The 126152-nt window shown below is 31.4% G+C and overlaps 3 protein-coding genes across 3 annotated transcripts; all 3 read left to right on the top strand.

The window, feature by feature from the left end:
* The first annotated feature begins 52924 nt into the window (after nt 1-52924).
* On the top strand, nt 52925-60954 carry LOC139490079 (uncharacterized). Its single transcript, XM_071276932.1, has 4 exons — nt 52925-53150; nt 57098-57154; nt 59069-59131; nt 59903-60954. Exons 1-4 carry the CDS (start codon nt 52925-52927, stop codon nt 60763-60765), a joined length of 1209 nt encoding a protein of 402 aa, XP_071133033.1. The 3' UTR covers nt 60766-60954.
* Nucleotides 60955-71205: 10251 nt separating this feature from the next.
* On the top strand, nt 71206-90958 carry LOC139488658 (MAM and LDL-receptor class A domain-containing protein 1-like). The gene is made up of 15 exons (XM_071274462.1): nt 71206-71646; nt 71858-72118; nt 72555-72695; nt 75292-75639; nt 76427-76567; nt 77709-78056; nt 78477-78611; nt 81094-81441; nt 82523-82801; nt 83706-83741; nt 85241-85297; nt 86008-86052; nt 87047-87097; nt 87968-88040; nt 88886-90958. The coding sequence occupies exons 1-15, from the start codon at nt 71568-71570 to the stop codon at nt 90141-90143; spliced, it is 3600 nt and encodes a 1199-aa protein (XP_071130563.1). The 5' UTR covers nt 71206-71567; the 3' UTR covers nt 90144-90958.
* Nucleotides 90959-95713: 4755 nt separating this feature from the next.
* Nucleotides 95714-120298, top strand: LOC139488657 (uncharacterized). Its single transcript, XM_071274461.1, has 8 exons — nt 95714-95827; nt 104126-104389; nt 107256-107378; nt 107955-108317; nt 109847-110128; nt 112430-112477; nt 117949-117999; nt 119735-120298. The coding sequence occupies exons 1-8, from the start codon at nt 95752-95754 to the stop codon at nt 120220-120222; spliced, it is 1695 nt and encodes a 564-aa protein (XP_071130562.1). The 5' UTR covers nt 95714-95751; the 3' UTR covers nt 120223-120298.
* The last annotated feature ends 5854 nt before the right edge of the window (nt 120299-126152 follow it).

Here is a 126152-nt window from a genome sequence, read left to right as displayed (position 1 = left end):
ATTTCAGAGTTCTTTTGAGTTCTTAAATAATCCAGTCACAGTATATATGTAATCCCTCTCTGCGGACAAAATATTAGCGAATATTACGGTCAATTGCTTGGTAGAACATGAAGCTGACTCGGCAATGTATCGTTGTTTGCACGGAGCTGTGTGAAGTTTAGGAAGATTAGGTTGAGCATCACTAAAAAAGACATTTTAATTTTTGAAATACATTTTTGAAGCCATCTTAGATTTTAAAATACATGAAATATATACATATGTTATGCATAGCTATGTATCCTATACAGGGAATGTATTCATTCTATGTCCTTTTTTTAAATAACAGCACATGTATTTTCATACTAGTTTTCATATGTTTCAATCTCAAACACCACTGAAGAGACATTAATTCTCAAAATTTGCATCTAAAACTGTAAAATTTGTACCTCTTAAGTTATTATTACCAGATGATCAATTTTCTTATAGTATTCAGCCTTGATTGCAACTTTGAAACAGATTATTGCAATTGGAATATAGAGCACGAATCTGAATATATGTGGACTGTTATTTCTGGTGGAACTCATCATAATGATACCAGACCGGTAGTTGATCATACATACGGATTTTGTAAGTTGTTTATTACATTTTATGTACTTATATTATAGAATAACTGAAAAGAATATGATGAAGGAATCTTTCAATCAGTTTAATTGAGGTCTGGAGGTCAAAAAGAAACTCATCATAGATACCAGGATAAAAAAATATATATTAGGACCGGACGCACGTTTCGTCTACAAAAGATTCATCAGTGACGCTCGAATAAAACAAAATGTTAAAAATACCAAATAAAGTACGAATTTATTTAAATACACATGCACTGACTTCTGAGATGATAATACCCTCGTAAATCAAACGCTAGAAAATATATTAAACATCATTTAGATTAAGCATGTCTAGTATATTTGACATTCACTTCTCGATTCTTGATTACACTTTTAAATTTGCGCTCTACATGTAACCCACAAACAGCTCAAATAGCAAATAACTTTTTTTGTCAATTTTATCCGAGGAAATTGAAATCGTAATTACTTTATAATTTCTGAATGATCAACTCAAAAATAAAGTAAACTCTTGTTGCAACTGATATGACACATATTTTTTTAACAAGAGTAATTTCATGAATTATCCAATATCGCAGTCTGCACAATATCCTACCGGCTGTAAAAATGAATTGAACTAAATGCAAATTACACTGAATTGAACAACATGTAAATTACCTTGAATTGAACTAAAACTAAATGTAAATTACCTTGAATTGAACTAAAACTAAATGTAAATTTAAGTCTCTGAACTTCTAAAACTACTTGTGAATTTAAGATAAAAAAAACCAGACCAATTGCTAATCAATACTTTTTGTCGTCTTGTATTATAAATAAACGTCGGTACTAAATCCTAAAGTAAACACTGTTTGATCAACAACCAACGAATGCAAAATGTTTTCCGATTATGCAGTAATGGTTTTGTAATGAATAAAAAATAGGTATGCACAATGGACTTAGTAAAGCATATATGCATGCATAGGTTAACTAAATTTCTTAACATAAGATCAATAGAAACATTTTTCATATGACTTACAAGTTCTTTCACTGTTTCAAAGTTCATGAGATTAAATATTGTATAAGTTCCAACTGATTAAGAAAACTATATCTACAATTCATATGTACAGTTTTTACCCCAAAGAGTATTCGTGCTTCGTCTTTTGCAGGGATACCAATGCTCATCCCTATCGAGTCATAAACATCGGTACGTTTGCTTTATTAACCATACCTTAAATAAGGCAATCATTTACAATAAAATGTACGGTCTTTCTCAAACGTTAAAGAATGATATGAAATCATTTCAAAATCATTCTTTACAGAATAAACAAATGTTAAGAGTTTCAAATGAATAACACCAACACCATTGTAGTCAGTAAAGAAACAATGCACTGTACAATATTGGGAACCCTTGAGTTTTAGAAAAAAAATATAAAGTTACGCCTCCTTATCATGCTTATAACGCCAATGATGCTAATGATCATATATACAAATATCAGTTTTTAATTCTTTATTACTAAATTAAATTGTTGTATCCAACAGATGATGGAAATTACTTATACCTCAATGCTTCAAACATAGAGCCAGGGCAGAAATCAAATTTTACAAGTGTTACTGTGTCTTCTAAAGGGGATGCCTGCTTTACTTTCTGGCTCTATATGTATGGAAACGAAAATGCAACGTTAAATGTCTACCTTGTATCAGAGAATATGACAGAAAGGCTGTGGTCAAGATCGGGGAATGAATCAGATTTATGGCAGTTAGCATTCGTTGATATTTCATTATTAGATCCTTACAAAATAACTTTAGAAGGGGTTCGAGGTTCAACGAATAATGATAATATAGCATTAGATGACATTTCACTGCTGCCGGTGTCGTGTAATAAAAGAGGTAACTATTTTGACTTTATATATTTTGAACTTAGCATGATAAATTAGCATTCAACATGTTAAAGCTGTGTCCACCTTTAGATTTAGTTTTTAAATAAAATATCAATCCTTCTTACTTTTTTGTTTCGAAAACAAAGGATTTCTTTTATTCAATAATCACAGATGTGCCTTAGTCATAATCCTGTGATTCGCTAGTGTATGTAATAACATATTTGATTTTAACGAAATAGATCTCTGTATTTCTGAAATGATTAAAGCAGGAAAATCGAAATATGCTCTTTACGAAACATTTCTCACAATAGTAACTGAATATGAAGCTTAGACCCTGTCATGTTTTTGAACGTTTTTCAGGGCCAAACTTGTACTTTAACTGTGAATGCTAAATCAAACTATCGGACCCATTTCATAATTATATTTAAGCTTTCACCCTGGACTGTAACTTTGAAGCAGGCACATGTAACTGGTTGGCAAGTTCTGAAACGTCATATATTTGGACATCAGCGCTATCAACGGACCCGATTCAAGATCACACTACAGGAACTGGTATGGGTTAACATTATCATTACCTACATACGACCTTATGTTGTTGTTTTTTTATCTTTTCTGCTGAATTTAAAGCAAAGTGACGGTAGTTATAGTGTAGACTACCAACGAACTATAATATTTACTTTCAGTCATTGCATTTGAGTAATGTATCTGACCTAAATTTATATGAATCCAACGCAATACGTCCGGGTTTATATTTTTAATAATACCTATGACTATTGAAACAACCACTAAAAGACTGATTTTGCGAGATTTTTCACTTGATATAAATGATATGTATTTACATTTAGTGATTCTCACCAACTTCAACGTCAATGGTGATGATCATTTGTTGTATATATGTTATAAATTTTAAAATCAATCTTCATACCAAAATTAATAGGAAAATATGTCTTTATACGTATTATTCGATAGAGTAAAAATTTAAACATTGTGATATTCTACAGAAAATTAAACAAAATAATGAAAAGATAATTTCAAATGACTTTTGAAATATCACATCTTTATCAACTCGTGACATTAATATCTTTCAAAAACATATGCTCGAGGGATTTCTTTTGTTGAATGTTGATATAGAGTGTGATATTTCATAACCTGTATCACATACACTTTTGTATATACCTCAACAAATTGTTTTCCATGTGATATGATGTATTATCATATACTTAGAATTACCGTATAATAAGAGCGTAAAATTAACGTAAATTCCAAATTTTTCAAATTGGTGCCTAGCAGGCTAATATGAAAAGTTTATCACATGCTTCAAATATTCTCACATGCCTTTCCGTAATGTTATTGCATGGCATTCCAGTGATACTAGGCAAATTCTGGAAAATTCTTTTCCGTGAAAAACATTACAAAGTAGGATATAGATCAATGATTTGGATACAGGAAAGTATATTGTGTAAAATTTGATAAATAAACAAACAAACAAACAAACGAACTCACAAATGATACAATAAACGCATTAATTTAAAAAAAAACTCTAACATATCATCAATGCTCTTCAACTTTCTTTTTGTTTGACTTTATAAATATTTTGATATGAGCGTCACTGATGAGTCTTATGTAGACGAAACGCGCGTCTGGAGTTCTTAATTATCATCCTGGTACCTTTAATAACTATTTAGAAAGTTACTTTTCCAAACGGTGTTCATTATATTTATTGTTGATTGTTGTTAATCGTCCATATAAGAAGAGATCATACTGTTGTTTATGTTCTCTGTTGATGCATTTGATAGAAACATTTCATGTTGGATGTACTACCTTTTGGGTCCGACGTATGTGATTGTTTCACTCTTTGAACTTCTATTTGAGAACAATTTAAAAGCATTTATATACTAGTATTACTCTGTTATTTTTTCCATAGTTGAAGCATATGATGAAAAGATCATAGTATGTCATTTTGCATACCGCATGTATAATCAGCCCTTGGTCATATCAGCCCTCAAACCATGTGGATCTTCGACTGATACTAAACCTACGGCTGATGATACATCCGATATGAAAAATGCCATGCAATAATCTGATTGCTCAGACTTTTAGTGATTTAATAAAGATTTTGCAACCATAAGTGATATTTGTGACATTATTTCATACAGGTTAGAAGTGTGATAAAACCTCTGTAATTGTGACTAATATTGATATAATCTAGGCGGGCTGATACACAAGATTGATCACATTGCACGCACAATCAACCTATATTTATTACTAAATTAGATATAGATATAATACGATGTGGTATCAGTGCCAATGACACAACTTTCAATCCAAGTCATAATTTGTAAAAGTAAATTAATATAGGTCAAGTACGGAAATATTGAGTATATTGTAAAAACACTTTTACATATTTCCATTCAGTGTATTATCGATATATGCTGATGATACATCAAAGTATTATAAAACTTAAAATCTAAGAAAAAAACTATTAGTACTTAAATGTCTAGAAATCAAGATCACTCTAACAAAATGTCCTTTTGAAAAAAAAATATCATTTATACTATCAAAATCTAAATCAATGAACCGATGTTTATAATTTTGAGTTATTGACTACTCGAGTTCCTATGTTTTTGTTTTTATTGTTCATCAAAGTCAAGATTGGTTCACGTCCGCAACAAACTTGAAAGTTAATGAGTGTACGGATCAACAACCACTGAATGAAATACTTTGAGTTGATAATACATTATTGGTGTGTAATGAATATGAAAAAAAATATGCACGCAAAACTTAGTTTAGCATATATAAATAAGAGAATATGTGGTATGAGTCCAATTTAGACTACTTTTAATTCAAGTCACACTTTGTAAAGAGTTAACCATGTGCATGCAATATTTCAATAGTTTTGATAACATATTGACAACAAAACTTTGCGTTTTTGAAATACTAAGGCTTTCTACCTCAGGAATAGCTTACATGAGCTGTATTTGGCAAAACTTTTAGGAATAATTTGTCCTCAATGCTTTTCAACTTCGTACTTTTTTTTTTTTTTTTGTTTTGTTACATTTTCTAATTCAAGAGTCACTTGTGAGTCTTATGAAGTCGAAACGCGCGTCTGGCTTAAATAAACAATTTTTATCCTGGTATATATGATAAGTTAATTCAATGAGACTCGCTTCATATGACTTTAATACAGTATAATAATTATTATCCGTAAGAAATGTATGACAACGTGCAGGTACATACAAACCATCATCTCAACAGAAAATGAACCGTTTCATTTTACTCAAAGCATTTATATTTTGTAATCTGTTTAGAAATAAGCCATAACATATTTTACAGCGTCAAGGTCCACAAACTGAAGATAGAAATGTATTTAACGTAAAAATTGTAAAGCGTTCGCATTGTTTTACAAGTGAAGTGAATTTTGGTTGACTAATGAGAAAGAGAATAATTATCACAAAAAAAAACGAACTCAAAGAAATTGTTTTTAACAAGTATACCCACTGATACAAGAGTGATACATCTCAACGATACCAGTAAAAAAAATCAAATGTAGAATGCACCAATTAGACATGCATCTTACCGAGTCCAAATGACATCAAAGTGTAGATCACCGTACAATGAGGAAAACCAATATACGGTATAGTCTAGATCAAAAGGACCTAAAATTACAAAATGTGAAACATATTTCAAACTGGGGAAACAACAGCTTAGTTCATGATGTCAAAAAACACCAGAAACATTAAATTACTGGTGCTAGACTAGGAACATATTAATATTTGGCGGGTTTACACATAGTTGTAACCGCCCCTTACACTGTTGCAAATCACTTCTTTGAAACACATGACTTGGAAATCGCACGTCGCACGAAACACAACTTTAATTAATACACCCAATCTACCTGTGATTAGAACACTACGTCTCACAGTCCCAGCTAGACTTTTATGTAAAAGATCCTAGAATTTTCTGGTATCTTTTTTTTTCGTTTTTATATGTTATTGTTTATATTTTTGTAGCAAGAAGTGATTTTACCATTCATTTTTGGTTAATGTTTATGTTTTCAAAGAGACGAATAACTTTCAATTTTTTTATATAATTATATAGATAAATTGTGATTTCACTTAGTTGTAACATTGTTTAAAACATATCTTTACAATTGCATAATATATACAAATCAAATGAGAGTAAATCACGATGTGCATAGAACATGTAGAATTTGGGTTCTTACAGAATTTCGGTAGCATAAATATGATATATACTTTGAAATAAGTAATGATATACCTTATTTTGTCATTAACATGTTATATTCAGACAGATCAATAACTGATTCAATCAATACGTTAGTTCAGTGTACTAAAAATGTATGCGACTTTGTTCTTATTTTAATATTATTTTACGATTTACATTCAGTAGCTGTATACCTTAATTGAATGATTCTTCTTGTTATAAGATAACTAGGTTATTATTTTAACTTACAGACGATATAGCCCAACTAAGGGAAAACATATACGTTTTGCAGATAGAAAAAATCTTAGGTTTAGTCTTTTCAGCTTTTATCTTTTTGATAACTGAACTGAACATGGTCGTGTGCATACACATTTATACAATGTCTTATTATTGTATTCCAACATGTTCAAGTCAATAACAATGAATAATGTATTAACGAAGTTTAAATGCTTATTTTGAGAGAACTGGCTGCTATTAGCGAACAAGTATTCTTATTTCCATTTTTGTCATTGTTTGAAAAAAACCATTTTGTTTCTCTTTTTACTGCCGAAATCGAAGCGTATGTCCTTTAAAATGAAAGTCAGCGAAAACAAATATGTGTGTGTTATGTCAGGAGCTTATTCAACTGAAATTTTGTGTCGATTGTCTGTAGTTTTTAGTTCTTTACTAAAAAAGAAGAGATTTTTTAAATAAGGGGCATGGATGTCGAGTGGTCTAATTAGTCAAACTATTCCACTTATACAAACTGACCGCAATAAAGTAGCACACCAGTTTTATGAGAAGCGTTAAATAGCAGTCTATCAATTTATGTAATATACATACTTATGCCCTGTCTCTAAGACAGTATTGTGCATATTAAATGCCTTCTAATGTTTCCTGTCGTATGATTGATTAGCAATTGAATAATGCTCTATATATTCCTGTACTTAAAAATCTTGGTAAACATTATGTTTTCTGACAAAAATATTTTTGTTTTTATCATTGCATAAGCTGACAAGATAATATTGTCAACCGAAATTAATGATATATTTGACTTTGTATAAAAGTTACATAAACTATGAATAACTTATTCGAAATAAACCGTTCACATGTTAGTAGTACTCTACTGTAATTATATTACAAAATAATAATAAAATAATGCTAGTATGACTAGACTTGAAATTGATTACATTTTCATATACTTATTTTTCATTTTTATTTTCGTTTAAAAAGTTGATGGACATTACATTCACCTTGAGGGTAAGAATCTACCAGCGAGTAGCAAGTCTGAATTGACCAGTACCATTATCAACCCTGACGGTGATATCTGTGTTACTTTCTGGTATTATATTGATAGAGAAAACGTAGGTCCATTAAGTGTTTATACAGAATCAGGAAACACTACTCATATCCATTGGTCACAGTTCGGAAATTTCCAACACACATGGACATATGCAAATCTTACCATTTCTAAATCAGAACCGTACAGAATTATATTTAAAGGAGTTCACGGAACCGGTTATTGGAGTCATATAGCATTAGATGATATTTCACTACATGAACATTCGTGTTCAGGTAAGAAAGGGGACATGTCGAAGACAATTAGACAGTTATTTTAGATTCGACTTGTTCTATAATTGTTTACTTGTATATAAATCCTTAAAGGGGTACTGACTGTCAAATTCATGTTCACCGATTTAACTCAAATTATCATACTTGATTTATTACCTTGTAAAACATTGATCCAAATTATAAAAAGTTTAAAATAAACAGTTTGTATGGCATTGGTTTGATAATATATAGCTTCTGCTCGTATTATTTTCAACTAGTCTTTAATTCACCGTCAATGCGTTTAGCTTAACTTGACAAAACTGAACCATACTGGCTGCTAAAAGCGAATTAATACTTCACTATTTTTCTTTTATCAAGGGTTAAACCAAAAATATATACTTTAAATTTGTTTTATATTTCGGGTCTAGTGCCCCTTTAAGAACAACTCACATAGTTGTAAGAAAAACATTTATAATCGTTAGTGCTTGTAATTCTTGTTCGTCACTTCAAATTGAGGGAGTATTGTAATCTGTACATCTGTTCCTGTGTATGTTGCAAGGAGGCCTAAAGGGAGTACTAATATTTTGACAATGTCATTTTACAAGTCGTTATAACAACATTTTATCGCTTTGAAAAATGTACGAAAGTACTTGGAAAAATTAAACATTGTTGACAGCATTGTTCTTCACGTAATTAATAAGTTACCAAAAATCTTTAGTAATTCAAAATAAAGTAGTTCTTTCCTCGTTTAGGAACATATTCAATAGCTTATAACAAAAAACATACAAAAAATTGTCTTGGTCAAAATTATCTCTTCCTGTTTATTTGATTTCTTCATCACAAACTGCGACTGCAACTCATACATATAACTACATTTGAAATGATTCTAATGGGTTTTACTAGAGGAAAAGCGATATCACTGGTTAACTGATTGTTATGAGCTGCAGCTGTCCAATCATTTTTTAGCTTCCCGAGTTTTTATGGCCCATTTATGGGCATTATGTTTCCTGGGCTGTGGGTCCGTCTGTTTGTTCGTTTGTCCGTACGTCCGTTCATTTGTCCGTTCGTCCGTCTGTCCCGCTTCAGGTTAAAGTTTTTCGAGGTAGTTTTTGATGAAGTTGAAGTCCAATCAACTTGAAACTTAGTACACTTGTTCCCTATCATATGATCTTTCTAATTTAAAGCCAAATTAGAGGTTTTCCCATTTTCCATTTTCATGGTCCACTGAACATTGAAAATAAACGCGTCAAAGATACCAGGACTAGATTTTGTATATACACCAGACGCGCGTTTCGTCTACAAAAGACTCATCAGTGACGCCCGAATCCAAAAAAGTTAAAAAGAATGATAGTGCGGATTGGGCATCTGTGTACTGAGTACACTTTCTTGTTTTAAAATCTATTATACATGTCAGCTGTATACTGATACTATTTAAACTAAATAAACTCATCATAAATACCAATACTAAATTTAGTATATACGCCAGACGCGCGTTTCGTCTACAAAGGACTAATCAGTGACGCTCGAATCCAAAAAAGTTAAAAAGTTTCAACGATCTAAAGTAGTACACACAGAATTAAAAAAAGAAAGAGGTCAATGTCATGTTCTTAATTTTGAATTTTGCTTATCATTGCGTTTCATTAGAAGCCGTAAAGGACATCGACAAACTATTGTTGATAAATTGTTTGTTCTGTTAACATATAAAACATATCATAAAGGGTACGTAAACATTTTTTTTTAATTTTAGATAAGGTTTATCTTAAATGTTTGCAAATTACCAAAAGCTTGATTTTTCTAGAGATATACCGAGCTAACTTCATAATGTCAAAATGCCCCACATATCTAAAACTTTACAGAAAAGATGACAAGCATATGTACATTTACTTATTGACTAAGGAATTTTTCAAAAGGGATACCATAACTATGTAAAAAAGAAATTAAAATAAAATGAAAATGCTTATAATGTATAGTTTATCAACTGTTACAGATATGACCATCAAACATACACCGCCGTAACAATAGTAGAATTGATTGCCGTTTGGATTTTTTAAGATTGGTGCTGTAACCAAAGAGCTAACGCTAAAAATATATTACTGACCAATATGGGATAAAACGTCAAAATAAAACAAAATACACAATTTTTAAGTGTGTAAATAAAGATACCAGGACTAAATTGTGAATAAACGCCATACGCGCGTTTCGTCTATAAAAGACTCATCAGTGAATCTCGATTCCAAAAAAGTTAAAAAGGCAAAATAAAGTACGAAGTTAAAGAGCATTGAGAACCGAAATAAATGTCATCTGTTTTCGAAAATTTGGTTCATTTAAATCAAAATTCTGTAACTAAAAAAGGGACGAAAGATACCAAAGGGACAGTCAAACTCATAAATCTAAAACAAACTGACAACGCCATGGCTAAAAATGAAAAAGACAAACAGAAAAACAATAGTACACATGACACAACATAGAAAACTAAAGAATAAACAACACGAACCCCACCAAAAACTAGGGGTGATCTCAGGTGCTCCGGAAGGGTAAGCAGATCCTGCTCCACATGCGGCACCCGTCGTGTTGCTTATGTGATAAAACATCTGGTAAATAGTCTAATTCGGTAGGTCACATTCAGGAAAGGGAGGGAGATTGTAGTTACGACGTAATGAACATATCCGATATCATTTGTGATACGGTTATTCCATAACGGTCAACCAACTCGTGATGGCGTCCGTAAAATTTACGAAGGGATGATTTCAACTTCACCATTTGGAACTCTTGGTTTAATAGCTTCCTTGTGAGCAGCAACCCTCTATCAAGAAAATCATGATAGGAAATGCAAGCACGGGAATATCGTATCAATTGGGAGATATATACCCCGTATGCAGGTGCTACTGGAATGTTGCTACTTAGAAATGGAAAGTTCACAATTGGAAAGCTGAAATCATCTCTTTTGTCGTAAAGTTTTGTTTTCAACCGACCCTCATTGTCAATTTCTAGATGTAAGTCAAGATATAAGGCCGACTTAACTGTATCTGTAGTATCCTTTATTTCTAGCTCGATTGGATAGATGCGTTCCACAAAGTCACCAATTTTTTAATTATTTAGTGAAAGAACATCATCTATATAATAATAGCGAAACGTAGAGTTAAAGTATAGTGCTAACTTCTTATCTTTCTTCCTAAGAAGTTCCTGCATGAAGTCAGCCTCATAAAAATAAAGAAACAAGTCGGCAAGTAGAGGGGCACAGTTTGTTCCCATTGGAAAGCCGACAGTCTGTGTAAGAGTGCATACAAATCTGTACTACTAACATTTACCAGAATATGTTAGAAGAAAAAAAAAATATTTAACTTGCTTTTGTTTTATTCTAAAATCATGCTTTGAAGAAATAATTGCAACCTAGAAAACACTAAGAGTTTATATTTGAGGAGTTTCTGCACTTGCAGTGCACATTCGGGATTCAAACGCTGTTTAAATATACACATTAGATGATGTCAATTTATGAACATGTAATTAGATTGTACAAGATGGAATAGATATCAAACACATGTATCTTGAGATCTGCGATCTACCATCGTTACCTATGAAAGAACAAAATCAAAAGTAAGAGTGCTGCTCCGTCAATATATACACATGTTGCATGTTCCAAGGTTCCCTCTAAAAAGACTGTTCATGTGGTCCGAGACCACAATTGTTGTCCCTTGATTTTCGTTGTTCACGAATATAGTCCCTACTGTTGACAGTGGGTGACTTGCCATTACTTTTTATACCCCTTCCAAATTTATTTCTCCATGTTTAATGCCTCAATTTGCAAGAAGGGGGGTGAAATTACACTGTAAAAAAATTTGGGTCCAGAATTTTAAAGGAAAGTAGTGATTTGGACCAGCTAAAAAAGGTTGAAAACTAGCACTTCGGAAGCTGTCAAAAGATTTCAAGACGCCCTAAACATAAAATTGTCCATATTTCGAGTTAGAACCGATGAAGTTTTCTATAATTTTGATATAATTTGTCCCAAAAGTAGTACCACACACTGTAACAGTTTCTTTGAGAAAGCGCAGGTGGGATTTTTTTTTATTTTCATTTATGTTCTAAAAGAAATGCACTACGAAATAATTGTGTTCTCGGACCATGTGCTAAGTTCAGGCTAATAAACTTAAGCATTACGTGGTGGCACGTTCTTCCTCGCACGCCGGTCTTATTTGATATTCAAAATATTTTCTAGACTACATATATAGATCTCAAACTTTACGGAATGATTGCAAATTTTAGTTGACGGGTGGGAAGATTCAAAGATACGGAAATATAGAGGTGCCAATTGACTTTGAAATGTACATTTACAATGGTTGCTGCTACTATGATAATGTCAAGTACGGGTAGACATCCACAGCTATTGCTTGCAATAGCGAGTATGCAACTTTAGTTATTATGATTATTATTGTTATTATTATTATTATTATTATTGATTATTATCATGATTATTATTATTATTATTATCATTATTAATATTATTATTATTATTATTATTATTATTATTATTATTATTATTATTATTATTATTATTATTATTATTATTATTATTATTATTATTATTATTATTATTATTATTATTTTCATTATTATCATTATTATCATTATTATTATAATTATTATCATTATTATTATAATTATTATTATTATTATTATTATTATTATTATTATTATAGTATCTAGTATGCAATTTCAACTGCGTAATTACTTTTTTTTTTTATTTGTAGGTTTGATTACAACTTCACAGGAATGTCGCAACATTGATGAACCTATATCGCTCAATAAATGTTCAAAATATTATCTACAACCTAATGACACATTTTTAGTATTTGATCCAGAAGTTGACAACTGTTCATTCGTATACCAAGATGTCAAAATATCAGTTACAACTGCATGTAACGATTTGAACAAATCAGACATTTGCACCTTCGATTTTCCAGAACCAAAAATGGAACACAAAAGATGTTTTCAGTCAAACTGGCTTTCGGTCGAGTACAGATGTGAAGGTAATTTTTCAGAGACAGTAGCATTATAAGTGTTTTGATTTTTATGAGGAGTATATAATCAAAGTAACAGAAGTAAAGAATAACTTGTTGTACACTATGTTATAGAAATCAATGAACACTTAAATTTCAAATGTCCTGTACCAAGTCAGGAAAATAGCAATTGTTATCTTATACTTCGTTTCTGTTGTTTCGTTGTTTTCTTCTTATAGTTGATATTTTTCCCTCGGTTTTACATGTTTTAGTAGTTTGTAACCCAAATTTGTTTTCTCTATCGATTTATGACTTTAGAACAGCGGTATACTTATGGTGCCTTTATTCATACGTTCAAAAGGTGTTTCTGTGTATAATTTCATCAGGAATGCTGAAAAATCAAGTATGTATACGAAAAAGTCGAATAGTTATATTTTGAAGGTCAACTGTGTTTCAACTATTGTTGTCCATTCGTTTGATGTAGTTTCTTCTTTGATTTTAACATTTTATTAGGCACTTTCCGTTAATAGGGTAACAACAGACTACATGTGTATGTGTATCAACAATTAAAAGATGTCCGTGTAGATTTCATCTGACCTTTTCCTGATTAGCCTGTTTTATTGGTTAATGCCAATGTTTTGTGACAATAATGTGTATTCTGTAAATCAAAAGAAAAACAGATGATATTGAGGAGACATTTGACATCTATGAGTTAGTTATTCCTTAGTGAAGAGAAGTGTTTTATATGTCTACTGTCTCGTAGTATTACCTGGCATTGTATTAATTTTGATGATTGATTGAACTCTAATTTTTTTATAATTTCTCACAGAATTTGTAAACATTGAAACCTTTTAATGGATCGGTGATCATCTTTCCGTTTGCTGAGTATGTCAATTTTTAGATAATCAGTGATAAGTAACTTACATTTGTGTTAATTATTAGTTGCTTAGACGGTAAACATGGCAGACTTACGTTGGCTTTTTTGGATGATACATTAATAATGTAAATCTTATGAAGTATGTGTAATAAATCCCTAATATTAACTATTGTCAATGTCTAATTCCATCTTAATCAGTAGAAAAGCGAGGCATGTGATTGCGTGCTCTCAAATTGTGCTTACAATTGTTGGTAATTACATGTATTGCAGATATTTACTGTACTGAAATAATCTTAAACTTTCAATGTTTTTGTTTTACAGCTGATGTAACTGATACAGTTTCGTCAGTTGATACCTCAAGCAAAGGTTCAAGTGAAGGTAAGACTTAACGGATAGAATACAATAAAGAAAAATAACATAATTTTGTGAAATATACTGAATAGTTCTGTAAAAAAAAGACAGTTACAAATTGACCTTTAAAGGAATATCAAAAGAAGAAAATTTGTCCTTAACTTCTGTTAAAGTTCTGTAATTGTTATAATATCGTTAATTATTTCCGAAGTACATACAATATGTTGAACACTTTATACCAACGAATAGAAAAAAGGATAATACTGATATAGTTGTTAAGTCTAGTTCATATCTTGACTCAGACAACTCATGTCAGCAGTTTTCCAGTAAATACCCTTTGGTCATTAAGTTCAGGTAACATATTTCCGAGGTGGAACATTTTTTTTTTTTTTATAAATTTACATTTTGTAAACAGTTTGTTTATGAAATTGATCATATCAATAATATTTTATGTCAGCAAAGAATTACTACTGGACTGAGGAAACGCGTATTGATGATATGTCTTTGAAAAACAGTCAAATGTTATGAATAATATTCATTTATCTCTTTTTCTTAACCTATATTGCATTTACAACGACAATTGCAATGTTCACTTTTTAAAGAACGAAAGTAACACAGAATACGACTGTAGCACATATAACATATAAAAAGTATCCATCAATAGCAACTATAATTAACATTTAGATAGTTCCATACCGCGTAGCATTTTGCATTGTATTTCAAACAACAAACAAACCGAATCCGGACAGGTTTTTTATTTCGACTTAAAGCATGATGACAATTTCGTTTTAACATTTCTTTCTTTGTAATAATAAGCGATACAATTAGTAAGATATTCATGTAGTATTTGTTTCCAGTGGCGGAAACTACTACAGTTGCATCAGAAACTTTCTCAAGTGTCGGATCCAGTGCAGGTTAGTCGTCAAATGATTTTTCTTTCATTAAAAGGCTCATAATGTTTTAGGTTTAACGGTATTATGGACACCAACATGGTTTGAGTCTTGATAAACCACACAATATTTGAGCATTTGCTCTAAGTTTTACGTTTCACTAATTATAGAAGTTATTAAATTTTATCCTGAAAAGCAAAAATTTTTTTTTTACTGAACTCCAGGGAGTCTTGTTAGTATAATTATGTACGTATTTAAGTCATAGTACCAAGATAACCAAATACGACAATGCTGTGTGAAAAATCAATGATAGATAACAGCGAGTATAAACTGACTATACTAACAGTTTTCATCTCAGTGATTGTATGAACTGTTTTTATTCATTTCAATAAAAAAAAAAGTGCAGTTTTATAATCGATTGACCAAACATCGACAACATAAAAAGAATTATTAATTAGTAAATAACGTATGTAATGAAATAACTGTTAATAAAGCCACAGTGAAATCAAGGTATTTGGATTATCTCTTTGTTAAAATGAGTTTTTACAAAATAGAACGAGATTTTATTAACAATTTAATACAAGGCACATACTGTTTTTTTTTTATTAATTAACTGCCAAAAGTTTGAAAATGATGTTCTATCGACTTTTTTCAAAAGAGTTATGTCCCTTAGAAACATCAATTTTTATGGAAAATGGCCTCGTAAGCCACCTCAAGGGTACCATTCTTGCCAGATTTAATATAATTAAAGTTAATATGAGCAATATCTCATTCAAGTTCTAAAATGGTGAGCGTTCGGCTCTTTTTATAGTATTATGGCCCTTGGAAATTTAAATTAACTAACTCATTTCTTTTACAATATTTGCTTTTAATATACTTGATATTCGATGTGGTACGAGTTCTAACGATAGAACTATCCAACCAAGTCACAATTTGTACAAAGTCAATTTATTACGGACCCTTGTCGCAAACTGAACAACAATCTAGAAGGACTCGAAATGTAAAGAAAAGAAATAGTGTTAGACAATTCCAAAGGAGAACCACTGGCTTCGGACAGGTACATACAAACGCTGCCGAATGAAAATTAAGATTATTACACAGTATTGACTGCTGCTTCCTTATTTTGACACTCTTACCTTTTATATGTTTGTTTTCTTTACAAATAGTTGTCAATACTGGAATTGGATGCGACTGTCATGTAGCTAGCTATAAAACCCGGGTTTATCCACCATATTCTACATACGCAAATGTATGTTCCAAGTCAGGAATACTGCAGTTGTTATCCATTCGTTTGATATGTTTGAGCTTTTGATTTATCATTTAGCGACCCCTCAAATGAACTGCTAAACATATATTATGTCTATTATAGGCGACGGTACTACAGTAACCACAATTTTTTCAGTTATTAACGCAAGAGAAGATAATAGTTCAGGTAGGGCAGAATGAAATCAAAACAAAAGATATTGAACACTGTTTCAGACGAGCTACATGATTTCTTGTCTGGCTCTTCGAGGTCAAAGAACTTTTTCTATACCAAAATAAAAAGAAAAATTACCAAATGAGGTGATTTTATGCTTAAAATAACTTTACCAGCTCAGATTAAATTTAGCAATCATTACAATTATAGACACGACGTTATGATTTTACTATGAAATATATTGACCCCCTACGAATCCATAGGTATTATCTCGTAACAGAGTTAACAAATTGTATTACACTAGTTCACCCGGAGTACGATTGTGTGGTATAGTATTTGAATTATACAATTCGTACGTGCAGAGTGTTTTATGTTTTCAAATCTTTTTACTGTAGGTATGATGATTAAATATTTGTTTGTTTTCACAAACACGCTCCAATTATTGTTATATGACGGTATACTTAAAGTGTGCCATATAGCATTTAGTTTGACTGTCCCTCTGTTATCTTTCGTCCCTTTTTTAATGAGCAAATGTTTCATTTATTTAAATTTCAAAGTCCAAATAAATGTAAAACGAGCGATATTTGATATAGATTTAGGCATTCAAATATTCAAGAGCAGCGAAATGTTTGGTTTCGGGAGAATTTTGGGGTTTTTCTTATTAATAAGAATGCATAATTATGAAAAAGGTGAACAATAAATCTCACTGTAAACGAATTCGTTCTAGATTTCCTTTCGATTGTATGACCATCAATTGGTTTGTCTACTTTATGCTTGTGCGTTATTTTGCAGATGACACAACAGTGTACGCTGTGGTTGTATCTACATTGGTGATCATTACAGTTGTTGCTTTAGTATTTACCGTAATTGTTTGCCATTTGAAAAAGAGAACCAAATCTTCAAAACTATGTGATGTTCGTCCGATTACAATGGTTACAGAGACGATCGATTCTTCTGGCTATAACATTATAAACTACAATAACATGACAGGTATTAGTATTCATGAGAAAGATAACAATAGACATGAAATTAATACAACCAATTGTCAACCAGAAGATATTAGAACTGCAATTAAACAGGAAGATACCATTGGCAACAAATATGAATCATTATCAACAAATCGAAACCCTTCTGAACACGCTTATGAATCAGACCAAATCCACACCAATCAATATCAGACATTAACAAAACAACGGGAATCGGATAAACATTTCTATGAATCTACCGAGCCTGCACAAGCGCAAGCACAAGATAATAAAACTTTAACCGGTCAGGAATATGATATCTGCCACAAATACGAATTTTTATCAGCCAATCGAAACTCCGTTGAACACACTTATGAGTTAGACGTACTCCACACTAATCAATATGAATCATCAACAAAACAACGGGAATATGATAAAAACACATATGAATCTACAGAACCTGCACAAAAACAAGACATAAAAACTTTAACTAAACAGAAAGATGATATCTGCAACAAATACGAATCATTATCAACCAATCGAAATTCTGCAGAACATACTTATGAATCAGACTCAATCCGCAACAATCAATATGCATCATTAACCAATCAACGAGAATCGAATGAACATACCGATCAATCTAACGGATATGAGTTACCAGTATCGATGAAACAGGAGCTATCTTAATATCAATCGCTGACTACCCCACAAAGGGATGATAGACATTTTTATGCATCAACTGGTTCACTACAGTAACGTATCAAAGCAAAATACAGCATCGGTTATTGAAAAATTATATATTTACACTCTTTATATATGTATTAATAACTTTATGCAGTCATTTAATATTCGATTTTCCTTTGCATGCTGAAAAATCGATACAAATAATGTATTGACCTACAAGTTAAAAACATGATATATATAGATAGATGCTTATTTATCAAAGTCTATAAGCAACAACTTATTACATGCACCTAAAACATATCGATAGTCAAGCGTCTACTGTATGCCTAAGTTTCACACATAAAATAAATCAAAAGAGACTAACACGGATGAACACTATGGTGTGTTCTGTCGCACTGATTTTTCTCATTTTGTTTTACAATAACAAAAGGATTTGTTGGAGTATATTCAAGTTAAATTCATATAATATATATATTATTTACTAATATTTTTTCAGTTTTGCATAAAGATTCATCTTAATAATCTAAGAAAATTGAGTATTTTAAAACATGTAAAAATGAAAAAGAATTAAAACCTGGTAAAACTTGTATTTTATAATATTCTGCTTGATTTCACTGCTTATTAACCAATACGACATAAGAGCCGTGGTGTAGTGGTTAGTGCATCGGACTACTAACACAAAGGTTTCTGGTTCGATTCCCGTCTGGGATGAAAATTTCAGGAACTGAATTTTCGGCTCTCCCTTGACACCATTTGCGAGTATGGTCTCGAGGAAACGATGATAGTCCGTCGGAAGGGGACGATAAATGGCTGACCCGTGTTAAGAGAGAGCCATATCTCTTGCACGTTAAAGACACCCTTGTAGATTTCGAAAAAGAGCAGGCTAATGCCGCTACAAGGCAGCACTCGCACCCGCAAAGTGGAAAGGGATTAATATAAGTTGCAAAACGTGTTTCCCAATCCACTATAAATAAATATGTTTAAACTAATACGACATAACATATTTTTGTTGTAACTCTCTTGTTATGTTCCGTTACATATATCTATCCATATTTGTTTTATTGGTTGTTATCCTAAATACGAATGAAAAAATTGACGTCAAAACTATAAGTCACCGTACGGCCTTCAACAATGAGCAGCCCATACCGCATATTCAGCTATAAAAGGCCCCGATATGACAATGTAAAACAATTCAAACGAGAAAACTAACGGCCTCATTTATATAAAAAAATTATCGAAAAACAAATATGTAACACATAAACAAACGAAAACCACTGAATTACAGGCTCCTGACTTGGGACAGGCACATGCATAAATAATGTGGCGGGGTTAAACATACAAACGTACAATTTTTCTTTTCATGTGCAATTGTTTTTTGGAGGTAAGTTGTATCAAAAACGATATTTTTTAAACTTTCAAAAATATCTTCTATTCAATCATTAACTTTTAAAAATTCCTGATAGTTGTGTCCCGCTTATAGTTTTCCTGAAATATTTTGGACTTGATTTTACTCGATCATGTTGATGTGTTATTGTTTCGTAGAATTTTTTGGGTGTCCGTACTTCTTTTTTAAGGTTGTTTTAATACAATTTATTAATATAAGAGGTAAAATAAGTTTTTCAGTTGTTTATTTAAAAATAGGAATCCGACAAAATCCCAAAAAGATAACAAAACTAGAAAGTCCGTTGAAACTTGGCTTTAACAATTCAAACAAGCAAACATTCGGCTTTTGTCTGCTCTATGGTCGGGTTGTTGTCGCTTTGACACATTCCCCATTTCCTTTCCCAATTTTAGTTTAATTCCTTAAATTGTATTGATTTTTTTACCACTTACACATACCATCGAGGTATTTTAACACAGTTGATTGGTGTAATGATGAAATTTACCCAAAATTGCGCGGATGATCTGTGTGACTTTAGTTCGTTCATAGATGTACATTTTTGGTTCATTCTATTTGCTTTAAAATGTTTATAATTAAAGTGGATACGAATGATGCATTTATCTACATAACATAGTGGTATTTACTATTCGCCCTCACTGCAATTTGAACTGCATAACATTTTCAAAGATCTACACAAAACATTTTGCTTAGGTCTTTGATTTCAAATGCAGATATATACATAAGATTTCCTGTCTCTCTTTTACCAACACATCAGTCAGTCAATACTTATATTTCCCTGTTAGCGTGTAATAAAGGATACTACAGACCCTAGAATGTTTGCTTCATTCAATATATCTTGACATTTTCTTTGATATTGAGACAGATTGACGACCCAACCCAATAATCTATGCCACCTTTGGTGGACGATTTTAATTTTCCAATGGTCAATCTCCATGTTTCAATGTACACTCTGCGCCGTCGTTTAATGTGCATATATCTCAAATGATAACTTACGCTCGAACATGTTGAGTAAATACATACTGTATGAACAGGGGTGTACCACTTACTACTTAAAACAGGCTGCAGGTTTCAAGGGGATATTCAAACATATTAGTCGACGACAATATCAAAACGGTATGGTAAAAGTCGAAGAACGACTTAAGGATGTACTTATGTGAGGTTTTGGAATTTGTGTAAAATTTTCGGACTCCTTGGTGTTTTTCCATACAATACAATGTAAAATATTTTGCCCCATAACACCCATTTTTTTTTTCATATAAGACTTTATAGCTCATGAAAGGTAATTTAGAAGATTCTTGATTTTTTTTCTTTTATTTTGAGACCCAAATAATACCAATGCAAATATAAGGTAAAATTCCGATTCAGCCTTTTCCCGCCATATTTTAAATCTCAAATATCTCGAAAAGGAGGTCTATGACCTATCAATATTTTTAGCTTATCTTTTTCCTTAATTGATGCTCTACCAGCTTATAGCATCGATTTTAATTTCTTAATTTCTTAATTTTTACCTAATCTCACCTAAGTACATCCTTAAATGACAAACAAAATTCTGCAAAACTGTACATAGATCACATTAGATCAACACGACACATACTGAAAACCAGGGGTTATTTCGTGTGTCCCAGAAAGGTTAAGAAGATTCTGTTTCAACTGTTATACATTGAATGTCGATATTTAGATACAAAGTAAGAGATCAGATCTGAAAATTTGCAATTAATTTGGTTACCATTTCTTTTTGTAACATATTGATACTTCTGATTCTAATGACAAGGGTTATATGTTGTTGACACAACCGAACTGAAATCTTTTTGATTTTATTTTTTTAAATCCCTCAGTTTTTGTTTAAAAAAACACAAACATCGGTAAGCATGGTAAGCTACTGTTGCCTCTAATGTTTCGTTGAGACATACAGATACAATAGCAGCCGGCTCAAGTCAAGAAATCGAAGTCACGGCTATCTAAGGTTGTGCTATGTGTACTATTTTTTGTCTGTAGGTGTTTTCCTTTTTTAGGCCATGGCGTTGTCAGTTTATTTTCAAACTTATGACTTTTAATGTTCCCCTGGTATCGTTTGTCTTTCTTTCATTCTCTATGGTGTTCTTTTGACATTTGTGTTATAATTGCACTGATGTTTTAGTTGTTTTATGTCCTCAATTTAAAGATTGATAAGGCCAAAGTGTATTGTGAAATGACGAAATGTTTTGAAATTGATGTCCAATGATGCTGGATAAAAGCTCGTTATATATCCATGTGATGTGGTACACAGACATTTGACCACCACGCTATTGCAATACACAACACAATTAATGTTCGAAGTTTAACATTCATATTAGCAATGTTAGTATAGGATTCATGGCTTAAGAATTTTGTCGTGTTCTTTAAACCGTATGGACCAATACTGACATTCGAGATTTGCTAAACCTCCCACTTACGAACATATGTATTCCAGCCAAGGGTCAGAACATCGTAAACACGTTCCCACATTAAAAAAAAACATTTGATGTCAGAATTACTTGTTAAAGTTACGTATATTTGGTGCTATATTAAACTATCCTGCATAGAAAAAATAATATCCTTGCGTCACTCAGTTTGGGATTGAATAACAGAAACTTTCTACATTTTCAAACGAAAAAAAGGCTGTTCTACAATAAAACATATCTTTTTTAAGATGTAAGTTTATACTATTCATATTAATACACATTTATTGCATAGAAATGGTCACGACATTGTAAAAACTCAATTATAAGTATGTTTTGAAATAATTTTTGATGTCTGTTTTGAATATAATTCAACGTATATGGCCAAACCTTATGTTTTCAATTTCATTGAAGTATACTAGATGGTTATATTAATAAATACATATTTGTTCATCATTTTCTATAAATTTTGTTCAGTTTTGACGGATGTTGTTCTATTTACTTATACATCATTTAAAACTGAAAACTACCCCTCTTTTTGTAAAGTCACATACGTGTGTTTGGAAACCTCAGTTAATGATGGGGTTCCACTATTTGATGAAAAATTGATTAAGGTAGAAAATGGATTTAAGTTTTCAATCATTCTACTATCAAAAGGGTATTTTAATTGGAGTTAGATATTCAATTTTGTTTTCATTGAAAACGACATATGACCTTTTATCAAGATTTCTGAAAAACTGCACCATATTTTCTTTTGACTACCAGAAAAATCTCAAAGTTCACATATCTCCGAATCCAATGATATGTGATATAGCCGTATACCATTTTTGACGATTAAAATTTCATAATTTCGACTTGTGTTACCGGCCTATTGTGTAGTTAATATGAGGTTCCTTTACCATTCATACTACATAAGAAAAAATACGATCCATTTTAAATATTAGAAAATAGGACCTTTTTTTTAAGTGATTGTGAACCAAAAAATAAAAAAAGCTCAATGCTCTATTTTTTTTTTTGTAATTTATTTTTATTTCATCTGAAAAAACACCAAGTATTGTGATACATAATTATATACTAGTTAATTCATAATACATGTATTGATATTAATTTTTTCAATAACAGTCTAAAATTAAAATGTTAGATATGCTAATTGTTCTAAATTTTCTACTCGATCATACACATCCTATATCACTCTGGATTAAAATACCTGAATATGCTGATAAGTTTAATGATGGCATCACAACTATGCCACACCCACTATTTACGTTAAGAAAAGTTAATAGTGAGAGGAGAACTCACGATTACCACAAATAGTGTTACATAAAATGTTGTCTGGCGCAGTACAACACTGAGTAAAGAGAAAAAGTACCTTTAAAATAAAAATATAAACAAACTAACAAAAAAGTAACTAAAGGTGGGGGAAAAAAGCAAATGTAGCATAATTTTATTACAATTATTCGATTTTCAAAACGATCTCTATACTAGACGCGTTATGTTTATGATCTTTTCTTCACGAGTTGGACGAAAGGTGGATCTTTCAAGTATACCAGTCTGAATTTTCTTTTTTTCTCATTGGACATCTTGCTTCTCTCTGCCAGGAGTTCACCGCGACGAACTGCAAGTGAGGGTGGGAGGTCCGGTACCACACTGTATCCGCACCCCCTAGGCAGTTTTGTGGCAGCACTAAGGATATCATCCCTATCTATCAAGTTTGATAGCCTAAGAATTATATTGCGTTTCTTTTCAGGACCATTCGGCAATCTATGTACTGCTGTAAATAGCATACTTTTCACCTGCGGAGCACTAAACACAAGCCCCTTTTTATCATTATGCAACCATATTCGGACGATGTTTTCGGTGACCTTAGGGGATTCACAGACTTTCCCCTCAAGCCCACGGATAACCAAATTCCATTTTCTTCCCCACACCTCCAATTTTAGACGTTAATTTGCCTCGTCGGCAATTAGTGACTCCAAGTTGGGGATTTTAGAGTTATGGATATCATGAAGCTCACCATTGGCAAACTCGGCCTGGTTTTCAAGAACTTTAACCCTCTCATCGATCTGTTCTTGTTTATCTTTTAGTTTCTCCACTTCAGTATTGATATAAATATGTTGTTTCTGGAAACATTTCCCATTGTCGGCAAAATCTTTGCACACATAGTCTGACATTGTTATTGTTTAAAACAGGTAGAGGCGGAAATCGCCGATTAAAGACTGGTTAATTAGGAAGATAATTGAATGAAAGTCACCTCGTTCAGTGTAAAAAGGACATCCTATATGGATAGTACGCTCTATGTATTACTCTGTTTAATTGAAATGTTAAATATAAGGCAGATACAAACAATTTACCAGGAGCAATTTTTCCGCACGTCTCACAACATGGCTGTCAACCGGAACTCTGTCTCTATTTAATTGTAAGCGTTTAGCATGTGTAGTACTCTTTGTATCAATGGCGGTCTCTTTTAGCTCCAATATGCATAACTTTGCTTATTGTCTGGTAGTGACCAGAAATCAAGAAACATAATTTATAATTAATATCAAATAAAGGCTAGTATCTTCGATGTGTCGTAATTGAATACTGAAAATTTCCATTTTTTGTCGAAAAAGCATTTGTTTGTATTTTGCCTGCTTGTGCACAACCAAAAGAAAAACTGATCGTAGAGGGCAATTAAACGTAGACAAGACGTTTTAAAAAAGAACTCGGATCAACCGTGCTCCAAAAGCATCATCAACCCTTGATTCCGTAAATGACACTTTTCTTTCAAATCATTCCATCAACTATTTTTGCTTAAAATAATTGATGATGAGCTGATTAATTTTGTTGTTAAGCAGTACTTTCAGCAATCTTGGCGACCAGTTTGTATTGGCGTAGGTTACCAATGTAATTCAAGAGAACCACCAAATTTTGACAGGAAAACTTGCAACCATGTTTAAAAAAAGTTATAAGAAGAACGTACCTTGTCAGAGCATCAGTATATATGAACAAGTCAAACTTTATAAAAGTAATGTGATGCAAAATAAGTATACAGTATTTATAAAATGATTTGTGGTATGAATTACAACGGGAACACTATCCATAATAGACAAAAGGACGAAGATGTGAATTACTTCATACATTAGGTATGGTTTCATTTTTCCATAATCAATAAAGTGTATACTGTTCACGGAATGTACTATCAACGACAAAACATTTTATTGGTGACGTTATTGTAAAATTTCCTTTTTTGTTACAGTCTTTGTTTTGTTCCTAGTGTCGTTTTGTTGTTTGGATGTACAAGTACCCGGTCACGTCCACTTGTATTTTTGTTCAGCTGACGAGTTAAACCTTATTCAACTGATTTATATAGTTCGTTCTTATCTTGTACTTTTCAGGGATAGGGGAGGGTTGGTATCCCGCTAACATGTTTAACCCCTTTACATTATTTATGTATGTGCCTGTCCCAATTAAGTCAGCGCGCCTGTAATTAAGTGGTTGTCGTTTGTTTATATGTTACATATTAATTTTTCGTAATTTTTTTCATATTAATAAGGCCGTTAGTTTTCTCGTTTGAATGTTTTACATTGTCATTTTACGGGGCCTTTTTTGGTGACTATGCGTTATGGGCTTTGCTTATTGTTGAAGCCAGTACGGTGACCTGTAGTTGTTAATTTCTGTGTCATTTTGGTCTTTTGTAGAGAGTTGTTTCATTAGCATTCATACTACAACTTCTTTTTTATATTTGTTAGATTAAATTATAGGTTTGTTTGAATTTTTAAGATATTTATGTTGTATGTAATGCTATGTGATACATGTTTACTTAGTTAGGACTGCTGGATCCCAATTATATGTGATGAATTTCAACTTTTTGTTATTGTTAACCTCTTCACCTTCTATGTCTATCTGGGTTGCCTACCTACTGTTGTCAATATTACGGATCTATAAAAAAATCTGTCATACAAGAAGATGGTTACGCCTGCTATATGACCAGGTTTAACATACCTTTTGCTTTCAAAAATGCCCTAACCAAGGCCGGATTATGACCTTTGTTTTTCATACTTTTTTTTGTCAAATATATATGGAAACTAATGTTGATTGTTATGATGATTTTTTTCACAATAGTTAAGCAATGTAACTTCAATGTCAATTTGCTTTAGAATTGCTTCATTGGCATTCATTACAATTCATTTTTATCATATATAGACAAAAAACTTCATAATGATATTAATAGTAGAACAGGTTAAATTTTATTTGTAATCAGGATTTGTTTTTGCTTGATCGATTTTTGACTATTAAAAACGATATACTATTGTTGCCTTTATTCATTGATCATTAATTTTCAGAAACATTTCCATCTTTTTTCTTATTTTGCTTTATTATAAGCTAGTTTGAAACCACATTTCGGACACACAGCTATAGTTGTTTACATATACGTCTTGTGGTGTCGTCTTGATTGTTGAATATTTATCATCAACAAAATCAAAGTGACTCGGATTTTTACAATGCACATCATATGGTAACAATACATACAAGCAAATATATTTCATATATCAGGATAAAGATAACACTAAAGTACCCACTTCTTAACAAATAAATACACAAAATAAAAATCAACTAACACAGCTATGAAATATTGTTATATACAAATGCGCGGCGATTCTAGAAACCAAAGACAAATATATAATGGACTTATGTCCAGTTAACATGCTGAATAAACATAAAAATTAAAAGAATAATCGAATTAATTTCTTCTGAACAATATGTTAACGGTAATCAATTGGGTAATTATCAATTTTTAAAAGTCAAAACTTTTATCATTGGGAATCACATCTCCTTATTTACATTATCATAACAGTTGTTTTTTTGCGCACTTTATGTAAGTTTTATGCATATGCTCGAAATGTAATGTTAAAGAGAGAAACATGAATTATAAAATGTTTTGTTGTATTTATAGAATTTATTCAATGTTTTTGAGACGTTATTATTTTTCATCCATTGTATTATAAATTACTCTCAATATACCGCAAACAAAAGTTATGAAAATTAAGAATTAGTTGTCTATGATCTTGACTTACGAGTTTTAATATGCTTTTTGCATCTTCTGTTTTTCTTTTCTAATAACAAATGAGCTGTCTTTGGTTGTGTTCGTCAGTTTAGTTCCTTTTGTGACGTTTCCATGTTTTTCTTGTTTCGTTCGAGAGCCCGATGTATTCAATAACACCTTTGATTCAAATAATATTTATATTTCTTTTAAACTATCACAATAATATGGTTATAAAGACTGAACACAACAGTAATTTAAAAATCTTTAAAAGTCGTAAATATCTTTAGATTATACCAATAAAGAGGTTCCTTTATAAACTAAAAAATTTAATCTAATTATTCTTTTTTTAAAGCGGAATACGTCCTGGTTCAATGACTAGGTAATTATTTCTCTTTCTAATTATCACCAATCTAAAAAGTCTTGTCGCGATAAGAATGAGACTATTAGGATATCGTATGAACCTTTAAAAAATAAAATAAACAAAAACCTGAATTCCTAGGAAAATTATAAACGAAGAGTCCATAAGCAATCAACACGATGCTGATAAGATAAAAAAAAAAAACATTAACGGATGTATACCAATCACAATTGTCACCCTTTTTTCCTCGTTGCAAGCTTTTATAATTATGTCACTTCAAAAATTTTGCTTTGATACACCCGAGATATATATTTATGAAACTGAATTAGGCGTCCCAACATTCGGTAGAATAGCTATATTTCATTACCCTTTTCTTAAAACATAAACAAACGAATGAAGCAGTCCAGAAATAGTACGCTTTTTAAATTATAAGTTCGTTCTTTTATTTACGTCTTTATTTAAAATTCTATTATTGTATATTTAAAGTAAAAATAGAAAAATAATTTGGTCGAATGGGTTAAGAAATATTTTACTATTATTTCCCTCTTATAAGGAAGATAGAAACCACTACACTAAAATTGAATAAACATAAAAAGAAATATAATAAATGATATTAAAAACGGCACAGGACAATCCATAGACATGTGTTTAAACATATTATATATGATTTACAAAAATTGTTAAAAAGTATCATAGCCACAAGTAAAACGTTTAATCATCATCCTAACGTTGTAGCTGTTATTAATTTGTTAAGGTTCCTTTTTTCTCAACTAAACATATTAGAGATAGATGTACTTTAAAAATGTTTTAAAAATATTGCCTTTTTTATCAAATGATATTTGCCATCGCTGTTTATAATTTTTTTAAATAAAATAATAACTTCTGTTAATTGATTTTCCTTTCTAATTATAAACCATACAGCTTTTCTTTCCATATCTTGCTATTTGATTAATTAGATGTATATTAACATCTGCAATGCATTTTTTTTTTTAAGTTATACTAGTTGAGTGCTTACCAACGTCGACTTACACTAGTGATGTTAAAATATAGCAAATCAATTAGGGAAAAACACATAATCGAAAAAACACGAGTGTATAAATCGGAAAAATAAAACCATCAAGTAAAACAAGCTAGCTGGGTGCGTTGACAATGTAAGAGTTTTGTGTTATTAATTCATTATTAACATTACGTAACCAGAGGTGTATTTCCCTTGTTCCGTTGATTGATATCGTATGATCATATCAGTTTTTCTGAACTTCACCTTCTTAAAATATATTTGATTCAAAATTTTGCATCGCTAAATTTTACATGAATATCTATAAAAATTGCACGCCGATTTAATAAAATCTTAAGATAATGCCAGCGCTAGATGATACTTTAAAAATTCAGGTAAACTGGTTCTACACTAATATGATATGTTACTTGACGATATTCCTTTTTGAACAGTTTAAACTTGTAAGTTAGTTTGGCGCTCTGACGTCATCGTTAGTTAAAAATCAGCAAATGACAATAACATGAAATTGTTGCTCGCATCAAACTTGCAATAGTGTAGATGAGTATAATGATTTTGCATGAAAATGATAATGAGGAGGAGGAGAGGGATGATTATGTTCTTCTTTTTATCTAAAAGTTGAAATAAGTTCGTAACTTTAAATTCAATGTAACTGTTTCTATTGAATTTCCTTTTGAATAATGATCATAACTTAATAAAACGTCACATAAATAGAAAATGATTCAAAGAGCATCATCTTATGACAATGTTAAATGTGTATTTACTACTATGCAAAGGTTTCCTATTTCTATCCATTATTCAACATATCATCTTCCTTGTTTTTGTCTTTATAAATGTGTATTTAAAACATACACGTATTCTTTAATTGAATGTTTGGTACACCTTTGATATTTAGATAAAGCGTATTTGTGTGACTGTGAATATTGATTTGAAACACGGAAATATACCTTAAACATTTTCCCTTGTGTCAGTTAAACTTCCTTTAAAAACATGGATTATAATTTGAAAGTTTTATTATCGTTGCTACATTTATTTGTGTATGTTTTTTCATTTGAACAAAACCATACGGGTAAGTACTTCTTAAACTATTTAAATGTTTTGTATATGTGATACCGTTTAACTATTCACGTTTACGATATTTGAAGCTGTATAGCTATAGTTTTATATTAAATTAATCAAATTGAACATCAAACGCAGAGAGGCAGGCTAAAAATGACCAAGTCGTTATAACTGTAACAAACTTCCCAAATGTATTTATATTCCTTACATTACTTTTGCAGGTTTTCTAGAAGATACCTTTATGAGCAACTCAAGTATAATCAGCTGTACCGCCAACACAACAATTACAGTAGTCGATTTAAATGTGGAACAATATCCGACACCATGCTCAGAATATAAGCATTGTAATCTGACAGGAGAAGAGGCGAATGACATCAAAAGGCGTTGTAATAAAGAAAAATCCTGCACTATCTCAAAGATCATTTCAAATTCATGCCTCTTCGATAATTATGGACACGTTTCTATTTCATATTTTTGCACAAGTAAATATTGCTTTTAATTATTTAGCTATATTGACTATGAAGGCTGATAGATTAAATATAGTAAATAGACAAAAATAAAAGTTTTACAAAAATTATCTATAAAACAAAATACATAGAAAGAGACAGATGCCATTTTAACGAAATAAGCTTTAAAATTTAGTTATTCTGTAGAACAAAAGTTTGATGTCTGGTCGATTTTACATAGTACATTTAAGTTAAAAATTAACCAAAGGTGTCCATCCCGTTTAGAGAGTAAATGTATTACGTGTATATTCATGTTACTGCCCTTTAACTCTTATTTCATATGCATATGTAATGCAACATTGTGCATGTTCACATTAAATAGATCATAATTTACAAGAAATGGTAAAAATAAGTATAACATATATGTATATATTTATATTATTTTACATGATTAATTTCATGTAATTTAATCGTATTAAAAACCCTATTACAGGAACTGTTAACGGTAGTTGTGATTTCGAAAATGATATGTGCGGTTGGTCGGTCATTAGTAATGGAACTTACCAGTGGGCACATGGACGCAAAACATCTCCTGAAAATTTTACAGGACCAGACAGAGACACAACTGCGACTGGTAAAGTAGCAATACAGACATGAATTTAATAAAAATTTACCACTACCCCAAAATAAATTTAATTAAAGAAATATAATCAAGCACTTTAATTTATACCGAAGAGGTTGGTATAATCAAAAAAGGTAAAACTATTCTTAATCGTTGATAATATTGAAAACAAACTACAGCCATGATTTATACGTTTGCATTTTAAAAAGATCAGATGAATGCATTTTTCCATTAGGGAATTTCCAAACATGAATTTTAATTATATTTGTTTTTTATTTCATGCGTTTAATAATTTTTTCTTATCTATGTTAACGTGAAAAATCCGATGCTTTGAAGACAAATAATAGAAATGCAGGGTTGATTCGTGCATAGATATAATGACAGTGTATGTACAACTCATATTTGTTATCAAAAGGATTCGTTTCATTTATTTTCAATTCATTTCGACTTTGCATCGTATTAAGAATTTACTTGAACAATGAACACAGAATTGCACCACCGTCGATAAAGAGGCGTAAGCATTTAAAACTCATAAGTTGACAACGCGTACGCCATCGAAGAAACAAACACTACATAATATTAAAAACAACACTAAGATAGAAGACTAACGAGAGGCCCTGTTTAAATATTACTGTGTAGAAATTAACAGATTCCAATTTGGAAGTTTAAATCAACTATTCTGTCCAAGTGTTTTATTCTCAACCGACCGTGATTGTCAATTTCTAGAGAAAAGCGAAGATATGAATCAGACTTAACTGTTGTATTTTTTTCATTTCAATGCGTGAAATGCTTTTTAGTTTTATCATTGGATTTTTCCATTTGATTAGGGACTTTCCGTTTTGAACTTTCCTCGGAGTTCAGTTTTTTGTGATGTAACTTTTTTTTCAAAATAGTCACTTTGAATAACATAGTGCGAAAACATCATATATATAAATCGGAATTAAAGGTAATGATCCTTCAATATTATTGTCTTCATACGCGTCTGCATAGTTAACACGCACCCAACCACAATCTATTGATGGTATCAGGTGGAGGGGTTGGTAGATTGAATGATTGATGTTTGCATTACGCCGCGTGAGCACAAAAGGGTTATATTGCTGCGATACGTTTAGCAGATTCTGCCCCTATAGTTGCATCCCTCATATTACTCATGGTGGGAACAGTAATAAGTCTGATATTGTCACAATGTAAGAAAAAAAATACGATATTGTATTTCCGTAAGGAAAATATTTGTGCCAACTGAAGCAGACATATTAGCCAAATATCTTGTGATAACGTCCGAAAAACAAATCCCTCTAAATTCAGGAAAGTATCATGAAAATGATCATATACGAATTGAGACTTTTACTTGCAATTGTAAACAGTTCAATCGATACCGGAGAACCTTAAAAATCTTCTTGTAGGTTGCATTTCTGAAAATATCAACAATGTATTTTCCTATAGGAACTCCTTTTCCGGGTAAAACTGTACCACTTTTACTATGAAGTTTTGAAAAATATTTTTTCCTAGGATGGAACGTTCATATGCACTCCTTTTTTTCAAAGGTCAAAATATAGGGCTGTGCGGCATACTTTCAATGTGTATATGCCCCAAACTTCTAAGAGTTTTAACTAACACTTAATGTATTAACTACCCCTACTTTGACTGTAGGATTACCACAGATTTCAAAATAAACAATATGTATATGTATATTCACTGGTAACATTCCCAAGTTAAGTCTCCATGAGATGAAACCTAGAGTTTTTCACTGGGAACCAGTACGTAAACAAAATTAATTATCTATGAATATTCTATATCTCCCAAAAACAGGCGTGGTTTGGGAAACAGCTGTATTTACAAAGTGCAATCTGTAGTGTGTTTACTTTTGCATCCCTATCATTGTATACTAACATTCATAGATCTACAATCTGTCGATACCTGTAACTTGGCATTGCACAAAGTCATATTTTTCTCTGACTGTTTATGACGTCTTTACACTAAATCTATTGGATGTTCGATGTGTACGGATTAATAGGTTAGTCTAAAATGCATTTTTTTTATTAGTTGTTCGTGGCTTTGAACTAGCTGTCATATAACTGCGAGTACTCCAAGATATGTTCCTTGTGTCTTTTTGTTGTCGGGATGAACAAGTACCCGGCCACACCCACTTGTATTTTTGTCCATCTGATGAGCTAAGCCTTTTTCAACTGATTTTTATAGTTCGTTCTTATGTTGTATTGTTATACCACTGTTCCAGGTTAGGGAAGGGTTGGGATCCCGCTAACATGTTTAACCCCGACACATTATTTATGTATGTGCATGTCCCAAGTCAGGAGCCTGTAATTCAGTGGTTGTCGTTTGTTTAAGTGTTACATATTTGTTTTTCGTTATTTTTTTCATATAAATAAGGCCACTAGTTTTATCGTTTGAATTGTTTTACATTGTCATATCGAGGCCTTTTATAGCTGACTATGCGGTATGGGATTTGAGCATTGTTGAAGGCCGTACGGTGACCTATAGTTAACGTTGTTAATGTCTGTGCCATTTTGGTCTCTTGTGGACAGTTGTCTCATTGTCAATCATACCACATCTTCTTTTTTATAACAAATATTTTTTAGGTGATGGATACTATATATACACAATGTCCGAAACAGAGTCGCGGCCAAATGAGGAAACTGATTTGCTTTCTGGTTTGATAGGACCAAATCCAAAGCAGTGTTTGACATTTTGGTATCACATGTATGGGGAACACATCAACACATTGCAAGTATTTCAACTGAACGATAATCGTACTGTTGAACTGTGGAATGAATCAGCTTATCAAGGAAACAAATGGTATTTCCAGTCACTGTCATTGAATGATACAGGGCCATATCATATTATGTTTAAAGCCATTCGTGGAAACGGAAGAAAAAGTGAAATCGCTATTGACGATATCTCTATTACAAACACCGATTGTAAGAAAGGTATGACAGTTTTTTCTCTTCAAATAACATATATTTTCTAATAATCTTGGTTTATCAGTTCAGACTGTTACGATTCTTGTTCAAAAATGTTCAAATGCTGAATATGCAACCTCAAAGTTTCACAAATATTTTTCCAATTAGAAAGTTTAGCAAACTGAACACTTGTTCCCCGGATTAGCATGTTTTAATTTCGGGCTTATTTTTAGCAAAACAAGCGGGACACAATACCTCAAACAAATTAATTGATACAGTATACATGTAGTATCCTTATTATTGGCGGTTAGTATTGTGGATTATTTCTAGACATAACTTAAATTTTTTACATGTTGTAATGGTGGCTAAATGGTGAAAAAGATCGAAGGTTTTGATATATTTTTAAGATAATATGCGAGATGTTAAATTTTCCAGAGTTCTTTTCATTTCTTTTGAATTCACATATAGTTAATGCCACTACGCGAGTAAACAGTGTCACAGTGTTTTTGTGATCAGTCTGTTAGGACAAAATGGTTGCTTATATACCGGACACTAACCGTTGTGTGTACGGAGCTTCGTGAGGATTTTTGAAGTGAAGATGCTCTCTGTCATCACTGCAGAGACATTTTAAGTGTTCTAATAAATTTTCCAAACAAGTTTGGATTACGAAATGTATCCCTCTCATTCATACATGTCATAGCTCTGTATCCTTTTCTTGAAATGATATTACTTTTTTCCGTTACAAAAAAATTTCTTATATCATTCATACAAACGTTCATATGTATTGATCTCTATAATCACTGAAGAAAAAAGCTCTTTATAGTTTCTAGCCTAGATTGCAATTTTGAAAAAGATATTTGCAAATGGAATGTAGAAAAGGAATCTGAATATATGTGGGCTGTAATTTCTGGTGGAACTAATCATAATGATACCGGGCCGATGGTTGATCATACATACGGATTTTGTAAGTTGTTTATCAAATTCTATTAGTAAAATTATATTATAATTATGATAAATATATTTTGCCTCTGGAACAGTCTAAATGTACCTGAACAGGAACGCTAAAATATCAGAGTTTTAAAATGTTAAAAATCCTAAATGAAATTCTTATATAGTCGACATGCCGTTTTACATTAAGCATGTTAAGAGACATAATTGGAAAGGTACGTCCACTTCACGTAAACTTTTCCATTTTAATTCAGTTTCAGTTGTGTTGAAAGTTTTCACTTGAACCAAATTCGTGTCTTATCAATTAATTGTGTCTGTTTGGATTGCTCACATAAGTGTGGTAAAATAAGACAAAAGATACCAGAGAAATGTTCAAACTCATAGATCGAAAATAAAATAACAGGGATACAACTCGCAAACATGTACACGTTAAAGGTTGACCTAGCAAAAAAAAAAAACAAGACAAATCCTTCATTTTCTTCACGAATACATTAACCATTATAACTATAAATATTAATTTTTACGCTTTTACATTGAGATTAATTACTCGTCCAAATAAAGTCCAAAACATCAGTACGTGTGCTTTAATAACCATACACTACGAATCCAAATTTGAGATGAATGTCATTGTGTCTTATAAATAAGGGTAAACCCTCTGTGCAGTTATTTACCTTAAAGGATAACACATGATTTTTAAAATAACGTCTTTTTCAACCGAGTATCAATACTAAATGTACACTCTATATGTATGGTCTTTTTCAAAACATTGACGAATTATTTGAAATTATATCATAGTCATACTTTCAAGGACTAACACATGCTAACACTAGTAAATGAATAACACAAACGCAATTGTTGTCAGTAAAGAATAAATACACTGTACAGTTTGGGAATCAAGTTTGGTGTTGTGGACACCAAGAAATAAAAACGTCTGCTAACCTCAACACCATTGCTGTTAAAGAACAAGGTACATATAGTCGTATATGCGGTGTAGATTTTTCTCACCAGTGAAGATCGTATGGTTGCCTATAACTGTTTTGTTGGGTAGTTGTCTCATTGGCAATCATACCACATTTCCTTACATGCATTTTTTATATGTTAATCAGCTTTTTAATTGTTTTTATGTTAATCATACTACTGTTCAAGTTGTTATATCCAACAGATGATGGAAATTACATCTACCTCAATGCTTCAAACATAGAACCAGGGCAGAAGTCAAATTTTACAAGTGTAACTGTGTCTTTAGAAGGTGATGCATGCTTTACTTTCTGGTTCCATATATCTGGAAATGAAAATGGAACGTTAATTGTTTACCTTGTATCAGAGAATATTACACAGAAACTGTTGTCAAGATCAAAAAATGAACCAGAATTATGGCAGTTAGCATTCGTTGATATTTCAATGTTACAGCCATACAAAATAACATTAGAAGGGGTTCGAGGTGCGACGAAAAAGGGTAATATAGCAGTAGATGACATTTCACTGCTGCCCGGGCCGTGTAATAAAAGAGGTAAATATTTTGACTTTATTTATTTCAAACTTTTTGTCAAAGAATTCTGTCCCATTCTTATATAAAGGCGAATTAAAAAGAACTTGTAACTTTAATTTCATACATTAACTAGTGTACATGTGGAGTTCACTTAATAGTAAATTAAACTTTATATGGAAAGTTTGGCTGTACTAAAAAACTTTACCCATTATGATGTAACTGCACTTCTTAAAAAAACAGATATTCTCAATGTACAATGTATAAATGCTGTCATTTAAACGGTTTTCACCATTTGTCAACACAATTCACATCTAAAAGACATTCTTTCCTTTTGTCTCTAGTTTATCATAAAGTTTTTTTTATATATTTACTCAGACAGAAATTGTGCAACCATATGTGCACAAGAATGATGTTTTTCGAAAGATGTTTGTTTATTATCTCTTTTGGGAAAGTTATGTTTCATATCAAGTTGACTAGGAGATGTGTTTACAATTGCGAGTTCAGATAAAACGCCGGAGTATCATCTTTAAACTGTTTTGGTACTCAGATTAATATTTTAGGGAAATCGATTTTTCTTTGAATTGTATAATGAAATAAGAAATGAAGGAAATTGATTGATCGTGTTTTTTTTTTACAAAATATATCTCAAATAGATGGCAGGGCCCGATTCTTCACTTTATCATGATTGCTTAATTGAACTAACGAGCTAAAATAATACAATTATACTTCAGCGTTCTTCTTGAACTGTAATTTTGAATCAGACAAATGTAACTGGTTGTCAAGCTCTAACAACAGGGCATACATTTGGACAACGAATAAAAAAGGTGACATTACGAAGAGACCGATGAATGATCACACCACTGGAACTGGTATGGATTTATATTATATTTGACTAATAATAAAATACATATAACACATTTTCGTGTGTTGTTTGATAATTGTATTCTGGTGAATTTTGCGTCAAGCGACTGTTACAAATGTGTTATTATACTGAAAACTGTATTGTTGACTTAAATTGGCTGTATTTAAATAATAATTATGACGTTAATTTTAACGGATCCAACGGAATATTTCCTAGTTGGTAATTTAAGTGATACATTTTAATATGCTATGTATTTTTACAAGCATTAAAAGGCCTGATTTCAAGAATATTTTCAATTCATAAATGATATGTATTCACATCAATTTATTCTCGCTAACGTCAATGTCAATGATGATGATAATTTACAGTGTAGTTATAGATATTACAAATTCTCATATTGCTCTTCATGTCAAAAGGAATGGAATAACTTCCACTTATATTTATTATTCGACAGAGTAAAACTATAAATTTGGGAAATTAAACAGAACTGCTATCAATACATCCCTGTAACACAAAACATTTTCAAAACATTTTAGAAGGTTGTATAAATGTCTTATCAAAACGTTGTCAAACAAATATTTTCGTGATGTTATGTAAATATCTTGTCTTTGATTTTTAAAACATTTATTTAAAACATCTTTTGAAAATATATTAAAAATGATGTAAGAATATTCATAAAAATGTTTTTATGTTTGAATGTTTTATAAATGTTCAGAAGATATGTAGGTTCTACCTCTGAAAAACAATTTTAAAAGTATATAAGTAGAACATTTTTAACAACATTACTCCGATGTTTTAAAGATATTTTCTAAAAATGTTTCATGAAATGTTTAGATAACATGCCGTTGAGATATTTTAACAACATTTCTTCATAATATTTGATGAAAACATTTTGAAAACATTACGTTCTTAATATCGAGAAAATGAATATATAAAACATTTTGTTGCTAATATTTTGACAACATTTTAAAATATATTATTTAATAGAAAATGTTTTAACAATATTTATTTAGGTTATGTAAAATACTTTATTTTATTAAATGACAGTGATTGGAGCTGTACCTCGGTCCCATATATAGCATTATACAGTGCACGCATTGGTATTTTCCGGATTTTCTGTTTCACCACCGACAACAAACGTTTATACATTTAAAATATAACTGTTCCCGATGATCAAAGGACATGATCCAAAGGAATTTTAGAACCAGTTAACGGAAGTTTTATTTACCGCCATGCTGTAAATAAAGACTAAGGAAATGTACAAAATAAAGAATTACCTTATCATGCATTAAAACTGGTAAGATATGACACTAGTTCACATTTATAAATCATTGTTATGCTTCTGAAAATATCTTGGTTACTTCGTTTAATATATTTAAAGAAATAATACGAGTGTAAGCAAGTATAATGCAAAAAAGGGGATGATGTGAATTTTAGTCTGCCTTCATGTTATGATGTTTATGTCCAGTTAACATTAGAATTATACCAAAAGGCTTAAACTTAAGGGTTATTTATATGATTTTAAAGTCTATAAAAACAATCACTTGTTACCACTGAGCATGTCTGAAAAGTTCTGTTAAAAGCATTACAAGTCAGCCCATTATTTGCTTTAACAGACTGGGCGATATAAGCAGTACTTTATTTACTCAATCGCTTGCTACACATCTACTAATCGAGGTAATCTCAAATACGCAATGGTTATCAAAGCTTTTGCTATTCGATAAAGCGAGTGTTGTTGCCTCTATAATATATTGTTTTACGTTTTTGTAACTTGTACATTTGTGTTGAACCCTACAACCCATCGCCAAGCCAGATAAATATTTATATGCAGGTCCCAAGACAGGAGTTTGATTCAGTACTTGCAGGTTCATTTCTGACAATTTTTTTTTTTTCGTCAAACTTTATAAGAGAGGGACGAAAGATACCAAAGGGACAGTCAAACTCATGAATCAAAAATAAACTGACAACTGCCATGGCTAAAAATGAAAAAAAAAACCAGACAAACAATAGTACACATGACACAACATAGAAAACTAAAGAATAAACGACATGAACCCCACCAAAAACTAGGGTGATCTCAGGTGCTCCGGAAGGGTAAGCAGATCCTGCGGCACCCGTCCTGTTGCTTTATGAATTATTCCATTCCTTTCATTGTTTGAATTGTTTTATTATACGTCTTTACAGGACGTATTATGGTATACCGTGTCCGTCTGTCGATCGGCCTGTCCGTTCCTCTGTCTGTTGCCAACATGTCAGGCACTAACTCAAAAAAGCTTTAACAAGTAGTAGGAGTAGATGACCTTAGCCGTATTTGGCACAACTTTTTGGAATTTCGGATCCTCAATGCTCTTCAACTTTGTATTGATTTGGCTTTTTAACTATTTTGATCTGAGCGTCACTGATGAGTCTTATGTAGACGAAACTCGCGTCTGGCGTATACAATTATAATCCTGGTACTTTTGATAACTATTTACACCACTGGGTCGATGCCACTGCTGGTGGACGTTTCGTCCCCGAGGGTATCACCAGCCCAGTAGTCAGCACTTCGGTGTTGACATGAATATCAATAATATGGTCATTTTTATAAATTTTCTGTTTACAAAACCTTGAATATTTCGAAAAACTAAGGATTTTCTTAGCCCAAGAGTAGATTACTGTAGCCGTATTTTGCACAACTTTTTGGAATTTTGGATCCTCAATGCTCTTCAACTTTGTATTGATTTGGCTTTTTAACTATTTTGATCTGAGCGTCACTGATGAGTCTTATGTAGACGAAACGCGCGTCTGGCGTATAAAATTATAAACCTGGTACTTTTGATAACTATGTACACCACTGGGTCGATGCCACTGCTGGTGGACGTTTCGTCCCCGAGGGTATCACCAGCCCAGTAGTCAGCACTTCGGTGTTGACATGAATATCAATTATATGGTCATTTTTATAAATTTTCTGTTTACAAAACCTTGAATATTTCGGAAAACTAAGGATTTTCTTAGCCCAGGAGTAAATTACCTTAGCCGTATTTGGCACAACTTTTTGGAATTTTGGATCCTCAATGCTCTTCAACTTTGTATTGATTTGGCTTTTTAACTATTTTGATCTGAGCGTCACTGATGAGTCTTATGTAGACGAAACGCGCGTCTGGCGTATACAATTATAATCCTGGTACTTTTGATAACTATTTAAACCAATGGGTCGATGCCACTGCTGGTGGACGTTTCGTCCTCGAGGGTATTACCAGCCCAGTAGTCAGCACTTCGGTGTTGACATGAATATCAATAATATGGTCATTTTTATAAATTTTCTGTTTACAAAACCTTGAATATTTCGAAAAACTAAGGATTTTCTTAGCCCAAGAGTAGATTACCGTAGCCGTATTTTGCACAACTTTTTGGAATTTTGGATCCTCAATGCTCTTCCACTTTGTATTGATTTGGCTTTTTAACTATTTTGATCTGAGCGTCACTGATGAGTCTTATGTAGACGAAACGCGCGTCTGGCGTATAAAATTATAATCCTGGTACCTTTGATAACTATGTACACCACTGGGTCGATGCCACTGCTGGTGGACGTTTCGTCCCCGAGGGTATCACCAGCCCAGTAGTCAGCACTTCGGTGTTGACATGAATATCAATTATATGGTCATTTTTATAAATTTTCTGTTTACAAAACCTTGAATATTTCGAAAAACTAAGGATTTTCTTAGCCCAGGAGTAGATTACCTTAGCCGTATTTGGCACAACTTTTTGGAATTTTGGATTATCAATGCTCTTCAACTTTGTATTGATTTGGCTTTTTAACTATTTTGATCTGAGCGTCACTGATGAGTCTTATGTAGACGAAACGCGCGTCTGGCGTATAAAATTATAATCCTGGTACTTTTGATAACTATTTACACAACTGGGTCGATACTACTGCTGGTGGACGTTTCGTCCACGAGGGTATCACCAGCCCAGTAGTCAGCACTTCGGTGTTGACATGAATATCAATTATATGGTCATTTTTATAAATTTTCTGTTTACAAAACCTTGAATATTTCGAAAAACTAAGGATTTTCTTAGCCCAGGAGTAGATTATCTAAGCCGTATTTGGCACAACTTTTTGGAATTTTGGATCATCAATGCTCTTCAACTTTGTATTGATTTGGCTTTTTAACTATTTTGATCTGAGCGTCACTGATGAGTCTTATGTAGACGAAACGCGCGTCTGGCGTATAAAATTATAATCCTGGTAATTATGATAACTATTTACACCACTGGGTTGATGCCACTGCTGGTGGACGTTTCGTCCCCGAGGGTATCACCAGCCCAGTAGTCAGCACTTCGGTGTTGACATGAATATCAATTATATGGTAATTTCTATAAATTTTCTGTATACAAAACCTTGAATATTTCGAAAAACTAAGGATTTTCTTAGCCCAAGAGTAGATTACCTTAGCCGTATTTGGCACAACTTTTTGGAATTTTGGATCCTCAATGCTCTTCAATTTTGTATTGATTTGGCTTTTTACTTATTTTGATCTGAGCGTCACTGATGAGTCTTATGTAGACGAAACGCGCGTCTGGCGTATAAAATTATAATCCTGGTACTTTTGATAACTATGTACACCACTGGGTCGATGCCACTGCTGGTGGACGTTTCGTCCCCGAGGGTATCACCAGCCCAGTAGTCAGCACTTCGGTGTTGACATGAATATCAATTATATGGTCATTTTTATAAATTTTCTGTTTACAAAACCTTGAATATTTCGAAAAACTAAGGATTTTCTTAGCCCAGGAGTAGATTACCTTAGCCGTATTTGGCACAACCTTTAGGAATTTTGGATCCTCAATGCTCTTCAACTTTGTATTGATTTGGCTTTTTAACTATTTTGATCTGAGCGTCACTGATGAGTCTTATGTAGACGAAACGCGCGTCTGGCGTATAAAATTATAATCCTGGTACTTTTGATAACTATGTACACCACTGGGTCGATGCCACTGCTGGTGGACGTTTCGTCCCCCAGGGTATCACCAGCCCAGAAGTCAGCACTTCGGTGTTGACATGAATATCAATTATATGGTCATTTTTATAAATTTTCTGTTTACAAAACCTTGAATATTTCGAAAAACTAAGGATTTTCTTAGCCCAGGAGTAGATTACCTAAGCCGTATTTGGCACAACTTTTTGGAATTTTGGATCATCAATGCTCTTCAACTTTGTATTGATTTGGCTTTTTAACTATTTTGATCTGAGCGTCACTGATGAGTCTTATGTAGACAAAACGCGCGTCTGGCGTATAAAATTATAATCCGGGTAATTTTGATAACTATCACTACAAACTCCTCAGAGTCTGAATTGACCAGTTTTTGTGCTCGACCAGTAAAATCGAGCACACATTTTACTCGACAAGTCTCGACATTGTCTCGACTGTACTTAACTGTACTTAAGTGTACTCGACTAGGTCTCGACTTTACTTAATTAGTCTGATTCAGTACTTGATGATCTTTGTGTAGTCTGAAATGGTCTTGACCAAGGCTCGACCTGTCTCGACCTGTCTTGACTAGTCTCGACCTGTCTCGACTAGTCTCGACCTGTCTCGACTAGTCTCGACTCAGTCTCAACCAGTCTCGACCTGTCTCGACTAGTCTTGACCTTCAAATTTAGTTTTGACTGGTGTAAATCAGCCCATCTAACTAAATTAAATATTGATCTTACAAAATTCAAGCTTATTAGGTAGTTTGATTTATTGCTGTGATTTGAAAGAATTTAATTTTACAATATGTAAAAAAAAAATTATTATATAAAAATTCAGATAGGCATCTTTAATTTTTTTTATAACTTTTTCAAATCAACTTGGATTTTCATCAAACTATGCAGATATCTTAGATATATATCAAGCTTACTGAATCCCATTTCATTTAGTTTTTTGTTGTATTGCTGTAAAATTTAAGAATTAAAGTAATTTTGGTAAAAAAAGGCTAGGATTTGCAATTCGGACAAAATAGAGATAGTACACTTTAATTTTTTTAATAACTTTTTCAAATCAACTTAGATTTTCATCAAACTATGCAGATATCTTACATATATATCAAGCTTACTAAATCCCATTTCATTTAGTTTTTTGTTGTATTGCTGTAAAATTTAAGAATTAAAGTAATCTTGGTATAAAAAGCTAGGACAAAATAGAGATAGTACACTTTAATTATTTTAATAACTTTTTCAAATCAACTTGGATTTTCATCAAACTTTGCAATTCGGACAAAATAGAGATAGTACACTTTAATTATTTTAATAACTTTTTCAAATCAACTTGGATTTTCATCAAACTTTGCAGATATCTTAGATATATATCAAGCTTACTAAATCCCATTTCATTTAGTTTTTTGTTGTATTGCTGTAAAATTTAAGAATTAAAGTAATCTTGGTATAAAAAGCTAGAATTTGCAATTCGGACAAAATAGAGATAGTACACTTTAATTTTTTTAATAACTTTTTCAAATCAACTTGGATTTTCATCAAACTATGCAGCTATCTTACATATATATCAAGCTTACTAAATCCCATTTCATTTAGTTTTTTGTTGTATTGCTGTAAAATTTAAGAATTAAAGTAATCTTGGTACAAAAAGCTAGGATTTGCAATTCGGACAAAATAGAGATAGTACACTTTAATTTTTTTAATAACTTTTTCAAATCAACTTGGATTTTCATCAAACTATGCAGCTATCTTACATATATATCAAGCTTACTAAATCCCATTTCATTTAGTTTTTTGTTGTATTGCTGTAAAATTTAAGAATTAAATTAATCTAGGTCAAAAAAGCTAGAATTTGCAGTTCGAACAAAATAGAGATAGTACACTTTAAGCTTTTTAATAACTTTTTCAAATCAACTTGGATTTCATTAAAACTATATAACTACCTTGGTGATCTTACTAAATCCCAGGTTGTTATGAAGTTTTAAAATATTTTTTTGTCAAATTTAATGACATGACACTATACATGATTTAATTACATCAGTACACGTGAGTTTTACAGGTAAAAAGAAAGCCCTACTTTTCTTAAACTCGTGTATTACTTATCTAGTGAATTAAAAGCCCTGCGATTTAGATTTAACAGGATGTTGCAAATTTGAATAAATGTTATTTAGAATTTAAAACTCTCTGGTAGATGTGATCTTTTTAATAAGTTTGCCCCAAGCAGAAGGTATTGCTTTATAAATCACCACAAATCAGAAGAACTATTTTAATAATTTCGAATGTTTCATCCCTTTTTGATATATTTATATATTGTATATCAAAAGGAATAAAACATTAAAGGAATTATATTAATATTTTATATATACTTTTTCCCAAATTATGAGAAAAGATATATTTCTAATATCGTAGCTTTTTGACCTAGGTTAATTAAATTCTTAAATTTGACAGAAATACACCAAACAAAATAACAACCTATGATTCAGTAAGATCAATATATTGCAAAGATATTTGTAGAGTTTGATGAAAATCCAAGTTGATTTGAAAAAGTTATGAAAAAAATTAAAGTGTACCATCTCTATTTTGTCAAAACTGCAAATCCTAGCTTTTTTTTACCTAGATTAAATTAATTCTTAAATTTGACAGCAATACAACAAACTTTATAACAACCTGGGATTCAGTAAGAAGAATACATCACCAAGATAGCTATATAGTTTCCATAAAATCCAAGTTGAATTTAAAAAGTTATAAAAAAAATTAAAGTGTACTATCTCTATTTTGTTCGAAATGCAAATTCTAGCTTTTTTGACCTAGATTAATTTAATTCTTAAATTTGACAGCAATACAACAAAAAACTAAATGAAATGGGATTCAGTAAGCTTGATATATATGAAAGATAGCTGCATAGTTTGATGCAAATCCAAGTTGATTTGAAAAAGTTATTAAAAAAATTAAAGTGTACTATCTCTATATTGTCCGAATTGCAAATTCTAGCTTTTTATACCAAGATTACTTTAATTCTTAAATTTTACAGCAATACAACAAAAAACGAAATGAAATGGGATTTAGTAAGCTTGATATATATCTAAGATATCTGCAAAGTTTGATGAAAATCCAAGTTGATTTGAAAAAGTTATTAAAAAATTAAAGTGTACTACATATCTCTCTTTTGTCCGAATTGCAAATCATAGCTTTTTATACCAAGATTACTTTAATTCTTAAATTTTACAGCAATACAACAAAAAACTAAATGAAATGGGATTCAGTAAGCTTGATATATATCTAAGATATCTGCATAGTTTGATGAAAATCTAAGTTGATTTGAAAAAGATATTAAAAAAATTAAAGTGTACTATCTCTATTTTGTCCGAATTGCATATCCTAGCCTTTTCTTTACCAAAATTACTTTAATTCTTAAATTTTACAGCAATACAACAAAAAACTAAAGGAAATGGGATTCAGTAAGCTTGATATATATCTAAGATATCTGCATAGTTTGATGAAAATCCAAGTTGATTTGAAAAAGTTATAAAAAAAATTAAAGATGCCTATCTGAATTTTTATATAATAATTTTTTTTTTACATATTGTAAAATTAAATTCTTTCATTTAACAGCAATAAATCAAACTACCTAATAAGCTTGAATTTTGTAAGATCAATATTTAATTTAGTTAGATGGGCTGATTTACACCAGTCAAAACTAAATTTGAAGGTCAGGACTAGTCGAGACAGGTCGAGACTGGTTGAGACTGAGTCGAGACTAGTCGAGACAGGTCGAGACTAGTCGAGACAGGTCGAGACTAGTCAAGACAGGTCGAGACAGGTCGAGCCTTGGTCAAGACCATTTCAGACTACACAAAGATCATCAAGTACTGAATCAGACTAATTAAGTAAAGTCGAGACCTAGTCGAGTACACTTAAGTACAGTTAAGTACAGTCGAGACAATGTCGAGACTAGTCGAGTAAAATGTGTGCTCGATTTTACTGGTCGAGCACAAAAACTGGTCAATTCAGACTCTGAGGAGTTTGTAGTGTATTTACACCACCGGGTTGATGCCACTGCTGGTGGACGTTTCGTCCCCGAGGGTATCACCAGCACAGTAGTCAGCACTTCGGTGTTGACATGAATATCAATTATATGGTCATTTTTATAAATTTTCTGTATACAAAACCTTGAATATTTCGAAAAACTAAGGATTTTCTTAGCCCAGGAGTAGATTACCTTAGCCGTATTTGGCACAACTTTTTGGAATTTTGGATCCTCAATGCTCTTCAATTTTGTATTGATTTGGCTTTTTACTTATTTTGATCTGAGCGTCACTGATGAGTCTTATGTAGACGAAACGCGCGTCTGGCGTTTAAAATTATAATCCTGGTACTTTTGATAATTATTTACACCACTGGGTCGATGCCACTGCTGGTGGACGTTTCGTCCCCGAGGGTATCACCAGCCCAGTAGTCAGCACTTCGGTGTTGACATGAATATCAATTATATGGTCATTTTTATAAATCTTCTGTTTACAAAACCTTGAATATTTCGAAAAACTAAGGATTTTCTTAGCCCAGGAGTAGATTACCTTAGCCGTATTTGGCACAACTTTTTGGAATTTTGGATCCTCAATGCTCTTCAATTTTGTATTGATTTGGCTTTTTAACTATTTTGATCTGAGCGTCACTGATAAGTCTTATGTAGACGAAACGCGCGTCTGGCGTTTAAAATTATAATCCTGGTACTTTTGATAATTATTTACACCACTGGGTCGATGCCACTGCTGGTGGACGTTTCGTCCCCGAGGGTATCACCAGCCCAGTAGTCAGCACTTCGGTGTTGACATGAATATCAATTATATGGTCATTTTTATAAATCTTCTGTTTACAAAACCTTGAATATTTCGAAAAACTAAGGATTTTCTTAGCCCAGGAGTAGATTACCTTAGCCGTATTTGGCACAACTTTTTGGAATTTTGGATCCTCAATGCTCTTCAACTTTGTATTGATTTGGCTTTTTAACTATTTTAATCTGAGCGTCACTGATGAGTCTTATGTAGACGAAACGCGCGTCTGGCGTATAAAATTATAATCCTGGTACTTTTGATAACTATGTACACCACTGGGTCGATGCCACTGCTGGTGGACGTTTCGTCCCCGAGGGTATCACCAGCCCAGTAGTCAGCACTTCGGTGTTGACATGAATATCAATTATATGGTCATTTTTATAAATTTTCTGTTTACAAAACCTTGAATATTTCGAAAAACTAAGGATTTTCTTAGCCCAGGAGTAGATTACCTTAGCCGTATTTGGCACAACCTTTTGGAATTTTGGATCCTCAATGCTCTTCAATTTTGTATTGATTTGGCTTTTTAACTATTTTGATCTGAGCGTCACTGATGAGTCTTATGTAGACGAAACTCGCGTCTGGCGTATAAAATTATAATCCTGGTACTTTTGATAACTATTTACACCACTGGGTCGATGCCACTGCTGGTGGACGTTTCGTCCCCGAGGGTATCACCAGCCCAGTAGTCAGCACTTCGGTGTTGACATGAATATCAATTATATGGTCATTTTTATAAATTTGCTGTTTACAAAACCTTGAATATTTCGAAAAACTAAGGATTTTCTTAGCCCAGGAGTAGATTACCTTAGCCGTATTTGGCACAACTTTTTGAAATTTTGGATCCTCAATGCTCTTCAACTTTGTATTGATTTGGCTTTTTAACTATTTTGATCTGAGCGTCACTGATGAGTCTTATGTAGACGAAACGCGCGTCTGGCGTATAAAATTATAATCCTGGTACTTTTGATAACTATTCGCCAATTTGAATAACACTTTGGTGGATTGTTTATATATGTTACAGTAAATAGGTGAAATTAAGAATTACATGTAATTACTAAAATTCAGGAATTACATGTAATTCCTGATGCACTTAGTAAATACAAGTAATTCCTGAATCTGCCCAGATATTACCAGTAATCACTAATTTTTAAATGGATTTTTACAGCTATTTACTTACTATTAAAACAATGTTGTAATGTGGTCAGCTAATAAAAAATCAGGGTAAATCTGATAAGAAGGTCAGTGAATATTATCAAAAAGTGATCATCCTAAACTATACCGTTTTGCTATATAAAAGAGACATTAACTATATAATACAAACAATTAAATATGATTTTTTGTTGTCGAATCAAATTATAATTCGCTTTTTGCAGATAAATTTAATTCATTTTTTTTTAAATAAGCTAACAAACATGGCTGATGAGTTATTTACTTGCAAATGACTAGTTCAACCTCAATGTAACTGTTTAGCTGGAGATGGATTACACATGTAGTCAGCTGTTAAAAAGAATAGAGTGTCAACATTGAAAGTAAAACAAAAGGGGTGAACCTTTTGGTTGACTGGTTCGATCCACGAAAAGATCATTATTATACATGTACCTGCACTATTAACGATTTTGTAATAACATGCGTAACATGACAAGTGCCACAAGTGGAACAGGATCTGCTTACCCTTCCGGAGCACCTGAGATCACCCCTAGTTTTTGGTGTGGTTCGTGTTGCTTATAGTCCTTAGGTTTCCATGTAGTGTGTTGTGTACTATTATTTGTCTGTTTGTCTTTCCCCCTTGTGAGCCACGGCGTTGTCAGTTTGTTGAGTTTGGCTGTCCCTTAATTATCTTTCACCCCCCTTTTTGACATACCTTTTAACCTACAATTTGAAATCAAACATACCTAGAAAAATCATATTGCATATGGATGCGGTCTGTTTATATTCATATAATTGTTAATATCTGTTTACTAGTATATGATCGTTGGCAGTCTTCTGAGGTCATCTCGATAATTAATTATATGATGTTTAGACGAACATACACACGAAATTTTGATACATATTATCGCTTTAATGCATTGTTGATTGTTCATTTTAGACGTTTTGTAATTTGGATATTAGTGTAGTATATTATAAATCAAATATGAGGATTTGAGTCAAGTCAGTGAACATGAATTTGACAGCTAGTGCAATTTTAACTGTCTTTAACATGTTTTTTGAAAATGCACAACAAGAAATGAAAAAAAGAAAAATAAATTGAAGGGAAACCAGTTTTGGGACGAACGGACATACGTACGTACAGACGGACAAGGGTAAACCTTAATGCCTCAATCATTTCTTATGTCAAGTTGGTCTGATTAATATGCAAAGTATGCCTCATAGAGATTTCAATTTTATTGTGAATAATCAAGATCTTATAACCAAAGGAGAAGGTTCACAAAGGGTTAAAATTGGCCCTAAATGTTTGATGGTTTTTAAATCTAGCCAAAATATTACAAATTTCACATAGAAAAACTTGTGATAATACTATTCTGACAAACATTTTTTTTGTAGCTTTCTTGTAAAAGATTTAAAGCTATGACCCCTTTTTAAATAAACATTATTTGTATTTTAGGTCATTTTTGGTAAAAATATTCCATAATGTTAATTGTTTCAGGCATAATTAACCTTGGCCGCCATCCACAATAAAAAAATATTTTATTTTGACGAATTCTAAATCATGTATATCAAAATTGGAATCTTTTGGTTCAAAAACATTTTGGATCTTAGATGGTGGCCAAGGTTTTCCTTAAGCTTTTAGGTCTGAAAATTGCACAAAATCATCATATTTTGACAAAATGTCCCAAATGGGCCTACTTTGAAGAATATTGTGTATTTTTATGAAAAGAACTGATCTATTTAGCCTTAAGGCTTTTGAAATAGACCTTTTTACGAAACAAATGTGACCTTTTAATGGTGTTTTAAGATCAAGTTGATATTTTAGGCCATTTTGTGCTTCATGTGTAAGTGAACCTTGATTATTCATAATAAAGTTAAAATCTCAATTGGGTATCATTGTCTTGCATATTGCAAATGAGTTTTAGCGAGTTTCAAAAATTATAAAACATTCATTTTCAAGTTTCAATTCACAAACATAAATATAGAACATAGTTACAATCTTTGACTCCATTACCTCCAAAGTAATCCCTACAATCCTTACCCTGTTACTTTCTTATTTGGTATCTTGAATTATATTTCAAATTTAACATGTTTAATACAAAATATCAAGTTAGTAAATAGGTGTAAAAATGACTAAAAAAATCAGTAAATACCTGTAATCACTGAAACCAACAGTAAATTCATGTAATTACTAAATTGGTTAGTAATTACAGGTATTTACTGAATAGTTCAGTAATTACGTGTAATTCCTAATTTCACCTATTTACTGTAACATATACATGGAGCAGCTGTTCACTTTTGAATGTTGTGGCCTTTGTAGCTGACTATTACAATGTGACTTTTTCTTACTTATATTTTATTTATTTGTTTATTTTAACTTTTGTAGGATCAATTAGACGTACCAAAATTTATGATAGATTTTCTAAAATGCAGATTAAAATGGAGAATGGAAATGGGGATTTTAAAGAAGAATATAAGCTTAGAAATGACTACAACCATCCTGGAAGAGCAAATGTTATGAAGGTATTTATTATTTAAAATCCTCAATCTATATTACATGTATTTGCGCAAAAAATACAATAACCATTACGAAACTTTTTTTTCTTTGTGAGACCAAGACAATGTTACAGGTTCTTTTACTCTTTATAGTTGAGAAAATTATAGTGTACAGTATACATGTCTTATTTTAAAAACTGGTGAAATCTACCGTTACACTTGTTTAATAATTAAAAAAAAACTCTAGATGTATAAAATAGCTACAATTGTTGCTTCGCAAATCATTAACACTGATAAGTTGACACTTTTCAATATTTTTTTGTAAAACCACTGGATTTAATGAAGAGAAATAGTTTATTGTGTAATTTTTATTAAATTAACTGAAGCTCCAATTGTTTAATCACTAATCTGAAGTAATAATTTGTTTACACTTTATTTTACAGAAGTCAGCAGATGTCAAAGGAAATAAAAAGAATGTAACAAAGGAAACTTTGAAAAAGAACAGTGATATGAAGATATTGAATAAATGTTTTGCATTTATAATTGTAATTCTATTTTGTATAGTGTTGACTAATTATATATAAGGCAGCAAAGAAAACAGTTAAAAAACTATGCAGAAAAAATGTCTGACGGTACATGTGATCAAACATGAGATCAAGAAATACTTCTCCAAAAAATGCACAAACATATTTAAATCAGAAAAAAAGAATACCTTTCTGTAAGTAAAACCATGACAAACTATATAATATAACGTGTTCAATGAATACAAAAAAAAAGGTTTATGTCAATGAGACATCAATCTGACATAAGAAAACAAAATATATGTTGATTCAACTGTAATCAACAAACAATTGTAAAAGAAGATGTGGGGTAAAGATCAGTATGACAGCAGTTGTTTTTTCAGATGCAGATCTATGATTATGAGAAAAGTGGTCACAGGCTCTAAACTAGACAAAGTTTGCGTGAAATAGTTGGAATTAGATAAACCATAATTATAGCTCCATAAGGGGACCCAGGACCCCCCCCCCCTAATTCAAACACGATCAAATGTTTTTTTAATATTTTATAAAACGTTTGAATAATGATGTTAGAAACATTTTTCTAATGATATTCATATAACATTTAAATGATGTTTTGAGAATAAGAACATTATTAAAACATTTTGTAAAATATTTTTTGAACATTTTCACAACATTTTATCCTGCAAAACAAATTGGTTTTATTTTTTAAAAATGTTTCAAAAATATTTTAATATAAACAAACATTTACAAAACATTTTACAAACATTGTCAACAAAATTTAGAAACGTTTTAATGATGTCTTAAAAATATCCGGGAAATGTTATGGAAAATGTTTTGAAAATATTTTTGATACCATACAATGGCACGTTATTTTAATATTTTCTACGATATTTTCACAACATTTTTCAAAATGTTTTAAAAACATAAACAAAATATTTTTGTGTTAACTGGGATATAGAGAAACTCATATAGATTTAGCATTATCAACTCGAGATATCTTCATAAAGGATTATTTTTGAAGGTTGATACGGTCTTTAACATTAAAAACCCATATCATATTTACTTCCTCATATACATGAAGTAGATATGTTCGAGTGACATGATGCAGTGAACATATTTAATGGATATGAAAAAGCATTTGCAACCGTGAGTGACATCAATGACGCGACGTCATACAGTTAAAAGTGTCATAGAGCTGCTGTATTTGTGTCTCAAATATCGACAATACCCATTATTTGAAGTTCATAAAGGTTGATTAATGCGAAGTTGGTCTAACCTGGATATGATTCATGGCAAGATCGATTTACTTAGTATTATCAATACCGTATATATATGTAAGGACCCAACATTACAAAATGTGGAATATTTTTCATAAGAAAAAACAGCTTTATTCTTGAATTGAAAGTACAAAAATATGACAGACAACAACCATTGACTACGAACGTGTACATTTAAAATGTGGTTGTTTTTACATATAGTAGCAATAGTTGTATCCGCAAGAAAAAAAAACTTACATAAAAACATTCAACATCCTGTAAGAGAATAACTCAATATTACTGAAAGGTTGAAGAGAATAAGACTTAATGAATACATTCATAAAGTGGCGTTAAAAAGAAATCAATAAATCAATAAACTATTCATACTTTTGTCAAGTGTCGAATAGTTTTTTACATATTCAATGTCTGTGTATGTATCCTGTATTATTGTTGATATGTAATGAAAATCTGTTCCATATATCCGTGTGCCTATACATCTTATTAAAACCTACCTTCCTTTATAAATGTCGCTTTGTTCTTCATTACATAAGCAGGTTAGTGTAAAAAGTCAGATATGGTTATTTATGAATTATTATTTTAATCCTATTTTCATTCCATTTATTTCCTCTTTTTTTTTATTTTTCGTTCCAAAAGTTAATGGACATTACATTTACCTTCAAATTGAAGGTATAAAACGATCTGGTATGCAGTCTAAATTTACAAGTAACATTATCCATCCTGATGGTGATATTTGTTTAACTTTCTGGTATCATATGTATAAAATAGAGCCAGATACCTTAAGAGTTTACACAGAATCAGAAAACACTACTCAACTGCGTTGGTCACAGAACGGAAGCAACTTAAACCAGTGGAACTTTGCTAGTTTTACAATTTCTATATCAGAACCATACAGGATTATATTTGAAGGGGTTCGAGGATCTGGTTATTGGAGTGTTTTAGCAATAGATGATATTTCACTACTTGAGCGTTCGTGTTCAGGTAAGTAAATCAATCACAAAGATATTTTAGGATCAGCATCTTTTTGATTATATCAATCCTTAAAATCAAAGAAACATATTTGTTTAAAGATTAATCATTGTATACGTTCGTATTGTGTTGAGTATACTTCTATTTCTTATAAAGGGGAGGGGCATTGTGATATTCTCATCCATGTGTATGTCTTTCCGTGCTATAAATATCTTGTTACAGGGAAGTCTGAAGGGCTTGCTGATATTTCACGAATTAGAGAACGATAAGTACATAATGTAGGCCCATACTGCGCTATTGTTAAATATTATTCACTGCCCTAGGTTTGTTTGTAGGACCGGCTTAGCATAAATACAATGAAAATGACACTTTACTTGCCATTATAACGAAACTGAAATCGCTTTGGACATTGTATCGTAAATAAAACAGTGTTTGTAAAATAGTTCATCCACGGAATTAATAAGTTTCTGAAAAAAATACAATGAAAATGAAGTAATTATTTAAAAGAAGTGGGTTTTCTTCATGTTAAACAATATGCAATGATTTTTTTACACTGTAGCATATCTGTGCTATGTGAATAAATTAAACTTGTAATTACACAATTCTCTCTTCCTTGATTTTTAAAGGACTGTACAATGTAGCTGTTCAATTACTGTTTAGCTACCCGAAAAACAAATACAATATTGTGTACATGTAAGCTGAATGATGATATTATTCAAACCATGAAAGAAAGCGAGAGACCTAAAAAGAACACATAACGAAGGTCAAGGTCATGTTCCTAATTTAGATTTTTCCTATCGTTACTTCTTTTAAGAAATAGTTCATCTACATAATAGTTTTAATGAGTGAAACTAGTTATGGTTTTTTCAAGTAAAAAGGGAAGGTTGACATTGAATGGGTGGTCTTAAAAATGTTAAACATTTACTGATTGTTATACGTAGAATGTCTAAATTATTTCAATGTATAGAAGTGATGTTGCTACCTTTTATTTTAATTTTAAGATTTGTTATTTGTAGGTTTGATTACAACTTCACAGAAATGCCATAACATTGATGATTCTATATCGCTTCATGAATGTTCAAAATATTATCTACAACTTAATGACACATCTTTAGTATTTGATCCACAATTTGATAACTGTTCGACCGTATACCAAGATGTACAAACATCGGTTACAACTTCATGTAACGATATGAACAATTCAGACATTTGCACCTTCGATCTTCCGGAACTAATTATGGAACACAAAAGATGTTTTCAATCAAACTGGCTTTCGGTCGAGTACAGATGTGAAGGTAAATTTTCAGAGACAATAACATTATATTTATAATTATGAAGAGATTAATCAAAGTTATAGGAGTAAAGAATATCTTGTTATACACTATTTTATTGAAATCAATGAACACTTATAAATTTCAAATCTTCTGTACCAAGTCAAATTAAATTAAAGAAGTAATAAGTTACTTTCTATGTTTTTCCCGTATGGCTTGTTTATGTTCTGCTGGTGTTCATTTTTATGGTAAAAGCCTCGGTGGCAAAATAGCCTACGTAGTCTAACTACTATATCACTAATCTATCAATACTGACGTTGCGAGTGTCAACCCCGACCTTAACAGTTTGAATCAATATCAAATCACTGGATTCACAAGGACCGTTAGCTATCCTTCTGAACGTGTATGCCTCTCACTTGACCCTCTGGCCAACACCGAATATAGCCAATTGTGTTAAATACCCGATCATTTAATTGTTCAGCAATTGTTTAAAACATTGGATGTCTTTATATTTATTATATGTTTTCATTCCGTTATTAGGACATCTGTGTTTGGTATGTAAAATAAAACGTGTTTGCCTGACAAGATTGATTGAACTCTGACTTAGTTTAAAAATAAGGAAACAACGTTAAGTTTCATGGCTAGATCATGACATAGATACTATGTGCAATAGATCAATAATATTTTGTGTATGAAGGAATATGTTTTCGACTGATATGATTCATTTGTTATTGATCTCATTTTTAATGATTCTTTTGTCCACATTAACTGTCGTGGTTAAGAACATCTATTAGAGCCAAATACAAAAAGTCAATTAACTTTCGATGCATAGAATGACTGAAAAATCCAAACTGAAGGTCTCATACGACATTGACTCTTTTGCATTGTTCATTGGTCAACATAAGTGTTCGTGACTTAGTGCGTTTCTCAGAAATTAGTAGTAATAGGATAACAACAGATTACTTGTGAATGTGTATAAAAAGAATATAGATGTCCGTGTAGAGTTCATCTGACCTTATTCTTATTAGCCTGGTTTACTGGTCAATTTCAGTGTTTTGTGACAATAATGTGTTTACTATCAATCAAATGAAAACCAGATGATACTAAGGAGACATTTGACATCTATAAGTGAGTTATTCCTTATATTATAAATGAAGAGAAATGTTTTACATGTTAAATGTCTCGCAATTTGACAATGCAGTGTCCTCATTTTGATGATTTATCGAACAACGTAATGTTCGTGATTAAACATAATTCTCATTTACTATAACATGTATACCGTCCCGCAGAATTTGTACACCTTGAATTCCTTCAATGGATCGATGATCATCCTTCTGTGTGTTGAATATGTCCAATCTCAGATTATCATTGTAATAAGTAATCTACATTTGTGTAGATTGCTTGGAAGGTAAACACAACCAACTTACGTTGGCTTTTTTCCATGATACATTAATAATGTACAGCTTATGTAGTATGTGTAATAAAACACTGATATTAACTTATTTCAATATAAATATTTATCAGTAGAAAATCGAGGCATGTTATTGTGTGCTCTCTTTTTTTCTTACAATTGTTGGTAATTACCATGTATTTAGAGATTTACTGTACTGAAATAATCGTAAACTTTCAATGTTTTTGTTTTACAGCTGAGGTAAATAATAATTTTTCGTCAGTTGATACCTCAAGCAAAGGTAAAACTTAACGGAAAGCACAGTTTTAAGTTCTGTAGTTGTTATAATCTCGTTAATTATTTCCGAAGTACATAGAATATGTTGAACACTTTATACCAACGAAAGGAAAGAAGGATAATACAGATATAGTTGTTTATAGATAAAGGCAGATGTGGTGTGAGTGCCAATGAGACAACTCTCCATCCAAATAACCGTCTAGTTAATATCTTGACTCACATAACACATGTCAGCTGTTTTCCAGTAAATTGTGTTGAATACCCTTTGGTTATGTTGGTGGCCTTTTGTTGTAAATGCCATTAGTTGGATTGTTGTTTTTTTTTACACATTCCCCATTTACATTCTCAATTTAGATTATAGATACCAGAATAAAATTGTGTACGCCAAGCGTGCGTTTCTTCTAAAAACAAATCACCACATCAGTGATGTTTGAATCACAAAAGGTAAAACAAACATTTAAAGTAAGAAGTGAAACGCTGTACAAAAAAAAATTAAATGTTTTTCAAAATAAAGTTCAGGTCATATATTTTTGGGGTGGAAAATCTTTGTTTTTTTAATAAATTTACATTATTGGAAACAGTTTGTTCATAATATTGATCATATCAATGACATATCATGTCAGTAAAAAATTACTACTGGCCTGAAGAAACGCGTACCAATGGTATGTATAAAAGCAGTATAACTTTATTCATTTCTTTCTTTTTCGACAATTGTATTGTTCAGTTTTTTAAAGAAAGAAAGTAAAACATAATGCGATTGGAGTATATATAACATATGAATATTATCCATCAATAGCATCTATTATCAAAATTTAGATAGTTCCATATTGTGTAGCATTTTGCACTATCTTACAAACAACAAACAAATAGAATCAGGAAAGGCTTTTTATTTTAACATTAAGTTAAGATAAAAATGTCGTGTTAACATTTCTTTCTTTGTAATACTATAGCGATACAATTAGTGAGGATATCATTTAACAATGTATAATATTTGTTTTCAGCTGCTGAAACTCCTATTGTTACAGCAGAAACGTTCTCAAGTTTCGCTTCAAGTGCAGGTTAGTCGTAACTTGATCCCCCTTTCATTAAAAGGCTCATATAATTTGAGGTTTTTACAGTATTATGGAAACTAACATGGTTTGGGTCCTGATAAACCACAAAATATTTGAGCGTTTGGTTTTTCATTTGACTAATTATAGAAGACATCAATTTTTACCCTGAAAACCAAAATTTAAAAAACAATTACTGAACTCCAAGGAGTTTTGTTAGTACAATTATGTACGTTGTTAAGTTATAGTACCAAGATAACAAAATACGACACTGTTGTGTGAAAAGTAAATGTTAGATAACAGCGATTACAAACTGACTATACTTACAGTTTTCATCAGTGTCTGTGTGTATTGATTTTATTAATTTCAATAAAAAAAATGCAGTTCTATAATCGATTGAACAAACATCGATATTTTTTAAGAAGAATTATTAATTAGTAAATAACGTATGTAATGAAATAACTGTTAATGAAGTCACAGTGAATTCAAGGTATTTGGATTATCTCTTTATTAAAATGAGTTTTTACAAAATAGAACGAGATTGTATTAACAATTAAACGTTGCACAATTTACTACTTAATCGGTTTGAGTCTAAAAATCAATTATATGATAATGAATTATTTAATTGTTTTCAAATCGACCCTTTATGTTAGTATTTGCACGTTTTGTACTAATGCACAAGTGAAATATAGTTTTAACATGGTAAAATAGGAGCGAAAAATACCAGAAGGAAATGCAAACTTATAAATCGAAAAATACATGTTTTATGCGAAAGTCACTGATGCGTCTTTTATAGACAAACCTCTCACAAGTGTAATTCTTGACAGTTTTTTTTATAAAACTAATACAAAAATTGAGAATGGAAATGGGGAATGTGCCAAAGAGACAACAACCCGACCATAGAAAAAAAACAACAACAGAAGGTCACTAACAGGTCTTCAATGTAGCGAGAAATTCCCGCACCCGGAGGCGTCCTTCAGCTGGCCCGGAAACAAATATATACTAGTTCAGTGATAATGAACGCCATACTAATTTCCAAATTGTACACAAGAAACTAAAATTAAAATAATACAAGACTAACAAAGGCCAGATGCTCGATTTGGGACAGGCGCAAAAATGCTGTAGGTTAACATCAGCAGTTACTCTGTCAAGTTTTAAAATGATGTACTATCGACTTTGTTCAAAAGAATTATGTCCCTTAGAAACATCAATGTTTATGGAAAATGGCCTTGTAAGCCCCCTCAAGGGTACCATTGTTGCCAGATTTTGAAACTCTTATAATTAAAGTTAATATGAGCAATATCTCATTCAAGTTCTATAATGGTGAGCGGTCGGCTCTTTTTATAGAATTATGGCCTTTGGAAATCTTAGTTAACTGCAGTGGATTTTGAACTAACTCATTTCTTTTATAATATTTGCTTTTAATATACTTGATATTCGATGTGGTACGAGTGCCAACAAGAGAACTATCCAACCAAGTCACAATTTGTACAAAGTCAATTTATTATGGACCCTTGTCTCAAACTGAACAACAATCTAGAAGGACTCCGAAATGTAAAGAAAAGAAAAAGTGTTAAACAATTCCAAAGGAAAACCACTGGCTTCGGACAGGTGTATACAAACGCCGAATGAAAATTAAAATTATTACACAGTATTGACTGCTGCTCCCTTATTTTGATACTTTTACCTTTTATATGTTTGTTTTCTTTACAAATAGTTGTCACTATACTGGAATTGGATGCGACTGTCATGTAGCTAGCTATAAAACCCGGGTTTATCCCACCATATTCTACATACGAAAATGTATGTCCCAAGTCAGGAATACGGCAGTTGTTATCCATTCGTTTGATGTGTTTGAGCATTTGATTTATTATTTAGCGACACCTCAAATGAACTGCTTAACATATGTTATATCTATTATAGGCGATGATACTACAGTAACCACAATTTCTTCAGTTATTAACGCAAGAGAAGATAATAGTTTAGGTAGGGCAGAATAAAATCAAAACAAAAGATAGTGAACACTATTTCAGAGTACTACATGATTTCTTTTCTGGCTGGTCGGAGTCAAAGAACTTTTTATATACCAAAATAAGAAGAAAAATTACAAAATGAGGTGATTTAATGCTTAAAATAACTTTACCAGCCAAGATTTAATTTAGCAATCATTACAATTATAGACACGACGTAATGATTTTACTATGAAATCTATTGACCCCCTACGGATCCATAGGTATTAACCTGTAACAGAGTTAAAACAAATGTATTACACTAGTTTACCCGGAATACGATTGTGTGGTATATTATTTGAATTATACATTTTGTACTTGCAGAGTGTTTTATACTTTCAAATCTGTTTACTGTAGGTATGATGATTAAATATTTGTTTGTTTTCACTTTTCAATTATTGTTATATGACGCTATACTTAAAGTGTGCCATATAACATTTAGTTTGACTGTCCCTCTGGCATCTTTCGTCTCTCTTTTAATGAGCAAATATTTCATTTATTTAAATTTCAAAGTCCAAATAAATGAAAAAAGAGCGATATTTGATATAGATTTAGGCATTCAAATATTTAAGAGCAGATACATGTTTGGTTTCGGGAGAATTTTAGGGTTTTTATTATTTATAAGAATGCATTATCATGTAAAAGGTGAACAATAAATATCAATGTAAACGAATTCATTCTAGATTTCCTTCCGATTGTATGACCATCAATTGTTTTGTCTGCTTTATGCTTGTGCGTTATTTTGCAGATGACACAACAGTGTACGCTGTGGTTGTACCTACATTGGTGATCATTATAGCTGTCGCTTTAATATTTACCGTAATTGTTTGCCATTTGAAAAAGAGAACCAAATCTTCAAAACTATGTGATGTTCGTCCGATTACAACGGTTACAGAGACGATCGATTCTTCTGGCTATAACATTATAAACTATAATAACATGACAGGTATTAGTATTCATGAGAAAGAAAAGAATAGACATGAAATGAATGCAAACAATTGTCAACCAGAGGATATTAGAACTGCAATCAAACAGGAAGATACCATTGGCAACAAATACGAATCATTATCAACAAATCGAAACCCTTCTGAACACGCTTATGAATCAGACCCAATCCACACCAATCAATATCAGACATTAACAAAACAACAGGAATCGGATAAACATTTCTATGAATCTACCGAACCTGCACAAGCGCAAGCACAAGACAATAACACTTTAACTGGTCAGGAAGATGATATCTGCCACAAATACGAATTTTTATCAGCCAATCGAAACTCCGTTGAACACGCTTATGAGTTAGACGTACTCCACACCAATCAATATGAATCATTAACAAAACAACGGGAATATGATAAACACACATATGAATCTACAGAAACTGCACAAGAACAAGACATTAAAACTTTAACTGGTCAGGAAGATGGTAACTGCCACAAATACGAATCATTATCAACCAATCGAAACTCTGCAGAACATATTTATGAATCAGACTCAATCCACAACATTCAATATGAACCATTAACTAATCAACAAGAATCGAATGAACATACCAATCAATCTAACGGATATGAGTTACCGGTATCGATGAAACAGGAGCTATCTCAATAGCAATCGCTTACTGCTCCTCAAAGAGATGATAGACATTTGTATGCATCAACTGGTTCACTACAGTAACGTATCAAAGCAAAATACAGCATCGGTTATTGAAAAATTATACATTTACACTCTTTATATATGTATTTATAACTTAATGCTGTCATTTAATATTCGTTTTTGCTTTGCTTGCTGAAAAATCGATATAAAAGAGGGACGAAAGATACCAAAGGGACAGTCAAACTCATAAATCTAAAACAAACTGACAACGCCATGGCTAAAAATAAAAAAGACAAACAGAAAAACAATAGTACACACGACACAACATAGAAAACTAAAGAATAAACAACACGAACCCCACCAAAAACTAGGGGTGATCTCAGGTGCTCCGGAAGGGTAAGCAGATCCTGCTCCACATGTGGCACCCGTCGTGTTGCTTAAGTGATTACAAATCCGGTAAATAGTCTAATTCGGTAGGTCATATTCATGAAAGGGAAGGGGATTGTAGTTACGACGTAAGGAACATATCCGATATCATTTGTGAAACGGTTATTCCATAACGGTCAACCAACTCGTGATGGCGTCCGTAAAATTTACGAAGGGATGATTTCAACTTCAATTATGTATTGACCATCAATTTGAAAACATTTCAGTGAGATATAGATAGATACTTATAGATGCTTATTTATTTAAAGTATATAAGCAACAGCTTATTATCTAAAACATATCGATAGTCAAGCGTCTACTGTATGACTAAGTTTCACACATAAAATAAATCAAAAGAGTCTAACACGGATGAACACTATGGTGTGTTCTGTTGCTCTGATTTTTCTCATTTTGTTTTACAATAACAAAAGGATTTGTTGGAGTATATTCTAGTTAAATTCATATAATATATTATATATATTTGCTAATATTTTTTAAGTTTTGCATAAAGATTCATTTTAACATGTTTAATAATCTAAGAAAATTGAGTATTTTAAAACATGTAAAAATAAAAAAAAATTAAAAACCTAGTAAACTTGTATTTTATAATATTCTGCTTGATTTCACTGCTTATAAACCAATACGACATAACATATTGTTGTTGTATGCTCTTGTTATGTTCATTTACATATATTAATCCATATTTGTTTTAATGGTTGTTATCCTAAATACGAATAGAAAAATTGACGTCAAAACAAGTAAAACCAATCAATTATTTGATAATTCATTCCCTTTGCGATGCTGATACAGAAAAGTATATTTTGTAAACCAAAATGTTGGTGTTAGTTTTGATTTTTGGGTTATCTAAAAACTTGGTACAAAGTTGAAAGTAAGATTTTATAACATTTATCTTACTGTTTGCATACATAAAATGTATGTATTATCATATATAATGTTGATGAATTTTATAAATTGTATTTAACCTATATTTGCATTCCTAATATGGTGTTCGATATTGTTGGTGGGAATTACATTTGCCATTTACATTTTAAATACAAATCTTTAAACTTATCAATTGTGTCAACAGGAGAAAATTGATGCTATGACCTCGAGGTTCAAAATAATGTTTTGCTTTTTTTGGCACATAAAAGACCTTCGTTCATTTATCATGAATACATAAGGTATGACATAACACAGAACATTTATTCTATAAGTAATTGTAATGTCATATTTTTCAATGTTCATTACAAATTTGTGTATAAAGGGGTGGAAGTTTTGTTGCATACTACATAAAACATTATGATAATTACTAGTACATGGTGTAAACTTGTAACACGAAATTCACGTCACTACGAACTTCAATAAGCATATCCTCTGTTTCCCGTGTCAAAACAACTAAACAATCTAGCACTGTACTTATGAAAAACAACTTTTCTATAGATCTTGTGAATGTTAAGACTTGATTTTTCTTCAAGTATATTTAGTCTAAAGTGCATTTCTTATTTAAGCGACACTAATGGGTCTTATGTAGACGTAACGCGCGTCTGGCGCAAATAAAACAAATCAACTCTGGAATCTATAATGAGTTTATTTACTGTACATTTTTTTATTTTTCAAATCATAAAACACATACAATTACATTGCTTTAACATGACAGTTTAATGACAAAGATTGAAACATACACATGACCGTCATAAGGGGAAAATATTGCCAGTAGATTTATTTATTTCAATTTAAGTGTTTTATAAAAAAGAAGATGTGGTATGATTGCCAATGAGACAACTGTCCACAAGAGACCAACATGACACAAACATTAACAACTATAGGTCACCGTACGGCCTTCAACAACGAACAGTCCATTCCGCATAGTCAGCTATAAAAGGCCCCGATATGACAATGTAAAACAATTCAAACGAGAAAACTAACGGCCTTATTTATATAAAAAATGATCGAAAAACAAATATGTAACATATAAACAAACGACAACCACTGAATTACAGGCTCCTGACTTGGGACAGGCACATGCATAAATAATGTGGCGGGGTTAAACATACAAAAGTACATTTTTTCTTTTCATGTGCAATTGTTTTTATGAGGCAAGTTGTGTTTAAATGATATTTTTTAAACTTCCAAAAAAATATCTTCTATTCAATAATTAACTTTTAAAAATTCCGGATAGTTGTGTCCCGTCCATAGTTTTCCTGAAATATTTTGGACTTGCTATTACTTGATTATGTTGATGTATTATTGTTTCGTATAATTTTTTGTCTGTCCGTAATTCTTTTTTTAGGTTGTTTTAATATGATTTTATTTATATAAGAGGTAAAATAAGTTTTTCAGTTCTTTATTTGAAAATAGGAATCCGACAAAATCCCCAAAAGATAACAAAACTAGAAAGTCCGTTGAAACTTGGCTTTAACAATTTAAAGAAGCAAACATTTGGCTGTTGTCTGCTCTGTGGTCGGGTTGTTGTCGCTTTGACAGATTCCCCATTTCCCTTCCCAATTTTAGTTTAATTCCTTAACCTGTACTATTTTCTTAAAGGTGGAAGTGGAATAATTGATTTTTTTCCACTTACACTTACAAGCGAGGTTTTTTGACACAGTTGATTGGTGTAATGGTGAAATTTACCCAAAATTGCGCGGATGATCTGTGTGACTTTAGTTCGTTCATAGATGTACATCTTTGGTTCATTATATTCGCTTAAAAAATGTTTATAATTAAAGTGGATACGAATGATGCATAGGTCTGCATAACATAGTGGTATTTACAGTTCGCCCTCACTGCAATTTGAACTGCAGAACCTTTTCAAAGAGGTAAAAAAAACATTTTGCTTAGGTCTTTGATTTCAAATGCAGATATATACTAAAGGTTTCCTGTCACTATTTTACCCACACATTAGTCAGTCAATATTTACATTTCCCAGTTAGCGTGTGATAAAGGATACTACAGAAACTAGTATGTTTGCTTCATACAATGTATCTTGATACTTTGATATTGAGACTGATTGACGACTCAACACAATAATCTTTGACAACTTTGGTGGACGATTTTAATTTTCCAATGGTCAATCTCCATGTTTCAATGTATACTCTGAGCCGTCGTATAATGTGCATATATCTCAAATGATAACTTACGCTCGAACATGTTGAGTCAATACATACTGTATGAACAGGAGTGTACCACTTACTACTTAAAACAGGCTGCAGGTTTCAAAGGGATATGCAAACATGTTAGTCGGCGATAATATCAAAATGGTATGGTAAAAGTCGAAGACCGACTTAAAGGACAAACAAAATTATGCAAAACTATTAATAAATACACCAAGTAAAAATATAGTTGTTAATTTTCCTGTTAGTTCGTTCTCTTGTGGAGAGTTGTCTCATTGGCACATCTTACCACATCTTCTTTTTTATTTATACAAATTAAATGGGCTGCGAATCAAAAAAAAAAGAAATGTACATATGATGGACTTTTATCCACATAACATGCTAGTTCAACATAAAAAAAAAGGATACTCGAAATGATTTCTTCTGAACAATCTGTTAACGGTGATCAATGTGATAATTATCAATTTTTTAAAGTCAAGACTTTATCCATTGGGAATCACAACATCTCCTTATTTACAATATCATTATGGATGATTTTGCACACTATATGTAAGTGTTATGTATATGTTCAAAATATAATGTAAAAGAGAGAAAAATATATTTAAGGTGGTACCCAAGACTTTCTCTAAAATTAATTTGGCCGTTTAATTTTCATAAAATTTTGTCAAAGTATTTCCTTTGACCTTTAAACAAAAATATAAAAATTTTAAAAATTTTGAACCAACCGTTTTGTCAGAAAAATTACACTGGTTATATTGCAGTTTGACTAACACCAATTTTGATCATTGAGAAGCTTAATATTCCTTTAACAACACAACGCAATTAAAACGTTTAGCTGACTTTACAGGGTTATCTCCCTGTAGTGTTAGATACCACCTTAACAATGTTTTACAGTATCTATAGATGTATTCAGCGTATTAAAGACGTTATAATCTTTCATCTATTCTGATATTACATTAATAATTTACTCTCAATATTCCGAATACAAAATTTTTAAATACACAAGACATAGTTGTCTATCATTGTGACTTAAGAGTTTGAATATGCCTTTTGCAATTTCTGTTTTTCTTTTCTAATAACAAATGAGCTGTCCTTGGTTATGTTCTTCAGATTAGTTCGTTTTATGGCGTTTCCATGTTTTGCTTGTTTCGTTTGAGAATCCGATGTTTTCAATAACACCTTTCATTCAAATAGTATTTATATTTCTGTCAATGTAATGTATCACTTCAATATGGATATAAAGATAAAACACAACAGTAATTTAAAAAAAAATCGTAAATCTTTTTAGATTATACCAATAAAGAGGTACTTTTATGAAATCATAAATGTAATTTAATTATTCCTTTTTTTTTAAAGCGGAACACGTCCGGGTTCAATGAATAGGTAATTATTTCCTTCTAATTATCACCAATCTAAAACGTATTGTCGCGAAAAGAATAAGACATAAAGGGTTAATATTAAGAGTGGAGGCCTACTATGATATCGAATGAACTTGTATAAAATGAAATAAACGAAAAACAAAACTCAGTGGAAAATTATAAACGGAATGTTCTTACGCAAATGGTAAAACCAAAAGCTCAAACACACCAAACTAATGGATAACGACTGTAATATTCCAGACTTGGTAGAGGCATTTTTCTTATGATGAAAATGGTTGATTAAACCTGGGTTTATAGCTAGCTTAACAATTCACTTGAGTGACAGTCAGTTAAAATTCCATCATAAAGACAACGTTGTGCAAATAAAACAAACATACACAAAAGCTAAAATTGTGCAGCAACTATTAAGTATCATTCCGTCTGTAAGAAATGTGTTTAAGAATAAAAATACAATTTACAAGTTGCACAGGATAATATGTTGTCAAAAATTGTCTTCTAACAAGGGAAGTTTTCTAAAACGTGGAATTCCTTGAAATGCTATATTCAATCATTCAGTGATTTTTTTGTTTTAACAAACAAGAGAACATTGGAATAGTTATTTTATACTGTGTCGAAATAACTCTAAAAATTGTTTTACTCGAATTTGGAGTTAACATAAGAGAAGCCATTAAAATGTTTGCCTTCCATGTGGAAATCTACAATTCGACTCTATTCGAACACGTTAAATGAATGTCTAGTGTCACTTTCAGTGAAGATTTGTTGATATAAAAAAGAAGATCTGGTATGATTGCCAATAAAACAACTCTCCAAAAAAGACTAGTTAAATGACACAGAAATTAACAACTATAGGTCACCGTACGGCCATTTACAACGAGCAAAGACCATACCGAATTGTCAGTTATGTAAAGCCTCAAAATTAGAAATGTAAAACAATTCAAACGAATACCAAACGACCTCAATAATGCTCAAAGAAAATATAAAAAAAAAACATAAATCGGTTACAAAGCAACAAACGACACGTACTAAGTTACAGGCTACTGACTTAGATCAGGCAGATACAAACAGAATAGGGCAGCAGATTGAACTGTTGTGTACTAACATATTACAGTACAACATAAGAACGAACAATAACAATCAGTTAAAAAGGGCTGAAATCTTCTGATGAATACAAATAGCAGTACATATAACAAAAGCACAAAAGGGGCGTGGCAGTGTGTTTGTATATTCCAACAACAGAAAGACACTAAGTATTGATTTGAGAGTATTCAAAGTTAATGGCAGCTTGTTCAAAGCCAATTACAACTAATTTTTTTTTTAAAAACATGCATCTTATACCAATGAATATTATAATCATGTTGTTAGCACATTCATTATTTCAAATGAAAAAGAAATGTCAAAATCGAATATTCACCAAAGAGGGACAGGAGGGAAAAAAAAGAAAAACGATGACATAAGACTATTTTGATTATTTCAAAATGACAACTAAACGAGATCGTCTTCAGTTTATGTTTGTCATCTCGATGGACAGTCATTTGGCGTCTAGTTTAATATACGAACGAAATGTTGATGTTTTAGACAGGTCCATGCACTGTGAAATGTTCTTTTATGATTATTTGTTTATTTAATATAACGTAAGTTATAGATTGTTATCGATTAGAAAAAGATCTGTGAACATGAATTGTTGCACTTTTGCTTAGAAATAATCAAGAATTTAAAAAAAATATTAACGGTACATGATCTGCTTATAATCAAATCGCAAAGTTTTTCAGTGGGCTTTTCTGTAATTAAACGATTTGTCAGCATGTTTGGCTATTATCTTAAAAGTATGATAGATGGAGAGAAACAGCAAATAAATTGATAAAAGAGACCAGAAATAATGCCAATCTGATATATAATATGAATATGTGATGAAATAAATCATGAATTGACTCTTTTTATAGTTTGTTTACTTAACTAACAATACGCATGGTGTCCTCTCAATAAATAATTCAAAGTCAAGTGATTCTGTTGGCACATCTTTTCTCGTAATTGACAAAAATAATGTACCATATACAGCTTGTTTATTTCATATAATGACTTACATTTGAAAATTCCTGTACCAAGTTAGGAACATGACAGTTTTTGTCCATTCGTTTGATGTGTTTTATCCTTTGGGTTTGCCATTTGATTAGGGACTTTCCGTTTTGAATTTTCTTCGGAGTTCAGTATTTTTGTGATTTTACTTTTTTCATTAGACATTGACAATGAATGTCAGTTGAAATCAAAAGAGATGATTTCTATTTAGCCACATTAAAGAAACACCTTGATATAAAGTATGCATATCTCGATCGAAACGCGTAGGATTCATTTTCATTCGAAAAAATATACGGCTGCCTTAACGACATATTTGACAGTTTTTGAATATATGTTTCACACAACGGATATGTTCAGTTTCATCCTTCTTTCCTCCGAATGTGACCTAAACCAGAAGATGTATCTGCATGTTTTGAACTAACATGAGCAACATAACGGATTCGACATGTAGAGCACATGAAATTACTACCGGTTGTTGATGGCATTTATATTGATCAGTGCCTAGTAAGGTGTTTTGTCTACTGTTGTTTGTCAGGTGATGTTGTTTGCAATAGCGTTGGCAGCTTCTTATTTTTTTACTTTTTGTTTGAATGTCCTTCAACTATCTATCATTGTCTATTATCTCTATTGTACATTTCTCTGTGTTTCTTTGGAAATACTTCTTAAAACTATGATATAGTGAGAGATATCATAAATTGATCACCAAGACAACACCTATAAATAATTCAGAACTTACCTTCTGATTCTTTTGAGATTCCTATCTCAACAGCGTGAACAAGATCATTTCTTGACTGGGTCAGATTAGGTGACAGTTAGTCTGTAACGCCCGCTTGTCATATCGCACGTGTTAAAACATTTATACTGTGTGGGTATCTAGAAATTCTAAATGTCTAAATCAAATAATACGAACATCTAGCAGAGGACTTAACCTTTTGTGTTGGATTAAATGCTGAAAACTTTATAAAAAAAAAAAAAAAAATCGCTTGCACCTGCATGTACTTTACTCTTTTATTCTATTTGAATCCCTACTTGAAGGCCTCTGACAGACTGAGTCACTGTCATTGATAGCCGATGACAAACAAGTTAAAGGTAAATAATTCAGTAATATTGTCAAAATAAGAAGGGTGGTTTTTCACGCTGTTATGAAATTGATTCTGTCAGCTAATGCACTCTAACAACGATCAGTACCAATTTCATACAGAAAAAACCTACACCAAATTCGGCAGTTGACTCTTTATACCAATTATTGTCATTAAAAATGAATATTCGTTATAATGAAGAACTGCTTATAACACACGATATATATATATATTTATATAACAAAATTAGGCGTCCCAAGGTTCGGTAGAACAGATAACTCTCATTACACTTTTATTAAAACAGAAACAAACGAATAAATCATTCGAGAAATAATACACTTTTTAAATCATAATTTTGTGCTTTTATTTCCGTTTCTATTTTAAATTCTATTATTGCATTTTTATCATGTTTATATTAAAATAGAAAAATAATTCGGTTGAATAGGTTGAGAATTATTTTACTATTATTTCCTTCTTATAAGGAAGATAGAAACCATTACGCTAAAATTGATTAAAGATAAATAAAAACAAACAAAAAGAAAGAAAGAAAACCAAAAAAAAACCAAAAAAAAAAAGAAAACAAATGATATAAAAATAACGGTACAGGACAATCCCAATTATCATGATGTCTATAGACTAGTGTGTAAACATATTATATATTATTTATAAAAAAAAATGTTAAAATATACCATAGCCACAAGTAAAATGTTTTATCATCATAACATTGTACTGTTATTAATTTGTTAAGATTCCTTTTTTCTCAACTAAACAGATTAGAGATAGATGTACTTTTAAAATGTTTTAAATATATTTACCCTTTTTATCAAATGATATTTGCCATTGCTGTTTATTATTTTTTAAATAAAATAATAACTTCTGTTATTTGATTTTCCTTTCTAATTATAAACCATACAGCTTTTCTTTCCATATCTTGCTATTTGATTAATTAGATGTATATGTAACGTTTTTCGTTTATTACATGCATCACTGGGTTTAATCATCATAATCATCATGGTGTAATCAGATTAATTATTCTCATTAAACGTTATCAAGTAATTCCTATTTCTATTTTTATCGCTTTCAATCAGATTGTACTTGTTAAATGTCAAATCAATCATGTTAATCAGCTGGTGCCCCGTTACGATGTTGATGCAGGTGTCTTAGTTGACCTCAGTTTCGATTGACCTTAGCTCCGGGCTCCGGGCTCCGGGCTCCTGTAATTTAGCTCCTGTAGAATATTTATTTGTTCAGAGTCATTTAACCATATTGTAATCAGGTTATTAGAGTAGTATAAAAGAGAGAAATAGTTGTAGAGACGGGATACGATATACGAGAGAGACGATGTTGTGTACGAGAGGAGTGTACGTAGAAGATTTAGGATTATGTCACCGTATTGTTGAGCCTGCAGTTAAGATGTTGTAAACTTGTATTACTGTAACATGTACTTTGGATTTTGAATAATACAGTATTGAACTTTTAATCGACTTTGTGTTTATGTTAACTTGCAAGACTTCGTTCAGACTACACCAGGATCCATTTATTTATTTATGTGACCAGGATTCCCTTAATCACGCTACCAGAGATTTTTAGGGCTACCCTGTTAAAGAGTATACTTGGCATTTGTCGTCCGTGGACGTGTGAAACGTAGACACCAAACAACAAAGCACAAACACAAGAATACACACTTTAGTTTAAGTCTCCATACTTAAACACTTTTTCGTCACATATATTAACATCTGCAATGCATTTTTTTTAAAGTTATACTAGTTGAGTGCTAACCAACGTCGACTTACACCAGTGATGTTAAAATATAGCAAATCAATTAGGAAAAAACACATAATCGAAAAAACACGAGTGTATAAATCGGAAAAAAAAACATCAAGTAAAACAAGCTAGCTGGGTGCGTTGACAATGTAAGAGTTTTGTGTTATAAATTCATTATTAACATAACGTGACCACAGGTGTTTTTCCTTTGTTCCGTTGATTGATATCGTATGATCATATCAGTTTTCTTCCTTCTTAAATTATATTTGATTCAAAATTTTGCATCGCTAAATTTTACAGGAATATCTATGAAAATTGCACGCCGATCTAATAAAATCTTAAGATAATGCCAGCGCTAGATGATATTTTAAAAATTCAGGTAAACTGGTTCTACACTAATGTGATGTGTTACTTGACGATATTCCTTTTTGAACAGTTTAAACTTGTAAGTTAGTTTGGCGCTCTGACGTCATCGTTAGTTAAAGATCAGCAAATGACAATAACATGAAATTGTTGCTCGCATCAAACTTGCAATAGTCTAGATGAGTATAATGATGTTGCATGAAAATGAGGAGGAGGAGAGGGATGATAATGTTCTTCTGTTTATCTAAAAGTTGAAATAAGTTCGTAACTTTAAAGTCAATGTAACTGATTCTATTTAATTTCCTTTTGAATACTGATCATAACTTAATAAAACGTCACATAAACAGCAAATGATTCAAAGAGCATCATTTTATGACAATGTTAAATGTGTATTTACTACTATGCAAAGGTTTCCTATTTCTCTCCATTATTCAACATATCATCTTCCTTGTTTTTGTCTTTATAAATGTATAAATAAAACATACACGTATTCTTTAATTGAATTTTTGGTACACCTTTGATATTTAGATAAAGCGTATTTGTGTGACTGTGAATATTGATTAAAAACAAGGAAATATACCTTAAACATTTTCTCTTGTGTCAGTTAAACTTCCTTTAAAAACATGGATTATAATCTGAAAGTTTTATTATCGTTGCTACATTTATTTGTGCATGTTTTTTCAATTGAACAAAACTATACGGGTAAGTACTTCTAAAACTATTTAAATGTTTTGTATATGTAATACCGTTTAACTATTCACGTTTACGATATATGAAGATATATAGCTATAGTTTCGTATTAAATTAATCAAATTGAACATCAAACGCAGAGAGGCAGGGTAAAAATTACTAAGTCGTTATAACTAAAACAAACTTCCCAAATGTATTGATATTCATTACATTACTTTTGCAGGTTTTCTAGAAGATACCTTTATAAGCAACTCAAGTATAATCAGCTGTACCGCCAACACAACAATTACAATAGTCGATTTAAATGTGAAACAATATCCGACACCATGCTCAGAATATAAGCATTGTAATCTGACAGGAGAAGAGGCGAATGACATCAAAAGGAGTTGTAATAAAGAAAAATCCTGCACTATCTCAAAGATTATTCCAAATTCATGCCTCTTCAATAATTATGGACACGTTTCTATTTCATATTCATGCACAAGTAAATATTGCTTTTAATTATTTAGCTATATTGAATATGAAGGCTAATAGATTAAATATAGTAAACAGACAAAAAATGATATTTAAAAAAAAATACATAAAAAGAGAACCCTCAAGATGCCATTTTAACGAAAAAAGCTTTAAAATTTAGTAATTCTGTATAACAAAAGTTTGATGTCTGGTCGATTTTCATAGTACATTTAAGTTAAAAATTAACCAAAGGTGTCCACCCAGTTTAGAGAGTAAATGTATTACGTGTATATTTATGCTACTGCCCTTTAACTGTTATTTTATATGCATATGTAATGCAAGTGCACATTAAATAGATCATAATTTACAAGAAATGGAAAAAATAAGTATAACATATATGTATATATTTATATTATATTACATGATTAATTTCATGTAATTTAATCGTATTAAAAAACCTGTTACAGGAACTGTTAACGGTAGTTGTGATTTCGAAACTGATCTGTGCGGTTGGTCGGTCATTAGTAATGGAACTTACCAGTGGACACATGGACGCAAAACATCTCCTGAAAATTTTACAGGACCAGACAGAGACACAACTGCGACTGGTAAAGTAGCAATACAGACATGAATTTAATAAAATGTACCACTACCCCAAAATAAATTTAATAAAAGAAATATAATAAAGCACTTTAATTTTTGCCGAACAAGTTGGTATAATCAAAAAAACATATCCTTAATCGTTGATAATATTGAAAACAAACTACAGCCATGAATTATACGTTTGCATTTTAAAAAGATCAGATGAATGAATTTTTCCATTAAGGAATCTCCAAACATGAATTATAATTATATTTGTTTTTTATTTCATGCGTTTGATCATTTTTTTCTTATCTATGTTAACGTGAAAAATCTGATGCTTTCAAGACAAATAATAGAAATTCAGGGTAGATTCGTGCATAGATATAATGACAGTGTATGTACAACTTATATTTGTTATCAAAAGGATTCATTTCATTTAATTCAATTCATTTCAACTTTGCATCGTATTAAGAATTTACTTGAACAATAAACACAGAATTGCACCACCGTCGATAAAGAGGCGTAAGCATTCAAAACTCATAAGTTGATATTAATTGACAACGCGTACGCCATCGAAGAAACAAACACTACATAATATTAAAAACAACATAAGTTCACAATACACTAAGATAGAAGACTAACGAGAGGCCCTGCTTATATATTACTGTGTAGAAATTAAAAGATTCCAATTTGGAAGTTTAAATCAACTCTTCTGTCCAAGTGTTTTATTCTCAACCGACCGTGATTGTCAATTTCTAGATGAAAGTGAAGATATGAATCAGACTTAACTGTTGTAATTTTTTTTATTTCAATGCGTGAAATGCTTTTTTGTTTTATCATTGGATTTTTCCATTTGATTAGGGACTTTCCGTTTTGAATTTTCCTCGGAGTTCAGTTTTTTTGTGATGTAACTTTTTTTTCAACATAGTCACTTTGAATAATATAGTGCGAAAACATCATATATATAAATCGGAACTTAAAGTTAAGGATACTCCTACATTATTGTCTTTATACGCTTCTGCATAGTTAACACACACCCAACCGCAATCTATTGATGGTATCAGGTGGAAGAGTTGGTAGATTGAATGATTGGTGTTTGCTTTACGCCGCATGAGCACAAAAGGGTTATAAAGGTTGGCAGATTCTGCCCCTATAGTTGCATTCCTCGTATTACGCATGGTGGGAACAGTAATAAGTCTTATCTAGACACAATGTAAGGGGAAAAAATACGATATTGTACTTCCGTAAGGAAAATTTTTGTGCCAACTGTAGCAAACATATTAGCCAAATATCTCGTGATAACGTCCGAAAAACAAGTCCATCTATATTCAGGAAAGTATCATGAAAAAGATCATATACGAATTGAGACGTTTACTTGCAATTGTAAACAGTTCAACCGATACCGGAGAAACTTTAAAACCTTCTTGTAGGTTGCATTTCTGTAAATATCAACAATGCATTTTCCTATAGGAACTCATTTTCCGAGTAAAACTGTACCACTTTTACTATGAAGTTTTGAAAAATATTTTATCCTAGGATGGAACGTTCATATGCACTACTTTTTTTCAAAGGTCAAAATATAGGGCTGTGCGGCATACTTTCAACGTGTATATGCCCCGAACTTCTAAGAGTTTTAACTAACACTTAATGTATTAACTACCCCTACCTTGACCGTAGGATTACCAGAGATTTCAAAATAAACAATATGCATATGTATATTCACTGGTAACGTTCCCAAGTTAAGTCTCAATGAGATGAAACATAGAGTTCTTCACTGGGAACCAGTACGTAAACAAAATTGATTATCTATGAATATTCTATATCTCCCAAAAACAGGCGTGGTTTGAGAAACAGCTGTATTTACAAAGCGCATTCTGTAGTGTGTTTACTTTTGCATCCCTATCATTGTATACTAACGTTCATAGATCTACAATCTGTCGATACCTGTAACTTGGCATTGCACAAGGTCATGTTTTTCTCTGACTGATTATGACGTCTTTACACTAAATCTATTGGATGTTCGATGTGTACGGATTGATAGTTTAGTCTAAGATGTATTATTGTTTTTATTAGTTGTTAGTGGCTTTGAACTAGCTGTCATATAACTGCGAGTACTCTCAGATATGTTCCTTGTGTCTTTTTGTTGTCGGGATGGACAAGTACCCGGCCACGTCCACTTGTATTTTTGTTCATCTGATGAGTTAAGCCTTTTTCAACTGATTTGTATAGTTCGTTCTTATGTTGTACTGTTATACCACTGTCCCAGGTTAGGGGTAGGATTGGGATCCCGCTAAAATGCTTAACCCCGACACATTATTTAAGTATGTGCCTGTCCCAAGTCAGGAGCCTGTAATTCAGTGGTTGTCGTTTGTTTAAGTGTTACATATTTGTTTTTCGTTAATTTTTTCATATAAATAAGGCCGTTAGTTTTCTCGTTTGAATTGTTTTACATTGTCATATCGAGAGCTTTTATTGCTGACTATGCGGTATGGGCTTTGATCATTGTTGAAGGCCGTACAGTGACTTATAGTTGTTAATGTCTGTGTCATTTTGGTCTCTTGTGGACAGTGGTCTCATTGTCAATCATACCATATCTTCTTTTTTATAACAAATATTTTTTAGGTGATGGATACTATATATACACAATGTCCGAAACAGAGTCGCAGCCAAATGAGGAAACTGATTTGCTTTCTGGTTTGATAGGACCAAATCCAAAGCAATGTTTGACATTTTGGTATCACATGTATGGGGAACACATCAACACATTGAAAGTATTTCAACTGAACGATAATCGTACTGTTGAACTGTGGAATGAATCAGCTTATCAAGGAAACAAATGGTATTTCCAGTCACTGTCATTGAATGATACAGGGCCATATCATATTATGTTTAAAGCCATTCGTGGAAACGGAAGTAAAAGTGAAATCGCTATTGACGATATCTCTCTTACCAACACCGATTGTAAGAAAGGTATGACACGTTTTTCTCTTTAAATAACATATATTTTCTAATAATCGTGGTTTATCAGTTAAGACTGTTATGATTCTTGTTCAACAATGTTCAAATGCTGAATATGCAACCTCAAAATTTCACAAATATTTTTCCAATTAGAAAGTTTAGCAAACTGAACACTTGTTCCCGGGATTAGCATGTTTTAATTTCGAGCTTATTTTTAGCAAAACAAGCGGGGCACAATACCTCAAACAAATTAATTGATACAGTATAGTACCCTTATTATGGCGGTTAGTATTGTGGATTTTTTCTAGACATAACTTAATTTTTTTACATGTTGTAATGGTGGCTAAATGGTGAAAAAGGTCGATGGTTTGGTATATTTATAAGATAATATGCGAGATGTTAAATTGTCCAGAGTTCTTTTCAGTTCTTTGCAATCCACATATAGTTAATGTCACTACGCGAGTAAACAGTGTCACAGTGTTCTTGTGATCAGTTTGTAAGGACAAATGGTTGCTTATATACCGGACACTAACCTTTGTGTACGGAGCTTCGTGAGGATTTTTGACTTGAAGATGATCACTGTCATCACTGCAGAGACATTTTAAGTGTTCTTATAAATTTTCCAAACAAGTTTAGATTACGAATTGTATCCCTATCATTCATACATGTCATAGCTCTGTATCCTTTTCTTGAAATGACTTTACTGTTTTCCGTTACCAAAAAGTACTTATATCATGCATAAAAACATTCATATGTATTGACCTCTATAATCACTGAAGAAAAAAAAAACTCTTTATAGTTTCTAGCCTTGATTGCAATTTTGAAAAAGATAATTGCCAATGGAATGTAGAGAAGGAATCTGATTATATGTGGGCTGTAATTTCTGGCGGAACTAATCATAATGATACCGGGCCGATGGTTGATCATACATACGGATTTTGTAAGTTGTTTATTAAATTCTATTAGTTAAATTATATTATAATTATGATAAATATATTTTGCTTCTGGAACAGTCTATATGTACCTGAACAGGAACGCTAAATATCAGAGTTTTAAAATGTTAAAAAGCCTAAATGACATTCGTATATAGTCGACATGCAGTTTTACATTAAGCATGTTAAGAGACATTATTGGAAAGGTACGTCCACTTCACGTAAACTGTTCCATTTTAATTCAGTTTCAATTGTGTTGAAAGTTTTCACTGCTTGAACCAAATTTGTGTCTTATCAATTAATTGTGTCTGTTTGGATTGCTCACATAAGTGTGGTAAAATAGGGACAAAAGATACCAGAGGAACGTTCAAACTCATAGATCGAAAATAAAATAACGGGGATAAAATTAGCATACATGTACACGTTAAAGGTTGACCTAGCAAACAAAAAAAACAAGACAAATCCTTTATTTTCTTCACGAATACATTTACCATTATAACAATAAATATTATTTTTTACGCTTTTACAGTGAGATTAATTACTCATCCAAATAATGTCCTAAACATCAGTACGTGTGCTTTAATAACCATACCCTACGAATACAAATTTGAGATGAATGTCATTGTGTCTTATAAATAAAGATAAACCCTCTGTGTAGTTATTTACCTTAGAGGATAACAAATAATTTCAAAATAACGTCTTTTTCAACCGATTATTAATACTAAATTTACAATTTATATGTATGGTCTTTTTCCCAACATTGACGAATTATTTGAAATTATAGCATAGTCATACTTTCAAGGACTAACACATGCTAACACTATTAAATGAATAACACAAACACTAGTGTTGTCAGTATAGAAGAAATACACTGTTCAGTTTTGGGATCAAGTTTGGTGTTGTAGACGTCAAGAAATAAAAACGTCTGCTTACCTCAACACCATTGCCGTGAAAGAACAAGGTAGCCTTCTATGCGGTATGTGTATTTCTCACTAGTTAAGACCGTATGGTTGCCTATAACTGCTTTGATTGGTAGTTGTTTCATGGGCAATCATTCCACATCTCCTTAAATCTATTTTTTTATGTATATCAGCTTTGTAATTGTTTTTATGTTAACCATACTACAGTTCAAGTTGTTATATCCAACAGATGATGGAAATTACATCTACCTCAATTCATCAAACATAGAACCAGGGCAAAAGTCAAATTTTACAAGTGCAACTGTGTCTTTAAAAGGTGATGTGTGTTTTACTTTCTGGTTCCATATGTATGGAAATGAAAATGGAACGTTAATTGTTTACCTTGTATCAGAGAATATTACACAGAAACTGTGGTCAAGATCAGGAAATGGACCAGAGTTATGGCAGTTAGCATTCGTTGATATTTCAATGTTAGATCAATACCAAATGACTTTAGAAGGGGTTCGAGGTGCAACGGATAGGGATAATATAGCAGTAGATGATATTTCACTACTGCCTGGATCGTGTAATAAAAGAGGTATTTTTACTTTATATATTTTAAGTAAACTTGAAGACACGGTCACACTATAACTGTTAATTTCGACGTTTTCACATAATGTTGTATATATATATATATATATCTAGTTTTGAAACTAATTTCAGGAAAAAAGAAAAACAAAGTATTTAAACAGAAAGATTTTCTCCATGTCTATATTTTGACATTAAAACAGTTTTTACCGAGTGTCAAAATATTTTACAATCCAGACAAAATGATGCCACCGTATCGCACAACAATGACAATTTTTCGAAAGATGTTTGTATATTATCTTTTTGGGGTATGTTTGTTTAAAGTTGGCCAGGAAATGTGTATAAAAATGTCAATACAGGTTTTTAATTGCCCAATTGTTCACTTTACTATCAATGCTCTATTAAACTATCGAGAAAATTTTACATTAAGCTTTCTTCTTGGACTGTAACTTTGAAGCAGAATGTAGTTGGTTGGCAAGTTCTAACAATAGGACATACATTTGGACAACTAATACAAAAGGAGACAGAACAATTAGACCGGAGACTGATCACACCTTCGGAACTGGTATGGGCTTACATGATAATTTGATAATTTACAAACTACATATGATAAGTTTTCATGTTTTTGTTGTTTGCTAATTTAATTCTCTCAAATTTCAAGTAAAGTGACTGTTATTTTAATGAAGACTTCCAATAAACTTTATAGTTGACTCTAATCAACTGTACTTGAATAATAATAATGACGTATATTAATATGGATCCAAAGAAATACGTCCTGATTGGTAATTTTTAATAATACATGTTACTATAAATATTTTAACAACCCTGATAACAGTCTGATTGCAAGAATATTTTCTATTCATAAATGATATGTATTCACAATGTATTCTCTCTAACGTCAACGCCAATGATGATGATAGTTTACTGTATAGTTGTTGATATATCAAATTCTCAAATTACTTTTCATACAGAAAGGAAAGGGATCAATTCCCCTTATATTTATTATCCAAAGAGTATAAATATAAAAGTTGGTGTTCGACAGGACTGCTATCACTACATAGAGAACATCATATTGCTTTTGCATCATCAACTCGAGACATCTTCTTCAGAGATTATATTTGGGGGTTGATACGGTCTTTATCATTGACAAACCAATATACATCCATTTTCTGATATGTCTGAAGTAGATGTTTTCATTTAACATGTTTAACATGATACAGTGAACATGTTAAGGGATATAATAAAGCTTTTGCAGCCGTGATTTTCCCCCTAGTTTTTTGGTGGGGTTCGTGATGTTTATTCTTTAGTTTTCTATGTTGTGTCGTGTGTGCTGCTGTTTGTTTGTCTTTTTCATTTTTAGCCATGGCGTTGTCAGTTTGTTTTAGATTTATGAGTTTGACTGTCCCTTTGGTATCTTTCGTCCCTCTTTCATCAACGACTGGTTGTCAAACAGGTAAGGGCCATGTTGTTCAATTGGTCGTTAAAAGTATATCAGTCGTTAAAGGAGTAGGTCCGGTAAGACCCCTTTTTGGCCCCAAAATATAACAGTTTTACAAAATTGTTAAAATGTAAACTTTTAGTTATGTATTGGACAGTTGAATGCTTCTGCTACATAAATATGCGCTGTTTTTGACAATACAATGCACATATATCGGGTTGTAGCACCATTAAGTCATGCTAAATTACTGAAATCTTCAAAATTCTATCATTTTAGTTAAATTTTAGACGGTTTCCTTGTAAAACGAAAGTGGCCGCATTCGTGTTCATCCATAATATTGAAATGTAAGTTGTATTTTATGATAATACATAACATATATAAAGGTTGTGGATGAACACGGATGCGGCCACTTTCATTTTTGACAAAAACCATCTGAAAAGTGACGTTTTTTGGCATATTTGAGCTTGAATCGGATCGTTTTTAATGACTAAATCAGTTAAAATCTTTCACTTATACTAATTAAATCAAGTGAAATAGACACTTAAGTCTTTAAAAAGTGGTCAAAATCTTTCGTCAGATGAAACTGAAATTTGAGGCCAAAATGAGTCCTTACCGGACCTACTCCTTTTATTTATCACTCCGTTAAATTTATATATTCAGTCGACCCTAATCTTTTTATTTAATCGACCTCGTTGAGGTTGGTTAAATTTTAATCAAGTATTCACCTCAATATAAGGTGACTGTCTATGATGTGTTTCAACCACTTGTGGTAAGAAGAGAGAAATATTTTCGCTGTGTTGACCTCATTCAACAACCATTGGTTACGAACGTTTATTCAAACACAAAATTTAATCCTGGTATCTATGATGTTTTTATTTACATTTAAATTGTGATTGTTTTTACATATAGCAATAGTTGTATCCGCCCCTTATATCAACTAAGGACACTAGTTCAAGCACTGCTAGTACTTTATAACACATCACTTTAAAATTGCTCGACTCCTCAAATTGGCATTACGCACGAAAGAACTTACATAACATGCATAACAACAATCAATATCCCTGTTAGAGAAATACTCACAATCACAGAAAGCTATTCACCAGTAAGAATTAATAAATAAATCATGTTCACATAGACTATTAATATAATATGATCGACCAAGCTTATAAAGTTGCAGATGCCCTCGATTCCAAAATTAATTTTATCTAGAATTGTCATTTCAACTACCGAGGGTCAGTGTTCTTTCTTGTGCATCCCGGATTATTCAACAATAAAAACTTACGACCAAGAACAAGCAGTTTTGAAAGTGGTGTTACACATCAATCAATCAATGAATATACTATTCATGTTTTTGTCCAGTGTCGAAGACATCATTTGGCCTATTCAATGTCTGCTTATGATTCCTGTCATATTGTTGATGTGTCATGAAAATCAGTTCCATATTTCCCTGTAAAACTTACCTTTTCTAATAAATGTCGCTTTGTTCTTCATTACATAGACAGAAAGTGAGTATACAAAGTCAGATGCTGTTGTCAATAAATTATTATTTTAACCTCTATTTTATGATCTTTTTCCATTTGTTTGATTTTTTTTTTTTTCATTCCAACAGTTGATGGACATTACATTTACCTTCAAGTTGAAGGCGAAAAACCGTCTGATAAGAAGTCAAAATTGACAAGTTCCTTTATTAACCCTGAGGGTGATATTTGTTTAACTTTCTGGTATCATATGTATAGACTAGACCCAGATACATTAAGAGTTTACACAGAATCAGGGAACACCACTGAGCTGCGTTGGTCACAGAACGGAAGTAACTTAGGCCAGTGGAACTTTGCTAGTTTTACAATAATTTCTAAATCAGAAGCGTACAGGATTATATTTGAAGGGGATCGAGGAACTGGTTATTGGAGTGTTATAGCGTTAGATGATATTTTACTACTTGAGCGTTCGTGTTCAGGTAAGAATGATAATCAGAAGGATATTTTAAGATCAGCATCTTTTTGATTATATCAATCATTAAAATCAAACATATTTTTTTAAAGAATACTCATTGTATACTTTCGCATTGTGTTGAGTATACTTCTCAGTAAGGGGCATTGTGATATTTTCATCCATGTGTATGTCTTTCCGTGCTATACATATCTTGTCACAGGGAAGACTGAAGGGCTTGCTGATCTTTCACGAGTTAGAGAACGATATGTAGGCCCATACTGCTCTGTTGTTAAATATTATTCACTGCACTAGGTTTGTTTGTATGACCGGTTTAGCATCAACACAATGAAAATGACATTTTACTTGTCATTATAACAATACTTTAACCGGTTAAGACACTGTATCGTAAATTAAACAGTGTTTGTAAAATTGTGCATCCACGGAGGTAATAAGTTTCTGAAAAAAAATGTAATCATTTAAAAGAAGTGGGTCCTCTGCATGTAAAACAATATTTTCAACTTGTAATGGCACAATTTCCTCTTCCTTGATTTTTAAAGGACTGTAGCTGTTCAATTAATTTGAAGCTTCCCGAAAAACAAATACAATATTGTGTACATGTAAGCTGAGTAATGATATTATTCAAACTATGAAAGAGAGCTTGAGACCAAAAAAAAAAACACATTACGAAGGTCAAAGTCATGTTCCTAATTTAGATTTTTGCTATCGTTACTTCTTAGAAGCCGTATAGTTCATCTACATACTATTTTTTATAGAGTGAAACTAGTTATGGTTTTTTAAGTAAAAAGGGAAGGTTGACATTGAATGGGAGGTCTTAAAAATGTCAAAGATTACCTGATTGTTGTTATAATGTCTTATTTGTTTCAATGTATAGCAGTGATGTTGTTACCTTTTATTTTAGTTCCCTGATTTATTAACATAAAATTCAGAGTTAATAACTTTTTCAGTTATTATTTATTTTGTATTATTCTAATTTTATTATTCTTAGTATTATCATTATTGTAATTGCTATTTTTCTTATTATCTTTAATTATTCTTGTCTTATTTTTATTCTTAAGTTGTTAAATTATCCGGTTTGTTATTTGTAGGTTTGATTACAACTTCCCAGGAATGTCACAACATTGATGAATCTATATCGCTTCATGAATGTTCAAAACATTATCTACAATTTAATGACACATCTTTAGTATTTGATCCAGAAGTTGACAACTGTTCGACCGTATACCAAGCTGTCCAAACTTCAGTTACAACTGTATGTAATGGTATGAACAATTCAGAAATTTGCACCTTCGATCTTCCGGAACCGAAAATGGAAGACCAAAGATGTTTTCATTCAAATTGGCTTTCGGTCGAATACAAATGTGAAGGTAATATTTTAGAAAAAATAAAATTTAATTGCTTTAATATGTCTAAGACGAAAAAGGTTCTTTCCCGGCACTCTGGCTCCAATTATAAACATAAACTACACACCACGGGAAATTCAATTTTGTTAAAAGGGCGTCAAATTTACCAATCGTTTAATCGTTCAGTGATTGCTTAAAAAATGTAAAGTTATCATGTGATTTTTTTCCTTTATTGTAATAAATAGGATAAATGTTGTTGGTATATAAGATAGTACGTGCTTGTCAGGTAAGAATTATTGAACGTTTAACTCCATGGTTAACTCTGGCACAGATACATTGTACAATGAGCAATAGATCAATTGTATTTTGTTAACGAGGGAGTATTTGTTGAGGGGTTCGTCTGGTAAGGTCGATATGACCTTGATCTCATTTTATGTTGTGGTTTTTTCAACGTGTATTTTGCATGGTTAAGTACGTTTCTTGGAACCATCTGCAAAACGTCAATTATATGTCATGTATCGAATGATTGAAAAATCCAATTTGTATTATCGAATGATTGGAAGGTATGCATGACCGTGTCACGCTGTCTTGATTTCCATCATTCAATGATAGAGTAAAGTTTGTAGTACGTGTAATATAAAAACAGATATTAAGGATTGTAACATACAATTCAATACTATACAGAAGGGAAGCGAGGCATGTGTACTTATGCAGATCTAGTGTTCATTTATTTGTTGGTAGTTTTGTAGAGATTTATTTAACTGTTCGGTTTGCGCAGGCTTTGGTTTTCTGTGTTGTTGTTTGTCTTTTTTTTTCTTTTTTAACCACGGGTTCGTTTATTTTGACTTATGAGTTTGCATGTCTTTCTTGTATGTTTTGCTTCTCTTTAACTGATATAATGATAAACTTTAAGTGTTTTTGTTTTCAGCTGAGTTACCTTCTACCAGTGAAAGTTCAAGTAAAGGTAAAGAAAGTTAAAAAAAAAAAAAAGGGATTCAATATCCTTAATTACACAATTTAGGGTCGGCTTAACTTCTGGACAAAACAGATGTCAGCATTTCTCCAGTTGTGAACTTCCCAAATTTAGGCAGCCCTTGCACTTTATTGTTATATATATATAGATTGCCTAACAATGTAATTTTAACACACTGTTTAGTATGTAAATATAAGTGTGTTTAAAATATTTACAAAATGATGAAAATAAACGCAATATTTCGCTAGACCAACTAGCTTTATCAAGCGTGCATCTATCCAGGTGAAATCGGATGTAGATGATAAACTTTTGCAGCTCAACGTATATATTGCACTTAGCTGCCTTGAAAATAAGAAAATTTTGCAGCTCAATGTCTATGTTGCATTTGAATTTAGCTGCCTTGAAAATACATAATTGGAAGTTGAAGTAAGCAACGTCCATTGACCAATATTACGGGATAAAAAGGACGATGCTTTGTTTTAAATTATTCTTTATCTTCCCTGTATCTTTTCTCGTCTTTTTCGTTAAGACGATCAGGTTCTAAAGTGTGGAGTTGGTGGATCCAAAAGTTTTCGCTTCTCCTTCTCTCCGTGATGTCCCACTCGGTGTTGACTTCTATAATTTGGAAAGTAACATTATCAAAAGGATGTTTCGTTGAACGAAAATGTCTAGTGAGAGGGAAGTTTTTGTTGGTTTTGTACGATGAACGATGGTTATTGAGCCGAATATTAAATTTGTCAATTGTTTCTCCCACATACGGAATGCCACAAGTGTCACATGTTAATATATAAATTGAGTTATTAACATGTGCTGCTATTTATAGGCACTTATATACGTATATATATATATATATAAGTATAGACCATAAGGATAACAATTGTGTAATTCCATTTACAAACGACGCGTCAGTGACGTTTTAATAAAAAAAAAAGGAGAAACGGACACATAAAGAACAAACTTCAGAAAGGTTTTTCCAAATAAAGTCTTATCTTGCGTTTGAAAATCTTTCCTGTTTTTTTAAACTCACATTTTGTAATCAGTTGTTTTATAAAACTATCACCATATTAATGATAGTTCATGTCAACACAGACGTGCTGATTTTGAGCTGATCAAGCACGTGACGATGATGTATCTTGAAAAAATAACAATAGAATTTGATGTAAGATGATACTTATTCCTTCCATCTTCATTTATTTTGCATGTACTACAACAATTGTTACGTTCAATGTTCTAAAGAAATATAACATGATGACACTTACAATTACTATATATATGGTAAGTACCCATCAAAATTCATATGGTGTCATATGTTATAGCAGTTTGTATTGTCCTACACACAGCAACAAAAACCGTACCAGGAAAGACTTCACATTTTAATATGATTTATTAAAAGTTGAATTTAAAGCATGATGAAATTTTGTTTTAACATTTTTTTCTATTTAAACTGTAGTGATACAATTATAAAGATTTCCTTTAATTTCTATTTTTAGTTGAGGATACTACTACAATTGCATTAGATGCTACTTCAAGAGACGATTCAAGTGCAGGTAGGTCTTACACAAGAAGACTTAAATAATCCTCCTTTCATTAAAAAGGCTCATATGATGTCAGGTAATGATACCATTCCGTACGGAAGTACAGTGACGGACATTGCTCTGTTTTTCTTGTTTAAGCTGACATGAAAGATATATACAATCAGTTCACCAAAATCAATTATGTCTAAAATAAATAAAAATTAAGGAAAAAACGTTATCTCATAGAGAAATGTCTGCTGGTAAGTGCATTCTAAATATCGGATGACTTTCTTGCTAGAAGATTTCATAAAACAACGTTGTTATCAATGCAAGAAAACACCATTTTGATTAATGTCTATTACACGTATTACGAAGAGAAAAAAACGAAAAACACTATTGCTTCAACCTTTAACAAATATGTTTAAATAAGCATGATCATGAATATGATGTTAATTAGGATTTAAAATGCAGTATTCAACCGCAGCTTGTTAATTGCAATCATAATTTCGTATTTTATAACTTCTTTCTAAAATTTATCAACACCATATATAAAAAAGTTCAAACCTATTATTCAAGATAATTTATTAGTTGCAAATAAATATGCTTAAAACGACAAATCGATTGATATTCTAAAAAAAGGACACAAACTTTGAATGTTCCGCAATCTTGGTCTACAAATGTAATGATCAATAGCTTTTCAGCAATAATATGTTTAACGTTAAACCTGTCATTTAAAATTGCAGAAACAACAGTTCCTTCGCTGTCAACATCAGAAGCTCTATCGAAAGGTATGAATGTCAAAATAAACATATCTTATAAATTGTAAAGACCCAAAATGTACATATTCGATTAATCACTTAATGTTAAGTTCATTGGACCTTTACTTCATGTCATCATTGGTATCACTTAGAGTTCGTCGTTCGTCCGCTGATTTTGTCCATCAAATTCTACAAAACTTGTGGTTAATGATTTTCATAGAGTTTTCGGTATTTAAAACGTGGAGTGACAATATCCAACTGTCATGCCCTCCTTACACCTACCTTGATCGTTACAACGCCATTTAATATACTTTCTGCAATGCCCGGTTGTAACGATGTGACCGGTGGAATTCCTGTCAAACATAGAACAAAGGTCAGGAAAACACAATTTCCCACTATTAAAAATGTAAAAAAAAATCTGTTTTTTTTCTCAGATTTAATAAACAATAGGGCATTTTTTTCGGGGGCTTTATAGCTTGCTGTTTGGTATGAGCCAATACTCTGTGTTGAAGACCGTACCTTGACCTATCATTGTTTACTTTTATAAATTGCGACTTGGATGGAGAGTTGTCTCATTGGCACTCATACAACATGTTGCTATATCTATGAAAATTGAGATCTGATTCGATTTATATTCCCAGAAAAATCTAGATGTAGAAATGTAATAACAACTGTATAATTGTAACCTTTATTTGTCAATTAAGTATGACAAAGAGGTGCACCTTTTGGTTTTGCAAGTTTTGAAACTTTGCACATGTTTCGTCTCAAACGTTACATTTGATGAGTGCTTTTCCTGAGTCATGTGACAAGTTTATACCACCTAGTCTCTTACACTTTCTACTAGTAAACCATAAACATCGATAAATATATGAGAGAAAAAAATATTTTAGAAAATAAATCACTTGCAACTAAATTTCCGAGAGCATTTACCTACAGAGGAGTGTCTCCAAAATGAGAATTTGCATTATCAAAGACGTTAAAAATAACACTCAACTTATCTGTATTAATTGTTATTTTTTTCAAGCTGTAGAAACAACTGTTCCTTTTCTATCGACTTCAGAAGCCGTCTCGCAAGGTATGATGTACATGATATACACAGTTTAAGAAATGTATACAGCAAAAAAATACCTTCTAAAAAACATCTTATTTTTTACTTTTTTTTATTTAAAGATTTCAAAATTAGAATAAAATATATCATGGTAATGTTATTCAAGTTTGCATCTGAAAGTAAATTGTAAACACAACATTTAGCATAAACATTAAAGTGAAATAAAGGCAGTATAAGTCTACATAGTATCAATTATGATACGTAATAAAGATGAATTTGGACAAATAAAAATGTTAATTTAGAAATAGGAAAGTTGTTAAATGTGAAACTATTTCACATAAATATAATCGTACATGATACATTGTATATATCACCAAAAAAAATAATGTATGTCTGTATATCAATTATAAATTATTCATATTCCAAGATATTTTAATGTAATATTTTTTTTCAAATGTATTTGATTTGCAAAAATTAAAAGCAGAATTGTTTTGACAACCTACACGAACCATAGCAAATGTTAATGTTAATTAATAAGGTTATCGGTGGTAAAAATGATATAATCTCTTTTTTTTCATTAATATATCACTAATCAAGCATTCTAATGAAGGGTCTCTTTGGGTTTTGTTTACCAGAAATCATTCTTATATTACATTACATCAACATCTCAGCTTGGATTCATATGCTTTGTGTTGCATTCATATTATTAGCTGCTTTATTACAGCATGTGTTTCCTATATACGGCATGGTTTGTTCATTTTCCACATAAAAGTATACAGATACAATCCATTGATTCGTCTTTAAGTCAATAAAAAATCAACACTACCTATCAACAAGTACTAGTATCAATCAAACGGTTTAAGCCATATAATTCACAAATCGACAGATTATTTACAGGTCTAATTGTGGGGTTGGTTATTGGTTCATTCGTGCTGGTGTTCATTGTAGCTATGATTTGTTTAATCAGAAGGTAAGTTCAATTAGAAAAATAAGTTTGCCGTTTTACTTGAATGAATTTACAGCAAGACGGGTTTGGAAATCCACATTTTTCATATACCATGCGCACATTTACTACGCCCAATACACCGTTTTAGTAATCAAGTCAACCAGCATCACTGCAAAAACATCCACAAAAACCAGAAGGCTAATTAGTGAGCAAACACTACTCTAAAAACTTTTAACTAAAACATCTGAAGCCAACCAAACAAATTTAAGGGAAACTCAACGGCTACAACGTGTACAAAAAGTTTACACCTGTTACACTGGGAAACTTGTCAACAATATTCAGAAATTACATGTTCTATGCTCATTTACTAATTTCAAGCTTAATCAAATTTATGTAAAAAGCACGTTTAATACAAATAAGTATGTGACTGGCAAAATTGCCGTAATCCCTTTGAGATTTAATGAGATTTGAGATGACATGTACGCATAGTGGTTATTGACTGTAAAATAAACCACAATTATATTAGTTTGAGTTCAGCTGCTGCTACAAAGATAATGCAACATTCGTTCATATGGTCACTGTAGATCGATAATCTTATAATTCATACCTTTAAGTTCTCTCAAGTGTAAATATTAAACATGTCAAAAGATTTACACTCAAACAAGTTCTATAAACAAATGAATTATAAAATTGATTTTTTTTGTGTACGTTTTATTAGACTGCACTCTATTTGGAAAGTATGGCACCCAACTTCTAATGTGTCTCAATATCTACGGTAATGGTAGGAATATTCTTTTAATAAATCATTTATCAACAAACCAAGTTTTCTAGTTATATCAATACATAAAAGATATGTTGTTTCAATTCAGGTTTTTAATGGAGAAATACAATTTAGAAAAGATTGAAAATCTTCAAGGAAATGACAATACCGGACATCAAACAATAGCTCTACAACAGTCTTCGAGTCCACCACAATATGAAGTTCTTCAAAGTACAAATAACCAATATGCTTTTACGAATATAGCTATGACTAACTCTAATGAAATTATAAACAATGTAAAATTCGAGGAAGAACGCAAACAAATTGCACCTCTTGAAAATGAAACCCGAAATAAAAATGAAACCAAAGTGAATCAATATGATGTTATCGATCCTACAGTCATAACAAGCTCTTGTCGTTCAACAGAAGATAAATCCGTAGAAACAGAAAATCATACAGTTTTAGATCAGAAGGAAACCGAATTAGACCGATCAAATATGTCCGACGAAACCCTATCTTATGATGTTACTAGAACTATTAATGTCGTAGGACCACACGCTTGTGCTGGTTTTCATTCAAGAGATGATGAAACCGTGGTTACAAAATCCGAAGATGGAAGCAAACATATTGTTCCTCTTAAAGATGAATCCAAGGAAAAAGTTGAAACCAAAGGCAATCAATATGAGGAGATTGATCCAACAGCTATCACAAGCGTTTGTCATTCAACAGGAGATAAACCCAGGGAAACAGAAACTAATACAGTTTTAGATCAGAAAGGAACCGAGTCTGACCGATCAAAATTGTCTGACAAAACCAAGTCGTATGATTTAACTAGAACTATCAATGCAGAACATGATAATTCTGCTATGTCTAAAGTAGGACCACACGCATGTGCTGGTAGTCATTTCGGAGATGATAAAACCGTGGTAACAGAAACTAACGATGAAAGCAAACATATTGCACCTCTTGAAGATGAAACCAAGGGAAAATTTGAAACCAAAGGCAATCAATATGAGGAAATTGATCATATAGCCAACATAAGCGTTTGGCATTCAACAGAAGATAAACCCAGTGTGATAAACAATTATACCGTTTTAGATCCCACGGAAACCGGATTTGACCGGTCAAAAATTATTAACAATAAACAATCTTATGATCTTGCCAAACCAGTCCTTGCCGAAAATGATGAGTATTGTATGTCAAAAGAAGGTACATACGACTGTGCTGGTAGAAGCAATGACAAGGACTTGGAAAACATTTATAACCATGCAATTGATAATGTTTATGATTCTGGAAGTCATGAACGAAAAGATTTTGGGAATGAAAACGCATACGATCATTTTGTAAGACAGAAAGACGGAAGATGAATATTATATATCAATACAAACCTAATGAAGATTGTACTTTTCTTATTCTCCATTTAATCCCGAGTATTTTTTTGAAAAAAGAACAAGTATAATTGTGTAATAAATTGAATGTTGATAAATTGAAGCCAATAGAACTATGATTTAAAAAAAACCGTTTATATTGAATTTTGAGTCGTTCAGTACGCGTACGGCTTGACTAACATTTATTGAAAATCGCAGTCTTTCGTAGAAACAACATATTATACTAAAACCTGTTGTGTCATTATTATTTGCTTTGATAAATTTGTTTTCTTATGGGTTTCAAAATGTGAACCCTTTCTTTTTATATGTGTTTTTGTTTCTTTTATTGTTTTCTGTGTCACGTTAAAAAAATAGTTATTCAACAACATTACTTAATGAATAAAGTTTTAAATTACCTAATGTATGCCTGAATCTGACTTTGCATACGCTTTTTCATGCCGATTACTTTTTGTTTTTGTTTTCTAGAGAGACAGTAATCATCAAGCAACTGTGGTAACCTCATCTCGCTACATGCAGTATTAAACCCATTTTATTCTGCTTTAAATTCTTTGGTTTTTCAGATCCAAGTTATTTGTAATCCTTTTATTAGCTGGAATGTGCAGCTTCTTCGTACTGTTCATTTTCTTTAGCCAACACAAAGAAAGTAGTAGGTGGGATTACGAAAAACTAGTTTAAGTATAACACGGTCTATACCAAGTCATGATATCTTACTGAAATTGCAATTTGTTCGTTGTTGTTGGTATTTGTTTATACGTCATTTTTTTTATAAAGGATGAGATCTATATTGGTGGTTATTAAGAATAAAATTATTTTGTAAACAAACATCACAACTAAAGGCCTCTTCTTAACATGTGAAGGTCCCTATTATGTATTGTTTATCTAAACTACACAAAACGTATTGAGATATCGTTTTATCTCGGACTTTAGTTAGTGGTATACAACGAAATATTAGTGCTTTTACATATAGTTCTAAACTACTATAAAAAAAACTTATCATTAGCCTTTCATTTGTAATAAAAAAATAAACAAATAGTGGAATTAACTATATTTAAATTTTATAAAAAATCTTTGGATGTCTTATATAAATTCCGTGCTTGCAATAATCCTTTTATTCTGTTTTTACTTCTCAACTTTTTACACTATACTTCAAAGCATCTTATAAAGCAAACATTCTACTATTTGATTAAATGTTCGTTTGGTAAATCTGACTACAAACATAGTTCCTGCAACTCATTTAGATAGATATAAGACAGATATAGGTTTTCTTTTATGAATGTTTTTACAATTATCATTTAGGGGCCTTTCAAAGCTGAATTTGCGGTACAAACGTATGAGCTTTACCCATTGTTTAATGCTTTACATTGACCTGTTGGCTTTTTTGTGTCGTTTGTTCTATGGTTGAGAGTTGTCTCATCGGCAATGATACCACACATTCTTTTTTATATTATAGTTTAATGTGACAATGCTGGTGATCCCGCAGTCAAAGCTCGATCTTATTATAAATAATAGAGTAAGCCGTCAAGAAAGGTAACAGTCATTTCCCATCGGAATATCGATATTTTTAGAAAAAAAACGTACTCCAAAAGTAAGAAATATTTGGTCAATTAAAAAAAACCAAGCATTGTCAAAATGACAGATTCAGAAAAGTTTTGTTTGATTAAAGTGTTGTGTTAGAAAGAGCAACTTATCGCGTCCTCAAACCAGGGAACTTGTATGTTGACATTTCTTTTTTATGAAAAGAAGCAGAACAAACTCTTCAAATTTGTCTTACAGTTTGCATTGCATGGCGTAACATAATCTTCTTAGTGACAGAAGGTTGCATTTTCGGGCAAACGAAAATCGAAATGAAAACCACGAGAAATTTGGGACTAAAGAGGTATCAGACCGACTACATAATATTCAACACCTGTCACTTGACCTCAATTATTATATTATTTGAATTTCCCCTAACAATACCTTAATTGTGCTTAACCAGAACCAAGTGCTAAGTGATTAAAACTTGAATGAAAATACAGTTTAGATCTTAAAAATGATAAAACATAATAATTTCTTAAAGAGGACTAGAAAAACAATTCCTATATATGATCCTAGTTAATAAGACGGAAATGTTTAACTGTTTACAAATGTTTATTTATTCACGTGTCAAGATACAATAGTTGTTTTTATGTAGAAATTTGATGACATTTAAAAATGTGAACATGTAGAAATTTGATGACATTTAAAAATGTGAATGATAGTCGTTCGCATTTTATAATTGAACTTCGTAGGGTTTACGTCAATAAACAAGAAAAATGGTTGGACATTGTACTAATTGTGGAAATTTTATTGTGGTAGTCTGCTAAAAAAAGTCATGATTAAATTTAGCAAACATATTAGTACATATTCGATTTAGATTCGAACATCGGTCAAATGAGAAAAAATAAATATAACCATATCATTCAAGCAGTCATAATTCTGTTATGATTTGCATATCTATAAATACATGAAATAGATTGGTCGATTAGAAATTTTCTCTTGGTTTACACTTCGATAAACGATGTTTCCGAAACTTCTTTCAACATGCACCGTCACATTAGTCTATTCATGCGCAGTAAACATACATGCGGGGATCTTTGAATTTTCAGCAAAATTAGGTTGAAAAACAAAACCAACGTCTTTTCTAGAGGCCAAGGATGTGTAAACATGTGCTCTTACTCAAAAACACCATCGGACTGTTATTCAGTTAGTGAGTTAATCTCGCCGGTTAACACATCAAAAACCTCTAGACAAAATTAATGTGTTTAATCCGATAATATATTACCCGTACACGCTACCATCTGAGACACTCATATATACCATTGTTCCGTCTACTTGTGATAAAGTACAAGCAAGAGACACCTCTCAGTTCAATTTACACGTCAAAGGTGTCACTGCAACATATTATGTACAATCAAATGCATCAGTTGTATACCAGTAAACCCGAAAACATTGTTCCTCATAAAAACAGGTGAGCCAATGATCTTCATGTGTTGACGACCGTACTGTGACCTATAATGGTTTACTTTTACAAATTGTGTCCTGGATGAGAGAGTGTTCTAATTGGCACTCATGACACCACACATCAGGCTATAAAGGACCCTAAAAATAACATGTGTAAAACCATTAAAACGGGAAAACCAACGGTTTAATATATATCGCATACGAGAAATGAGAAACCACATCAATAAACAACAACTACTGAAACATCTGATTTCTGACTTAAGACTGGTACAAACAAATGCATCGGATTTAAATGTTTTGATAGGTACCAATCTTTTCCCTTATCGGAAACAATAGTGTAACATCGCAACATAATAAAGACACTCTGCAAGTTAATGCTCGCCATTTTGCGCAAATTTATAATCATAAACACAAACGACCAAAGTTGAAAAAGAGATACATGTAGATTAGAAATCTTTTTTTTAATCAAATGGGAAAGTTCTTGACACAAATTCCACTCTCACTGAAATTACAAAATTGAAACTACTTGAAGTCACTCCTATAAGGCATTGTAGAACATATCCGATTACTGTAGGACAAATAATTACTTCGGCATAGCTATGTAATGGTAACAAGATATTTATGGTACATGACACGACCCATAGGCTTATATTTTTTGAGAACTCAGACGTTTCTACCTCATGAATAAATTACCTTCGCTGTTTTTGGCAACGCTTTTAGGAATGTTTGGTCCTAAATGCTTTACAACTTTGTATTGCTAACTATTTTATTCGAGCGTCGCTGGTTTAGACGAAATGTGCGTCTGTACAAAATTTTGCTATTTGTATCTGAATTAAGTGTATTATTATATTCTAGACTCGTTGTCCGTAGGAATACGCAAACACTTAGGTCATCAAATTGCACAAGAAAAATCGCAATCGCTAATGTTGGTTCTGTAAAACAAGGTATAGAAGACTATAACCGGTTAGATAAAAGTACATTGAGGTGATTTAGACATTTGCAGGTTTTCTGAATTTAACGACAAGCGTAGGCAAAATAGAGTGTATATACCTTTCCAGGTTCGGTGATTTAAATAAACAAGTCAGGCACATGAAACCAGGAACAATTTATATGCAAACAGATGAAGACAAAATAAACCACTAAACGTATTTATCATTCCTGAAATTACAAACCCTCGTGACTAAAAGTGCATTGAAAGAGATGAAATATTAGATGATCATGAAATCGAGGATTCATTAAACATGTAAAAAAGGGAAATAACAAAATACAGAATAAGAGTGTTGATAAAGATGAAATGAAACCAAATTTAAAACTTTATTACATACCACATCACCTTAAGATTGTGGAGACGTAAATCAAGATCGTATATACACGTAGATGTAAACAGATACAGATGCTAAGCTCAATTGACTGCTTCCTTTATTAATCCCCGAAAATAAATAAAGACAAAAATATCCTACTTGTATTCCGCAAAATAAGTACAAAGTATCTTCATACACCAAAGGAGTGTTTCTAAATATAGGACTGTGTATTGCGCACCGGGACGTAACTAGGGTTTGTCTTGTTTAGTAAACCAACAGACTCAAAGAGTGATTTTACACAACTTACATATGCAAGTCTGTATTATTTGGTGTACTTGCTCACAATCAACATTGAACGCCACATTTTCGAAACACTTGCATACAAATACTTAGATTTCAAAGAAAAGCTGACTGACGATTTGAATGTTTGTGTACCAATTAGAAGAGTTAGTGTGTAAGCATATTTACATTGTAAAATGTAAGCTGCGATAAAAATCGTCCTTTGATTTTCGTTGTTTACAAAAATAGTTTCTAGTGTTGACAGTGTAGAACTTGCAATTTTGTTCTTACATTTTTCTTATAATGTATGCATCAAATAGTACATATGATAAGTAAGGGAATACAATTACATTCCAAATATATTAAGGAAATGAATGTTTTAAATTTTTGAAAAACTAAGGCTTTTCTACCTCAGGAATATATTTCCTTAGCTGTATTTGGCAAAATTTTAGGAATGTTTGGTCTTCAATGCTCTTCAACTTCATACTTTATTTGGCCTTTTAAACATTTTTTTTTATTCGAGCGTCACTGATAAGTCCTTTGTAGACGAAACATAAATATAAAAATTTAATCCTGGTATATATGATGAGTGTATTGGTACAAAAGTGATTTGATCCAGTTTGAAAAGATCAAAATTAGTATGTCTGAAGCCAGAAAAACTTAACATCAACTAGTTTTATATTTTAATTTGAGTCTTGAAAATAATTTGAGGTTTCAATTACATTTGCGATAACTTGCCTGCAAATATTTAAAATGGAAAAATGACGAAACCATTTTTTTTTAATAAAGAGGAATGGCAGTTGATGTCCTTACTTTTTTGCATTCTTTTAAAAATGCATTAACATCTTGGTTAGCAAAAGTAAACATACATGTAAAACAGGACAGTCACTGTACTTACCTAATGAATAAAATATACATTATTTTAATTTTAATTTTTATAACTCATACATTTAAAATTTAAAAACTTCCTGTATTATTTTGTACATTACCACATACATCCGTAATATATATTTATTTATATATTCAAAATGGATACGTTATGGATAAGTGCATTCTTATTTTTATGTATTCAATATGTTCATATATCAATGATGCAGGTAGCAGGTAGGATTTGTTTCTTTTACATCTATGTTCAACCTTTAGAGGCTTTTAATCATCAATGAAATACTTATTTCATTCTTAAATACATCAAACGATATACGTGTTTAATTCGACCTGTTGATACTGTTTATAATGCTTTTTTGTCATTTTTTATTTATACGGATCTTGTCTGTACACCAGCTTTGATTATTTGTAATATCTTCACTTATTCTTACAACATTTGTATAAACTTCAAGATTATAAAAAAAAAACGGTTTTTTTCTAAAGTGAACATTGATTGGTTAAATATTTCTCAGTCATGTCCTGTTTTTGAATTTGTTTGTTAGCTCTTTGGTCATGAATGTTTGTCTCTAATATTTAATTAACTGTGCATTTGTATTCAGATATCGCAGATCAAATTTATTCGTTCATTGTTTAATCATACGTTTTTTGATTGAGTTAAGTCTGCCAATTGATATTTTATCGTATGTTTTTCTTTGTTGTGATGTTATGCTATTGTTTCAGAAAAAGGGAGAAGGTTTGGATCCATTAAAACGTTTAATCCCGCTGCAAATGTTTGCACCTGTCCTAAGTCAGGAATCTGATGTACAGTAGTTGTCGTTTGTTTATGTAATATATACGTGTTTCTCGTTTCTCGTTTTGTTTATATAGATTAGACCGTTGGTTTTCCCGTTTGAATGGTTTTACACTAGTAATTTTGGGGCCCTTTATAGCTTGTTGTTCGGTGTGAGCTAAGGCTCCGTGTTGAAGGCCGTACTTTAACCTATAATGGTTTACTTTTTAAATTGTTATTTGTATGGAGAGTTGTCTCATTGACACTCACACCACATCTTCCTATATCCAATTAGTTTAAGGGATTATAATCATTTAATAATTATATATTATTTTTTTTTCAAATATAGGTATGATCGACTTATATTTATTTTTGTCCCGAATCCAGGTGGGTTTTTTTTATGAATAATTATCCATAGCGTTTTAATATAGATATATGACATCAAACATTGAGTCTCCATAACTAACTTTTCTGTGTTATAATTATCAATATAAAAATAAGGATAAGTGGTATGATTGTCAAGAAAACAATTATCCATTAAAGACAAAATTGGCATTACGAAAAACTTTAGGGTATGTTTAATTGTTCTATAGTCTTAAATATTTGTACTATTTATAAGTAGAATTTATGAATAATAAGTAACACATAAACTGTATAATATCTTTTATCCAAGTTTGTTAGATTGTCGCTTGATGGATCAATCAATGTAAAGCAAACATTCAGCAACAAATATTACATTGTGAAAATAGTGATATTTAAAGATATAAATATTCTTATGCAATTGTTATGACATAAAATATGAATCTTGCTTTCTACAATGTAACAGTCCTTCCCAAGAAACAGGAAATAGAACTTGCTTGTTGTAGATATAACATATCTCCGTGGAAACCTTGTTCGCTTGATATCAACTCAAGTTATTTAATGTTGATATACATTATACTATACAAATTAAATAACGACAGTTGATGTCAAGCGATAAGCAATTCTCACAAGTTCACAAGTTTTCACGTTGTTGAATATATTTTACTTATGGTCAACACTTTCGAACGTTATTTATTACCTAACGAATAGCCAATGGCAATGCTGTATGCCGTCTCATGATGCTGAATACGCCAATCAAATATCGCGTATTTTTTGTATCTTTTCAAAGACATCTAAACGTTTTATTCCTAAATATTTCCTGTTTAAAATTACCTCAGTCCTCCAGCAACAGGCTAAGAGTCCCTGTTTACAAAATGAACCATCTATCCAGGGGAAATGGAAGGCAATAAAAATCCAGTCCACCTTTTACCTTGGATTTAAAATTGGTAGAAAAAAATATAACCATAGAATGTTAGAAGCATCTAACAGTTCTATACTAATTCTAAAATAGTAAGTACATGTAAATAATCAGATACCCACAGAAAAGATGTGCATTTACTACACTTAACATGATAGTTTAACTTTTTCAACCTTTTTTTTTATATTTGTATAAATTGTTTAAATACATATTCTTTTACGATAAACCATAAGAAAAAAAATGCACTTTGACTCAAGCTTATACTATAAAGACTGTCTAAATTTTCATTATTGCCAATTCCAATTTTGTCTTATCAATGATGTCAACGCCTTTCAAACGAAGAACAAATTTTAGATTTTTTTTCAAGTTTTGTTTTCATATATTATAAATATATTGCGGTGCTTTCGGCGTTTTGTTAAATCTTATTGAATTTCTAATTTTCCATAGTGTCCATTTAACATATATGATAGTTATATTTAAAAAATTATCATATTTTAGTTCTCCCGTGTTTTTACCTAACATAATGTCCTTTTCAACAAAATAATAATTTATTCCTATGTTTGATTTGAATAGTATTTCTTGGAGATTTTTTAAAACTAACTGTGATGTACTACAACTAAAAAATAAGTGTTGCAGGGTTTCTATATTACTTTTATTTTGACAAATGTGGCATTTTCCATTTGAAATCTTATTTTTCTTTAGTCTTTCTTCAGTATATAAAATATTGTGTATGGATCTTCATTGAAATTCTTTTACTTTTTTTTCAATTTTCAAATGTTTTAATCCCGACCACATATTTTCCCAAAGTATATTTGTCCCAAATATTTTCTCCCACTAAATTTGACATTTTGGTGATACATCTTTATTTAAAACCGTATGAATATATTTGAGTTTTAACTTTGATTGTTTGACTGTTTCCTCGTTTAAGTTAATGATCTCAAGGTCATTTGATATCTTTAATTTAATTCATAATGTAAATTTTGGTTTCCATAAGATTTCAAAATTTGCACGAAATCTTTAGGAATTGCCTGTTTAAATTTTGAAAATTCGGAAATATAATTTCTCTGATCAATTAGCTTCCTATCAATTTTAGTACAGCTACTAAAATATGTAGTTTCTAAATTCCAAATGTCCTGGATAGTTGTTATATCGGTTTTTAAAAAAGAAGAGTAGAACAATGGTTTATTTTTGAAACGAATAGAAGAGTTTCCAAATATTCTCATATCTAAAATATCACTTTTATTTGAAGGTGTATCAACATTTTTAATGAATCCTGACCACGGATAAAATTGTTGCAGTTGGTTCATATCTAAACCATTTAAACTTGAACATTTACATACAAAAAAGGCATCATTTTATTTTTCATAAAATTTCCGCAGCCAATACTCACCGATCGCACTCCAGCTTTCTAATGTCTCCTGAATTAAACGATATACAAGTTTTGTGTGTTTACTTTATATAAACGTATCTATACTTACCATTCCCATCCCCTCTTTTATTTCAATCAAACAGCAGACATTTCTATCTACCTGATTCACTTTTCCGTCTCGTATAAAGTTCCAAATTATATTATTCAGCTCTTTAGTATATTTATCCGGAATTCCTCGTATTTCGATCTTGTACGAACAGAGATAAAGTATCATATTTTTTACTATAAGTGTTTTACCTGTAAATGTAAGCTTCCTACTTTTCCATACGTGTATACAATTTTTAACTTTTTTTATTATTTTTCTCCAAATATCATCGTCATCTTTTTGATAACCATGACACACTCCTAATGTTTTAACATTTGCCTGTGATCCATTTGATTTTATCAAATTTAAATCGTTTTCTTTTAGAACCCCCTAAAGTAAGCCATTTGTTTTGTCATAGTTTATTCTAGAACCCGAAGCTTTTTCGTATAAAGACAAAATTTCAAAAGTATTTTCTACTGATTTTTCATTTTTATTAAATACCCGGGTGTCATCTGCAAACATACATAATTTAGTTTCTATAAAGTTCCCTCCCTCATCTTGTAATTTTAATCCTTCTATTTTAGTGTTACCCCTAATAGCACATGCCATGGGTTCAGCTTGTATGATATACAAGAGAGGCGCTATTGGACACCCTTGCCTAGCTGAGCAAGTAATCGAAAAGTATCTTGATACAAATCCATTTCTTTTAATACATGTAGTAGCATTGTATAATAGCATTTTCATCCATGCTCTCAATTTCCCGCCAAATTCAAATTTCTCCAATACAAAATCTATCCATTCCCATTCAACCCTATCGAACGCTTTTTTTTTTATCTAAAAATAATATAATCCCTTCTTCATCGTCGTTGTCAATATATTCTATAATGTCCTGAATCATTCGGATAGCCTCGCTTATGTTTCTACCTTTAACAAACCCTTTCTGATCGGTATGAATAATTTTAGGCAGTACTATCTTAAGTCTTTCAGATATAATCTTTGCAATAATTTTGTAATCACAGTTTAGTAGAGTTAGCGGTCTCCAATTTTTTTATATTTCCCCTTTCTCCTCCTTTATATAGTAAGGTTAAGACCCCCATATGTTGAGGGTTACTCAATATAGTATCATTCTTGCAGTAAACTAAAGAAATCGTTTTTTATTATGTCCCAGTATAAAACATAAAATTCTGATATTATACCATCTTCGCCAGGTGATTTGTTCTGTTTAAGTAATTTTAGTACCTTTTCTACTTCACACATATTTATATTTCTATCTAACATTTCTTTATCTTCCTTACTTACCTTATCTGTCATAAACTGACAGAGTTTTTCGCCCGCTGTTTTGTCCCAGCCTTCAATGGCAAAAAGTTTAGTATAACATTTTACTTGTTTATTTAAGATAGAATCAATGTCACTTTTATACTCACCGTTTTCTGTTTTTACACGTTGCCATAACTTGTTCTGCCGATTTTTCTTTTCTAAATTAAAAAAAATATTTGGTCGACTTCTCCCCGTCTTCCGCACATTGAGTTCGTGATCTAATTTTTGTGGAAACTGCTTTCTTAGTATAATATTCCTTAATTTTATTTTCTATTTCTAAAATTTTATCACATGATTTATTTGATTCGGTCATTTGCAGTTTCAATTTTTTAAGCTGTTTGTCTAAAACAATGACATTATTTTGTTTCGATAAACGGTTTAATATTCGACTAATTTCCATGTTCAAAAATTTAATTTTTTATTTTGTTTCGTCCCACCACTCTTGAATGCTATTACATTGATTTTTACTTTTAACCCAATTTTCCCAACACTTTTTAAAAGCATTGGAAAATTCATCTGTCTTTATTGTATTTAGATTTATAATCCACATTCCTGGTCCTCTTTCAATAACATCTAATTTTATTTTTGAAGTAAGTATATCATGATCACTAAATTGAAATGTGATTATACGCGTGTTTAAAATTTTGCAGCTAAGAGATTTCGTACAAAAAATATAATCTATTCGTGATTTTGAATTACCTTTTTGAAAACTATACAGTCTATTTGTTGGGAATTAAGATCGCCTTATATCATCTAAATCAAAATTCAATAGAAGATTTTTTAACTCGTTTAATCCTGTATCATCATTTTGATGCGAAGATTTTTCTGTCCAACGCACAATTAAAATCTCCTAAGAAAATATTATAATGATCTGTGCCATCATCTGAATATAAGTCCTTTTTTAAGTTTTTCAGGTTTTCAAAAAAACGTTTCCTATCCGAACCCTTCTTTGGTGTGTACAAATTTAATATATGGTACACCGAATTGTTAGTTTAAAATTCGACAATTTGCATTCTACCTTTATTGTCAATCATTGAGACATCAAAAGTAAGTGTAAAATCTTGTTTTAATAAAATCCCAACACCTCTCGATTCGTTTGTACCACAATTCCAGAAACTTTAACCACCCCCATATTCTTTCCATTCTGTGTTCCAAAGCCAAATTTGATCCTGTGTACACTGTGTTACTTGTAAACAAACAAGATCTACGTTTTGTCAAACAATCAAATTAAAAACTAATGCACGTTTTTTAATATTTCTTAATCCATTTACGTTTATGGATGCTACTTTTATACTCATTGTATTAATTTGAAAAGGTATTTTTGTTTACTTCAGATGTTACGTTTAGTGACACGTGATGATATTTGTCTTTTGTTCCCAAACAATAGACTTTTTAATTCGTGAAAAGTAATTACCTTTGCGTAAACTTTAACACATACAATATGTATACACTAAATATGAAATATAATGTGTTTACATTATCGTATTTGGTCAAACAGAGCAGTCTTTCATAAATGTTAAATAATTTGACTTTATACTGCTCAACTTTCCTAAAACAGTTCTTTTTATACATATGATATATGACTATATATAGTCTACAATCAATAAGAACAATATACAAATATGATGTGTGAAAGTAGTAGACATATTTACAAAATTTAAAAACTCAGGCATGCATTTTTTTTCAATTATTTTTGTTTTCTAGTTAATGTAATAACGTTTGATTTGACATATTTTGAGTTGAGCTTTTTTAGGTTCAGTATTGGACCGCTTGCTCATTCTATCTGCGGAGGTAGGTGTTGTTGTTCCGTCGCTTCTTATACGTTTTGGGTCCATTGGTATGTGTAGTTCCTGTACTCACGGTCTTGGAGAATTAAAAGAAATCGCCAAGTTTTCTGTTTATATTTTGTGCACCTTCAGTGTGTATATGCACACCGCTGTTGTCGGATTTTTTCAAACATAGATCTGATGATTGTGCCCCTTTTATTAACCACTTTCTCCAAATCAACATTCTATAAATTGTCTTCGCAAGCGCACGATTTTCTTATAAATTTGTTTACACTAGTTGCCGATTGGTTTAATCTGTTTATTTGCGCACTGTTGCCTTTACGTGGTATGATGCTACAGAGACCAACCTGAGACTCTGGATAGGCGGATTTTACTTGAGCTACTGCTTTTGTCACAAGTAAATTTAGTTGGTCACTATCATCCTTATGTTTATTATCGTCATTCGTCCCGAGACAAATAGCAACCTTCTCTTCTTTGAAACTATCTGTTTTCTGAACAGCAAGGTCTAAAATTTGTGTGAAATTTTCAAAGTTTGCACCTGATTTCGAAGCATTTACTAAATGTTCATCAGTTTCGCCGTGTCTTACCTGATCAACTTACAATGAAATCATGGTGTACGGTTATTGTCAGCAAATATACCGTGCCCCATTTTCTATTTCGGTCCCTTTTATATAACCTCTTTTGACAGAGCCGGGAACAATTTGACCAAATCTAATCATTTGTGCAACAATATAACAATCGTCAAGTTCGCATGGTGCGTCTTTTATGGTAACGTGTGTAATGGATTTTTCTACATCAAAAAAGTTAACTGACCTGTTTTTAATGTTATACCATTGACTACTTACGTATGTTTTGACTTTACATCTTTCAGAGACACAATACATTCTTTTTCTGTAATTTGTATAGATCCAACATTGTTTATTTGAATTTGTTTACTTATTTTCGTTAAAATTTCATCGTGTTTTATCCCTTTGAAACCTTTGGTGTAAAAATCTATGGATAATTGTCTGCTTACCCTCGACATTTTCCAGTGAGCTGAAATCAGGATGTCACAACAGGACACATAAACAAAGTCTAATTATGCGTATAATGTGCAAAAAGTCATTATCCTTGTTTTCTAAATCCTTTTGAAGAACAAATATATGAAAATCTTGAAAAACAAGGGGTTTAAACTTTGTGCTGCTCAAAATATCGCGTATTTTCATATCACGTTTTTGTACCACACTACACTCCGTGCAGTGTAATACGAAAAATATCTCTTCATGCAAGAAATAGATAACAGGCCACAACCATATGACAATACTTCTATATATCCAGGCAGGCATACAATCATTTCGGTGATATTGTACAAGTTACAATACTCCTCCTGTCATATAGGGAACCAATCAATTTCTTTCACATGCATTTTGTTTTGGAGTCCCTCATATGAAATATTTACCGAGCCTCCTAGACTGCAATGACTAAAAATACATTAACGCAGTAATATAACCTGATATGAAATAGACAATTTAAATCGTTTAAAGATAACATCGTAATGCTTTTATACAGTTTCAAAAATCAATAGTTTGCCAGACAATTATTTTTCCGACTGCTTTTGACTCCAGCATAGAAAAGAAATGATATTCCGTTTGACTAGTTGTCGTTAGTTACTATGAGATGCCGTTCTGTCAGACCTGTATCGTTTAAAAATGCTGTCTTTTTGTTGGTTAATTTGATTAATTTTCGGAAGTAATTTGTGCTGTAAACTGATTGTTATTTGTAAAACGAACAACGTGTGGTTATTCCATTTATATAACCTTTTGCAATACATGACTGAAGTGTTGTTTTTGCATGTAGTATTTTTTTGTTATTCGTGTCTCAAACAAGGTATACTTTTTTTTCTTTTTCTTTTTCTTTTATTGCAAACGGTAGGATTGGTTACAACAATACGATACCAAGAAGGAAATACAGTTAACATTTCATGCTTGGGTACTTCTAAAATTCGAATACAGAACATCAGTGTACAGGAGGAGGAAACTACATGTCTTCGAAAACCATGTTTTTTAAGTTCCAAAGATACACAGACTATAGATGACAACTGTAATGGTGTAAATTTCTGTTTGGTGGATTACAACTTTACATCCGCATGTTTGCGAGAGTTTAAATATATGAATCTCTCGTACACTTGTAAACACGGTATTGTGTATTTTAAACCCAGTCTGTTCATTCTTTCTGTATATAATTTTTTTAAATATAGATTCAAGCTAACAGAAAAATATATCATACATTTAAAACCGTTACAACTTCATCAATACTCATTAGGCAGCAACCATTTGAATTTTTTTTTTTGGGGGGGGGCTATAATTTTCTTTGGAAAAAAAGTTTGTTTCCAGTTTCTGGAGAAAAAATATTTGTTTTTGACCCTGAAAAAAAGTGTTTGTTTCAGCCTCAGCTGCCACTTTATGTGATGCTAAAATTAACAGAAAAAAAATTGTTTTCGACTTGTCGCCAAAAAAATAGATTGTTTTTCCCGAAATTTGTCAAGAAAAAAAATCCATAGCCCCCCAGAAAATCAAATGGTTGCTGCCTTAGACACGAAACAAATTGAGTAATCAAAATATTGTTTAATTCCTCATGATACAATATATTGTACCAAGAAAAGAGGCTGTGTTTGATTAGAAATACAATTTATCCATAAAAGAAACTAAATATGGTTATGCATGTATCGATACAAAAACAAATCCATTTTTTTAAAATATGTATGAAACTAACTTTCAATAACCATCTTCAAAAACATAATCTGTCATTTTTAAAGGAAAACAAATAAATATGTTAAGTTAATCATATTCATTTCTAATGTTTAATAAAATCTATGGTACACAGTACAACCTTTCAATTTTTTGAACCAAACGTCTTGCAAAAATTAGATATAGGCCAATACTTATTTTGCCAACATATACATGTACGCATCTGTATCAGACGTCTCATAAGTTCACTCCCTTCGTATTTAAATATCAATGACAAAACTTCAAGATGACAATAGTATTGTTGCTACTCTTTTGATTTCATTGAATTGAAGAAGTGATCGTCCGTAAAGCAAATATATGCATACTGATAAATGATAAACAAGTTCTTTCTATTTTAATATATACATATATAGATTTATTACACTTGTTTTTTTTTATTATACTGGGGTAAAAACAGATAGTCTGACACATGTTACATGCATTATACCTTATACTTACCACATCAATATAAACCTTTTGAATTCATTTATCTTTGTACCAACTATCGCAGATAAATGAAAATTTGTATCTTCGTTGCTATTTAATTTCGTTGATTTGTAAAATTTTGCCCACCAGCGATCGGGAAAATATAAGTAATTCGTAGAACACAATAATAAGTAGTTAAACTATCCCAGGTAAACTGTTATAAAAATGGAACTTTACGAATAATAAGTAATCTAAAGAATGAATTAAACATTACAATACATGTATTTAGATGTACCTATACCAGTATGATTTACTTTGGAAAGAAATGTTGCCTATTAGCTGTTCATTCAAACACCGATACTAGTATTAAAATTCAGATTACTTTAATAATAACTATATACAAATCGTTTTGAACCCCCTCGTAACGCTTTGTGGGTGATATTAAAATACGACTGTCCGTCCGTTCTCGTAAGAGTCTCACAGGTACAATTCTTGCCAGATTTTTATTAAACGTATACTGTTGATTGATATCAGCATTATCTCGAACAAATTCTGTAATGGTAGCCGACTGATTTTTTTTGCACCTTGGAAAAAAACTAGCGCTCTCAAGGGTACAATTCTTGCCAGATTTTTTAAAAACTTATACTATAGATTAAATGTAATCAGCAATATTTTGGGCAAGTTTTATAATGGTTGATGATCGACTTTTTTCAGAGTTATGCTCCTCGGAAAAAATTAATTTATGAAAAATGGTATCGTTAGCGCTCTTACTGGTACAGTTCTTGTCTATTTTTTATAAAATGAGGAAAAGCCGACATTATTAATAGTTATAAAGTTGCTCCGTACTGAAATACATATTAACATTTCATACCTTAAATAACCTCACTATTAGATCTTTAATAAACACAACACCTTAAAAATAACCTAAAATAACCTCACTATTAAATATTTAATAAACACACCACCTTAAAAATAACCTAAAATAACCTCACTATTAAATATTTAATAAACACACCACCTTAAAAATAACCTAATATAACCTCACTATTAAATCCTTAATAAAAACAACACCTTAAAACGTCAAGTCTTTGGTTTCATGTTAAAAGTGTAGCTATGACATTAGATGTGATGGTTCTAACGACATGAACAAAATAATGAAATATAACTCAAAAACTGAAACTAATGATATGCGATGCTTGTAGTGTACTAGCTTTTGCAATTTTGTTTTGGTTGCTAATTAATTACAAAATGTTTACAAAAAAATGCTATTTTAACATTAAATGAAATGCATGAATATTTCAACCGCCAAACCACATTTAATCTTGAAAAAAAACCACTTATAGAACAAAAACATACAAAATTAACAACTTGTCAATAGATACTGTTAAAACTAATGCACCATCCACACATGTCTTAGTAACCTCCTGAAAAATATACCGAAATCCCGTTTATTGTGACAACATAATTTCACATAAGGAAATATAATTTACTTTTTATAGCGAGCACATGTATCACATTTAAAAACATCCTGATCAATGTGACCATCATTTTCAAATTCAAAATACATATAAAACTTTTATATAGATATATATGAGTTCGAATCCCGGCGAGAGAAGAACAAACATTTTATTTATTATAAAGTACCACATATGTGTCTGATCTGATGTTCAGTAGTTGTCGTCTGTTAATTGGGTTCATAAGTGTTTCTCGTTTTCGTTGTTAAGATAGATTACATCGTTGGTTTTCCCGATTGAATGGTTTCACAATAGTATTTTTGTTGGGGATTTATTTGAATACCACTAGTACATACATAGCATATCCCTTATGATAACAAAATCAACTCATTTCAGAGAACAGAACAAGCGTAAGTACTTTTGAGGCAGATTTGGGAGATTGGATGGTTAATACATCAGTTACTAACACATGGACACGGACAAATCTTGTGGTAGATCATACCCGAGTACGTCCAGAAGGTAAAACAATTTGTTATCTTTGTTAGTATATTCAATTCAAATCTGCAGACAAATTAATGATTTATGTTGTGTATTGAGAGACATGTGAGTAAAATATTTTTATTTCATAACATGCAATATGAATATGATGTTTATAGGTTATCTAGATGTAGCTGGAACGTCATGATTGAAGCAGCAATCTTTAAAATCTGCCTCCTTGCCATCAAATACTGAATTTACCCTACAAAGCACTAACTAAAAATAATTAGGTTTGTAATGAACAAACATTTCTGAATATTCATTCAAAGAATCTCACCAGAGATACTAAACAAACATACAGTATACATATATTATTAGTAAAATGAATCAATTCATAACAGAGACAAGGATTGGAATTTTATACATCAGACAAGCGTTTTGTCAACGAAAGACTCATCAATGACGCTAAAATCAATAACGAGGTTTTATAGATTGTTATTTGGATGGAGAGTTGTCTCATTGGCACTCATACCACATCTTCCTATAATATAGGTAAAGTACGTAGTTGAAGAGCATAATTGTTTGTTAATGCATGTTTATATATTATTTATTTTTCAGATATTTCAAAAGGTTATAGCGTTTTTGCTATCTCCTATAGTGGTACAGCTGCTACTTCACGTACTGATACAGATAAAAAATTCATGGAACCCGTATGCTTGTCACTTTGGTACCAATTTTATGCCAATGCCTTTGATTGCTATTTCAATATATATAAAATTTCTGATAGACATGAAACTCTGCTATACACTGTGAATGGTAGTTCATCACAACAGTTCTTTAGATGGATCAACATATCAGTAGATGCATATGGACAAGATCCGTTTAAGATAGCACTGGAAGCAGACTGTAAACAGCGTAATTCAACAGTAGCGCGTGCAATTTTGATAGATGATACATCAATAGCGTATAGGCCTTGTCAAGGTAAATGCAATCACGAATGATAATCATGAAAAACATCTTTAGTGGAAAGTGAGAAACAAACGGAAAAGGAACATAGACCGCAAAAAAGTGTATGTCTCGCTGATACTTTCTTATTCTTCGATATGTTTCTGTTGTCGGTATCGGTATTAAGTTAGGAAACAAAGTGTCATTTCGTAATGAAAAACAATTTGTTAATTACAACGAAGTCCGAAACCTTTTGTTTACTTAACAATTTTAATTGAAAAAAGGCAAAACAAACCTTATAAAAAGTTATGATATAACCTATTTTATCATGCCAACACCTTCATTTGTTCATAATCACGGTACCACAATCTATCAATACCTATATTTTGGCATTGTACATTATCATGTTTTTTCCGACTGTTTATTGCGTCTTTACACTATACTCATCGGGATTTGGATGTATGATACTTGATACTTTAGTTACATGATTTATTTACTAGTTGTTATTAACTGCCAGTACTCTCAAATCTGAACTTTGTGTCTTTTTTGTTGTTGTGACGGATGTGTACATACCTTGCCACGTTCATTCTGTTATTTTTTAGATGTTTTTGTGCTTTTGTAAGTCCTTTTCAACTGCTTTGTAATAGTTTGTTCTTATTTTCTTATGTTCTACAGTTACACCAATGACCCAGGTAAGGGTAGGGTTGGCGCCTTCAAATATGTTAAACCCCGCTTCAATCTTTATGTTCCAGTCCAAAGTCAGGAGCCTGAAGGTCGCACTTTGTTTGACAAGCCACGCCTCATTTTGGGAGACATATAATATATACATAGTTATTTGGTTTTGTTTACATACTGGTTCCCAGATATAATCTATATGTTTCATCTCATACAGACATACCTAGCTTGGGAATATTACCAGTATAAAAACATATAGTAGCGGCGAATATTGATTTCAGAGGAAGACCTTAAGCGAAGGTACAAATGTGTAGGACTAGTACTCCTAGAAGTTCGGGGAATGTATATGTTGAAAATATGCCGCCCAGTCCTATGTTTTGACCTTGAAATAAAATAGTAGTATGTATCAACTTTCCGTTCTAGGATATAATTATTGTTCGAAACTTCATACTAAAAGTGGCACAGTTTAGCCGTAAAGGGAGTTCCTATGGGAAATTGCATTGTCTATATTTACAGAGATGCAACCTGTAGTTAAGTGGTTGTCCTTTTTTATATCTGTTTAATTTTTCTTTTGTGAATTATTTTGTAATAAATTAGGCAGTGAGTGTTTTCAATTCAATAGTGTACTTATTTTCATGTGTGAACCTTTTATAGCTGACTATAAGGTATGGGGTTTTTCTCATTGTTAAAGTCCGGACAGTGGCCTTTAATTGCTTATATTCACATTATTTAACTTAAATTGAATAGCTGTCTCATTCACATTAATACCCCAACCAATTTTTATATATAAATGTATGTATTGAAAAATTTATTTCACACGTTTTTTAAAGTTAAGAACATTGTTTTGATTGCGTAATTCTACATGGATTCATTTGTCTCTTTCTATAAAGGACAACAATTAGAGACCACTTGCCTTGATATTGAAAAGCCTATCAAAATACAATGTGAAACACAGTTACTTGTTGGAAACATCAGTTTATCACTCGAACCAGACAACTTGATTAGACAGCAGAACAAATGTACAGGAAACTCAATTGAAAGTAAGCTGAACACATTCTGTAGTAACTTCAACAATTCGGAACAATGTGAATTTAATATGTTGGATTTTATGCACGGATATGAAAACTGTTACGTTACCAACAAACATATCACAATCAAATATCAATGCAGGGGTAAGTGTTTGTTTTATGTCTTCACAAATAGTTTTATATACCTACCTGTATAGAGATTAAGAGGAGTGTGCACTAACTTACACGTCCCTTGGTGTTTCGATTGTATACCAATTGATGAACTCGCTTGCATTTTCTACCTTTATAATTGCTGTAGAATTTAATACATTCATGTAAAGGGCAAGAACAAATTACCAATAACTAATATTCGACTTGAACGATGTACACTGTGAGTCAGTTTCAAAGATAAATAACGCATGTTTTGTTATATCTATTATACGACTCATTCATAAGCCTGACAATATGAGCAAATATCTATATACGTGTTTCAAACTGTTTCCATAGGTAACATTCATAAAAATTACTAAAACATTAAAAGCTCATTATGTTTGTAGGTTAGTAAATAACGGATTTCGTACCTTGTTCATGGCTAAAAGGGTTGTATGACATTCAATATTTAGTGGTATATAACAAAAACTTATATATGGTGTCCCTAGTATGGATTTTAACCCTTTACTATACTTGCTTCTGACTAGGTTAAAGAATAATCTGATGGTAATCGAACAGCAGAAATGATTGGACATATCATACACTCGTACATAAATACATTTACTACATTGGTTTTAATGAGTTATATTGATTTCACAAGTGAAAGAAATTTGGTTATTTCATTTTTTGACGTCATACAACAATAGGCATTTTAAATGAAGACGTTGTCGAAAACATCAGATAAAAACAAAATATAAATGCATAGATAAATATATGGTTCCTTAATTTTACTTTAATTTCATACAAAAGTCATTTACCAATATAATAAAAAGAATAACTTATCAAATATTTCAAATACATAACAAAATATTCCAAACAATACTAATAAGTAACTCATGCGCTCTGTGCATTCAAGTATTAAAGTGTTGTTCTGTCACTTATTTAATATTTTTATCAATTTCAATTATCCGATTAGTTTTCTCTATGTGTATGCAATGTTTATCATTCGTGTAAATATATGTAAATGACACCGTTTCCTTTTCTAAAATGTTTTGGTGTATGTTATGGCAAAGCATTGAATATAATACATCATGTAAACAAACCAATTGACAGGGTCTGGAAACAACATTGATTCGTAGAACCTATGGAATTTTTAAAGTTTTGCCACCAAATACATGATATAGAATTGAGAAAAGAAATAGTAAATGTGTCAAAGAGACAACAATCCGACCAAAAAGCAGAAAACAGTCGATGGCCACAAACGGTTCTTCAACACAGAGAACAAAGCTCGCACCCAGAGGCGGCGCATAAACAATATGTGTACTACTTTAGGATCAGTACAGATGGAACTAACACTAAAACCCCAGAACATATAAATTAACTTCTATCAAAAATACATACAAGACTAACAAAGGCCAAGGGCTCCTGACTTGGGACAGACACAAAGAAAATCGTAAAACTATTTTTAAGCCCCACCTACGATAGTGGAGGGGCATTATGTTTTCTGGTCTGTGCGTCCGTTCGTCCGTCCGTCTGTTCGTCCGTCCGTCTGTTCGTTCGTCCGTTCGTTTGTCCGTTCGTTCGTCCGTCTGTCCCGCTTCAGGTTAATGTTTTTGGTCAAGGTAGTTTTTGATGAAGTTGAAGTCCAATCAACTTGAAACTTAGTATACATGTGCCCTATGATATGATCTGTCTAATTTAAATGCCAAATTAGAGTTTTGACCCCAATTTTACGGTTCACTGAACATAGAAAATGATAGTGCAAATTTCAGGTTAAAGTTTTTGGTCAAGGTAGTTTTTGATAAAGTAGAAGTCCAATCAACTTGAAACTTAGTATACATGTTCCCTTTGATAAATAAATAAATCATTCTAATTTTAATGCCAAATTAGAGAATTTATTCCAATTTCACGGTCCACTAAACATAGAAAATGATAGTGCGAGTGGGGCATCCGTGTACTGTGGACACATTCTTGTTTATTAACATGATGTACTCATGTAAATGTGATCTAATTAAAACGCAAGAAGCCAAGGCATAACCAACCTTATTCTAGGTATAAAAGATCTCTTCATTTAGCTTGACGGATGTTGAGCCAAAAAGCAAAAATGATAAGTTATATATGTCGAGTACTAGCCATTATTTTCAGAAATACCATATTCTTTCACTTGCATTATAAAATGTTATAGTTATCTATAACTTTTAAATTTCATTTTGAAGTATGAATGATATACAAAGGTTGCCTTAAAAAATCTTATATTTTGATTTCCAAAGTCGCTTATGTATTTGTATATTTTTATATGTTTTTCTTTATTGGCAGATACACCTACAACATCTATGGAGTCATCTACTGCAAGCTATGTTTCAGGTACTTAGTAACACTTTTGATCATTTACATTTACAATGAGAGTTCGCAAATAAATCAAATAAGCAAAACACTATTCGAAAATATTCAAAAACATTATACATTTATAAATTTCGAAAACATGCAAATGCCTCCGACATAAATTCGAACACAGTTCTTCGATTGTACATTTTTCAAGTACTGGGTAAAGCTTTCAATCATTCTAATATACAATTAGGCGAGTGACTTTAACCATAGAAATAAATGTTTAATGCACCCACCTAACACATGGCTATATTTTATATCATTTGACAGCTACACATCTTTACTATCTGTTTTGCGCGGTCGTAGATAAATCGTACGGTGCAATTTCCATCAAATCAAGATCAAAAGTCAAGGACGAATAAATGCATATTTTCTAAGATTTCAGCTTGATTGCAAAATATGACTTTTATATACTATATTCACACATGCAAACAATAAAACTTTTAGCAGAGAGATTAACAGTCTTAAATCAAATGCATTTTTAAATATTTAAAGCTTGTTTTTGATAGACATTACATGTTTCCTGAAATTCGAGTAAAAGTTAACAAAATGTGTGAAAACCCATTTTGTTTCTTTTTGATGCAACTGTTTATCACTTCAAACTAAGTAAAACCCTGTAATAACTATCAAAGAAGTTGTTAACATCATAAATTTCCTAGAATTATGCTTACTTTTAATCAAACATTAAAACATAACAACTCATACAGTTGCCAAAAATACCACCATCTGCGAAAAAACAGTTTTTAAGCATGTCTTCCTATTTAAACATTGTATGTGGTCAATATAAGATTTAATAAACAAATTTCTTGAAAATTTGAAAAATGTTAAGTAAAAAGATATGTGCGCAACTCATACTACAAATACCAGTTCGGAAAGTCCATAATCACATGGCAAAATCAAAAAACAAAATGTATCAAAAACTTATTGCTTGAAATAAAGGGATCGAAACTAAGAGATTGCAATCTGCATTGTAACTACCAGACTGAAATAAACATCTTTCGACTTTTCTAATTGTTTGATTTGTACCTTCATTATAAATATTGATGTAGTGAAAAGACCTTTTATTTATTTGATATGAACCATAAAACAGAAATTGAAAATTATGACCAAAAAAAATAATAAAAAATTAATTGATGAAAATTGAAATTTCAAAGAAGTCAAAAACTAGTAAAGACATTATAAAACTTGACTTCTTGACTTCTTGATTGCTTAAAGTGCGTTGTTCTTTGTTTAAATGCATTAATTCATCAAATAAAAATAGTTTTGAAGAAAAAAATCCATAAATACGCAACGATTTTAGTTACAACTAGACTTCCTAAATAGCTTACATGACTAGTTCATTTTTCACACAAGGATGACTTCATGCAAGAGCTTCTGATGACGACTGGAAAAAAAGCTACCATTACATGTATCTTGAAAGTTCACTTTCCACTATATAGATGATTTCATCTCACTGTATGAATAGTGCCAAATTTGTGACAATGTTGGACCAGTTAATGTATTTTCCATTGAAATTGAAAATAAAAGACTCAACAGATATAGTTTACTCTATCACGTATCTTGAAATCCACGATGAGGGTTGATTGAGAACAAGTTTTATGACAAAAGAGATGAGCATAAATCCACCCATATAAACACTCCTTACTACCCAATTATAAACTTTTCATTTTTATGTAGCAACATTATATCAACGCCTGCATATCTTTACTACTAAAGGAGAAGACCGAATTCATTGAGCCTCAACTCCTCTAAAACAATAACAAGTCGGAAATATAATAGGACGTATAAATGTAGGGTTTTGTATTTCCTAAAATAGTCTTTGCATACTTAGTCGACGTAATGCCCGCGAAATTAAATAAAACTCTTTATGTAAACACTCGCCCAATTGTAACGCGATTTCGTGGCATCTTCTTGGGGAGTATATATCTCCAAGTTGATACAATATTCTAGAGCTTGTATTTACTTTTACCATTTTCGTGATAGTGCGTAACTGCTCACAATGAAGATATTAAATAAAGGCAACTATAGTATACCGCTATTTAATAGTCATCATTCGATTTACAAGTAACTGATACAAATCCGGGTCACAAACCAAAACCGAGGGAAACGCATCAAATATATATACAAGAGGAACACTACGGAGTAACAGAAACACTGAACTACTACAAAAACAAACGCCAACATACAAAATAATAGATAATTCGATACCAACTGCCATATGCCTGATTTGGTAGAGGACATTTAAAGAAAAATGGTGGTTTGAACATGGTTTCAAACCAAATTTCAAATGCAAAGTTGAAATCATCCCTTTGAAAATTTTATTGACGCCACTACGAGTTGGTTGACATTTATGAAATATCTGTTTCGCCAGATAACGACTGATAAGTTCCAATGGACGTAATAAAATACCGTCATCTCTGCTTTGAATGTCACCTACCGAATAAGACGTGACACCGAGTTAGGAATTACATGAGCCACGAGACGGGTGTCACGTTTGGAACATGATCTACTTACCCTTTGGGAGCCCCTGAGTGCACCCCAAATATTTTTAGAGGGTTTGTGATGTTTTAGATGTTGTGTTTTGTAAACTGTTGCTTGTCTATTTTTTACCCGTCCTTGTCAGTTCGTTTTAAATTATGAGTTGATGTCCCTATGATATATTTCCTCACTCTTCAAGTAGAAAAAGTTTTTAAATTGTCGATCATTGTAGTTAAACGTATCATGATAAAGATTTGGTTCTATATATATATATATATATAAAAGTCTATAAAAACGACCAACCAGCAAATTTACTATGTACCGGATCGTCTAGAATAGGCGATACTATGCAGATAAGGAAAAAATTATATCAGTCTAAAGATTTGCACAACGGTACTGATATAAGATGTTATAATACGAAAATGTTGTTATTAAATCGTGCTGACAAATATTTCGGCTCAACAAATGGCCTTCTTCAAGTGTCACAAGTTTTAACAATACTGATACATAATGTATAAGGTGTAAAAATAGATCAGTAATAATACAGGTAAGTTTTGGTCGATTGATTTTTAATCCAAAAGCCTGAATATCATAATATAAACAAAACACTATAAATCAATATACGTGACTGTGTATATTAACAATAAAAATGAGTGAAAAAACAAAAACGCTAGTATTTCTTATTGATGCCGTTTGGATGATGTACATTAAGTTCCTTTATCCAAAAGCTTTCCCTAACCTGTCGCTGGGCATCACTCCAGTATATATATATATATATCACCGTGATCAAATCAAGTTATTTTCGCAGATATTTGTCTTATTGCATTAATCTTCTTCACTTTACTTTGAGGCGATTTCTTTGTCGATTTTTATTACTGCAAGTTGATGTCTTTAAAGTAAAATAGTACAAAAGGGACAATCAAAATCTCAAACCATGAATTAAACAAACTTTATAAAAACCATGAACAAAATAAATTTAAAGTCCAAGAGACGAACAACAGTTCACAAAGCACAGCACAGCATGAAAACGACCACTGCCTAAAACATCGAATGATCTTAAGAGGTCAGGAAGGGTATTCAATTTTTTCATTTTTTTTTTTCATTTTTTTTATTTCACAACTGCTTATAGGTTGCACTTTGTAAATACAGCTGTTTCTCAAAACACGCCTCTTTTGGGGAGATCTTGAATATTCATAGAAAATTAATATTGTTTACATACTGGTTCCCAGTTATGGTCTCTGTGTTCCATCTCACAGAGACATAACTTGGGAATGTTACCATTAAATAAGCATGTGCATATTGTTTACATTGAAATCTGTGGTAACCTTTCATTCGAGGTAGGGGTAGTTAAGAAAATTAGTGTTAGTTTAAACTCTGAGAAGTTCAGGGCATATACACGTTAAAAATATGCCGCACAGCTCTATATTTTGACCTTTGAAAAAAATTGTGGTGCATATGAACTTTCAATTCTAGGATAAGATTTTTTTTGAAACTTCATAGTAAAAGTGCTACAGTTTTAACCATAAAAGGAGTTCATATTGGAAATTGCATTGTCAATATTTACAGAAATGCAATCTATAGTGCTTTACATATACAATGACCTGCATTTGTATTTTAAAAGCTTATGTTGAAAATACTCAAAGCATCTTTTATTCAAATAATTAAAGACATTAAACTTCAAAACACATTTAATAACATGTCTAACATGATTTTAAACTAAACAAGAAGCAGCAGCATTATATTTAGTTCGTTTACATCCCGCTTTAGACAACCAAGTGTTTTAACAAGGTTACTTATTTCAATGTTGCCTACGATTTAGTCGAAAAGTCATGTTTGTATTGAAACATGATTACAAAAAGTAAATAAGTTAGACTTCGTACAAAAACATATTTTTACCTCAATTAGCTCGTATATATTCTTTTCGAAATTTAAATATCCCTTCTTTTATCATGGAAAATCATTCTCCTCCCTGTTAATGACAATTAGCGATATGCTATCTTAAAATAGAATAACAAAATGATCGCTATTTGCAGATGGCAGATTTTTGGGCAACTGCAAATAGAAGGCTGTTTTATGAACAATAATTAAAAATTGCATCTTAAAACAACAAAACAAATATTCCTTGACCTAAAACATATACATTTATCTATTTTTTTTATCTTTCAAAGATCGATCCCCAAGATATATTTTTTTTTTTGGAACAATTTTTCATTTATTTGGGAATTGTAATTTTCAGGAAATATTGCGCATCTTACCTATTATTTTTTGGTTGATTTGTAAATAATGTATCATGTTATAAAAAGTTCATATGATCTTTTGGAAAATGTTATGGTTCAAGAATTAGAAAACGGGCTTTTGTTTAATAATCGCTAAAAATTGGAATGTTTAGTCATGACCTTTGACCTTGATTTAACAGAAAATACACCGTACGATTTTTTACAACCGGGCAAAACAGAAAGTACAGAATAATAGCTTTCGAATGATATATAATGCAGCCGTGTGTTAGGTCGTTGCATTAAATTCGTTAACTAAGCGTCTTTTCTCACTCGCCTAAAAGCATTCTTGTGAAATGAAAGAAATCGTAAGTGTTACCATTATGAACTAAACGATCAAAATTATCAGTATGTACAGTACATTACGAAAGATGATAGTTGTACTCTGCAAAACATATTTTTTGCAATAATTGTTAACTTGATGTCGTTCTGATAACGCAAATGCACCCGATATTTGACATTTCACTTTGGGCAGGCAGAAATCAATCAATCACTTTATTCCTTTATATATGTTTCATGTTAAAATGAAAAAAAGGCACAAAAGACAAAAAAGACACAAAAATCTTCAATCTTGAAGAGGGCTTTAATTTGTTAATGTATGTGCATAGATAATTGTCAGAATGTACACCTCTGATCGCATGAAGACTTTATTCTATGAATCCAGATTTTACCTTATGTTTTACTTATTTCTTATTGTAGTGCCGTTACAAACAACTTCTGGTACCCCTTTTGTAAAACGTACAACTCAGGGTAAGTCGCAGCAGTCATTGTTATTTCCATTATTTCCCCTTCTTCCAATTAACATGACGTTTAGCCCCACTTGATTGAGAAAATTATTGGTCCATTCCTTCTCGTGTTGGTATGAAATCACGTCAGCACACCAACCCTCCATTATTAAAATGCAAAAAGTTATTTAAACATTAAACTCGAGCTCATGCATGTTGATCTATGTGTTGATAATATGGCCAAGTAAGAGGTTTTGTTTCACTTTCAACGTTTTTCTGAATTTTATATATAGTAGTTCACAAGACATCCATCTTAAAATTTAATGTCACGCAACGGAATTCGTAAATACAAATATAGGACAGTTTCGGGTTTTTCCAACAATAAAGCAGTTCCTGCTTATCTAACCAAAACCATCGTCTTAACAATTTCAGTTTGAAAAATCTCACAAGTGATAAAACTGGATATAAAACCATTTTAGGCATGGAATATTGATCTAAACAAAAACATATTGTGCACGTGGGTTTGCTGCTTAAATAAACGAAATATCACGGGGAAAGTTTGTTCAATTGTAAGGGAAAGCATTTATAATATACCAGTATATACAACAACAAAAATAGCTACAACTTCCATGACTGCTGGTATGATTGATGGATTCTCTTTAAAATAATTTAAATTAAGATTGAGAGAAAATGTATTGAAGTCTTTTGTTCGTAAAACAAAAAGAATCTCACAATAATTTAATCATTAAATGAAGTCAGATGTTCACAGTATTCTAACTAGGTTTTAAGATATCAGTATTAACATACTTTTCAATATATACTAATGTTACCAATTTGTTTAAGAGCTTCAAACGTCTATTATGAATTGCAAAACTTAACGTATTAAATTATAATCCAGGTACTTTTGTTTACTATTTACACCACTGGTTCGATGCCACTACTGATGGACGTTTCGTCCCCGATGGTATCACCAGCCCTGTAGTCAACACTTCGGTGTTGACATGATTATCAATAATGTGGTCATCTTTATAAATTTCCTGTTTACAAAACTTATAATTTTTCGAAACACTAAGGGTTTTCTTATCCCAGGCATAAATTACCTTAGCCGTATTTGGCACAACTTTTTGGAATTTTGAATCCTCAATGCTCTTCAATTTTGTACTTGTTTGGCTTTATAAATATGTTGATATGAGCGTCCCTTATGAGTCTGATGTAGACGAAACACACGTCTTGCGTACTAAATTATAATCCTGGTACTTTTATAATCCTGGTACTTTTGATTAACTATTAACGGAATACCAAAAAGACATATTTTAAAGATGCTTTATGTATATTTCTACAGTTGCATTAGCTACATTTTCACCCGAAGAGATGCTTAAACGCTACATTTAATATTCAGACTTAAGATGTGTTTACGTTTTATGTGGTTTAATTGCTGTTTTGGTAATGTTGTCTCTTTTGTATGTGTGTGCAAATTATTTATGAAATAACAATTTTAAGTTTCAATGTAATAGCATGTCCGTATAGTGTTCCCGTGAAGTCTTGAATGCATAATATCAATTACTAGTATACAATCTTCATTGTCATCGATATGTGACAGCTTTGGGGTAACTGAACAACAAATCGTAATAATATCGCATATTTTTTTCAAACCGTACAATGCAAACAAATAAAAAAACATTATATATAAGTTATATGTTTAATATTTGAATAAATGACATTCATATTTTTAGTTTACAACGTTGTTTTTTTTTTTGTAGCTAGTATTCCGATTATTGTTGTATCAGTATTGGTTGTCGTAATAGTAGCTGCTTTGGTTTTCATAATAATAGTTTTCTACAGAAGACGAAAGATAGCAAAGAATTCTAATTCCTCTGAAAATCGGCAAAAAGAAATTAAAACAGATAACATCATTTCATATTCTAATAACAGTGGAATGGCAAACATAAATATACCCGAGATATATGAGAACATACATGATAATAACACAATTAATTGTGAAGAACATCAACAGGAAGAAAACTACGAAACATTATCAACCAACAGAAAATCAGATGAACATATGTACGCATCGACAGAACATGAATCAACAGAACCAAACTTATCTCAATATCAATCGCTGACCAATCCATCTGAATCTGATATTCACACTTATGCGTCAACAGAAAGAGACTTATCTCAATACACATCGCTCACCAATCCAGTAGAGCCTGATATCCACACGTATGCGTCAACAGCTTCTAAATAGGGACGTTTTATAAATGTGGAAATATTTCTATATTAAAAATTTTAACATACACCGGATGTGTAAAGAAAAGCGTAAACCAACCTCTTATCCTATTTATCTCACTTGATTTGTTTACTGTAAAAAAGTGTTGCCGAGAATTGTGGATTAAAGATTAATAGTTAACAGGCATAGATTTATAGATATAGATTTTTGAAATATACGGTACGGTTTTGAAAATACACGAAATATATGTTTACATGTAATCTAGTAGGCTTGTAGCTACGTTAAGGGCAACACTCTATGCGTGGAGAGAAATAATTTCATCTACCTTAATGAAAAGAGCTTTATAATACTCTCTTCAATTACTTGTAATTGGAGAAAAAAGTGATGAAATTTACTTTTTAATCAAATGGTATATCATTATACATGAATACTTTTCTTTCAAAGTCTGAATCATTGTGAATCTACTGTGAATTCTAATAGTTCACTTTTGTTAAAGCAATTCATCATCTAAGGAAAACCGATAAGTTGTATGCTATTTAGTGTCACACCTGACCATCAATTGAAATTACAAAAATTACTAAATTTTTAGCTGAAAATGAATTAAAAACTTTTAATAGAACATGTAGAACAACACATTAAAATGGAGAGACTTGCTTTCTTTTATTATCTATATCTAGTTTTAACTTTGTTGTCGGTGGATTGTTTTACCCAATATCTACTGTTAAATATAAATTTTATTTTATAATTTTATTTTTATAAAACACATGAACATTAAATTATAAATCCAAACAATAAAAAAAACTATAAAAGCAAGTCGAACGATACTAAAAGGACATTGAAACGGATCAGTCGAAAACAAACTGACCAAAATTAAAAAACGATTGAAAGATAAACAATGCTACAAAAACTTCGAAAGGAAAAACAGATCCTGTATCACATGTATCTACGGATCGTATTACTCATGTTAGTAAAAACTCGTTGGTAATTCGAAGGGTTGGTAGTGGTACTGTTAGTTTTTCGAAGACTTTAAGAAATTCTTGTTTCAATATCTTCCTTGTAAGCTTCCATTCTCTATCAAGGAAAACACTATCGGAAATGCCAGATCTGGATTATTGCAGATATATGCTCAATAGACAGTTGTTATATAGAAATGGTAATTTCGCAATTCGAAAGTTAAAATCTTTTCTTTTATATTTATAGTAAAGTGTACTGAACGGCCCAAACATTTTGCTATGGACGAGTTGTTTAATGATACAAATTGGATTTCTTTTTCGATAAGGCATGAGCTTGATGGGTGTTCGTACCTTACTAGAATTGTCTTTGCCCTGGGACAGCTAAGGTTCATCAGACCCCTCGTGGAAGTTCGGGTGTCCAGTTAATTTTCTATCTATGAGTTTGACTCTCCCTCTGATGTCTTTCGTGTATCTTCACACTATATGGACTTGATTAACAGAAGTGTACTTTTTACATTAAAAGCAAAATGTAATGAGGAGGAAAAAAGTTATTCGACACTACACAAGTTTCACGTTCATCAACATGGTTGACCTAAATTGTGCCTATTAAAATGAAGATTTGGTATGATTGTCAATAAGACAACTCTTCACAGTTGACCAGATTATACAAAAAATAACTACTATAGTTCACCATATGGCATCAACAATGAGCAAAACTCATACCGCATAGTCAGCTATAAAAGGCCTCGATTTGAAAAATGTAAAACAATTCAAACAATATAACTATCTGCCTAAGCAAGTTCCTAAAAAAAGAACGATGTAACACAGTATTAAATGACAAACACTGGCTCATGACTTGGGGGAGACACATACATTCAGAATGTGGCTTATTTAAACATGTAACCGAATTTCCAATTTTTCCTATAACTTAAGACAGTTGTGTAACAGTACAAAATAAGAACGAACTATGAAAATCAGCTGAGAAAGCCTTAACTCATTAGGTGGTTCAGATAGAAAATGCATCTTACAATGAAATAAAGTTGTCATGGCTGGGTACTTGTACATCCCAACAATATCTTAATTAAAGATATGAGAGTAATAGCAGTAACTGACATCTTGTTACAACCCCCCAACCCCCCTCCCCCCAAAAAAAAATCATGCATCTGAGGCCAAATTATCAATCAGTACACATCCAATATCCATTTGATTTAGTGAAAACACATCATAATCAGTCATAGAAAAACATAACTTTGTGTAATGTCAAGAGGAGACGCATACCCCGTTGATGTGAAAAGCGTATGACATGATTCATTCAAAGAACACATACTACCGGAAGAACCTTTATCATTTTCGCGGAAAAACAGTGGTCAATTTTTGTATCGCTTCAATTAGGAAATTACAAAAAGAATAAGCAGTTTTAAAAAAACAACCATACTTATGTACAGTAGTTGTCGTTTGTTTATGTAATATATACGTGTTTCTCGTTTCTCGTTTTGTTTATATAGATTAGACCGTTGGTTTTCCCGTTTGAATGGTTTTACACTAGTAATTTTGGGGCCCTTTATAGCTTGTTGTTCGGTGTGAGCCAAGGCTCCGTGTTGAAGGCCGTACTTTAACCTATAATGGTTTACTTTTTAAATTGTTATTTGTATGGAGAGTTGTCTCATTGGCACTCACACCACATCTTCCTATATCTATTATGATGATCAGTTAACAATACATGGTATTAATAAAGTATTTTTACTTTTAATCATTGCTAACAACTACATATGCTATACGGGAAACACTGGCCAAGTCAGTTAGTATAACGTATTTGTAAGAACTTGTAAGTATAGATATAAGCAACAAGTCACGTACAAAAAGAAACTGATATTGTCTAATAAGCTGTGTTCTACTCACAAAAATAATGAGGGCGTAACATCAGTTTGCCTTATTTTATGATTTTAATTAATTGTATTCTATGCGGAAGATCAAATTTATGTTTCCCATCTTTTATCTTTATGACGCTAAGCATAACATGATACTAATGTGTTGCGTCCGAACATTTGGTGTATTTCTTTTTTTCATGAACGCTCAAGTTCACATTTGTAAAAGCACTATAGCTAGCTAATTTTATAGTGATATTCCAAAATATATATCTCAATATAGTGTTTACGACAAGAGCTTTGTTACGTACAAAAAAAGATGCATTATTTAAAAGTTATTTAATAACTGTCAATTGAGTGATTACATTTTTGCGGCCCCTAACACACACGTCATTTTCCGAAATGTTTGTGATCATTTTCCTGTTAAAATTTCTATGAAATGAAGGATAAAAGATATTATTTGATTTCAGAATTTTTTTGTTCAACACTGTTTCCTTGCATTTGTAAATACAAATATATTGTAAGCCCTGAAATATTTTGAACTTTTCAAAATAACTATGAGTGTAAAGCGTTTGTAATAATTCCCTAATAGTTGTTGAATTTGATAAACAAATATATATAAACAATAACAAGGCCCCGTTTACACTGGCAACAAAATTGAATCGATCTTAAAAAGACCAGTTCGCGTTTACATTGCACAAGCAAGATCGATCGATTACACTAAAACATAAAAAGAACCGATCTGGCCTTTATTTTAAGATATAACTATAACATGCACCGGAAAAAAGATCGATCGCGATGATTTAAGCGTTTACACCACAAAAAAAGATCGATTCAAATATGATCGTCTTTTTAAACCCACCTCTTGATGTAGACTTTTTAAGTCCGATTAAGATCGATCTTACCCATTTACACTGGACCAAAGTAAACTTAGTAAAGATCGAATTTTTTTTGTCAGTGTAAACGGGGTCTAACATGATTACTTGCCAATGGATAGTTTCCAATTAAATGTCGGTTTTGTCCAGGTGGAACTCTGTGATATTAACAGCTGACAGATGGTTCAATATATCTAAGTGTAACTTGGTATATTGTAAGATCATGATATGCTTATATGCATGTATGCAAAACCATTAGAGACAACACACACAAAAACAAAGAAAGTAAATATTTGACTACCTTAGCGGTGGCGTTATCTTCTTTATCCTTTCACAATTTACCTTTATCTATCAATACCAGGATTTGATATAAAATAATTCGTCGTCTGTGTGCTAAAATGATGTAGCTACCATTTTGTTAATGCAAGAAATTGAATGTGAAATTGAAATACTGAACTGAGACATAAAAGTTATGTATGAATCAAATTGATGGACTTTAAAATTAACTATGTGTTTCATTGTGCTAAAGGAGCAGTAGTTGTCAAAATAATTATGTTCACCGATTTTTCTTAAATTCTCATATTTAATTCATATATCCAAATTATAATAAGTCTAACATAAGCAGTTAACAATGCATATACTGGATACTATTGTCAGAATTTTGTGGGTATTTCAGTCACCGTGACAGAAGTACATGTTGTTGCTAAGCAACATGGGTATATTCTTTATTTTAATATTTTGTAAAAAGAGTAAATACTGTTTAGGAATTATGCAAAGTTATTTTACATTCCAATTTATTCAGAAATAAATTGTATTAGGTATTAGATTTTATGCGATTAAATATTAAGATAGTATGGCAATGATTTTATTAATTTTAAAAGTTTATTGTTTCCATAACAACAAATTATTATGTAAAACATTTGAAATTAAGTATTCTTTTAGTCGAAATGATTCGGTTTATTTAACATATTGTATTATGCATTAACCTGTGCGTTAAGTTTTGTAAAGCGGTTTCACTTGATAAAATATAGTTTGGGCAAGTTTTATTTAATTAGTTAAAATTTGCATAGAGTTATGTCCCTTAATTTAGTTCATTTGTGAAATTCTAAATTTATTATCAAGTGAGACTTGCTATTTTATTGTGTAAAATCTGTAGCACTTTGATTACTGATTTCAAATAATAAACATCAATATTTACTAGAACTTTCTCTTGTTTTACACCAGGTGCTAAAAGTCATCAGACACAGCACAGAAAGTCGGTACAACATATCTATCGAAATGACCCCGAAAACTACCGACGGTCACATGACATGATATGAACATAAACATAAACATAAATAGATATGGACATCTTGCAAATGGATTTTCTATGTCTTTTAGGGTTCATAATATACATGTAAGTTAAAGATAGAATTTTCGATTTTCACCTGTAATCATTTTTCTGTGGATCGAATAAGTCTATCAAATGATTAAACTTTGTTTCACTTTCAATGTTGACATGTTTTTAAAAACCGAAAATGAAAAAAATCATGCGTTATCCATCTCTAGCTTAAAGGTTTTATTAAACTTTACATGAATAAGGAATCAATGAGGTCGAATTATTTACTTGCAAGTGAGTAAATATCATTGTTGTGCATTGCTTTTTTTTATACAGAACCGACCCATACTGGCTGCTAAAAGTGAATTATTATTCTTTTTTTCTCACTTTTATTAATGATTGAACCCAAAAACAATCAAGTTAATTTAATTTAAGTTTTATTATTATTTAATTTAAGTTTTTCATTTATCGCGTAGCTATTGACCCTTTAAATAATCAAGGAACTTAGAAAGACTAAGCATCTCCTTTATGTATTTACGACTACAATACAAAAAAAATGTTTGTGAAATGATATGCTATATTTCTATAGGAGATAGCCAATGGATTTATCAGTTCGTTAATATCCCAAACACTTTTTGATGCTTGATTTGTAGTTGATAATTAACCTTTAAATAAAGTTTAAGAACAACTAATTCGGAAAAATCGTGGAGGTACAACATTATGAAAATATTGTTCTCTATACTAAGTTTTTTAGCTAGACTTTTAAAATATTAAAGTTTAATGGGAAGTGTGGATACAGCACAGTTTTTTCTGTCAAAAACTCGTAGAATTTAGAAATCTTGTAATGTTGTTGTCTATGAAGATAGACCATTACATCTTGACCTCAAATACATAGGTACAGCCCGTAACAGAGTAGTGATCGAATTCGCGGTTCTTT

Source organism: Mytilus edulis, chromosome 9 (assembly GCF_963676685.1).
Source record: "Mytilus edulis chromosome 9, xbMytEdul2.2, whole genome shotgun sequence".
Lineage (NCBI taxonomy): Eukaryota > Metazoa > Mollusca > Bivalvia > Mytilida > Mytilidae > Mytilus > Mytilus edulis.
Note: the sequence above shows the minus strand (reverse complement) of the source record. Positions and strands in the feature narration are given on the sequence as shown.

Bases quoted from the DNA above. Each gene is read 5' to 3' on its own strand.
- LOC139490079 (XM_071276932.1), top strand. From the start codon at position 52,925: ATGTATAAAATAGAGCCAGATACCTTAAGAGTTTACACAGAATCAGAA. The intron at 53,151-57,097 runs GTAAGTAAATCA...ATTTGTTTTCAG, and splicing joins ACTTGAGCGTTCGTGTTCAG to CTGCTGAAACTCCTATTGTT. The intron at 57,155-59,068 runs GTTAGTCGTAAC...TATCTATTATAG, and splicing joins AAGTTTCGCTTCAAGTGCAG to GCGATGATACTACAGTAACC.
- LOC139488657 (XM_071274461.1), top strand. From the start codon at position 95,752: ATGGATACGTTATGGATAAGTGCATTCTTATTTTTATGTATTCAATAT. The intron at 104,390-107,255 runs GTATTGTGTATT...AACTCATTTCAG, and splicing joins CTCGTACACTTGTAAACACG to AGAACAGAACAAGCGTAAGT. The intron at 108,318-109,846 runs GTAAATGCAATC...CTTTCTATAAAG, and splicing joins AGCGTATAGGCCTTGTCAAG to GACAACAATTAGAGACCACT.
- LOC139488658 (XM_071274462.1), top strand. From the start codon at position 71,568: ATGGATTATAATCTGAAAGTTTTATTATCGTTGCTACATTTATTTGTG. The intron at 72,119-72,554 runs GTAAATATTGCT...AACCTGTTACAG, and splicing joins TATTTCATATTCATGCACAA to GAACTGTTAACGGTAGTTGT. The intron at 75,640-76,426 runs GTATGACACGTT...AACTCTTTATAG, and splicing joins CAACACCGATTGTAAGAAAG to TTTCTAGCCTTGATTGCAAT.